This window comes from Thermobia domestica, chromosome 10 (assembly GCF_964235325.1).
Source record: "Thermobia domestica chromosome 10, izTheDome1.hap1.1, whole genome shotgun sequence".
Taxonomy (NCBI): domain Eukaryota; kingdom Metazoa; phylum Arthropoda; class Insecta; order Zygentoma; family Lepismatidae; genus Thermobia; species Thermobia domestica.
This window is the reverse complement of record NC_137463.1, coordinates 210,878,646-211,022,824: the sequence shown is the minus strand read 5'-3', so window position 1 is coordinate 211,022,824 and position 144,179 is coordinate 210,878,646. Positions and strand designations below refer to the sequence as shown.

Below are 144,179 nucleotides of genomic sequence, written 5' to 3'. Positions count from 1 at the left end.
TTGTTCACCAAAAGAAACAAATTAATCGAAAATATCCCATCAACAGCAGATGCATTAAACCTACATGTGAAGCCTACGATTCTGCAGACAATGATTTTGAAACATTGTCTTCGATGCGGAATGGAAATTCCACCATTTATTTCCTTTGGATGGAAAAGGAGTTCCTCTAGTGAATATGAACCACTCTGGACAACGATCCCAGAGGTTTCGAACTGTGCGGAACTGATCTGCTGTCACTGCAAAGCAATGTGTGTAAGAAATTGTAGGTGCTAGAAAAATAACTGTCCCTGCACTTCACTGTCTAATTGTGATGGACAATGCGCTGAATAAATGCATATACTTGGACAGTTCGCTTTCCTTTTGAAATGTTTCTACAGCCACCAGTGATAACAGTAAATGTTACCATTAGTGTAAAAGTTCTTTTTTTGAAGGAGATAAAAATAATATTTTAGATTATTAATAGCATACCCTGATGGAAATAGCAACAATAACCTTTCTTCCAGCGTGTAAAGTGATTAGTTTGTTCTATTTTGCATTTGTTTTTTTAATGTTTTATTTCTTTAATTATCCAAATATATTTAGTGATAAAATATCAGCATTATAAAAATAGTGCATTGCGTAAGATAAGAAATTCTCTGAAAAGAATTCTAGTGAATTTAAGAACATTTAAAATCTCTGAAGCGAAGATAAGCAAACAAGATTAGATTTCTTTCATATTTTAAGTTAAAATAAATCTCTCTTAACTTTCTAACAGTAAAGATATTAGAAATAATTTTCAAATTGTCTAATTACTGTCAATAATTTTAATTACAACCTATAAATAGAGAACAGTACACTGCAAATGTATTTTTGTTGTGAAATAAGTTATATTCCATAAAAATCTGCGAAAGCTTCATCAATAAAAATACTTCAAACTTATGTTTCTCAATTGTGGCGTTGGCGAACATGGAGTTGAGAAACAAATTTTACCTCATCCCCTCCTAAACTGGCAGGCAGGCCAGTAGCCAGCCCAAAAATGTAGGGGGAAGGGGTTGCGGACCCGATCCAACTATATTATAGTTCATTTGCAAGCCTATCCTGAAAATGTTAGGTAGGCAGTAAAAATTTGGGAAGGGGCGACCCTCCTAGACTCCGAGTGGTTTCGGACCCGCTGGCGGGAGTGCTAATATAATTGCAATATCGCTTATTTCACTGACTATCTAGAATTTGAGCTCCTAACTAGGCTTGTAAACCTCTTTAGAGACTTCCTCTTTCCCTTACAGTGGAGAAAGCCGATCAAGTTATAGATATCTTGTGTGTGACGGTATCCAAATATGAACTTTCGAAGGACTAGAAGATTGTACTATAGGTTCTAATAATAATAATAATAATAATAATAATAATAATAATAATAATAATAATAATAATAATAATAATAATAATAATAATAATACAGTAGAGCGTCGATTATCCGAACGTCGGTCAACCGAACAACTGTGTACTCGCTCGCACCTGTTACTCTCCCACCCTACCGTCCATCATCCCCCTCACTCCCAAACCAAGTTTCCCACAGTAGTCGCCGCACTGAGCCACATTGGCGGAACATTGCTTCTAATGGGGCCTTCATAAGGCGCTGCTGACCGGCCAAGCCGCCAGCAAAATGCGTATGTAATATGTACATATTTTTGTTTAATAAACTGTACCACATACTACCGTATATATTCCTACTAAAGTTGCCTTTGTACGTTACTTTGTAATACTTAAAGAGATGCCTGTTTTTATGAATAAATTTACTGTACAGTACTTCTTTTTGGCAAATAAACATGTACAGTTCGATTATCCGAACACCCATGTCCCCCAATTACTTCGGATAATCGATGCTCTACTGTAATAATAATAACGTACTTCAACAATAAATATAAAAGTCGGAACATTTTAAAGTTCAGACAGAGCCACATCGATACGCTAAACACTTCCTCCAAAATCAGGACTAGTGTCAACCAGAGCCGTAGCTAGAGATTTCTGCGCCCGGGGCGAAGTAGAATTCAGCGCCCCTACACTCACTTTAGCAATCATTATATATATATATATATATATATATATATATATATATATATATATATATATATATATATATACACAAGAAAAGCAGCTTTTGTTGTTACGCTGAATTTTTATTAATCTTCTTGGAAAGACCATTACAACAACCAAAAACGATCATTATGTATCCTTTTCCAAATAAGAGCTGCTTTCGAGAGTCTTATTTTGGACTTTTTGTTAAACTTGACAAAACTACCTTTGGTTGTATACAAATTCGCTAGGAGAACAGTTATGGAAAGTTACTACTATTTACATTTCATACTATTGATAAGAAATGAAATTTTAATACATTAAAAACTATGTGCTTTTAAATTGTTCCAAATGGGTGACAGTACTAATTTCCAGTAATAATTGTAAATTTTTAAATTTTATTCTGTATGTGACCACATCAATAGTATGTTAATTTCGATCTCTTAACGGTAAAAAATATTTTGTGAAATGTAATGGAAATTCAGAAGGATCCTTCTTTGTGAATTTCTAAAAATTGATCGATGGAGATGAAGAATATGTTCAATGTTTGTACTTAAAATCCAAAATATACTTTGGCTACTACATATGTCTGAAATTATAGTAATTACTTAATTTCTTAATGAATGAAAGTTCCGAATTTAAGGTACTTATTATTAATTAACATATTAAAATACACTAACACGTACATATATGAAGAATGTGTGTACTTATGTTTTGTATGTATGTATTTAGATAAAAACATCACACAACTAGACACGCATACACAAAATAATATGGTGCCGATATAAAAAGTTGATGAAAAATGACCTCAATAAATTCCTCCAAATTGGAAGCATTTGATATGTCAATGGAATTTTAAAATAAATCATTGGTAGTGATTAGTATGTGTAAAAAAGTCGAACTTCGTCGGGCTAAGTTCTGATCCTTTAAGCCCTTATTCTACAACTGCTTGAAGTTCGAAAATATTATTGTTTCCCTCGTTTACTTTTATTTTTAATATTCCCGCGCAAACAGCAGCTTCAATGTGTCTCTTCACTCTTCTCACTTTCATACCTTCATTCTCAACGTCTCACAGTGGGGCCAAACCAGGCAATTCTTAGCAGAAACTCGAAGAATGAAGTAAAAGATTGACTTGATATAATTTGCTATAATGAGACCTTAATAGTGTACACATAAGATAGTGTGCAGGAAAAGAAGTGATAGCTATTTACAATGAATTCATGGGACGTGTAAATTTGGTTATCCACCGAAGCAGGAAAGGTGCTGCTTAGTGACAGAAGATAGGAAATTGACTTTGAATGTGACTATTCCTACATTGCGTGTAGATATTCCGTGACTGGTAAACATGGTGACACGTCCGACATGTATGTATCGTTTCGTATATTTAGAATGTTGAGGTAATGTGTTATCAATAATCATATTTGGAATGATGTTAATATCAGTATCATATCCCTATGGTAATCCCCTACTTAATATCATATTTGAAAAATGCTGTGGTACTGAAAGCATATAAACTGTAGTCAAACGATAGAATGGCATTTTAGTAGAAAATATGGCATAATAATGTTATGTCTGTGATTTTTTAATATATCGTAGCGGAAACATTGTTCTTACTGTATGCAAAATGAAAACCTGCACATATTTGCACTTTTGGGAAATATAGCGCATGAAAATGTTTGAGGAAAACCGCATTTTGGATGCAATGCTGCTTTTGAATTGAGGTGGGATGAATGTGAGAGCAAGTGTTAGATTATTAGACGTGTTATCCCCATGCACGCAGTGACAAAGTTGAATATAGATCGATTATGGGAATTTTGCCGCCAAACCTACTTGGTGCTTCGCCCCCTAGGACCCATCTTGTTACCAATATCCAATCATACTTCTCTGGCAGTCGCCAACAGAACTAAACTCTAGTCAAACATGTGTGATTAATGGTGGCGATATTTTGAAACTTCAATGTTTGCCAAACAATCTATGGACCATAAGGTAGAACCATATTTAAAATGGTGTTGATCAATTCAGTATTGCGTCTTTTTGTGATACGATGCGTGCACAGAAGTGACATTGGAATCAACTGTAATGAGCCTCCGCTCGCTCCAGCTCAGAGTGTTCCAATCAAGCCCTGAAATCAGCCCACGTAATGCACGATGCAATATATGAAACAAGCTGAACAGGTTACTGATGCTTGTAAATCATAATATGTTTAATACATCTGATAATATATCGAGAACTTGTGATGAGATATTTTTTATGTATTGAAGCGTCCTTGCATCTTCATTGTCATAACGAATCCTCCACAACTTGGAAATAATTTTGAGAAGCAAGAACTTTTCTTCAATTTTATTACTCTTCAGTTGTAAAAAGAATAAGTACACTTTTTCCTTACATGCGTAAGAATGTAAGTCAATCGTAAGTTGCCAAATCAAAGCATATTGCCCACGCGTTTGTTTATGCCAATCATATAATCTGTTATATTATTTAGGCGCGAATATAAGGAATATTTCCTTTTATGATGTAACACTCTATGTTTTTGATAAAATAATGTCGAAATAACATTATTGTAGCCACTGCACACACCAAACTAATTGGTTTTCTTTCAATTTTCTGCTTCATATTGCGAATTCTTATTTTTGCCAAGAATTCAGTGCCTTGGCTCCACTGTGCGTCGTGATTAATCGGATTGGATAGGAAAAAAAATGAAATGAAATCTTTGATTTTTACGTCCCACGGTTATGCCGGTTAGGCTAAAGGAGGCGGTGATGATGAGTAACGAATGAAATGGTGGAATGAAGAAAGTGGGAGGAAACGGGAGAACCCCGAGAAAACACACGCACGCGGTGTTTGTCCACCACAAAGTTCACTTGGCGGGGCTGGGATCGAATCCGGGACCCGAAGTACCAGAGGTGAACGCTCTACCACTGAGCCCCCAGGGGTAGAAAAACGTTTTGAACTAAGCAAACTCATCACTGTCAAAACGCCGAACACGACTTTGCTCGTTTCTGAGTTTGAAAATGCTCCTGCGTACACTATAAGTCATTACTCGGCACCTTGTATACCACATGTCATTAAGAAATCATCTATAACTCTTTAAGTAATAAGTAAAAACTTGTTGTGACTTATTTAAACTTTTGGATTGCGAGCGAAGCGAGCAAGAAAATTTTTAAGAAATCTACGTATTTCATTGATAACCGACAGCAATATTGATCTAATAGGGCGCCAATACTTTCTGGGGGCGACTCGTCTTTTATTCATGTCCAACACAACTTTTTCTTTCTCCTTGCTCGTTCGGCGCCCCCTTGTTGTCAGCGCCCGGGGCGGGCGCCCCGCTGGCCCCCCCTTAGCTACGGCTCTGGTGTCAACCCTGCATATTAAATTCAAAATAATTGAAAAGAGTAACCTGATTTCAAGTGCTGGTATTTGAAACAAAGTGTTAAATACCTCGACACTTCATTAAGAATAACTTCTTTTTTAATTGCGGTTCTGCCTTGTGGTGAAGACACCGTAAAAAAATAATTATGAAGAATTGAGTCGTGAAACAGGGTTAAATTCCATAATTATCTAATCTTTTATAACATTAGATGATGACGTAAGGAAAACATATTTTTCAGTCCAACCATTTATTCATTTGGTTTAGAGTTTTCATTCTTAGAGTTTAAGATATACGAAACCTTTTTTTTTTTTTTTTTACCAATTTCATATCCTCAGAAAACAGTAAAATACGTATATATATATATATATATATATATATATATATATATATATATATATATATATATATATATATATATTACCATTACCATTAATAATAATAATAATAATAATAATAATAATAATAATAATAATAATAATAATAATAATAATAATGTTTATTCATCATCAAACAGCATACAGCCACTATTACGCCAATAGAAAAAGAATGTGCATGCAATACTGATTACATCATAGGATTATACATTGTAATATAAAGATACAAATGAAAGACAAGTATTAAAAATAGAATAAAGAAAAATATATAAATAAGAAAATTGTTAATTAGTGAGTATGAAGTTACAAAGAAACAAAAATTTAAAAAAACATGATTGTTATAAAACACTCATAAAAAAACGAAACTAGCATAGTAAAACTTTAGAAGAAATGACCTTCATAGATGCCAAAATAAAAAAAAAAACATTTATATCTGTTCAGAATTTCTAAAAATAGGATTCATACAATTGATGAAAAAAGTACTATCTATCTATCTATCTATCTATCTATCTATCTATATCTATATCTATCTATCTATCTAAGGCAATCAATTACGAACATAAAAGTACTGAGAAATTTCATACGTTATTTAAAAAATTAAGAAATAACTTACGCATCTTCTTGAAAGAAGTAATAATAATAATAATTTCTTCAAACAAGATGACAAGAACAGTATGAGTCCTCTCCGCTTGTCTAGTCACTAGTGTGTGTGTGTATGCCTTAGATGCATAATTGTACCGGATTTGGTTCCCGGGGAGAAAGTATTGAAATTTGAAGGTATTATGCAGATTCCAATTCCATCTTGAGCTCCTTCGTGGCTAAGCGGTTAGCGTACGCGTCTTTGGCGTGGGAAACCCGGGTTCAATTCCCGGCGGGAGCTCACGTGGTTCGGATTGCACGTTAATCAATAGGTCCACGTCTCATATAGCCTCGCTGCTAAACGGGGCGTTAAATTCAAAATCAACTCAACTCGAATTCCATCTTAAATTGTGGGTCTACAGCTGTTTTAGTTTTGGTGCTGAAAATGGACACCAAATTCTTACCAACCAACTTAGGTATGGTAAAACCAATAACACAACAAATCTAGCAGCTACTGCTCTATAATAGTAGTAGTAGTATCACATTAAGTTTTTCATCCCTAGGAATGAAGAGACCTCTAGCTGTTAGCTGTTCTTTCCAATAATTCTTATATGTCATTGTTTGGATGTGGTTCACTGAAGAGTTAATCTCTGGTTGTGGTTCTATTGCTTTGTGTCAAAGTTGAATTCTGACGTAAGGCCCTTCTTCTGGTCCGTTCTTCTTTGCTGTTTACAATTGACTGGTTTGAAAAGTTGTATCTTGTTAGTAAGTAGTGGTGAGCTTTACTTCTTGTGTTCACTTTCTGAAGTTGTAGCTATTCTTTTTAAATTCCGGCTTTTTAAGGTAAATTACAAACTCTCAGTCAAGCAGCTACAGCATCATCCCTATTTATCGTAGGATCATGATTCATACCTCGTTCTTTTTACGATAGCGCAACCTTCCAAATGATACCATTCACATTTCCTTATCATGTCCTTGAGGCGGAAAGTTTTGAAGGAAATCGGAACGTTTCTCTGATTTTTTTTTAAATTTGAATTCCTCTGGACCCCTCCTGTGTTAACGCCGAGATCTGAAAATCAACTGAAAAATACTAAGGGTGTACTAAAAAGATATGTACTAAATTTCAAGCTTCTATCTTGAATAGTAAGGGAGGAAAAATATTTGCAAATGATTCCAACAACGACCCTGATTATAGTAATAGATTCTCGTATCTCAGGTAAAAAAAATTCCTGAGACATCCCTATTTATCCTAGGATCACGTTTTGTACCTCATTCTTTTAGACTATGGCGTCCTTTGAAACAGTACCATTCACATCTCTCCTTCATGTGTCTGAGGCAGGAAAATCGCGAAAAAATTGAAAACGATTTGTTAGTTAAAATATCCCTTTTCTTACCGTTTTTCCTCTCTGGACCCCCAGTGTTAACACAGAGATCTGAAGAAGTCTGATAAATACTACTCGGTAGGCTGAACGTTTATGCAAAATTTCAATCTTCAAGGTGCAAAAGTAAGCCTTCCATAAAATAATAAAAATAAGCCTAACCTTTCTTTTTTCAGGATCTCAGGTAGAAGTTTCCAGAGATATACTATTTACCCTAGGATGTTGTTTCGTATCTTATTCTCTTCAGATTAGAACGTCCTTTTAAATGGTACCAAAAATCACAAAATTAAATCCCCACGTGAAGCGGGTTTGCATATCCAGGCTCCTAACTATGAAAAAATTTACGCTCACTCCAACCTCAATCATTTCACGAATTCAACCTGTTTTACGTATGTTATTAGGACATAATATCGATTGTGATTTATTCTAAAAACACTTTTATACATTGCAAGAGCTGTAACGTCCAAATATTTACTGAGAACTCATAGTCGTATCGGAATAAACAAAACCGAGTATGGAACAGTAAACTGCTTTCACAAAAGGCAAAAGAAGATGTCCAAAGGCATACAAAACGGTCGAGTGGTTTGGGTCGATATACTACTAATCACATGTTTGTGTGTTCAAACCCGCTAGCAAGTTGTTTCTTTTTCAAGTGTCTTCTTATTTTCATCCGGAGGCTGAAAATATTTCTTTGAGTAACTCATTGAAAACTTATTTTGTTTCAAATTCGATTAGAACGGAACATTATATGAATTGCGAATCTTAAATCCATAGCTTAAAAAAATTTAGTATACTCACTACTCCATTATCCTCTGATTTGTAACGAAAAACTATTTATAAACAGTGGTGACTTCAGAAAATTATCCACGAGGGAATTTCAATATGCAGGTGGAGGGCAAACATTGGTAGTCCACATTGAGCACGATCGAATATATCGTCCTGAAGGCAGAAATTTCTTAGCTCGAGAGGAGTCTCAAATTCTCCCTCAGATCACGTCCTGAAAGCATCATTGCTTAAAAGCTTTTCGTAACAAATATAATATTACACTTCTTTCTCGTTCTATATTTTGAATTGGTAAAATCATAACTTATAGAGGATTATAATAAAAGCATAAAAATTACAATACCAATCATGTATAAATTATCCTGTAAGTTACGAGCTTTGGGTCAGATGAAAACTCATATTTGTTTTCGGATTGCACTTAGAAGTAAGTCCTCTCTATATAATCCTGATTGAAAAGCCATGTATAACTCTAATTAATTAATCAATATTTATACAAATATTTTTTTTTATTTTACTATTTTTGCTATTCAATATTATATACACTTCATTTCCAAAATCAAAATCTCGAAAATGTATATTGTACGAGTGCAGATTCACAAATAAATGCTTATTTATCATATATATTGGTCTCTATTCGAAATTCTATTTAATCGAATCCGACAAGAACACAGACAGAAACATGAACAGGTGAAAAAAAAAACAGAGAAAAAAGTTCTGTAGCCGGCGGAGATTCGAACTTAGTTCGAATGGTGCTTTATAAACCGAACGCCTTAGACCACTTTTTTTTCTTTTTTTTAACTGACTCACCGAACGTGTCTCAGTAACTTACTTCAACTACTTATTACTTAATTTTTATTGCTTTACTTGTTAACTTGACTTCTTTCCAATGACCTAGAACGACAGGGACACGAACACAGAAACATCGAGGACAGTTAAAATCACAAAGGCTCTCCCGCCGGGAATCGAACCAAAGGCACACGTGCTAGCCACTAGACCAGCGGGGAGGGCTAACCACTCGGCTATGGTAACAACTAGTGATTTTAGCAAAGGCTTCGAGTAGTAGTTCTTATTACAGTATAACATTTTCTATTGCCTAAAATTTAAACCTAATTTACTTTGATATAATATATCTATTAATTTGTTTCATGAACACGTTTTCGTTACTTTGATGAATGATGTATGTTGTTGATATAGATTCTATTACACGTTCATTCGTAAATATTATAGAAAGTATCAGGGTTATTTATGATCTTTTATGGAAATTGACTGGCGCATGCGCAGTACACAGACAGTTCAATTGAAAGGCGAGGGAAGGCAACGCTAACACACTGTTAGAATGTTTCCCTCGCAAGCAGTAGTTCCCAACTGGGGGACGGCGGGACGCACTTCCTCCTCCTGTTGTGGCGTGAAGGGTTTACGAAGTCCCTTCGTTGTGTTATATTTCTTGAATGATTATGCACAATATCGTTACATCTTCTACACATTTGAAAGTGATAAATCGTAGTATAAATAAATCGTCCTCCACACACAGTGATTGTTGCTTTTCCAAGATTATAAACTGAAACACTTTTTATTTCAGCAGAATATAAAAGTTTCAATGGGAGGGGTTACAACCCCCTCAACCCCCTGGGTCTTTCATATGTCACCGCCTAAACTGTAACTTTCAAGTTAGAATCGAAAAATGGAGACATGTGACCTACTAAATATATTTTTAGTTCATTATACATTTTCATAAATAAAATATCTACAATTACAATGACAGTAAATGCTAAGTAATTCTTGTAAATCTTTGTACTTTCATTTTCCCTCTTTCTTCTCAACTGAGCTTGAAAAATGTAAAAATGGGAGGTTAAGAATTTCAAATATTACTTATATTTTAGCGTATTACGAAATTATATTTAATAGAATCCGGCAGGATCACAAACAGAAACGTCAAGAAAGAGGTAAAACCAAATTGCACTGTGGTGGGATTCGAACTACTCTTGAATGGTGCCTCAGAATCTCGAGCCGAATGCCTTAGTCCACTCGGCTAATGTGACAAGTTGAAAACGTAGTTAGCGTGTTTCATGTTCAATCTTTTGTTACAGTATGAAATTTATTTTGTATTTTCTGAAGTTTAAGCCTATTTTGGCCTGATGTAATAGTCTGTTGAAATTGTTTTATGTTTACGTTATTCTTTACTTTGATGAATGATGTTGTTAATATAGGTTTTATTACGTATTCGTTCATAAATATTACAACAATTGTCAGGATTATATATGATCTTTCATGAAAATTGACTGGTGCATGCGTAGTAGAAACAGAAAGATGCACTTTATTGACATTTGTCATACACGCCAGAACGCAAATTTCTAACAGGTTCTGAAAATGCCTCGCTCTAAAGGTTGTGGAGAACTGTCTGTTGCTCTGAGAGGAGAAATCATAGGCCGAGCAAAAAATGGGACAACTGTGCCTCAGATTGCTAGAGATCTGGGATGTGACAAGAAAACGGTCAAGAAATGGGTTCAGCAACATGAAGAAGGTGGTGAATGGTTCAGGTCTCGGTCAAGAAGTGGAAGGCCAAAAGTGACAATTGCAGCTCAAGATCAAGCTTTAGTTACAGAAGTAATCAACAGACCTCTACGCCACACGTCAATCCTCTTGGACAAAGCCAGAGAATATAATTGTTCTCACGAAACAGTAAGAAGAAAATTATTGGGGGCTGGTCTACACTGTTCAAGACCCGCTAGGAAGACTCTCCTGACTGAAACTCATAAGGCCAGACGAATGGAATGGGCACAGAATAACATAACCCAACCTCAGTCATATTGGGACTTAGTCATCTGGACCGACGAGAAGGTTTTCAAGTCTAACCAACAAGGCAGAATTATATTGTATAGACCGCGCGGAACCAGGTATGCTGAACAAAATATTATCAGAACTTCTAGTTCAGGGCGAATATCAGCACACTTTTGGGGATACATGACGGTTGCTGGTCCTGGAGATTTGGTTGCGGTGCCTGAGAGAATGAACAGCAGTGTTTACATTAATATCCTCGAAAATACGTTGTTACCGTCCTTAGAAAGAAACTTCCCCGAACAGGAAGAATATATATTTATGCATGACAACAGTGCTGTTCACACTTCCCGGCAAACACGAGAGTGGCTAAGTGAACATCCAGAGTTAATTTGTATTGAGTGGCCCCCTCTATCACCAGATTTGAACCCAATTGAACATCTGTGGGCCTACATGGTGCAAGAATGGGAAGAGAGACGTGAAGACAGAGACCAAACGTTTCTTCAAAATCATGTTATGGAACTGTGGCAATATTTTCGTGACACACCGTCGTATTGCTCGAGACTTGAATCTAGTATCCCCTCCAGACTTCAAGAAGTTATTGACTCTGCAGGTGATTACACGAAGTACTAGTGTGTCATTTTTTGTGTAAACATTTATTTAAGTTTCATTTATTTATTATATTTTTTCAAGAACAATACTTTCGTTTTTCATTCTTTTCCTTTGCTTGTTCATTTATTAGTTCGTTAAAACGTTAATGAAGAGTAGTATATCTTCAAAAAGTTTTTGTGAATTTACTTTGAACGTTTCTAAGAATACATTTACTTTTTTTTTCTTACTCTATATCATGCCCAATATTACTTTTATTTCAGTTAATTAATAACTATTTCACATCTCGGATAAAATTATTATTGTCATTTTAACGATGTTTTTTCTTTTGATTGTGTAATTTCTAGTTTCATTGAATTATCTCAATTCGAATGAATAAATCGCATTTTGTTTATTGTCCCTTCCTTAGCTAGGTTCGAATTCGAGAACAATGTGGTGTAATTTACGTTCTTTATTCTTCATATTGTGCAGTAATGACAATATTAATTATTTTTCATGAGTCCAGTTGATCAAACCTGGTGATTCTTTACGCAATGACAAGCGTAAAATACATTTTTTAGCTTTTCTTTATACTTCACAGCGATGAAACATTCTAACGTGTTAGCGTTTCCTTCCTCGCCTTCCAATTAAACTGTCTGTGTACTGCGCATGCGCCAGTCAATTTCCATGAAAGATCATAAATAACCCTGATACTTTCTATAATATTTACGAAAGAACGTGTAATAGAATCTATATCAACAACATACATCATTCATCAAAGTAACGAAAACGTGTTCATGAAACAAATTAATAGATATATTATATCAAAGTAAATTAGGTTTAAATTTTAGGCAATGGAAAATGTTATACTGTAATAAGAACTACTACTCGAAGCCTTTGCTAAAACCACTAGTTGTTACCATAGCCGAGTAGTCTAAGGCGTTCGGCTTACAAAACACCATTCGAACTAAGTTCGAATCTCCGCCGGCTACAGAACTTTTTTCTCTGTTTTTTTCACCTGTTCTCGATGTTTCTGTCTGTGTTCTTGTCGGATTCGATTAAATAGAATTTCGAATAGAGACCAATATATATGATAAATAAGCATTTATTTGTGAATCTGCACTCGTACAATATACATTTTCGAGATTTTGATTTTGGAAATGAAGTGTATATAATATTGAATAGTAAAAATAGTAAAATAAAAAAATATTTGTATAAATATTGATTAATTAATTAGAGTTATACATGGCTTTTCAATCAGGATTATATAGAGAGGACTTACTACTAAGTGCAATCCGAAAACAAAATTTGAGTTTTAATCTGACCCAAAGTTCGTAACTTACAGGATAATTTATACATGATTGGTATTGTAATTTTTATGCTTTTATTATAATCCTCAATAAGTTATGATTTTACCAATTCAAAATATAGAACGAGAAAGAAGTGTAATATTATATTTGTTACGAAAAGCTTTTAAGCAATGATGCTTTCAGGACGTGATCTGAGCGAGAATTTGAGACTCCTCTCGAGCTAAGAAATTTCTGCCTTCAGGACCATATATTCGATCGTGCTCAATGTGGACTACCAATGTTGTCCCTCCACCTGCATATTGAAATTACCCCCGAGGATAATTTTCTGAAGTCACCACTGTTTATAAATAGTTTTCGTTACAAATTAGAGGATAATGGAGTAGTGAGTATACTTCAATTTTTTTTAAACTATGGATTTAAGATTCGCAATTCATATAATGTTCCGTTCTAATCGAATTTGAAACAAAATAAGTTTTCAATGAGTTACTCAAAGAAATATTTTCAGCCTCCGGATGAAAATAGGAAGACACTTAAGAAAGAAACAACTTGCTACCGGGTTTGAACACACAAACATGTGATTAGTAGTATATCGACTCAAACCACTCGACCGTTTTGTGTGCCTTTGGACATCTTCTTTTGCCTTTTGTGAAAGCAGTTTACTGTTCCATACTCGCTTTTGTTTATTCTGATACGACTATGAGTTCTCAGTAAATATTTGGACGTTACAGCTCTTGCAATGTATAAAAGTGTTTTTAGAATAAATCACAATCGATATTATGTCCTAATAACATACGTAAAGCAGGTTGAATTCGTGAAATGATTGAGGTTGGAGTGAGCGTAAATTTTTTCATAGTTAGGAGTCTGTATATGCAAACCCGCTTCACGTGGGGATTTAATTTTGTGAAATTTGGTACCATTCGTATGTTTCCATCATGTATCTGAGGCTCGAATATCGCGAGAAAAGGAAACTTTTGGTTAACATATCACTTTTTTAAAAACCTTTTTGCCCCTGTGGACCTTCCCTGTGTTAACGCAGAGATCTGAAAAGATCTGATAAATACTACTCGATGGACTGAAATTTCAAATTTTGCTTCCTAGAAAGCTGGATTACACACCCATTCTACACCCGAAAAATACACTAAGTAATTGTTAACTACTTCCATCTATATTCTCAAAAATAATAGTAGAACTAGATAGTTTTTTTTCTTAATGCTACATCAATAATTTCTCTAGTAAACAAGTTCTACTAAGAAAACGTATAAATCTATGCCGAGTTATAGAGTTTTGAGAACGGGGCTCGGACTCCGTGGCCCTAACGCCTCTGTGTCCGACCAATTAGTATGTAGCTACGATAACAACCGCTAGGCCATAGCTCCTTAGAAGGAATATTTCTCGGTATCCATCCGATATTAAGAACCCTTCTGATATTCGGCATCTATAGGGCCTACTTCAATAGTGTCCAAAGATGAGATTAGACACCGACGCATAGATGACATCAAACTAAATAAAATTACATACTTGAACTTACATTTCATGTGCAGATTACGAGAAAATCAAGAATAGCAAATTTTTATATTGTTAGAACCGGTTGTTTATTTATTTATGCACTGTATATGTAATAAAATATACTGATAACTAGTAGTTTCTATCTATTGTCACTTCTATTCTATACTTCTAAATTCTATTCTATACTTCTAACTTCTTTTCTATACGTCTAACCTCTATTCTAGACTTCTAATTTCTATTCTATACTTCTAACTCTTCTAACTTCCATTCTATACTTCCAACTTTTATTCTTACTTCTAACTCCTATGCTTTACTTCTAACCTCTATTCTACACTTATAAATTCTATTCTATATTTCTAACTTCTTTCCTATACTTCTAACTTCTATTCTGTACTTCAACCTCTTTTCTATTTTTACAACTTCTGTACTTCTATTCTATACGTCAAACTTCCATTCTATACTATTTTATACTTCGAACAGTGACGCATACACTAGTCAGCGTTATTTAAGATTTTGGAAGTGGGAGACGGGTCAAGATTGTACCCCGACATAGAGGTTTATATATATATATATATATATATATATATATATATATATATATATATATATATATATTTGTAGAAAGTTTATTTAAAAGCGTGAGTTTCCCAAACTGAAGAAGGTAGTTGCCCTCACTGTCCCCTGCAAGCCACTCATTTCTCTAATACATTCACTGCAGATGTGTGTGGGTTTTTTCAAGATTCTTCCATTTCCTATCACTTTCTTTATTCCGTCATTACATATATTTCATTTTCACCATCTTTCTTAGCTTCGTTGCTTAATTATGGAGCGTTAAACTCTATAATAAAGGAAAGAAAAAGCTTGTTAGTTGAAGATTTGGTTTCTGTTGTAAAATTTTGTAGAAAATTATTCTTTTTTACATTATAACTAAAATATGATTTAGCTACTTGTTAAAAATCTATTCCTTTCTACTACTATTTTCTTCCACGTATCGATATTTCTTAATACACACTCTCTCAAAGTGGTGCAAATGAAATTTAACATACTACAATAAAATGCCTTAGTTAAAAACAGCCTCAACTGATATTCCGTTTAGTACTAAAGCAAGTAGTTCCAACGTTATACGGAATAAACTAGAACCCATTCATTTGGAAAACAATTATCATATGCATGCATATATTCTACTGTTTGGCACGCAAGAATGCGGCCTATTCTTCATTCTGCAGATAACTGAACTTCACGGTAGTAACTACTGAAGTGAAGAAGACATTGAACTGTGTAATTTACTGAGATCTCAATTCTAAAGAAAGAGATCTTGAAACTTGTTGGTGCTGCCACCTGTTAGCAAACTATAGAACTGAATGTAGCCTTGTTCGTTCAGTATCTGTTGACATGATCCATTTTCCATTATATCAACACATGAAAGTAAGAGAAAACAACAAGTAATCAGCGTTAGCGAATAATTTACAAGGATGGCAGATCATAAATATCATATTATTATCGGTTGTATCTAAACAACTGTAAACTGTTAGCTGCACATCTTTTAACACAAGTTTCATCTACATAAATGCCCTACCTACATGATCGAATGAGATTAAAAGATATTTTCTTAAACCCAGTTAAAGATGTCTGTTAGTGCACGCGTGTTAAACCTGAAATATGATTTAGGTTTGCGCTCTACAAACGCACGCGAAGGCCATGAAACTCAAAACATGGATATAAACACATCTTTTCTCCTTTCATCAACAAGTATTTTGTTTCAGCTTACATTAGATCTGTGTGAAAGTGAAGAAAGATGGGTGGCACACAAGAGTATAAACACGGTAGATTAAGCTGTGCAGAACAAGGTCTTCTGCACAAATACTTTTTCTTAAGTAGGATTTTGAGGAAATAAGTTTCTAATAAGCTGTGTAATTTTGTTTTCGTCTATACAGCATAATAATAATAATAATAATAATAATAATAATAATAATAATAATAATAATAATAATAATAATAATAATAATAATAATAATAATAATAATGGTGTTGATACAACTCAATTTTAACACAGGCCATTTGGTTCCAGTATGACTACCAGTTTAGCATGTTATTTCAACACCAAGAGTCCAGTGTTGTGGTTAACACAGGCCAATTATACCGGTTTGACACAGGGCCGGTGGAAAAATAACACTGCGGCAGTGTTAAAGGACTACGTGAATGGACGAAGAAAACCGGAAATAGGAACAGTGCCACAACGTTCTTTTAATATATAACCTGTGATATTAGTAACATCCAAACACCAGCGTGAACCAAGTCATTGGGGTACTAATACTGGTAAGTGTAATTTTCATCCCTGGTCAGACAAACAAGCTGCGTAATTTTGTTTGTCTCTTTACAGCAAAAATAAATAAATAAATAATGATGTTAATCAACTCAATTTTAAAACCTGCCATTGGTCCAAACGTGACTACTATTTTAGCGAGTTATTTCAACACCAAGAGACCGGTGTTGTGGTTAAGACAGGCCCAAAGTTACCCTTTTAGCACACGGTCTAGATGAAAATAACACTGCTTCAGTGTTGAAGAACTGCATGAATGAACGGAGAAACGCGGAACAGGGACAATGCCACAGTATTTTTTTATGTATATATTAGTAACCCTGTGTTATTTGTACCATTGAGGTATTAATATTGAAAACTGTATTAATCGTCAATAATCAGTCAAACATTTGATCTCCTTAGAACAATGGTTTAAAATTGTGTCATGGCCACTTTACAATCATGTATATCACAAGATACAGCTAGACTGTAATTTATAGTGTGCACATTTCCTTGAAAGACAAGATAAATATCTAAGTAACTGACGTTGAGAGTTTGTATTAGCTTTTTTATTATTATAGAGCTATGAGCAAAACTTCGCGATATTCAATTTTGACTTTGAGTTTATTTAAGTTTAACGTTCTTTTCAGCAGTGAGGCTATATGAGACAGCACCTACTGATTAACGTGGAATACGAACCACATGAGCTCCCGCCGGGAATCGAACCCGGATCTTCCGCGCCAAGCACGTACGCTAACCGTTTAGCCACGAAATACCTCTGCGATATTAAATATTTAACATTTCCACAAAGTGGCAAAATAATATACTATATTGTCTGTAATGTTGAAAATTTACATGACGAGATACGCTACCATTTGTCTTCGATGTTGTTACTTTTCCTCATACCATTAAAAAACCATGTGAGGTAGCTGATATTTCCACTACCATTTTAACAATTTAATCCAAAATTCGATGGAACTAAAGTAATGTCAAAACAAGCATGTGTCAAAATATGACACAATTAATAACACAGAGCCATCGTATTTAATTAACACGATCATTTTCTACTTGTCTATATACAAAACTTGTTATTATTATTATACTGGTTAAAGGCTACAATCTCTTTTCAACATCAAGGCTATGTAAATCAGGATATACTGCTTATCCGTTCTATGTAAGTTCTTATCCGTTCTATCCGTAAGTCCTTCTCCGTTCTATTCGTAAGTTCTTATCTGTGAGGGACTTATCCCTTCTATGTAAGTTCCTATGTTTCTGCAAGCATAGTTTGGAACTTTAACAGAGCTTTGTTATATAAACAACAACACTCACTGTCAATATATGTATAATAAAACTTGTTGTAAGTACTCGTCCTTGCCGGTTCTTAATTAGAAACTTATGCTAGACAAAAAAGTAGGCATCCGTTGTTGCTGATTCTTAATTCTGAACCATGATAAGAGGGCACGGTGGCTCAGTGGTAGAGTGCTTACCTCTGACGAGTGGGATTCCTGGATCGATCTCCGTACAAGTAAGTTTGTGGTGGACAACATCGTGTCTCTGGGTTTTCTCAGAATACTTCCGTTTCCTCCCACATCCTAATTTCACCAATTCTTCTATCATCATTCACTTCCTTTAATCATTGGTTTCCCTTAGCCTAACAAGCATGATCGTCATCATTCACTTCCTTTAATCATTGGTTTCCCTTAGCCTAACAAGCATGATGGTCATCATTCACTTCCTTTAATCATTGGTTTCCCTTAGCCTAACAAGCATGATCGTCATCATTCACTTCCTTTAATCATTGGTTTCCCTTAGCCTAACAAGCATGATCGTGGAATATTAACCCTTAACTATACTGGTGGGGTATTTAAATACCCCACAGCCTCTTTTAAGCAACATCCATTTTCTTATTGTAGACAGATGTCTTTGCTGTACAATGCAATTTTATTTTGTAGTTTGCTTGTGCATGTGATAATTTCTGACATCCTTATATTTCTATGGGTAATAATAGTACCTTCTTAATGTGTTTTTATGGGTAATAATAGTATCTGAAAACCCCACCAACAGACAAACGTGACATTTATAACAAGCACAGTTAAGGGTTAAACTGAAATATTTCATTTCATTTTCAGACTCCACAATTAACAGAAAAGATAGTTGTCCTTGTTCCATTCCCCGGTATTTATCCTATGCTGTTACTTAAGCCTGTACATCCATGACGTAATGTGGGTACCATAAAGGTAAGGTAATTAGTAACATACGTTTTCACCCAGAAAGACGCCCTTCCCGAGTGGAAAATCGAAAAAGAATGGGAATTCGCAAAGAATTAGGTCTGGTGAAGATCTATCTACCTATACAAGGTGGTGGTTCTAGGTGACTTCATAATATGTCCAAATCTGTCCGCAGACACACACACACACACAGCATATTATTATTATTAGGCTGTTCATGGCACAAAAATAAACATTATTGTTATTATTATTGATATTGATCTTTCACTACGAATGTATCACATAAGACAACCGAAGAACAAGACATTTGCTCAGTAAAGATTACCTTTTGAAACATTTACTATTTCCATTATGTATGCCCTGACTGTGTTAGCCAGAAGGTCATAACGATGGAACGTCAAACTAAGGATATCATTTAGCTTCATTTAGCATACAAGAGTACTCCACTTTCTCCACTTTTCCTTTCTGAGTCACTAATAATAATAAATATTTTGCAAAGTTCATTATAACATAGTCTTTAGAAAAGAAAACAGAAAAAAAAAAGTGGAAAAGACTTGAATGTACCTACCGATGAAGTTAAAAAAGAAAGAAGTTGAAGTATAGATTCTAATTATTAGCAGCCATTTAATAATTATTGTATGTGAAACATAACAACGAGCAAAGAATGAAGAGGTGAATTTGAGGGAATAAGCTGTCTGTGTAGAGACAAAAGCCCCGGCCGACCACGTGTATCAGAAGAGAACGTGACACGAATTCAAGAATTTTGAGCGTAGCCTCCACGGAAGTCAAATTGTAAGAGTGACAAATTATTTTTTTTTTCTGTTTCCTGCAGACGGTTATGCCATCCCACCGGTATTCATATCACATACAGTGACGTCTCGTGACATAATTTTTTGGTAGTTCACAGCCGTTAGAAAATTCTAATTTCGTAATTCTTTCAGTATTCTAAATAAGCAAAACGATAAAATCAATGAAAGTAATCAACTATACTTAAACATAATAAAAAGTACACATTCATAACAAATAATCAATTTTATTTGTGGAACGAAATCAATTCTGCTGTTCGTTGGGACAGCCAATTTGTCAAAAACTCTTTTGAAGTCTTTTTTTTTTTTTTTTTTTTTTTTTTGTCTGTATTGATACTACAGCTAACGCACTGAGATGATTCTGAATTAAGCATTTCCTTAAATGCTTTTAAATTCTTTAATATAATAAGGCAAGTTTCTGAAGTAGACATATCAATCTTCACTTAGATTTTTACGAGTTTTTTTATGTGCTGGAAGATTCTATGTCTTTCTACGGATTCACCATCAATTTCACAACGATACATTAATGGCATCTGCATTAGACTCGAAACGTCTGTTGAGCTCCCTCCTCGTTAAGCGGTTAGCGTGGGAAACCCGACTTCGATTCCCGACGGGAGCTTATGTGGTACGGATTCCACTTTAAGCTGTAATTCCACGTCTTATGTGTCCTTGCTGCTGAAAGAGACGCTAAACTCAAGTCAACTATAACAAATAATGAAGAGATATTCTAGAAGGGGCTCAGCAGACTATTTACTTTATAATGAAGTTTTATTCGTATCAAACAATGCAAACAGCTATGTAACTACAAATATTCTGTAAAATCTTCGAAAATATTCAAAAAATATTAAAAAGGTACTGGATGTAAAGATTTCCAGGATAAAATTGGTTCTAACAAACGAAGTAAGCAATTTCAGACATCATTGAATTTAATCAGTTTCTACATTTCCTAATGAAACATTAACATTAGTTTTCTATCTGAAATATATGCAAAGGAAAAATAGGTTTTGACCTAAAATCTGATGTAGTAATAATTTAATTAGTTATGTTGATTTATAAACAAATCGGGAAAGAGACGATGATTCAGTGAGCCACTCCCTGGATTTATCACTACTTTAGTCAGTTTGTGATTACCATTTTATATAGCACGGGACATAAAACTTGTGTTAATTTCCTCAAGACTCAAGGTTCTTAATATATTTCAGCTTCTGTAGAGAAGTGGTTCTCAACCTAATTCCTAACACAACCCCCATTTTATCACATCTTGGCAGCAATCCCCTTATAATTTCTGGTTTGTAATAAGCTTGTGTGGGATTTTTGATATATGTATCTGTCGCAGAGATCGTACGATATCCATCTATTTCTATAATAGTAGAATCCATTTCTTGTATATAGTGGGTACAGTAACTTCCCTAAAAGCAAATGGATTAAAAACAAATTTGATATAATCGAATCAAATTAATCAATTATTCAAATTAATCAAATTAATCAAATCAAATCAATTGAATCATATTAGAAATATCGATTCAAAATGTTGAACCAAGGACCCCATGCACCAGAGGTGAACGCTCTACCACTGAGCCACCACGGCCCCTGCTATACTATATAAAGTATGTGTCCTATCGCTGATTTGTGATGACAATCAGAAGCGGAAGTTAAAGGTATATTACAGTAACAGTTTTCTATTCATAATTTTCTATTAAGGAGAAATATAACTACTTTTATTTTAAGAAATTTTTTGGGTTACAATTTTTGTTCTTGTTCATCCCCTTCCCTCTCAATCTTGGGTGGAAAATGGAAGTACATATCTAGATTTTGGTTGTTGGTTCCAGTATATTTCAAGCTTCATTTCTCGGATCTAGGCCTGTGAGATAGGTCAATATATCGAAATTGTCGATATCGATGTTAACATATATCAACATTCGATATCGCAAATATATCGACATGGATATATCAACATCTTAAATTTCCGATATCAATATTTGAGGGGGAATGGGTGAGGAATAGTTGCCCCTTAGACTTGCAATGGATAAGGAAATAAAACTTACTTTTTACATTAATGTCTTCTAAGAAGAACTTTTTATTACCACAAACTGCAATGTAAATAAATCCACTTGCAAATTTGAAATATTATATATTGTAATTTCTTACCCAGCAGAATTTTTGTGTTCCCGATAAAATAACAAAAAAAACACCTATAAAAAGGAAGTGCTTCGAACTTTGACCTAGAATTTAACATACGATTTTATTTTTCCTTTCTTTTCTTTCTTTTCTTTTCTTTTTTCTTTCTTTTTTTTTTGGTTCCTCTCTCTTGGAGATTTCCATCCCTTCTGACCTTTGAGATCGCTCATTGCAAAAAGTGCACGTATAATCGGTATGTGCAGAGATGCACTTAGGTAGAGTCAGAGATTTTTAAAGGGAAACGAGTTTTTAATAATAATAATAATAATAATAATAATAATAATAATAATAATAATAATAATAATAATAATAATAATAATAATAATAATAACAATAATAATAATAATAATAATAATAATAATAATAATAATAATAATAATAATAATAATTATTATTATTATTATTATTATTATTATTATTATTATTATTATTATTATTATTATTATTATTATTATTATTATTATTATTTTGGAAAAAGAAGAGAAACTGCATTCCTCTAATATCTATATATTCATCATGCCTGAACTGCTTATAGTGCAGTCAAAGTAAGGTTTGAGGTAGACATTTAGAATAAAAGGATGGGACCTTTTGGAATTTGTTCGTAATATCTTCCTCATTAACCTCCAGAAAATCCAAAAAAATCCAGTTGCCGGTTTTTCCTCCATTTTGAATAAATATACTGCCATCTTGGATTTCTCACATGCACTTAGTTTATGACCCATAACTTCTAAACTGATTAATGTAAAAGGATCATTCTCTCTTTATTATACTTCTAATATTATTTTCAATGAAACAAGTTATTATCACTTTACTCCGAGTAACCAATTTTGCATAACTTTAGGATAAAGTGAAAAATTTGGATCTGTATTAGCGGACATATTCTTTTCATTGCCTCATACAACTTAACAGAGTAGACATTTAAAAAAAAAATGATCGAATAAAAGTTGTTGGAAATTTCATAAGCTTTGAAATGGTGTATATATTGTCACAATATACAATGTCAGAGGTGCGCAATGAAGCTTCAAACGTCATCGAACTGCGCACAATTTCTGTAGAAACATCTGAATGAACCATTTAACATTAAGAAAAAGAGAGATTATTTAGTAATTTGAGACTGCTTTTCATTGCAATTTCCGGTAAGTATCAACAAGTTTGGAAGTCCGGCTAGTTTAATAAATAGTTCGTAAAACAGTGGCGTCGGCAAGGGGTGCGCATAAATTCTGAAAGTAGATTTTCGCACTATCTTTCTGTATGTAAGCCTATGTGTCCATTGAAATTAGTGTTTGAGATAAACGTTTCAAAAAGAAGATGAAATATATTGAAATATCTTCCACTGATGTTATCTTGCAAAAAATCCAGTTGCTGCTTTTCCTCCTTTTTGAACAAATAGTCCTAGTCCAGTGCAATTACGACAAATATCGATCAAACTTAGTTTTTTTAAAAATATTAAACCTGTTAGAATATGTTATATGTATTGATATTATACTAAAAAGTCCCAAAACTCTAGTTGCGGGTTTCACGCCATTTTAAATAAGCAGTACGCTATCTTGAAATTTTACCCAGAACTTAGTTTTTGCCTTATGGCTCCTAAGTCAATAAACGTAAATGTATCATTCTTTCTTTATGATACTTCCAATATTATAGGTTATAAGCAGGGCCCGGATTTTGTTGACCTAAAATTTTCTAAAAAATGACCTATAAAATGACACTAAAATTCCTGAAAAAATGACCCTAAAATTCACAAAAATTGACCTTAAAACTTGCGTTTTTTAAAACGTTTATTTCGTTAAACATTGTCATTTTTTTCGAATATCTATTAGATTTTAATTACCATTTCTCATTCTCAAAAGTTTTGTTTCAGTTGCAGCCTATTGATCAGTCCATTGTACGGCATTGTACGTACTGAAAGCGTCAATTTACTCCCGAGTTGAAACTGGGAAGCACACTTAAGAGTCTTCATCCCGGCGGAATTAAAATACCGCTAATTTTACAGTAATTATGTGATATCTTCAAATAGATAAAAGATAATTGAAATATGGAAGGAAAAGACTAAAATGACCATAAGTAACCTGAAAGTTACCTTAAAATATTAAAAAATGACCTGAAACTTCAAAACGGCAAAAAGTGACCAAAAGTTGATCCTAAAACAATATACTTTTAGAACCTTGAGTTGAAGGATAACGTTTTTATTTGGAGTTGCCTTGTCCTATGCGTAACAGAAAAAAGTTGACTTGTCAACAAGATCCGGGCCCTGGTTATAAGTAATCACTTTCTCAGTGTTGGCGTTACCAAAAGTTCAGTGTACCTTAAAGTTTTATTTATTAGTGCTTGAAAATATAAATTTAGGAAAAAATAAAAATGGTGATTTAACAAGATTTAATTTTAAAACTGAAGGAAAATATACTTACCGGAATTGTTTGAGGTGCGTTTTCTATCCTATTTACAGCAAATACCATCACATCCTGTTTCATGATTTTCACTATTTCAGTATACGTACTAGCTTTTATAATTGTGCTTAGATTATTTTGCGCACTGCTAAACCGAAAAGTATTGTAGTTTTAAAAATTAAGACAATATACACTGATCACCAGGTGAATTATAGACACCTACCTGATAGCGTGTAACACCAACTTTCGCTTTGATAACGGAGGCTACCCGCCGCGGCACTCCTTGAGGTGCTTGAAGTGTTGTTGTAGATGTCTGCCACAGAGCTTGCAGGTTAGTTGAAAGAGGATCCACAGCCGAAAGCGTAGTTCCATGATGTCCCAGATGTGTTAGATCGGATTGAGGTCCGATGACCATATTAGCAGATAAGAGGAGTACTCATAAAACCAGTTTGCTGCAATCCTAGAGCGGTAGGCCGGCGCATTGTCCTGCTGAAAATGAGGTCACCACCTGGAAGTAGCACCCGAACAAATAACATGACATAGTCGTCCAGAATATCGCGATAGCATTTACCTGTGAGGGGCTGTGTTACACGTGTAAGGAGACCCATTTCTCTCCAGTTAAACACGCCCCAGATGAGAATACCCCCACTACCGGCCTACACAGTTCCCTGCTGGATCCATTTCCTCTTGCGTTTTGGCGACAAACGCTTACCGGTTCATCGGTGTGTACCAATGTGAAACTGTCGAGGAAATCTTTTCCCACATTTCCACAGTTCAGAGGCAGTGTTCCTTTGCTCATGTTAGACGTTGTTTCCTGTTTTGTGCTGTTAGAAGGGATACTAGCGTGGGTCGATAACTTCTGTACTCCATGGCGAGCAGGTGGTTGCTAATTGTGTGGTTGCTTACACGGCGTTGTTGTCTTCCATTGAACCTCTCCGCGATTTGACGCACTGTGGTCCGTCTATCTGCTGTGACAATGCGGGCCACTCGGCGTCTACCCCTTTCGTCGATACGCCCTTGACCGCGGCAGTTTGCCCGTGTGGGTGCGGTTTTATTGGAAGCCAGGTGCTCATGATATACCCTTGAGACAGATGCCTTTCAATATCGAGTGCCGCAGCCACTTCCAAAATCGAGCCACCCAGTCGACTGAACCCTACGATTTGACCACGGTCAAGTGCACTCAAGTCCTTCGTCTTGCCCATCACAAGCTGCACTGACATGGATACCGAGAGAGGAAGTACACGGCATCAGTACTCTCGCGATGTATTTCATTCATATACACTGGTGGAGCATCTGCAGAGCGGTTTCTGCAATTTTCCTGCTGTATCCAATTCAACTGCTGATCAGTGTGTATGGCAAAGTAAAAACCCTTGCGACGATAAATGAATTTAAGCGAAAGTTCTAATCATACCAGTGTACTTTGAGACTTACTTTTCTCGATGTCGTTTTGCAGTTGAAAATTCACAGTTTTCGTTAAGTTCCGACTCAAAGAAGTTGGTTTTGTGACAGCTTCATCATCACTTCCTTCACTTTCTTCATCTGCATCTTCAATTAAAGTAGTGCTATTACCACATCCGTGTCCATGTAGTAATGTACAATCTAGCTCTCTTCTTTAGCACCCACAATTGTTTCCGCAGTTCGCCTGGCAGTTGCATCTCTAAACTTTAACAAATCTTCTGGAACAGGTTGTTCAGATGTTGTTACAAAAAGAGGGCAATCACCACAAATTTTCCAGCCCCATTCAATTGGAGTGATCTCTTGATTTTTCCACTGCTGAACTTGGTAGACCACATGGAGATTATCGTGATTTGCAGTAGCTGTTGTTGGAGATAGTACTGCTAACTTGAAAGTGTCATTAATACGTTGTTTGTATACAATCTTTCTGTACATGCTGAACCTTGTACAGTCAGCGACTTTAGAAAATGGAGGTTGGATACATAAGAAATGATAGCTTTTTCCAGTAGCAGAATAGTTTCACTGTATGTCTGATAGTTGGACAACCAACATGACAGCAAATACGTGCCCGAAAACATAACATACCAGGATATTCCTCCATTTGGAGGAAAAGGTATTACTATCTGAGAGCATCACTTAGAGAAACAACCACGAGATAAATCTGCAGAAATTCCATTTACTTTAAGATCAAAGAGATAGGAATTAATGCAAAGGAAACGAAAACAATAATACGCATCATGCAGAGACCGAAAAAGTATGGAAAGCTAAACAAAATGAGAAAAGAAGGAAAGAGGGAAAGAAAAGAGCAAAAGACATAGGAGTAAATTAAATTTTAAAACTTAAGGATAAACAGTGTCCGTCTTTCCCCCTGACCCCATCGTGGGTTTTCTCCCTTCATAGGATAAATCTCTTTCAGTATCAAACGCGAACATCATTTATAGTGTTGAAAAAAAATTAACTCAGTCTAGGCCGAGACTCGAACCTCACACCCTTAGAATAACAGTCTTACGCGGTATCCACTTACCTACACACGCTCTATCTATAAACCAGCTTTTACCCGCGCTGTTATCAAACGTGTTAAATCAGCCATTGTCGGTGAATCACCCCAGTTCCATTTGAAGTTTAAATTTTATTTACCTCACTTAGCCATCTATGGGTAGCAGTCCCCTTGGTTTCATAAAAAACATTTGTTCTGTAGATTAAAATCAAGAATGAATTAATCTGTACTCTTGGGAGCTTACTGGTGCACCAACATATCTATCTATCTATCTATCTATATCTATATGTCTATCCCGGCGGGAGATCATGTGGTTCGGATTCCACGTTAATCAGTAGGTCCACGTCTCATATAGCCTCACTGCTGAAAGGGACGCTAAACTAAAATCACCTCACCTATATGTCTATCTATCTATCTATCTATCTATCTATCTATCTATCTATCTATCTATCTATATATATATATATATATATATATATATATATATATATATATATATATATATATATGTGTGTGTGTGTGTGTGTGTGTGTGTCGAATTGATTTTGGATTAAAAGAGCGACTTCGTAAATTTACGGAACGCGTGTTAACACGACAGTAAGGACATCTCGTAACGTTGTTAGGTAACACACGCAGTGTAAATAAAGTTTCAAAACCAGAAGTCGGAAGATATGCCGTGGGTAAGTCGGTAAGACGTCTGCTTGCTGAGTGCAGAAATTCGGGTTCAAATCTTGGCTGTTACGTTTTTTTTTTTTTTTTTTTTTTTGTTCCGTTGAAAATACATTTCTATATTTTTGCGTTTGAAATTGCTTTCTTTCATTTTTTGTAGATTATCTTAAATTAGTGAAGGCCAAGTAAAGTCAGATTACATATATGTCTGCTTTATCTGTGTATACAGTCCAGAGATGGAGTGAGTCAATTGGGTCAAGATTTGTGAGTAGGTCAGTGGATCGTGGGTCAACAGGACGTGACTAACTGTGACACACCACCCCCGTGACCTCTCTGACTCACACTGACCCTACGTTTTAAATTTTAAGGTCTCCCTCTTTATTCGGCCTCCCTCCTTATTATTAAATTCAATGTATAGATAATTATTGAGTTGAGTTGATTTTGAGTTTAGCGCCCTTTTCAGCAGCGAGGCTATATGAGACGGGACCTACTGATTAACATAGAAACCGAAAAACGTGAGCTCCCGTTGGGAATCAAACCAGGGTCTTCCACACCACAGGTATATAATAGTGTCTTATATAGCAGTTAATATTCTTGCTATAAAGTATCAAATAACTAAACATTTGATTAAATAAATGAGAAACCTAAAATATTGCAGATTACTGCAATTGCGATTTAATTCAATTTAAGCATTATACATCCATATGATTGTTAAAGTTGCTTTATAAAGATGCAGATTATGAATTATAGTAATTTTTTCAATGAAATGAAATTAAATTAAGTTTGACGTCCCATGCTTATGTCGGCTAGGTAAAGGAGACGGTGATGATGAGAAGTGAACGAAAATTGTGCAACGATGTAGGTAGGAGGAAACAGGAGAATCCTGAAGAAACGAACGCACACGGTGTTTCTTCACCACAAATCTGACTTTGTGCAAGCTGGGATCGAACCAAGGACCCCATGCACCAGAGGTGAACGCTCTACCACTAAGCCACTTTGGCCCTATGAAAAATACAACCATATTTATTCTCTCTCTCTCCCTCTCCATTTTTATATAGTTATCAGAAGCATGAATAATTTTCATTTTGGGGGGTGCGGTGGCTCAGTGGTAGAGCGTTCACTTCCGGTGCTTCGGGTCCCTAATTCGATCCCAGCTCGCGCCGTTTGGACTTTGTGGTGGACAAACGCCGTGCTGGTGGGTTTTCTCGGGGTTCTCCCGTTTCCTCCTACTTTCTTCATTCCACCATTTCACTCCTTTCTCATTATCACCGTCTCCTTTAGCCTAACCGGCATAACCATGGGACGTTAAACATAAAGATTTCATTTTATTTCAATTTTTGCTTTGAACGTATGGTTTCAAGTTGGTATTAAACTCAGAACTCTGATCTTAATGAGTTGAGTTGATTTGGAGTTTAACGTCTCTTTCAACAGCAAGACCATATATGACGTGGACATATTGATTGACGTAAAACCCGAACCATGTAAACTCCCGCCGTGTGGTGGTGATTGTGATTTTGAGTTTAACTGCCCGGTCAGCAGCGTGGCTATAGGAGACGTGGACCTACTGATTAACATGGAATACGAAACACATGAGCTCCCACCAGGAATCGAACCCGGGTCTCCCAGGATAAAGTCGTGCGTACGTTAACTCCCACCGGGAATTGAAATCTGTTCTCATTGTAAGAATATTAACGTTCCTTATTTTACCGGTTTTTGTATAACTTCATGGACCAATTTTCACAGAAGTAAATCCCCACGGTAAGCAGGTTTGCATATCCAGACTCCTAAGTATGAAAACATTTACGCTCACTTCAACCTCAAACAATTCATGAATTGAAGAATAAAGGATAATATTCCAGATAAAGTATATGGTTTGAAAAATACCATATAGGAGAGGGACATATCAGTCCTTTCTGCTCATGGAGTTATTAAAACAGGATCATCGGGCAGTGGTCTTTACCATTGAAAGATATTGCTTCTAAAATATTTCCAATTAACTTCCAATTTTCTTGTTCTTGTTGTGGGGCTCAATGGTAAACCGCTTACGCTGGTTCGTGTGGTCTTTATTGTTTCGATCCCCGGGCAAGTAAGTTTGCGTAGGACAAGATCGTATCCGTAGGTTTTCTCAGGGTACTCCCGCTTTTTGCCACTTTTCATTCAACCAATTCTTCTATCATCATTGACTTGCTTTAAACATTGGAGAGGTCTTGGTCACTTGAGCATTGCGGTGATGTAAGAAATCAGATTCGGTCCCAAGCATTTGGGTTGTGATGTAAACCTTTGCTGTGGTTCAATCTCAGTATTTTATTACGCGAGGTAAAACCATCCATACAGCTATAAATGTTGTTTTATCTTACGCAACCAGGTATTGATATTGAGCCAATGCGGAACCTCATTTTTGGCGCTTTGAGGCCAGGAACTGACTTCGGACATTACGCTGTTTTCAAACGACTAGGATCTTTCCAATGTTACCATCCGCGTCCAACAACCCCATGTTTAAAAGGGGAATAGAAAGAGCCCGTGTCTAAAACTTCCGGACCCAGTTTCTTGACGTTCAAGTTTAGGGATCGACTTCTGACATCACAATTGTGCTCAACGGATCAAAACCTTTTAAATGCCGCCAACGCCGTCCAACAACTTCATCTTTAATAGGTGAATAGAAGGGACCCGAATCCATAAAGTCAGGACCCCATTCCTTGAGTTGCGTGGCCTGGGCCAGACTTCTGACATTACTACTGCACTCAGGGGACCAGGGCCTTTCCAACGCTACCACTCGCGTCCAGCAACTCCATGTCTAACATGGTCGTCCTGACATAGGAGAATCGACTCCATGCTTTTTTCATAATTATTCTCCAAATGGATTTGTATACAAGGTAGTTTGGCAAGTTTAGCAGCAGGTCTAAAATAAGCCTCTTGAGAGTGGCTCTTATTTGTTAAAGAATACATAACGATCGCTTTTGGCTGTTGCAATGGTCTGTCTAAGCGGCTTGATAAAAAAGAAAAAACAGCGTAGCATAACAACAAAAAGGTGTTTCTCTTATATGTTAAAAATAAAAGCACAGAAAGAAAAAGTCAAAGTTTGGTAAGGTGAGTGTCGGGGGACGCCGAATTCTACTTCGCCCCGGGCAACGAAATTTCTAGCTACGGCTCTGAACTCCAACACTTATCGGTCATTCAGAGTCTCATCCCTTACCTACAACAGCGTAGTTTGATTAACCTGTTATACCAAAACGTTTGGAAAGAACCTTTGAGTGTGACTTATTGATAGCTATGCAATATGTTGACAGAGTGCTAGTCTTCAGTTTAGCAACGAAGGTGCCCTTAGGCGAAATTTCACGTTGCTCTCTATTTTTGTCTGTGCCTTGTAAACCGTAACATTATGTTTAAAGGCAAGCAGAAACAACGTCAGTTGTTTAGTACTTCTTTGCAGAGCCACTGATAAGGCGTTTGTGTCTTTTACGCAAATAATTTTTGCCTGATTGCTGTTTGAAGCCTTTTTGTATTATACACTATAAAACAACATATCCAGATTCAGAGAAATACACAGAAAGTTTAAAGAAGGGGGGTTAAAAATATCGTTATTATTCAGATGCTTTATTATTATTATTATTATCATCATTATTATTATTATTATTATTATTATTATTATTATTATTATTATTATTATTATTATTATTATTATTATTTTCTTGAGTACAGAAATACAAAGAACAAGAACTCTGTCACCATTAACATGGAAGCGAAAATGACTTCGAATTGGAAATAATAGATCAATGCATTTAATTTCGAGGAGAGGCTATAGGGCAGACACGGATCCAGGGAGCGATCGGGGCAATCGCCCCCTCCCACGGAAGAGGAAGCTTTCTTATTTTATATATAAATAAAACCCATCCCAAAATTTGGAGCTCTTAAAACTAGCTAAGTAGCAGTATTACAATCCACGCCCCCCCCCCCAGAAGTCCGTTCTGGATCCGCCCCTGCTACAGGGGTACTTTAGAGTTCACTGCTTTTCCTTGCAATCCACGCTCATTGCTGGATAAGTATTATATTTTATTATATTATTTGTCAAATTGAGCGAAATAGTTTTACCACAGCGGCAAATTCAACAATTAGGTTTAGGAAAAACAACTCATTGGTTCAAACACACACAGAAAGAGAGAGTCCATTTGTTCGGGATGTTTTTTGAGGTTCGCGGCGTCTCCCAAGAAGAAATCTTGCTAAAACATATGTTGTTTTTAACAAGGAACGTAAATTGGTATCAGGTATATCAGTACTTCAAATGGAAAGCAAAAAGAAAAGAGAGATAAAGATGAGTAATTTCCTATACTGTATTTTTGGCATTGAAGAATACCGTTACTGTTTTATTGATCTACTGTACGCACTTCTGCGTTTTACTAACCAACCCACAATCATGCTATATATACCATATATCGGCTAGGTCCAATCTGCTGCCAATGCGCCTTTTCTTCAAGGAACATTTTTTTTTATTATTACACGCTCAGAAACAAGGATAATCACCCGAAACCTGAGAAGATCTGGAGAATGACCCAGTAACAATAAACTGACAAAGGGAAGGAAATACAAAAGTGGAAAACTATTGTAATTCAAAGTCGAGGCATTTTTTCTTGCAATAACCGACCCTTCAAGTCGGGGGAAGTTTCTTGAAATAATAGTAATATATTTTTAACTTGCTCCTTATTTTAGCTTATGTAGTAATTTAAGACACAAAGATGTATCGCAATTTGCAATACATTTTTCAATTTGCAGTGCAAACATGTAAATGCAATGTTGCATTTCCATGTTTGCGCTGCATTGCATTCCCATTTGCACTGCAAACTGCGATGCGATACTCCATTTAAAAAATGCAAGGAGATTCCTGACCAGTTGTTCTTTCAGAAAAAATGTTCAGGGTGAGGGGAGCACTGCTGGTACTATTCTATTTATTATTGTATTATAGACGTAATATTTTGGTCTCCTCCGGGGGGCACTCTCAGAGCTCCGGGAGGGGGGCAGTGCCCCAAAAACATATCTGGAAGAAATACTGTTCCTGACACCAAGATAAGACAAAAGGTAATAACAAACCTGGGCGCACAAATGCTTAATTTCGGAGTTATAGGCTGCCAAAAACATGAAGAAATGAACTTTAACGGTCCATAGCTCCAAAACTAGGCGACCTACCGTAGTACGGTCAAGACCTTATTTAGGAACTAGTACGTGCGCTGTCCAAATATCCATATTTTAGAATTCTAACATACTTCTGCAACAATTTTTATACAGGTATTTGGTGAGTACTTCAAATTATATGCACATAGCCAAAGTTCCTCTCTAAAAATTGTCGCATGTGTACTCTAGATTCTGAAACATTGTATTTTTGGATAGCGCACATATTAGTTTCTAAGTGAAGTCTTAACCCGACTACGATAGGTAGGGATGCGCACGAGACAAGATTTGAGGCTTTCTCGTCTCGAAAATGTGCTGTAAAAGTGATGTCTCGACTCGAAAAATGTATTCTTTTTTATTGCAAGAGCTGTGTCACGACTCGAAATTTGTCAGGAAAATTCTGTCTCGACTCGTCTCGTGCGCATCCCTAACGATAGGTCCCATAGTTTTACAGCTATGAACCCTTAAAGCCCCGGATCCAGGATATGATCAAGGGAGCGACTAAATCACTGTTTGCCGCTTTATCCAGTGTAAAGCAGGATTGAAGCCTATTTTATCCAGTGTATACCTGAGTGTCAAGAGGGCTGTAGCTCCCCTTGGATCCGCACCTGTATAATATATATATATATATATATATATATATATATATATATATATATATATATATATATATATATATAACTGTTTCTGAGTGATTAGTTTCTTCAAAACTATTGTTAAAAATATGTGAAGAGTTTTGAGACATTCGAGTCGAATCAAGATTTTTACGAGCAGTCTCGATTCGACTCGAATTTTACAAATTGTGTCTCGACTCGTGCACATCCGGTTCGGTTCTCGGTTCGGTTCGATATTGAATAAGCTGTGAGCCAAGCCGCACAAGTCGTTGACAACCGTAGACCCAGGCAGAACAGTTTTAAACATGTTTTCCTGGCACGCTATAACTTTTAACAAATTTTGGCCCAAGCACGAATACTTGATCCTCCGGAACTCAAACCCAGAACCTCGTGAACGATGTCCTTGTGTCCTAGATTTCACGACTACCGAAATCGGCAGTTAACTAGTTTTTAGTATTCAGATGGAAACCGCCTATCTTTCAAGCTTAATTACAGAATTTAATAATAATAATAATAATAATAATAATAATAATAATAATAATAATAATAATAATAATAATAATAATAATAATAATAATAAGCTGTAGTGGAAGTAGCAACATTGATAATAATTATATTGTTTACTACACACAAGATTTGGCTCGATTTGGCTCGACTCGACTCGAAACTCGGTCCAAATTCGAGTCCAGTTTCGAGTGGAGTCAGAAGAAATTTTTCGAGTCGAGTTCCCGAGTCGAGCTAAAAGATGTCTGTTTCGAGTCGAATCAAGATTTTAAAAAAACACTCGAACTCGCTCGTGCCCATTCCTAACCACTGCCCCTGAGTGCAGTAGTAATGTCAGAAATCAGGCTCAGACCACGAAGCTCAAGGAATGGGGTCCTGACGTTATGGGCTCAGGTCCCTTCTATTCACCTGTTAAAGATGAAGTTATTGGACGGCGTTGGCGACATTTCAAAGGTTTTCATCCGTTGAGCACAATGGTGATATCAGAAATCGATCCCTACTCTTGAACCTCAAGAAACTGGGTCCGGAAGTTTTAGACACGAGTCCTTTCTATTTCCCTTTTAAACATGGGGTTGTTGGACGCGGATGGTAACATTGAAAAGATCCTAGTAGTTTGAGGACAGCGTAATGTCCGAAATCGGTTTCTGGCCTCAAAGCGCCAAAAATGTGGTTCCGAATTGGCTCAAAATCAATACCTGCTTGCGCAAGATAGAACAACATTTATAGCTGTATGGATGGCTTTATCTCGCGTAATAAAATACTGAGACTGAACCACAGCAAAGGTTTACATCACAACCCAAATGCTTGGGATCGAATCTGATTTCTTACATCACCGCAATCCTCAAGGGACCAAGGCATCTCCAATGATTAAAGCAAGTCAATGATGATAGAAGAATTGGTTGAATGAAATGTGGGAGGAAGCGAGAGTACCTGGGAAGACCCACGAATACGACCTTGTCCACCACAAACTTACTAGGCCGGGAATCGAAACAATAAGGACCCCATGCACCAGAGATAGAGCTCTACCACTGCGCTATCGCGCCCAACGATTAAAGCGTCAATGCTAATAGAGAAGCTGGTGGAATGGAAAGTGTGAAGAAGCGGGAGTACCCTGAGAAAAACCACGAAGACGATCTTGTCAACAACAAACTTACTTGGCTGGAGATCGAAACAATAAGGACCCCACGCACCAGAGGAAGCGCTCTACCACTGAGCCACCGCTCCCAATGATTAAAACAAGTTAATGATAATACAGGAATTGGTGGAATGAAGAGTAGGAAGAATCGGGAGTACCCTGAGAAAACCCACGGATACGATCTCATCCACCTCAATGTTAATTGGTCCACCAGAGGAAGCGCTATACCACTGAGCCACCGCGCGCAATTATTAAAGCCAGTCAATAATAATAGAGGAATTTGTGGAATGAAAAGTGGGAAGAAGTAGGAGTACCCTGAGAAAAACCACGGATATGATATTGTCCACTACAAATTTCCTTGGGTGGTGATCAAAACAATAGGACCCCACGCAAAAGAGGAAGCGCTCTACCACTGAGCTGCCGTGTCGAATGATTAAAGCAAGTCAATGATAATAGAAGAATTGATGGAGTGAAAAGTGGCAAGAAGCGGGAGTACCCTGAGAGAAGCTACGGATACGATCTTGTCCACCGCAAACTTATCTGGCCGGGGATCGAAACAATAAGGACCCCACGCGCCAAAGTAAGCGGTCTTACATTAGCCACCGCGCTCAACAAGAACAAGAAAATTGGAAGTTACTAGGAAACATTTTAAGAAGCAATATCTTTCAATGGTAAAGACCACTGCCCGATGATCGTCTTTTAATAACTCCATGAGGAGAAAGCATTGATAAGTCTCTCTCCTATATTGTCTTTTTCAAACCACATACTTTATCCGGATACTATCCTTTATTCGTCATCCGGATGTAATCAGTTATCCGAATGTTCTATTATCCAGATATTATCCGTTATCTTAATTTTATAAATTATCCGGATAAATCCATTATCCGGATATTATCCGACATCCGGATAACATCCGTTATCCGGATCTTATCCGTCATCCGTTATCCATCATGCGGATAGTATCCGTTACCTCTATATTATCCGTCATTCGCTATCCGGATATTATCAGTCATCCATTATCCTGATATTATCCGTTATCCGTCATCCGTTTTGTTGTCCGTCAACCGGATATTGCAAATCCGGATAAGTTTCTATCCGATATCAGTATAAAAATTATCCAGATGTTACAATCCTTAATCACCATCGCAGGAGCTAAATATCTTCAAAGTCTGCTACACAAGAGCGGGGGCGGATCCAGTGGGCGATCATGGCGATAGCCTCCCAGAAAGGGAATATTTGTGTTTTTATATAGAAATAAAACCCATTCCAGAGTTTGGAGCTCTTAAAAGTAGCTCTAAATAGGAGTATTACCAACCACCGAGCCCCCAGAAGTCCATCGTAGATCCACCTCTGGACAAGAGAATGGGAAACACTTATTATTCACATTCAGTTTGCGCATCTCAACAAATAAACAATATTTTCTTTCACTTCTGCATTCTACTACTGCATTCTAGTGAACTGTAATGCCTTTTATGTTTAAAAATAATTATTCATTTTTCAATAATTGTCAATGTTTATAAGTTCAGTAATTCACCATGAATAGAGTCAACTAGAAGTGTTTTTGTAACGAAGAAATAACAACATGAACTGTGAAATATCTTCTTACAAACTGTCGAGAGTTGAGAGTCGACAAACTTTGCTCTTTCGTTTACCGATTACCTCGAAACTGCGGTAGCCAGAATTAGCCCAGGATAGGGGACTTATATTAAGAAAATGAAAATCTTAGGAAAATGCAGAAGTCTTTTAGTCTGAGAGAAAAAAGGAATGAAATCTTTAATTTCTAGTTCTGTTAGTCTTGTAGCTCTTAGTCCGTACCAAAGTACTGATAGAAATATGGCCAATGAATTATGACTATTTTGTAGAATATTCCACTTTAATATTACAGGAAATTCATCTTCCGGCTTGCTTGGTTGTGAAAAGTTATAGAGTGTATTGGTATTGGTATACTATGTAAAGTATGTGTACTGTCGCTGATTTGTGATAACAATCAGAAACAGAAGTAAAAGGTAAATTGCAGTAATAGTTTTCTGTTAATTTTTATCTTAACATTTGTTTTTCTTAAAATTTCTATTCGGGTTCACACTCTTCCCCCTCAACAGTGAACAGGGAAATGGAGAACTTATTTAGAATTTGATTGTTGATTCCAGTATATTTCAAGCATCACTTCTCGGACCTGGACCTGTGATATGTCGATAAATCGCTATCGTCGATATATATATATATATATATATATATATATATATATATATATATATATATATATATAATCATATATCAACATTCGATATCGCGAATATATGGACATGAATATATCATTCGAAATTTTCGATATCGATATTCGGGGGGCGGCGAGGTATAAGGGGCCCCTAAGACTGGCGATGGATGAAGAAATTAAACTTACTTATTACAATATTGTTTTCTAATCATAATATCTTTATTACCACAAATTGCAATGTAAATACATCCACTTGCAAATTTTCAATATTATATGGTATAATTTCTTAGGCGCCAGAACTTTTCTGTTCCCTGAAAAAAGAAACAAAAAATCACGTGCAAAAGCAAGTGCTTCGAACTTTGAACTAGAATTTACCAAAAAAAAACTTTTTTTATTTCTCTCTCTTGGAGATTGATTGATTGATTTTGAGTTTTACGTCCCGTTCAGCAGCGAGGCTATATGAGACGTGGACCTACTGATTAAGGTGGAATCCGAACCACATGAACTCCCTCCGGGAATCGAACCCGGGTCTCGTTACAAATCGAAGGATAATAATGGGAAAACATACTTTATATTTTGTTTTCAGCTATGGATTTTAGATTTGCAATTGATATATTGTTCCGTCTTAGCCGAATTTGAAACAAAAGAAGTTTCCAATGAGTTATTCAAAGAAATGTTTTCCGCCTCCAAATGAAAATAGGAAGACACTTAGAGAAACTTATTATCGGGTTTTAAAACACAAACATACGATACTCGTATGATTGATAGAGTATCGACCTAAACCACTCGACCATTTTGCATGCTTTTGCAGGCTTTCTTTTAACCTTTGTGAAAGCAGTTTACTGTTCCATACTCGCTTTTGTTTATTGCGATACGACTATGAGTTCTCAGTGAATATTTAGACGTCACAGCTCTTGCAATGTATAAAAGTGTTTGTAGAATAAATCACATTCAATTTTACGTCCTAATAACATATGTAAATCAGGTTGAATTCATGAAATGATTGAGGTTGGAGTGAACGTAAATGTTTTCACACTTACAAGGAAGGGTCACGCAGTGGCTCCGCTGAGATCGGAACGAGACCATTGTGTTTGCATTTTATATGTTATAACTAGATGGATCCCAAAGTTATACGTGCCACCGGGCGGAATATCGTGAGTTACAACATATTTTGTAATGTAAGAACTACAAAAAATTACCATGCAGAATAGTTTGAACCGTCATTTGTTCGGAAATGGTTGAGTAAGTGAAAAACTCTGCCAACACTTATCCCACCATTTTCAACGAGAAACTTTTTGTGGTAAGAAAAAATGCCCCAGGGTCCCCCGCGGGGTCCCAGATGGGGTCCAACTCAAAATTTTCAAATGGCAAGGGGGGTTAAGTGGCATATCATTTGAAATTTGTTGTAAAATGAAAGAAAATGCAGCAAGTCTCGACTCTCTACAACAACCGTGTGCAAAAGGGCGACGGGTCAAAGTGTAAACAAAATCTTAATTGGAAAGTCCATGACTACCCCTATAAATCGGAAACGGTAAAACAAATGTGGAAACAGGAAAGAAAGCGTGGCATTATTTTCAAAGCACAACGTGAAAATGTCTTGTTCCAGGGTCCCCACATGGTCCCAGGTGGAGTCCAACTAAAAAGTTTGAAATGGCAAGAGAGGTAGGATATCGTTTGAAAGCTCTTGTTAAGTGAAAGAAGATGGAGCACGTCTCGACTTTCTCCGACAATCCTGTCCAAAATTGCGGCGGGTAAAAATATAAGCAAAAGCTTAATTGAAAATCTATGGCCACCTTGAATCCAAGAGACAGCTTAAAACCTATATCGAAAGGATAGGCATACCAAACTGCTGAAGCTAGGAAAACCAAATTTGGCATGAATGTTGATCAGTGGATGACGAAAAGATGCGAAATGTTCAAAAAACGAAACGTCTTGAGTTCAAAATGCCATAGTATGTATCGAACCCAAGTCCAGCTCAAACCACTGGTGTTGGAGGTAATCCAATATGGCTGCCAGCGTGAAAAATGAGTTTGTATATAACTATGTTATTTCTTGGAATACCGTAATTAAACCAACAAAGTTTGGCGCAACTCGAAATACTGAAATGACTTACACATGGTTTGGTACTACTCGCCAATCTTGCAAATGATTTTTTTTTTTTTTTGTATATTTGGTATTGCTTGGAGTATTGTGATCAAACCAACGAATGACATACAAATGTAACCGCCACGAATGCGCAGTTACGAATTACAATAGAGCCACCCACCTACTGGTGCAGCAAGTCCTTTATGCATGAACTACGTATGACAAAATTAGAGGAAGTCAGAGTTGTGTGTTCATCGCATATTCGTTATATTAAAGTAAATGATGGCGAGGGAACCAAACAAAACATATATGTGTTGTTACCGAATGTAATTATAGTTGAGGTGAATCGAAATTCAATTGTTCTTTAATCTTCCTATTGTTTCTAAATATATAATAGAGAAAAATAGAGATTTAAATTTGTACTGTTATGAACGACATAAGTTTTAACCGGCCATTTTGGATTCGAGGTGGCCATAGTTTATCAAATAAGCTTTTGATTACTTTTTGACCCGCCGCAATTTTGGACAGAGTTGTCGTAGAGAGTAGAGACTTGCTCCATCTACTTTCATTTAAGAAGATCTTGCAAACGATGAGCTACTTAACCCCTCTTGCCATTTGAAACTTTTTAGTTGGACCCCACCTGGGACCATGTGGGGACCCTGGGACAAGACGTTTTACCTTAAATTGTTGTACTTTGAAAATAATGCCACACTTCCTTTCCTATTTTCACATTTTTCACCGTTTCCGATTTATAGGGGTGACCATTGACTTTTCAATTAAGTTTCTGTTTATATTTTGACCCTCCGCCATTTTGCACAGGGTTGTCGTAGAGAGTCGAGACTTGCTGCATTTTCTTTCATTTTGCAACAGCTTTCAAACGATGTGCTACTTAATCCCTCTTGTCATTTGAACATTTTGAGTTGGACCCCATGTGAGACCCTGCGAGGATCCTGGGCAAACTTTTTTATCCGAAAAAGTGTGTTCTTGAAAATGACGGGATACATATTATCCGAGTTTTCCATTTACCCAACCGTTTCCGAACAAATGATTCGGTCAAAATATTATGCCAGCTTTGTAGTTCTTACATTGCAAAATATATTGTAACTCACGATATTTCGCTCGGTGGCACGTATAACTTTGGGATCTATCTAGTTATAATATATCAAATGAAAACACATTTGTCTCGTTCGGATCTCAGCGGAGCCACTGCGTGACCCTTCCTTGTTAGGAGTCTGGATATATAAACCCGCTTAACGTAGGGATTTATTTCTGTGAAATTTGGGACATGGCGAATAAATACGAGTGAGCTTGGAAATGTGAAAGTTCATCTGAATTTGTTTTACAATCACTTCAAAATACAACTTTATATATACTTTTAAAAAGCCATCCCTATTTTGAAAAAAAAATTACTGTACTTAGGCTCGAACCGCCGCCCTCCGGTTCTAGAACTTTAACAGCGCTATTAAGCACGCTTGACCACAGAGGCAACTGACGAAAATGCGTTGTGATATAGCTAATAGAATAGCTCCAAGCGCAGGTTTACACTTGGAATTTTAAAAAGCCAGTTTCTGTCTTTTTCAGTAATTCCAACTGAAGATATTGACTGATTTCCCATATTGGAACTTTGCGTGAAGTGTGAATAGTATGTTCATCTCAAAAATGCACTATTTTCTGTTCTTTCAATTTTACGTATTTGCGAGTGTTCCTAAGACCTGTTGTGTGCAGCGATTTTCACACAGTTAAGCGTTTTACTAACCCCCGGAGGCATAATATGTTAAACGTAGGCAGCATTCTGTTGTTATCATAGTAGTCACTTGTAAAGGCACACCTAGTATTAGTTTTTCATTTTTGTTCTTGTGTTGACCTTGAAGGACCAACAAATGCCTTTCGTGAAGCTACAAGTTTTCTTTAAGTTTATACTTTATAGCAAGAATATTAACTGTTATATAAAACACAATTATATACTGTGGCGTGGGAGACCCTGGTTTGATTCCAACGGGAGCTCATGTGTTTCGGATTACATGTTAATCAGTAGGTCCCGTCTCATATAGCCTCGCTGCTGAAAAGGGCGCTAAACTCAAAATCAACTCAACTCAATAATTATCTATACATTGAATTTAATAATAAGGAGGGAGGCCGAATAAAGAGGGAGACCTTAAAATTTAAAACGTAGGGTCAGTGTGAGTCAGAGAGGTCACGGGGGGTGGTGTGTCACAGTTAGTCACGTCCTGTTGACCCACGATCCACTGACCTACTCACAAATCTTGACCCAATTGACTCACTCCATCTCTGGACTGTATACACAGATAAAGCAGACATATATGTAATCTGACCTTACTTGGCCTTCACTAATTTAAGATAATCTACAAAAAATGAAAGAAAGCAATTTCAAACGCAAAAATATAGAAATGTATTTTCAACGGAACAAAAAAAAAAAACAAAAAAACGTAACAGCCAAGATTTGAACCCGAATTTCTGCACTCAGCAAGCAGACGTCTTACCGACTTACCCACGGCATATCTTCCGACTTCTGGTTTTGAAACTTTATTTACACTGCGTGTGTTACCTAACAACGTTACGAGATGTCCTTACTGTCGTGTTAACACGCGTTCCGTAAATTTACGAAGTCGCTCTTTTAATCCAAAATCAATTCGACACACACACACACACACACACATATATATATATATATATATATATATATATATATATATATATATATATAGATAGATAGATAGATAGATAGATAGATAGATAGATAGATAGGTGAGGTGATTTTAGTTTAGCGTCCCTTTCAGCAGTGAGGCTATATGAGACGTGGACCTACTGATTAACGTGGAATCCGAACCACATGATCTCCCGCCGGGATAGACATATAGATATAGATAGATAGATAGATAGATATGTTGGTGCACCAGTAAGCTCCCAAGAGTACAGATTAATTCATTCTTGATTTTAATCTACAGAACAAATGTTTTTTATGAAACCAAGGGGACTGCTACCCATAGATGGCTAAGTGAGGTAAATAAAATTTAAACTTCAAATGGAACTGGGGTGATTCACCGACAATGGCTGATTTAACACGTTTGATAACAGCGCGGGTAATAGCTGGTTTATAGATAGTGCCTGTGTAGGTAAGTGGATACCGCGTGAGACTGTCATTCTAAGGGTGTGGGGTTCGAGTCTCAGCCTAGACTGAGTTAATTTTTTTTCAACACTATAAATGATGTTCGCGTTTGATACTGAAAGAGATTTATCCTATGAAGGGAGAAAACCCACGATGGGGTCAGGGGGAAAGACGGACACTGTTTATCCTTATGTGTTAAAATTTAATTTATTCCCTTGTCTTTTGCTCTTTCCTTTCCCTCTTTCCTTCTTTTCTCATTTTGTTTAGCTTTTCATACTTTTTCGGTCTCTGCATGATGCGTATTATTGTTTTCGTTTCCTTTGCATTAATTCCTATCTCTTTGATCTTAAAGTAAATGGAATTTCTGCAGATTTATCTCGTGGTTGTTTCTCTAAGTGATGCTCTCAGATAGTAATACTTTTTCCTCCAAATGGAGGAATATCCTGGTATGTTATGTTTTCGGGCACGTATTTTCTGTCATGTTGGTTGTCCAACTATCAGACATCGAGTGAAACTATTCTCCTACTGGAAAAAGCTATCATTTCTTATGTATCCAACCTCCAGTTTCTACTGTCGCTGACTGTACAATCCAGATTTTTGTTCTCTGCACATCTATATAACGCTAAGAACATTTTTTCTCCAGCAGCTGCTACATCATCAGCAGATGATGTTGGGTTGTTGAAAACATACATTTCTCGACGCAGTTCTTCATTTCTTCCCAGTATTTTGTACGCAATTTTCTTCCCTTTACTCTGTGGAGCAGAAGTTGTATCACAACAAGTGAAGGCATGGAGAACTAAATGCAGTTCACCATATCACCCAATCCTCTGTGAAGTTTGGTACTGCTGCATATCTTATGTGGTGATTTCGAGCCAGGAATAAACATGTAAGTCTCAGCTGTTGCTAGTGCTATCATCAGAACCAAAATATCTGAATGTTCTCCCACTATTACTGACGAGCCAGATTTTGAAAAATTTGTTGCGATTAACAAAACTAATGTGTGTTCATCTCCAGGTGATTGATGTACGGTACAACCAGATTACTCGAGATATTTCGTCAGAAGTGGTATCAATTCGGATTTGTTCTTTGTGTTAGAAAGAAATTCCTGTTGACATAAATGAACAAGTGATGTTATCCTCAACGATTACGCTTATTCATGGTTTCTTTGTTCTTGTCCACTATTTTATATCCTTTGCGCTGGGTCGACCTCCTAACCATCATATACAATAATTTATTTATCATAGTGTTTTGTGATCAACCTCACATATTGCTTATATAATTGGCCGCAAAATATATGGAAAACCAACAACTAGAGTTTTGGGACTCATTTAGTATAATATCAATAGATATAACCTAACAGGTTTAATCTTTTTTTAAAAAAAAATCTTAAGTTTGATCGATTTTTGTCGTAATTGCACTGGACTAGGGCTGTTTATTCAAAAAGGCGGAAAACCTGCAACTGGATTTTTTTTGCAGGATAACAACATCAGTAAAACATATTTCAATAGATTTTTATCTTTTTGAAATGATTGTCTCAAACAGTAACTTCAATGGACAGAAAGTTAGTGTGAAAGTCTACTTTCATAGTTCTTGCGGACCCCCTTCCAACGCCACTGTTTACGAACAATTTATTAAACTAGCCGGACTTCCAAACTTGTTGATATTTACCGGAAATTGCAATGAAAAGTCATCTCAAATCACTAAATAGTGACAGTCTGCATAAAGGTACCTCATAATGACTTGAGTATGGAAAAAGTCCGAAATGTAAGGAATCCGCTTTGGGAAATTTTTTATGTCCTTTGTCAATCCCAAATAGGTACACTCACTCATTCATCACATTGATTAGGTACTTGCAAATGAGACAGAGACGTAAAACTCTCCATAAAGGTACCTTACAATAACTTGAGTATGGAAAAAATCCGAAATGTGAGAAATGTGCTATGCGGATGGGCGAAAAACTGTCCTTAGCCAAGCAAAAATCGGTTCATTCACTCACTCATAACGTTGATTCGGTACTTCCCGATCAGATAGAGACGTGAAATTTTGCATGAAAGTAACTTATGATGACTTGAGTATCGAAAAAGTCCGAAATGCGAGGAATGTACTATGGGAATTTTATTGTGGGCGAAAAACTGTCCTTACCCAGAGATCGGTTCATTCACTCACTCGTCATTGATTAGGCACTTCTTAATGATATAAAGACGTGGAATTCTGCATAATGGTACCTACCTTACGTAATGACTTGAGTATGGAAAACGTTTGATATTTGATATTTTGGACGTAGTATGGGATTTTTTGGACGAAAAACTGTCCGTAGCCAATAGATACTTCTTAATGAGATAAAGATGTGAAACTCTCCATAAAGGTACATTATAGTGGTTTTTGTATTAAATTTGAGGAATTTGCTATGGGAAATTTTTCATTGGCAGAAACTGTCCGTACAATCAGAAATAAGGAACGGTTCCGTTACGCAACGCATCATGTGTATAGTGATAATTTGGTCACTCGTCCGAGTGGTCGAGTAAGTGCCCTCCCCGCTTGCTTAGTGGCTATCACGTGCGCCTTTGGTGTACGGGCTCCCGGGAGAGAATTTGGAATTTTAACTGTTCTCGATGTTTCCCTGTTCGTGTCCCTGTCGTTCTAGGTTAATAGAAAAAAAAACAAGCTAAACTCATTGAGAAAAATCCGTTATCCGGAAAACGATATACTGTACAAATATACGGGATCCTTGTGTTTACTACAGTTATCAGTACTTAGCATACTTTATCCATATGCTACATACGTACTACCCTCTTTCCCGCTTAGCTGTTACACCATCTCGTTGCAGGATGTCTGACATCTAACAGTTTTCCATACCTTACATACGTATACGTATGTTGCGTACGGCAGCTATAAGTTACATACGTCCATATGTATGTGAGTTCCTGACCGCCAATATACATTTCTTTCGTTCGTACGGAAAGTACCTTTTACCTTTATTCGGAACAATTATACGAAAAGTACGAATAAAATATACTTTTTCATTTATATGTTTAATGTACGTTAAGTCCAAAAACTACAGGATTTATACATGTAACCTACGTTTTAACGTACACCACATACTTTTAATCAGTGTGCGAGTAAAACAAGTGAAACCTAGTAAAAAGTAGTTAAGCAAGTTAATGTATCAGTTCACTTAAAAAAAGTGGGCTAAGGCGCGTACATACTTTGTAAAGTTCGTGGTTGGAAACCCAGATAAGGAAATCTAATTTTTTTCTGTGAATATATTTGTTTTATCGCAGTCATTGGTATTAAACAGATATTGAAACTAAATTATAACTAAGAAAATGTAGAGGTGGGGATATTTAGAATTAATGAAGTTTTTCAATAAATGAGAACTCCAATTGCTCGACTTTTATATGAGATATATTGGTGGTAAGTGTAATTAAGTTCACAAGCTATTTAAAAGTGTATATCATTGGAAGGAAAACCCAAGGCAGTATGAAACTGCGCAACATGCGCGTCATGTGATGAACTCCATAATATTGCAATGCGAAAGGGAAGAGAACAACTAACTATATTGAGACACCGGTCATGTCTAGTGATGTAGCATCGAGGATTCAGAATCAAGGGTTTTGGGGCCGTTTTGATACTCTTGGTATTAAGGTAATGAAAAATGAGATGTTAGCGTTCGTGATTTTTTAACTCGGGTAAATGAATTAGAGTCTAGTTTGGACATAACTCTCTGACAGATATTTAATAGGAGAAATCCTCCCTGGCTAGAGGCTAGTATGTGCGTCTTTGTTGTACAGAGTCCTAGGTTCGATTCCCGGTGAGAGAACCTTTGGAAACTAATGTTGCACGTAACACATTACGACTCCTTTGAAAATGTACAATTGTAAATTTAAATCCAGCAATATGCCACAATTGAGAATTCCAATATAAGATATTGATATGGTGAACTACAAAAAGAAGTGAAATTTGAACAAAAACACCAGAGGTGCAAAAATTGCAGCCAAGTTCGTCTGCTTCAAAAAGTGTTGAGATGAGGACTAATGAGCAAAGTTCCTTGGCCACTGCAATCTGAAATGAACACTGGAACTTGGCGCGAGGTGTCAAGGAAACTCATGATAAGAAACCATAGAAATAGTGGTGGGTGTGGTGAGTTTGGGGAGAACACCAACCTTAGGAATATCAACGTCGCTAATACGCTAAGGCATATATATATATATATATATATATATATATATATATATATATACTGCACTAAGATTGGTGGTTCGAAATCCAGACAAGGAAAATGTATAATCCTCCACTAGATGTCAAGGAAAATTATGTTGACGAGCATTAGGGATGGTGCTTGCAGGCGTGGTGGATTTGGGCGCCACTACCAGCCTTATTGCTGAAATATCCCGACCATGCAACTAGGAACAGACGTCCTGGTACGATGCAAATATGTTAGACACCTCGCATCAACTTCCAGTGTTCGTTTTAGATGCAGTGGGCAAGGAACTTGCCTCATCCGTCCTCATCTCAACACTTTTTGAGGCAAACGAACTTGACTGCACTTTTTGCACCTCTGGTGTTCTTGTTCAAATTCATAGGTTTCTTCAGAAATTGTGCGCAGTTAGATGACGTTTGAAGCTTCATTGCGCATCCCTGACATTGTATATAATGACAATGTATACATCGTTTAAAAGCTTATACAATTTTCAACAAATTTTATTCGAGCACTTTTTTAATATTTCTACTCTGTTAAGTTGTATGAGGCAATGAAAAGAATATGTCCCCAATTTTTCACTTTATCCTAAAGCTATGCAAAACTGGTTACTCAGAGTAAAGTAATGATAACTTGTTACATTGAAAATAATATTAGAAGTATAATAAAGAAAGAATGATCTTTTTACGTTAATTAGTTTAGAAGTTATGTGTCATAAACTAAGTTCATGTGAGAAATCTAAGATGGCAGACTATTTATTCAAAATGGCGGAAAACCCGCAACTGGATTTTTTGGATTTTCTGGAGGTTAATGAGGAAAAGATCACGAACAAATTCCAAAAGGTCCCATCTTTTTATTCTAAATATCAATGTTTGGCCCGTTTTTGATGTAATTTGACAGGGCTATTTAGTAAGATCATTTTGTAACTTTTTGTGCCATCCATTGCTCTCACGATAATAAAATCGTCATTCCTAACAATTTATTATATATTCTCCTATTTTCAATTTGGCACACTGATATATTTGTAATGAAATTCAGGTTTGGACCAATGCCTTTCCAATTCTCAACCATTCCAACGACCTTGTTTTTTGGTTTGCCTAATATTGCAGAAAAAGGAGAATTGCAGGTTGTAATGCACTTTTGAAGTCGTGTATACATCTTTATCTTTGGACACATTTAAATCAAATAGAAATTAAAGTGTAAAAGTTTGTTATAGTTTTGGACTATATCTCACTAACAGTGCCACTTAATATATTTTGATAGTGTCATGACGAAGAGCTTCATAAAGGTATACTTTCTCATCAGTTACTTTAATACGGTTTCCTTCAGCATCAATTTTTAGGTTTACTAAATAATTTATTTTCCCAATTTTCTGAAATTACTGTTCATGAGTTTTAATACTGATGTATATCATTTTATTCTAACCAATGAGTGTATGCCGCATATTTTGACAAATATTTCACCGTCGAATTAATCCTAGAAGCAACAGAAACTGTTATCTGTCGTATTTGCGACCGATTCATTTACATTGAGATGATGGAAAATGATATGATTCCCTCTCGTAAAATATATTTGCCTCTGGCGTTATTAGCATCCGAACAACCTTGTTATTGAAAATGTACGTGCCAGTCATACTGTTCGTTAAATATATTTTCCCTCTACTGTAAGTTCAAATAAAACGTATCTCAATTTTGAATTTGTGACATAAATCATATCAAATAACCTAACGAGACGACAGGGGTATGTCCATGAAAAGTATATTCTTATGTAATTAGTTATTGAAAATCCAATTGTAATATCTTCTTTCTTCAGATGCTCTGCTTTCTGTCCTTAATTCAAATCCAATTACGCACTAAGCAAAGCAATATATTTTGTTTTCGAAAACTTAAACGTGTAATAGTTTTGCCAAATATCTACGTTTTAAACTTCCTAAGACTCCATGAATAAAATGATAAAAACATTTTAATAATAAAAGACAGCTTTTGAGTCCCTTACATCTAATTGGCTATTCCCAAGCAGTCCCACCAATTACAATGCAGTGCACTGTAAACAATCCAAAAGGTAAACAAACTTTTCAAGTTACCTTTCCCTCTGTTGTAAGCTACCAAAACGTGTCGGTAAGCGCTATGTCAATGGAACCATGTTTTTCATAGACGGGACATTTAAAAGTTGTTGCAAGTAATTTTCTCAAGGTAGCACACTGCAGAAAACTAATGTCATGCTTGTAGTGTATGCTCTTTTACCCAATAATAGAAAAGAAACCTACAGTAAATTATTTAAGCATTTGGTTAGTGCTTATACAGAGAAAAAACAAAAAAAAATCTAAAAACACTTCATACAGGACACGTAAGTTTGGCCCTCCACTGTACAACGCGAGTTGCGGTTGCCGATCTTTTTTTTTTTTTAATGTGTCATGTAGACCTTCCTCTTCCGTCAGCAGTAACCCGTTCACCTGTGAGTGTGATGGTGTGAAAGTGGTACGGTAAAATGAGCGATCTGACAGACTTCCAAAGAGGCATGATCGTTGGTGTCCGTCTGGTTGGAGCTTCAGTGGCAACGGTGGCGAACATTGTGGGGGTATCGAAAGGCACTGTGTCCAATGTCACGAGGGCATACACAATTCATGGGCAAACGACGTCTGCAAAGCACAACAGTGGTCGAAAGACAATCCTGTCAGATAGGGACTGGAGGGCATTAAAACGGATTGTAGCAGCTAAAAGGAAGGTCACTGCAAAGAAAATTACGTCTGAACTCAATTCCGCCCTACAGAATCCGGTTTCATCCAAAACAGTGCGACGGGAACTTCATAAAATAAAAATTCAGGCAGGGCCGCTATCGTCAATCCCCTAGTCACTCCAATGCGAAGAGGGGTATCCAGATGTGCAAGGATCACAAGGCGTGGACTCATGAGCAGTGTAAACACGTAATGTGGTCCGATGAATCGATCTTCACCTTGTTTCCAACAACCGGTCGTGTTTACGTATGGAGAACACCGTCGCAGGCCTATGATACAGACTGTCTGCTCCCAACTGTAAAGCATGGGGATGGTTTTGTTACAGTGTGGACAGTGATATCGTGGTTTTCCGCAGGTCCTATCGTAGCCCTGCATAAAATGATGAATGCTAAGGTACATGAGGCCATTTTGGGGGACCAGGTTCTACCCATGGCCCAAATATTGTTCCCTGATGGTGGTGGCATCTACCAAGATGATTTGGCACAATGTCACGATGCAAAAACGGTGAAATCATGGTTTGAGGAGCATGACCAGGTGCTATCACACCTCCCCTGAGTCCCACAATCTCCAGATCTGAACATCATTGAGCCATCGTGGTCTGATTTAGAAAGGCGTGTTCGGTCTCATTACCCTCCACCAGCATCTCTTAAGGAACTGGATCATGTTTTGGAGGAACAATGATACAAAATTCCACACACCACGATTGTAGGAGTTGTATACTTCCATTCCACGGCTGTTTTGGACACAAAAGGAGGCCCCACACCATACTAGGTATGATTTTCACACTTTTGCAAATGTTTTAGATTTTTTTGTCCAAACCCTGTATATCTATACTTTTGTGGAAACCGAAATCCATGATAATGGACCTCTAAGCAGGAGCTGTTTCAAGATTGGGGGCAGTATTTCCGGCAGTGGATGTCAATGGTTGTAATTACCACTTTAATCAATGTATTTGGATGAAAGTGCAGGATATCGGTTTGGTAAAGGAGTACAAAAAGAACGTCGAAGTCAGACTTCATATAAGAATATGTTTTGCTGCATTGGCATATTTGCACCTGCACATGTTGATGACGATTGGCCTTTTGTTCAAAAAGGCTCCCCTATGAATGATAAACTTCAGGAGTTCTATGACTACTTTGTTGATACATGGTTGGAGAATCCTCTTATTAGCCTTCAAATGTGGAACTGTTATCGAGAAAGGTATAGAACAAATAATATAGTGGGGATCTGGAATCATAAGCTTAATGCTTGCTAGGAAAACCACATACGAGCTTCATATATCTAATAACTGCTCTGAAGAACGAATCTCAGAGAAACAATCTTTTGCATGATAGGAAAGTTCTGAATTTCTAGGTAAAAACAAGGAAAACGACTTATGTAATGTTAGACCACAGGATATCTTCCATTCTCGATGAATACGAGCGTACAGTGAATGTGAAGAAGTATTTACTGCCACTTGCATATGTGCAAAAGCTCCAGTAATATTTTGTCCGTGTGTGTCTGATAATTTTGACAGAACTAGTCAGCATATATTAATGAGTATGACTGGAAAAACTGGGTGTTTGTATAACTTTGACGAAGACTGCTTATTTTAGTTTCCTGTAAGTGTAAAAGGAGCACAATACAGTTTACAGTATGTGTAAGATATATTTTTAGATAAAAACTGCTTACTATAAGTTGATAATTTCGACAAGGAAAGGAGGTGGCATCTGCGTATGTAGAAGTGATTTTGACAGATGACTGCTCAGTATAAGTTTCTAAGTATGATAAAGACAGTTGGTGGTGTGTGTATGTATTAGAGAGATTATTTATCCTGACAAATCCTGCTTTTCTCAACTTTTAAACACGCCAACGCCATGACCAATACATTACCAGTCCCAAGCCTCCATAAAATGTGAGGAGTAATTAAGGAAAATACATTTTGTTTTTAAATAGTTTGTTATTAATCCTTGCATGTAATGCTTATTAAAGAACGCTTTATGCTTACGAATTTAAGGGTAAGTTAAGGGTGCTTGTTAACAAATTGTTTATATCCAGGTGTTGTTTATTTGTAATGGTATGTAAAGTAAGGGAGGGGACTGAGGCTTATCGATAGGCATCTCATTAAGGTTTAAATTTTTATTTGTTAATTGTTAAGGGTATATGTCCCTTGTAATAGTGAAATGGCTGGAAGGAATGAGACCACTAGAAACGTAGTTTCTCATAGTATATTTTGTTAGATTCTAAATCACACTAGTGTGAAACAAGTTAAAGAAGAGGAAAATTTATCTTCTTCCATTATCTTAGTATGAACAAATCGGTGACTCATAGGACAGTTAACAGATCGAATCGTTATCTCATAAGACAATTAACAGTACCTGTCGCACATAAGACTGTTGGACGACACCTTGCCCGTCAAATGCTATTGATATTGTTAATTTCTGTAGTCGATGGTTCTGTACTCACTAGATTGTTAGTATAGCAGTGCTCCATTTCGATAGCTCAGTACAGGTATGAGTGTTGTATTAGTAAAATGTTTACTTTTGCGTATATAAGTTAGGCGCATTGTTATAATCAAAGCGTAGTTGTAGATACTAACTTGTTTTTTTACAATATTTATATTTTAAGATCTTTAAATTCGTATTTTGCACATTCTTCTTCTTCTTCTTCAGATTATATAATTTCGTGAAAAATTTTAATCTTTCGGACATTATTCCTCTTCATTATTTCTTTTTGAAGTTGACTTGTAGAGAACATGTATATATTTCTACGTAGATAACTACTGATCTGTTGTGCGAATAGTGATGCGTAATGTTTAGGTTAAGTTAAGAAGATCTGAAAAATTCATGCTTTTAATATGCAGTACTAGCAAACAAAAAGCATTATTATGAAAGGTAACTAAATAATCAACATTATTCTTTTAGGTATGTCAGTTTATTTTATATAAATATACAATTAATGATAACAAATATAACGTTTATAATTTAACTTTCAGGAACCATAAAGAAATCAAATTCTATCTAATCCAGACCGATGAAATAAAGTTTGATTTATAAAGTTGTTTTTGCTTTTGCTTACCGAATCAGAATGTATAATAATTCTCCTATTTGTAAAGGAGATAGTTTAATATTTTAATACTTTTCCTTAGCCCTATATAATATTTTGCGTATTTTCAAAATGCATTTACAACAATTACATAGACTTAAGAACTAGAAAAGTAAGTGTGTATTGTAACTACAAAATTGTAAATGTTTTCCACTGAGCTACTTATTTCGAATACTTCATAGACCATTTCCGAGGTTGTAGTTACAATATCTGGTAACCATTATTTTATTTACTCCATTACGTGATATCGTGATTTCCTACATTCTCAAATGTTCATGTTTCTGGTACTTTTGTAATAAAAAGAAAATTGACAATCTACTAGAAGATCCACCTGTCGTTCAAAATTTAAATTCAGTATTTACAGAAAAATATCTCATGTTAACCATACACAGTTTGTGTCAATGATAAAGTACCATGTAATAAACTGCTCGTACCAATAATAGTGTAAATTATATACATATATTTTCTATTAAATATCTAAACTGATATAGTACCAACAACATGGCTCAGTATTTATTATTTTGCATTCTTCTAAAATTTCCTATATTTAAGATTCTTCTATATATCCTCGTCTTGTATAGATTCTTATATACTTCAATAAAATTCGATACGATGTAGTTTGTAACGGAGCGTTAAGTTTTCTCTCTTGAAATTTCTTATTCCTTATATGTAATCTTTCCTCTGTGCTAAAGTATGCATATTGAAGCAGAAAAAAATGATGTGTTTGAAAAGATCTGCGATAGAAACTAAAAGCATACTTGCAAGAGGTAAAATATTACACAAATGCAGATAAAAACGGTGGTTGATAGAGTAATTAAGAGTGGAGTGTGTACTGAATATATTATCTCGTCATGAAGTCAGTATTGCCAGTCATAAGAGCCATTATATTGTTTCAGTGCATTCATTAATAAGATCTTTTTTAAAAAGGTGTTTGGAACATGGTTCAGAGCAATACTGCTGACAGCTAAGAAAATTCAGATCAAACTCTTCGCTCAAATAGTACCAGACCATTAGCTTTAAATATTTATTGCACCTTGAAGTAAAAGCATTCCGTTCTTGTATGAAAGCATTGAGAGCCAAAGATAATTCTTGGTACTCTTAGAAGATCACAGCGCTTTTGCTTCTTTCCTGCTTGCTCTTGACTGTATGTCTTATTATGCAGACCACTTCGAAATAATTAAAACGAGAAGAGATTAATATTACCTATGAGTATCATTTTTTGAGCCAATACTAATACTAGTAGTGTCACATATATATACACAGGAATATTACTACCGTTGGTTGCTGCTAGAATATCGTGACTTCATGATCGAGTGATATATTTCCGAACACTCATTTTGATTTATCTGTATGTGAAAACGATTGTCTTCAATATGCGTAGAATAGATAGAAAACCTAAGTAACTAGTTTAGCATCAGTTATTTATAAACGAAAATGACTGTCAACGTTTAGTAGTGTGTTTACATTAGGTATTGGTAGTAGTATTTTGTTGCTTAATGTAATTGCAAAGTAAATGTAGTATTTTATTATTGAAAATGGTCTTTAACAGCTAAATTAACAATATTCATCAAAAAGACATATATTTCATGGCGGAAATTTTGATCAGTGTGCAGGTACAGAATAGATAAGCACTTATATAATGATTACTAGTTTTGAGTTTCTGTGCTCTTAAAAGTATAGAGTTAAATAATAGTATAATAATGTTACGTAGAATGTCATAGATGTGATTTGGAAATATTTGGAACAGAAGTGTAGCTTGATCTGAATTCCTTTTTGAGAACCAAACTTACATAACTTATTGCATAAGCTGTAATCTAAACCACAATTCGGATTTTCATTCGAGGCAAACAAACTCACCGAAGAGATAACCTGGAAACTACACTTACAGAAAATGAATGCGTTAGGGACTCACCTGGAAAGTGACAAAAGAAGCGTAAAGTAGGGTAGTGATAGAGTAGAAAATTGTAGTGTGTAGTATAATAGGATACTAGGTTAATACTTAGGTAAGATTAGTTTATATATACTTTATGCAGTAGGCACAGATTAATTTATTTTATACTCTCCTTTCCTAATTAAGCAATAGATTTCGGTGTAAGATATCCAGATTTACACCGACCTATTCTGCATCAACACTTTACGAGATGGTGGTCAAGAATCTTAAAATATATAGGGAATTTTACAAGATCTTGCAGATTGATATCATATTTAAGGAATTCTGTGGAAGCTGCATTGTATTGTTCAAAGTTACTATTATGTACATTTTTTGCAAACTAAAAATAAAAAAATATTTATGTACAAGAAATGGTATGTGTGTCTCTTCTATATATTTGATTATCAGCTAATGATTTGGTGATAATGTTATGATACAATTGATCTTAACAGCGTCTCAAATAGAATTAATGTATTATTATTTCTTAATATTTTTGAAAAGTTTCACATAATTAACATTGAATACACTTTCCAAAAATTTCACTGATTGCTTATTCTCTGTCATTATAGGAACTCTCCATAAGGATTTAAGGATCAAATAATCTTATACCTAAAATTGTTAAAAATAGTATACAAAAAGTATTTAGGGAAAGGCCACGTTTAAACAAATGAAACGTGGAGACATCATATTGACATCCACGATCATTCCACAACTAAGGACCAGTTTTGCACACTTCTGGTAAGCTCCTGAGGCCTAGCAGTGAATATGCATTCCACTATTGACATATAACAGTACATAGTAATGTCGAATGTGAATCTTTAACGGCTTTATTTTTCAGAAAATTACATCATATACATACATCATAATACATCAAAATAATGCATCAAAAGTATTTCAGAAGATTGAAAATTGACAATAAGTAAGTACACATTAAACATTAAATTTTATGTCACTACAAAATCTTTTCTCCATTTGTGATGTCATTTGTTGGAAAAAATCAAAGTGTTCAAATATTTTAAAGTATCTTGTTTAGCCACTTGTATTAACACAAGTTTCACTTTGGAGGTTTGTTCAATACTGAAAACTATAATTCAATTGAAATATAATTGAATAAGCACTTTCTTATATAAATAAAGTATACATTGAACAATGAATTTAACAACGCCTCAACGTTGGAAACAAGATTTTCAGAGTGCTATAAAATTATTAAGTATGCATTCATTATGACACAATCTAAAAAAATAAATACACCAAACATAACAACAAAATTCAACATTATTTGATGAGTAAACACAAGCCTTGTACTCAGTACCAGGTTACGTTTTATAGTTAAAACTTATCTGTAATATATGTTATATGTAATCTTCAACAATAATAAATAATTTGATCTTGTTTTCATATTACGAGACTGGACTATTACATAGCATTTGATCTAGAGTTCCTTACTCTGACACCCTTTTACAGATATATATCAAGTTTTCATATTTCAAAAGCACTTAGCGTGATTTCTCTCTGTATTGTAGAAAAAAACTTGCTTTTATGTAATAGCCACTTTAATTGTTTGTATATTATGTTTTAGAAGCTTAATACTGTACTGTAAAGTAAATAATTATGCATATGTTAGGTTAGAATTCTTTGCTATTTTTTGGTCACAGTGTTATAAGTTTAAAAACAATACATAACTTTACCCAATTATTCTGTTACAAATAGGTACAATACTGATCACACCATTCTTCACTGAATATATTACACCATCATCTACTAGTATTTTTAAATACTTAGCTTCCAGATGAAGTAGATGTTTTGTTTGTCAGATCCTTAGTAACGTCTACTTTATAATAATTAAGATTTTAGAAACTACCTTTTTATTTCTTGCACAGGCTATATAATGTTTACTATTCATTGTAATATTTTTAATATTTGTAATCATTTTTTTTTCATTTGAGGCACTTGGTTAAGATCACCGGCATAATGGTTAAATATTTTCGAAACAAAACATTAAATCTAAACAAACTTTAGCAAATTATTATCTACATTTTGCCAAAATATATCACTATTTTGATTCAATTTTACTTACCAGCAAAAAAAAACTTCCCCTAAACTTAACTAGGATGCATTTTATACCTCTAAGAAAAAGTCCCAGCTCTACATACAATTGATTTGAATTTGGTATGTAACCATTTGGATAACTTCAGTGTACATTTCCATCTTTCTGGTGTTTGTTCGTATAAAATAGCAATGACTAGAACAATGAGTAATTAGCTAAGTGGAATATAATTACGTTTTGTAATTTCTCTTTTCATGTGGACGTATTCGTTGGAAGAATTTACTATGGTCGTAGTTTTCGTCAGACATAAGGTAAGCCGTTTCTAAAGTTGGAGAGTTATGATCCTGAGTGTTATCAGGTTCAAATGATGTTCTATCTGTATCTCCATATCTGAGAAAACTTTTAGTATGGGAATAATCATAAGCGTTGTCTCTGAGTGACTTAAATATATCATCTATGTTTGGTTCATCTCTCTGATTGTAAAATTCTTCAGAATTCTCATGACGAACTTGCTCATTATTGTGGTTCCTATAGTATCCATTTCCATTGTCTATATATACTTGGTGTCCACTAAAGAATGATTCTCTGGAATCGTGATCTCTACCTCCTGGTTCATCATTTAGATTATGTCTGACTCTATCTGAAACAGAAGGCCTATCAGACCAACTGTGAGTTTGCTGTGAACCAGAGTATTCATAATTGTGTTCTTGATCATTATCTCCAACTTGAATTCCATAATTTGAAACAGAAGGATTCATTTTGGTTCTTTTGTCAACGTTATCAACGTCTCTTTCGTAAGTACTTTTATCATTGTCATTATTGGTATTACTATTATCCGATTCCATGTTCATGAATTCACATACTACATCTTGAAGACGATCATGGTCATCATCTGAACTTGCTCTTCTATTTGGAAATTCGTGATATGCGCCACCGGTTGCAGTGTATCGACGTAATTCACTCGACTGGCTTCTCTTATTCGTTTTCTTACATCTGAAGTACTTCACTTGAACATTCTTCTTTTTGTTTTCTTCCGATTGCTTCTTTTTGTATTCTTCCTCTTGCTTTTTCGGTCTAGGATTTTCGTAAATAATCACATGCCTATGTTTCTTTCCTCTTTGAATAATATGAGTATGAGTACCATTTAGTTTACCCTGGACTATTTTAACCTTCGGATTGAGGTTGCTTGAAGACGTGCTAGAATCGCCAGTCAATTTTGTACTGTTATTTTTGTTGTTGGTACAGTTTGGTTTGCTTTTAAGGTCATTAAAGAACGGGAGATTGTAAAATGAAGGCATCTGCTGAGACATATAACCCATTTGATCTAAATCTGAAGGTGGAGGATAGTTGTTTCTATAGTACGCGAAGTAATCCTTATAGAAGGGACACCCATAGTTCTCCCCGTTCAAGCCATGGCCATAATTTCGTCCATAGTATCCACGACCATATCCGTGGGGACTGTAAGCGGTGCCATAGTAATCTCTATAAAATCCTCTCCCATAGTAGCCTCTGTATCTTCTACTATAGTAAGGACTGCTATATCTTCTGGTGTAATAACTACTGTACCTTCTAGAGGGACTGTAGTATCCATATCTTTCTGTAGAATCTTGATAATAACCTGACGACTGACTACCAGAATAAGGCTTCGATGAATAAGTTAAACCTGAGTAGGAGTAGCGTGGTGATTCTTTTACTTGTGCCTTACTTCTTGATCTTGTTCTCTTTATTTCATATTTTAGTTGTCCTGAAAAGAAAGGGAAAATCAAATATTAACTGACGTTCAAACTCCTGATTTGATATTAATATTATTATAGGGTCAATTAAACAATAGATATATATACACAGAGAGTAAAGGAGAGGAGTTAGAGGAAGAGACAATACATCTTTTGTTGTATTTTTTTGTATAAATGAATATTGCTATTCCAGAGTAAATAAAAGTGAATACTGATATTATCATTGTATGTCGAAATGATTACTTCTATTTCCTGTGTATATCGGAGTGAATATTGCTATTCCAGTGTATGACGAAATAAGAACTGCTGTTTCCAGTGTATACTGCACGCCGAAAATGTTCTTCTGTACAATATATGATCATCGTACCTGCCAGTTTAGCTCTAAGTAAACAAACCACCCGACCGATTTCGATGAAATTTTCATAATAGATTAGGATCAGACCTGAGATAATTTTGTCATATCACTTTGACAGTGCAACCTAGGAATGGAAGGAGGGGGAGGTACATTTATAAATTATAGTATATAAATTATAGACTAATATTAGTGTCGAATCCATAGTTTTCGGTGTCGAAGAGATGAACAGTGATATGAGATACGAAATTGTGCATTTAAATTTTCATTTTAACCCAGCGAAGCAGGTAATCGATGCTAGTTACCTGTAAAAAAAAGTCTTTGCCAAGCTAAAAAAAAGCCTAATATAAGATCAGTTTCAATAAAATTTTATAAAGCACTAATTGGTTACCTTATCACAGACTTCATTTTCTTTTATAGATAATAGTAATGATTATTTTCTGATTTCTAGCACTTAGTTTTTATTGAGGTTATTACCATGGATAGTACAAATTATTGTGGATTTAATTTAAGAGTCAAAAATTGATGTTTCGTTTTCCAAGAATAAATGACTGAAGTTCAACAGATTAACCTTTAGGACTCTCGGAAATTCTAATCCGAAATTTAGTTTAAGATAACTTAATTTTAGATGAATTCTGTCGTTTAGGGGTGGAACGGTGTTAGTAATTTGTGCCATTTCAGGACCTACTGGTTAATGTGTGAATTTACTGCGTGCGTAATCCCGAGTTCTGTTCTCAGGAAGTGTATCTGTCTCTTATACAAACCTGCCAAGCTGTTGGCATCCTATTTTAAACAGTAGAACCATCCTTATATACCTTTGGTGCTGGAAAAGTAAGTTATAAGAATACTATCATTAAATAATTAAACTTGTCGTGGGTCACTTTTCTCTAGAAGTGATAAAATTATATCTTTATTTTATATTTATGAGTCATGTACGTTTTTGGAATTAAGGTTACTTCACTGCATGAGTCCCAGCCCGTCAAAAAAATGTTTGCCTGGGTCAACCTATTTTCGTGATAATGAAACACACATCCGACTACCCCTTAATAGACTACCCCTTAATACCCCTTTAGAAATAGGCTTCGGTGATTTACAGTATCATAATTTCATTGTAATCAGTATTACTAATAGACCTAGGAACAGGTAGACCTAGGGTCATCCTTAACAAGTTAAACATCTTGAGAGTTATGTTCAATAAATGAAACACGTATAGGTTTGTTATCCACCTACTTACAAGGAAGGGTCACGCAGTGGCTCCGCTGAGATCCGAACGAGACAATCGTGTTTGCATTTGAAATGTTATAACTAGATGAATCCCAAAGTTATACGTGCCACCGGGAGGAATATCGTGAGTTACAACATATTTTGTAATGTAAGAACTACAAAATATTTCATGGCAGAATAGTTTGAACCGAGTCATTTGTTCGGAAACGGTTGGGTAAGTGGAAAACTCGACCAACACGTATCCCATCATTTTCAACGACAAACTTTTTGGGGTAAAAAACTTTGTCCCAGGGTCCCCCGCAGGGTCCCAGATGGGGTTCAACTCAAAATTTTCAAATGGCAAGGGGGGTTAAGTGGCACATCATTTGAAAGCTGTTGTAAAATGAAAGAAAATACAGCAAGTCTCGACTCTCTACAACAACCCTGTGCAAAATGACGGAGGGTCAAAATGTAAACAAAAACTTAATTGAAAAATCCATGGTCACCCCTATAAATCGGAAATGGTGAGACTTAAAAATAGGAAGGGAGTCTGGCATTATGTTCAAAGTACAACAATTTAAGGGAAAAGGTCTTGTCCCAGGGTACCCACAGGGTCCTAGGTGGGGTCCAACTAAAATGTTTCAAATGGCAAGAGAGGTTAAGAAGCTCATCGTTTGCAAGATCTTGTTAAATGAAAGTAGATGGAGCAAGTCTTGACTTTCTACGACAACCCTGTCCAAAATTGTGGCGGGTCAAAATGTAAATAAAAGCTTAATTGAAAAATATGGCCACCTTGAATCCAAGGTGCTTAAAACCTGTCATTCATAACAGTACAAATCTAAATCTCTATTTTGATCTATTATGTATTTAGAAATACTAGGAAGACTAAACAACAATTGAATTTCGATTCACTTCAACTATTATTTCATTCGGTAACAACACATAGGCCTATATGGTTTCTTCTTAATGCACGTTCGTCACGGTTCTCTCGGCATTATTTACTTGAATATAACGAATATGCGATGAACACACAACTATGACTTCCTACTCATAGTAAAAAAAAAAAAAAAAGTTGAATACCTTCGGGTATTTTTCTAATTTTGTCATACGTAGTTCATACAGAAAGAACTTGCTGCACCAGTAAGTTGGGGGCTCTATTGTAACGTATTCGTGATGGTTACATTTGTATGTCATTCGTTGGTTTGATCTCAATACTTCAAACAATACCAAATAAAAAAAAAATCATTTGCAAAATTGGCAAGTAGTACCAAACATACGTAAGTCATTTCAGTACATCGAACTGCGTCAAACTTTGTTGGCTTGGTCACAGTATTCCAAGAAATAACATGTTTATATACAAACTCATTTTTCACGCTGGTAGCCATATTGGATTACAGATTATACTCTTTGATATTTTGTGGACTATTAACCATAAACGTTCACTTCTCCAACACCAGTGGTGTGAGCTGGATATGCGTTCGATACATAGTGCGGCATTTTGAACTCAAGATGTCGCGTTTTTGAACATTTTGCATATTTTAGTCACTTACTAATCAACATTAATGCCAAATTTGTTTTCCTAGCTTCAGCAGTTTGGTATGCTTATCCTTTCGATATAGATTTTAAACGGCCATCTTGGATTGTTTTCCAATTTGTTTACATTTTGACCCACCGCAATTTTGGACATGGTTGTCGTAGAAAGTCGAGACGTGCTCCATCTTCTTTCACTTAACAAGAGCTTTCAAACGATGTCCTACCTCTCTTGCCATTTGAAATTTTTTAGTTGGACCCCACCTGGGACCATGTGGGGACCCTGGGACAAGACGTTTTCACTTAAATCGTTATACTTTGAAAATAATACCACACATCCTTTTCTGTTTTCACATTTGTCTCACCGTTTCCGATTTATAGGGGTGGCCATGGACTTTTCAATTAAGTTTTTGTTTACACTTTGACCCGTCGCCATTTTGCACAGGGTTGTTGTAGAGAGTCGAGACCTGCTGCATTTTCTTTCATTTTACAACAGCTTTCAAATGATGTGCCACTTAACCCCCCTTGCCATTTGAAAATTTTGAGTTGGACCCCGTCTGGGACCCTGCGGGGGACCCTGGGACAAAGTTTTTTACCCCAAAAAGTTTGTCGTTGAAAATGATGGGATACGTGTTGGTCGAGTTTTCCACTTACCCAACCGTTTCCGAACAAATGACTCGGTTCAAACTATTCTGCCATGAAATATTTTGTAGTTCTTACATTACAAAATATGTTGTAACTCACGATATTCCTCCCGGTGGCACGTATAACTTTGGGATTCATCTAGTTATAACATTTCAAATGCAAACACAATTGTCTCGTTCGGATCTCAGCGGAGCCACTGCGTGACCCTTCCTTGTTAGAAGCATTATAGTTGCTAATTGTATACCATTGCTACCAATTTACGTAAAAGGTTATTTCAGTATGCACAGTAAAAAATGTACTTAGGAGAATAAAATATAAACAAATAAATGCCGATGTAATGATGCTGCTTCTTGTTTCTACATTGTTCGTTGTGTCATGTTTATTGCTAATACAATATAAGACATTTAAGTGAAATATTGAGGGAAGAACAGCAGAAACATTTCAAATTTGAAAATTGAAGAAAATTTAGAAAACCCTAAACTACTGTTTACTTACTTACACTTGACATTCTCAAAAAAAAAAAAAAAAAAATCGAATGCAAATTCCGTTCATCTAATGAAGAGGACTCGGCTGAAACGGGAATAACCCTTCCTAGTGGAGCAAATAACAGCATTCATATTCCCCTTTCATATACAGGGTTTTCATAAAGTATGGACGGATTTAATACGCTTATAATTTACATAAAAATGCTCATATTGAAATCAGATAAAGTGCAAACGGTAGCGGAAGGATTAAATTTTTACCTGTAATCTGCACCAGCTCAGTTCATTCACCGCCACACCTCCAACTGGGCGCCACTAGGAATCGACTTCTGTGGGCTGTTGATGATGCTTTCCCTTACCCTGCTCACTGTTGCAGGCGATGTTGGCGGCCTCCCACTTCGAGGACGGTCCACGACGCTTCTTGTCTCCTAGAACTTAGCATGCCACTTTCGGATTGTACTCTCAGTCGGTGCCGGCTTTTTGAACTCTTTGGTGAACTTTCGACACACCAGAATTGGTGATTTTTAGCTCTGCGTACCACAGAACACATTGCGCTTTCTCTTTCACCGACGCCATCTTTGATACGGTAACAGTGTTGCCAACTAAAAATGTAATCCTTCCGCTACCGTTTGCACTTTATTTGATTTCATTATGAGAATTTTTATGAAAATTATAAGCAAATTAAATCCGTCCAGACTTTATGAAAACCCTGCATACTTACTTGGTGTTATTATTATTATTATTATTATTATTATTATTATTATTATTATTATTATTATTATTATTACTTTAGTTTCCAACGAACTTAAACTTTTCGTTACTGAATTCTCTGTGTGTGTGTCTGTCCGTTTGTCTGTCTGTCTGTCCGTCTGTCTGTTATTTGTGATTTTTTTTTTCAATTTTGAACCCTGCATTCGATAGAGCAAAACAAAAAAACTATCAGAGAAAGTGATTAAATGTTTCGCGTCACTCTTACCGTTTCCGACATATTGGCCAAAAAGTGGCCGAATTCCAGATATTTAAGCAGCTATATCTCGGGAACCGTAAGTCATAAAGAGATGATATTGGTGTTGATTAATATCTGAAAGAATGATAAATAGTTTGGTACCAAATAGTAAGTCAGTGGCCACCGGTTACTATTTGGTACCAAAATATTTACCATTCTCTTAGGTATTGATCAACATCCGTATCATCTTTCTATGACTTACCGTTCCCGTGATATTGGCCAAAAAATGGCCAATTTCTACATATTTAACGAGCCATAGCTCGGGAACCATAAGTTGTAGAGATGATATTGATGTTGATCAATACCTAAGAGGATGGTAAATATTTTGGTACCAAACATTAACTGGTGGCCATTGTCTAACTGGCCATTGGTTTTGCCAGTGGCCATCAATCATTATCGTTACCAAAATGTTTACCATACTCTTAGGGATGGATTAACGCCAATATTATCTCTCTATGAGTTCCCGTTCCCGTTATATTGCCCCAAAATGGCCAATTTCTAGATATTTAAGGAGCCGTAGTTCGGGAACCATAAGGTGTAGAGAGATGATATTGATGTTGATCAATATCTTAGAGGATGGTAAATATTTTGGTTCCAAATATTAACTGGTGGCCATTGGTTTGGCCACTGGCTAGTTGGATACTGGTCATCAGTTAATATTGGTACGAAAATATTTAACATTCTACTAGAGATTGATTGGCACCAATATCATCTCTCTATGACTTACCGTTCCCGTGATATAATCTCTCTATGATTGGCCAAAAGATAGTTCCGATTTCAGGAGATTTAAGGACCCAAATCTTGATAACCGTAAGTCACACAGAGATTATATTGGAGTTGATCAATATCTAAGAGAATGGTGAACATTTGGTAGCAAATAGCAACCGGTGGCCACTGATTAACTATCTATTGGCCAACTGGTCACCGTTCCCCAGATATTGGCCAAACTTTTCGAATTTCTAGATATTTAAGCAACAATATCTCGAGAACTGCAAGTCATAGAGATATGATATTTTGTTAATTTTTGCGAGAAAGAGAAGGTGCGGATAAAAAAAAAATTACTTCTACATCTAGGAACAAAGACAGTTATCCTTCCAGCTCCATCTCTCCATTCTTTTTAAGTTCGTTCTGACAATGCACTTGGAGCATTCTCAACTGGTTAGTTTCTGAGTTGAGTTGATTTTGAGTTTAACGTCCCTTTTCAGCTTCGAGGCTATACGAGACGTAGACCTACTGATTAACGTGGAATCCGAACCACATGAGCTCCCGCCGGGAATCGAACCCGGGTCTCCCGTGCCATGGTTAGTTTCTGGTTTTACTAACAACTCATCAGATGAATTTCGAAGTAGCAAGTTAATAATAACTGTAACGAATGAATTTTCTCTTTGTCGTTAATTAACAACTTACTTGACGTAATTACTTGATGATGTTATATTGTATTGAGATTTTGATCTTAAATGTCTTTATTTTCTCTGCAAGTTTGGTGCAGATTATTGCCAGAAATTCAGCTCAATGTCCTGAAGAATTACATAGTAAAGCAGTTTCGAATTATGTATTCCATGTGTCATTTTAAGTATTTCTTTTCTTTCTTAGAAGGTGTTTTACGTCACGTTTTATGGCTCAGATAATGTATTATGGAAACCTACAACTTAAACGTAGGATTGGTGATACTTTAGTTTTCCCCGTGAATATAATCCAGGCCTTCTATTGACAACGTAAGAAAACTGCCTCTTGAGCTCAAATGCGATTTTGAGTCTAATCATTTAGGAGGAAGAAAATACTATTTTGTGGGATCTTACGTAAAGAAAAAATTAAATGAAATGAAATCTTTAAGTTTTACGTCCCACGGTTATGCCGGTTAGGCTAAAGGAGACGATGATGATGAGAGATGAGTGAAATGGTGGAATGAAGAATGTGGGAGAAAACGGGAGAACCCCGAGAAAACCCACGCACACGGTGTTTGTCCACCACAAAGTTCACGTGGTGCAGAAGAATGGAGAGAATTGGCTAGGTCGAGCAGAAAATGAATAAGAGAATCTTAGAAATATGGGGGGAAAAAGAACAACTTTAGATATTAATAAGAAGAGGAAGAAAAATTAGTTGGGACATTGGCTAAAAAGGAACTGTATCATGAGGAACATGCTAGAGGGTATGGTGGCACGAAAGAGAGGGAGGAGGCGAAAGAGACTACAACTAATAGACGATATCAAAACAGAAAAAAAATGTACGTGAACACGAAGAGGTTAGTGGAAGACGCATGGAAGTTTCTCATTTGAGACAAGTGATTTGCCAGTAATGGTAGAATACCTATGATGATGATGAGGCTAGAAAGGATAGTAAGTATCCGTACGAGAGAATTTCTAATGTGTTATTTTTTATTTAACACAAATATGTAAGCACAGATACCATATTCATTTCATACTGGAAACAATAATAATAATAAATGAATAAATATTTTTAATCATTATGCTTGGGTCCCCGGTGGCTCAATGATAAGGGTGCTCAGGTCTGATCCGTAAGGTGCCTTGTTCGATTCCAGCTCATGTCAAGTGACCTTTGTGGTGGACAAACATCATGTGCATGTGTTTCCCCTGGGTTCACTCAATTTTCCTCCCACTTTCTTCATTTCACCATTTCATTCATTTCTCGTAACAACCGGCTCCTTTAGCCTATCTAGCATAATTTGGATGTGAAACTGTCGCATTTAATTTCGTTTAAACATGAAGCATGTACGTTTAAACAAATTTACTGCAAATAATCGGCAAACTTTCTGATCAATATTAAATTTAATATAGTAGAACGTTTTCTATGAACATTTATTCATAAAGCTTATCCAAGAGGAACTCGACAATTTGCCAATGATGGACCTATATGGGAATGTACTTAGATAATTCGCTACACTCTCGGAATTAAACTATACGTAATAGTGATTTCTCCTTGTTCTGTTCAAGACTAAAAGTTTATGTTAAGACAGAAAGTTGCACTGCCCTGATGTGAAGAAAAATAGAAAGTTCATTTAACTATGAACTACCATTTATTTAGAGATTTGAAGCTCTAATAACTTGCTGAAAGAGAAACGTGATTAATTACTTAGTGTATTTGAAGACTATAGAGATAATGATGTACCCCATTCGGATAAACATCAGCCTTGAAACTTATGTTAAAACGGGTCGTATTTAAAATGTTTGCTGACCCGAGCCATTAAAACAATGCCGCTCTCTCAATATCAATAAATTCTTGTGTAGATAATAACAAACAGTGTAGTAATCAATATTGCAAGCCTGTAAGACTGTAAGTATTATAAGCTTGCAAGACTGTAAGTAATTTTGAAAGCTAAACAGCAACTTTCTAGGCAATCAGTTTCTTGTCACTTGGATATTTACAAATCTTAAAAAATCTAGTATTATATTCATGGGCATGCATATAATACGTACTTTTCTAAACTTTCCAGAACTCCAGCTATTTTATACCCTCTTTTTCCTATTTATATATGAAATTTGATATTATCAAACAGGATTGAGAATATTTTTACCTCGTAGCTATTGTAGATATTGAAAATGAAACCTATCACAGGCATTACATATATAGCACAATACTTTTCAAGGTAGATTATATTTAGGGGCCGCTCTACATGGCGCCAAATTTTCAGAAAAGGGGTACTTTTCAGAAGGAAATTTTCGTATTTCGCCCAAAATTTCCTTCATCTTGTACATCATGTACATATGGGCATGGTGCTAATTGAAAGCTTGTTTCAGTCTAAATAAAATGACGTATAAATCAGAATACTCTGAAGAACAGTACTGAAGCAGTAGTTATTTGACTGAAATTAAGTAATTTCCTAAAATAAAAAAAATGTACCGGTTTAAAAGGGTTAAATTATTATTTTGAGCGTTAAAGAAGTGAAGGATTAACATATTTGTTAGCAATATTCAAAATGCAGTGAATATTTAAAAAAAAAATGCTTTCAAAAAATGAATAAAACACGATTTTGTTTTAGCTAAGGCAATTATACAAGTGTTTTCCTTTATTGTATTAGTCTCAATCACATACGTACGTATTCTATAGTATAGTAGTGTATGCAATTTGTGGATTAACTATAAACACACTTATTATCTTTTTCTGCTTCGGATAAACGTTTATTTTCTGGATTAAGATCATACAATAACATACGCACTGACATATCAAGTAACTATCCCTAGCAACCACAAACAAAACACTAATGTTACTTGTTGGCAACCGCAAAAAGAATCCTTAAAAATTTACCTTATATTTTACCTGTTCGGAAAATGTGTAACGTTGCAATTCTTAAGTAGAAATCATTTCTTCTTACTAAAATATTGAAATTTTCCTGATACAATAATAATAATAAAAAATTATTATTATTATTATTATTATTATTATTATTATTATTATTATTATTATTATTATTATTATTATTATTATTATTTCTTTGAGAGCAATGCAAGAAGGGAAACGAGTATAGTTATCAAGAAAAACAATCGATTACAAGATTTATACATTTCATTACCCTTACGAGTGTCAAAAAGTGACTTTTGGAAGTCCGTCCAACTATTCGTTTACTCCTCTGCTTATCTCGATATATGGACACTTGCCTAGAGGTTATACCGTTCAACGCATCGAGACCAAATTTTAAACTTATTGTTTGAACATTTTCGACTATTTTTTTTTAATTTTCTTCCTATTACTAAAAATAAGGATAGTTCACTGGAGTCTAAAAATAAAACCTTAAAATTTGTTTTTAAACTATTAATGATTTTGTTTATATTTAATAAATTAATGACTCATGAACAAGACTTCTTAGTGTTAGATAAGTCATTTCTCTGGAAATGAAAAAGATCCACAAATGGTAGTTTAACCTTAGGGGTGAGTTATTCAAAGATTTTGTCAGAAACGACTCAGGTAAATTTGTTCATATTTCATTAAATTAATATTTCAGTAAAAATCCTAGAATTTGGCAAGTTACTTCTGTTAAAAATGACAACAAGAGTAGTTTATTCTTGGTATCAATTTCTTTATTTTAAAGTTTAATTTATTTCTTTAATTTATTTATTTTTGTGTCGTTTTCTCAAACTAACAAATCAAATGATTTTACCCATATTTCATAAATTAATATTCTATAAACAGTTTTACAATACAGCGTTAACTAATTTCTCTTGAGGGAGTCCTCTCAAGGGGAAGCCTGCTCTTGGGAGTGGGTTTTCTTTCGGAGACTTTTTTACACGTCAATAATTTTGCTTATATTTCTCATAGATGGTTCAGGAATGTGTGCAACATATGATCTAAACGAATGTGAGGGTGAAAGTTTAGTGCAATGATAAATACCTTCTCTGTTATTATTATTATTATTATTATTATTATTATTATTATTATTATTATTATTATTATTATTATTATTATTATTATTATTATTATTATTATTATTATAGGGATATTCTTGCTAAATTGGATTTACTTGTTCTTGAAGTTCGACGTAATTTAAAGCAAATTAAATTTATTCATGATATAATACATGCTAGACTGAACTTAATTGAATATTTGTATATTAAAGTTCCCCTGTATAAGTCTAGGGTTTACCGTTCAATATTGTGTAATAGTAAATTAGTTCGATTCGAATTTTACAGTGCTTAGAAGACTGGATTGTTATATTTAATTAATATTCAAAATGCAACCTTTGTTTGTATATTGTCTATTGAATCTTCGTTTTCTTCCTTTTACTTATATGGTTTGTATTTGTCCATGTGTTTTTTTACTAATATTTTTTTAAATTTGTTTATTTTTATGATCAACATATGTAAATTATTAATAATACATCCTGCTTAATTGAATATTTACTGAATTGAGGATATGTTTGTAATTTTATTTTATAGTTTAGTTTGTATTCAACTGGTGTTAAATTTTTTTTATTTACTTTTTTCTGTATTTAGTTGTGATGACTTCATGTTTTTTCATTTCTCTTTATTTTGCTTGTATTTTTCTTGTAACATTTTATTGTACATAATTGTATATATGACCATTATGGCTTTGGCTGTGGTCTCAATTATTTATAATAATAATAATAATAATAATAATAATAATAATAATAATAATAATAATAATAATAATAATAATAATAATAATAATTATTATTATTATTATTATTATTATTATTATTATTATTATTATTATTATTATTATTATTATTATTATTATTATTATTATCTGATCTCACAGTGACAGTAATAATAAAATTATTAGTGGAAAGAGGATTTCCAAAGAAACCTATGAGCGAAATTGCCTGAACCGTTCGTGGATGGGGTAACAAGATAAAACATAGACATTTCTATTGTGTCCATATAAATTTAAAGGAGGCGGAAGAAGTGTCCTTTTACATTTTCTCGTACAAATATCTCTGTCGTGTATTGAGAAACTAGACTTCGTTTCTTACTTCCACTATTGAAAAGTAATTCAGCCCAGTCCCTATTATCATAGCCGCAATCTAGTAACAACTGCACTTTACTTTTGCTTGTGAGGAAAACTTTCACATGAATGAAGGACAAGGAAAATCCCAAAATTACTAATAAAAACTCCAACGTGCTAATACTATTATTGGTTTGGAACAATTGAGACCAGTGATTTTACTCAAAGTTTCCTTCACTTCCATTGGAAGGATCAATTCCTTTAGTCATAACCGTGCCAAGAAGACAAAGGCCTGCCTTTTTCAATCGTGACCAGCAGCCATCAGCAACGTGTGATGGACTTTCAGAAAAGAAAGTATAATTGGCCATATTTTCAACTTCGGTATGAATCATTAAGCAATGAATGAAGCATGCTAACTTCCGAGTATATTTTCTTAACAGCTTTAAATGTATAATTTTAGATAATTATCCATGATTAACCTGTTTACAATTCTGATACAACAGAAGGAAAATTCACAGATCGTCTGTTTTCTGATACAATACTTTAATTTTCTAAATGATAATCCTCATCCAGATTTGTCTTAAAATATACTTACCGTAATATAAGAATTACTAAGCCGGCAGAAAAGGGGTAAGTAGGCAGCAGGCTTTTGTCCCTTGCCGTTCAAAAAGGTGATACCAAGCTGGGAATTCAATGTTTCTAGTTTTATGTACCATGATTAACCCCTTCAGGCTGAAGGAAGTGAATGATTAACGGAAGTGAAAGATTGTAAAAAAAAAAAAAAAAAAGAAAAGAAAAAAAGAAAAATGGTGGGATATGAATGTGGAATGAAGCGGGACATTTAAAGATTTACCATTATAGAAAGAAAGAAGCAACAGTGTCACAGGCACACAAGATGAAGGAGTTTGGTTTGTACGTCGTGATACCTGTGTCGTCGTACCTGTTCCAGCATCCTTTATAACTCGTACACAGTGGCGTGCCGATAGGGGATCCAACGGGTCCAAAATCCATTCAAAACATCCTAATTCAACGTATATTAGTGCACTTTCTCAATAAAATTATACTTGATTAATAGAGAAATGATTGATATAGCATGAAAATTTGATCTTACACTTCATCTGTACTATTTTTCTTATAAAGGGCCGCGGCGGCTCAGTGGTAGAGCGTTCACATCTGGTGCTTGGGTACCTGGTTCGCTCTCCACTCACATCAAGTAAACTTTGTGGTGGATAAGCACCTTGTGCGTGGGTTTTCTAGGGATTCTCCTGTTTTTTCCCACTTTCTTCATCCCACCATTTCATTCATTTCTCATCATCACTGTCTCCTTTAGCCTAACCGGCATAACCGTGGGACGTAAAACTGACAGATTTCATTTCATTTCTTCCTTTCTCTTATAAAAACAATCTATTTCTATATTTTTTCTGAAAATATAGATGGAAATATTGTACAATTTCTTACCGTCTCTTCGAGTGTAGAATGATACATATAGTGATGAGCAAATGCAAGACCAAGACCAAGAACGGGGTGGTCTTGGTCTTGTACATCGAGTCTTGATCTTGGTCTTGGTCTTGCACATTGAGTCTTGGTCTTGGTCTTGGTCTTGCACACCCAGTCTTGGTCTTGGTCTTGGTCTTGCAAGTCTTGCATTTAAGAAATCTCAAACTTTTCATAGGTAAATTTTACTATGGATATAAGGGATAATAAACTCTACAATGCACCAGTAGTAACGGAAATACAATGTATGTTTCTAAATGTAATATAATTTAACGTCGTGTAAGTATGATGATAGTGTACAACATAGATGTTTTTTTTTTAATGGGTGCCCACGCTTAACTACTTATAAGATGTGCCTAAATCACAACGTTTCGTAATCTGTTTACATTTTTTAACAGATTCAACACTCCACTGGTTCCCAAACTGAGGAGGCTACCCCCGAGACGCATGAAAGAAAATCAGACGGCACAGGTTATTGAAATGCCATGAATTGCAAAATTATTTTTACACTCTAAAGGCATCAGAGTTGTCTTTTCAACGACGATTAGCTAATCCTCGTATTAATCAAACTTTCAATTAAACATTGAAACTTTGTTTTACTGATTCCAATATGTACTCTATGGGGCAGAAACATTCACATTACGCAAAAACGATGAAAAAATTGCAGACTTTCGAAACATGGGCATGGAGAAAAAAGGAGAGAATTGGATGTTGAACGGGAAACGAATGAGAACGTGTTAGAAATATTAGCAGTAGGAGCAAAAAAGAAGAATTTTAGATATTGTTAAGAGGAAGAAGAGGAGCTGGTTGGGATATTGGCTGAGAGGAACTGTATTATGAGGGACGTGTTAGAGAGTGTGGAAGGAAAAAGAGGGAGGGAGCGAAGCAGACTAGTTGAAGGAAGGTATTAAAATAGAAAATTGCTACGTCAAGACGAAGAGACTAGCTGAGGACCACCGAACGTCGAACCTTGCCTGTTGAAGCAAATAACCTGCCAATAATGACAGAATAGCTTTATGCTGATGATGATATGTTTAGCAATATTAACCAAAAAGACAGAGAGAGAAAATTAAATTAATAATTATTATAATCAAACCTCTTAATATTTTAGAATAATTTGAGTGAAAATTGAAAACGACTCAACTGTCTATGTCTTTTGTGTAAACTCAATTTATGTAGACCTGTGTTAGAAATACAAAATAACGGCATCAAACTCCAAGTTATTTGAAGTCTCACTTGTGAATATGAATTACTAGCTTCAAGTACCCATTTTGTTGGGTTAAAGTAAAATAATAACAGGTATAATAATACTAATACTAATACTAATAATAATAATAATAATAATAATAATAATAATAATAATAATAATAATAATAATAATAATAATAATAATAATAATAATAATATATTTCGTTAGTCAGTCACTTTTTTCTATTAGTAAAGCGCTCTCTAATATCTGTCATTTTCGATTATTTTTATGTTTCTCTCCCCTCCTTCTCCCCAAGTTGTGGGGCTGAATTTGGATTTAAACGGCATCACAAGTGTCACTTTTCGTCTCAGAGTCCCCGAAAACTATAGATTCGGCACTAATATTTGGTCATTCTTGATCATTATTATGTATCTTCCTCTCCCCCAAGTTACGAGGCTGAATTTGGTCGTAAACGGTATAGGAAGTCTCAGTAATCAACTCAGCGACCTCGAAAACTATGGATTCGATACTAATATTTGTCATTTTCGGTCATTTTTATATATCTCCCCTCCCCTCCGCCAAGCTACGGGGCTGATTTTGATTTTAATAGCACCGGAAGTATCACTGTATATCTCAGCGACCCCCAAAACTATGGATTCCATTTTAATATCGGACATTTTCGATCATTTTTAAATATCTTTCCTCTTCCTTCCTCTCCCTAAACTGCGCCGTTAAAGTGATATGACAGAAACCATCTCAGGTCCGATCCTCATCTATGTTGAAAATAAGATTGAGTTCGGTCGGGTGGTTCAAGAGTTATTAAATTTTATTTATTTTTGTACATTTTCCATGCCCTCCCCTAAGTTCTACCGTCAAAGTTATTTGATAAAACCACCCCAAGTCCGAACCTCATCTATGTTGAAAATTTGATTGAGATCGATCGGCTGGTTCAAGAGTGATGAAGTCACGAAGACAGTCACTTATATTTTTTTACATCTCCCTCCTCCCCTCCCCTACGTTGCACTGTCAAAGTAAAATGATAAAAATCGCTCCAAGCCTGAACTTAATCTATGTTGAAAATTTCATCAAGATCGGTGGAGTGTTTCAAAAGTTATATATATATATATATATATATATATATATATATATATATATATATATATATATATATATATATATATATATATATATATATATATATATATATATATATATTATATATATATATTCATCCCCTTTCCGTCCTTCTCCCCTAGGTTCTACCATCAAAGTGAAACAAACTTCAAAAAACTTTCCAGGAAAGAACTTCATACATGTTAAAAATTTGATTGAGATGGGTTCAAAAGTTATTGTCACAAACTTTGTCACTTTTATTTTTATTTATATTGATTTTTATACATCTCCCCTTCCTCTACGTTGCTCCGTCAAAGTGAACTGACATATAACATTCTAGGCTTGAACCTCATCTATGTTAAAAATTTGATCGAGATTGCTCGTTTGGTTCAAGTTATTAAGTTTATTTATTATCTTATAGCTCCCCCTTCTCCCCTCCCCTAAGTTTTACCGTCAAAGTGAAATGATGAAAACAGTTCCAGGCCCAAACCATATCTATGTTGAAAATTTGATCGAGATCGGTCAGGTGGTTCAAGAGATTACGAGTCACAAAAATAGTCACTTTCAATTTTATAATATAGATTTATTGTTGTAGTATAACGTTATATCGCTCAATCCCCGATGTGTCGCATACCTAAGGAGGCTAAAAGTTATATTGGTAAACAATTATTCAACGTACAAGCATCCGCCCATGAAATCAAACTTGCGGTCACATATACTAAGTTTTTGTCAATGTCATGAAAATGTTATTTCGATATTAATTTTATGAGCACACATTAAAAATTTCTAACGGATGTTTGAGTCTCGGAGCTAACACGAGACAACAATGCTATACCCATGTAGTCGACACCTAAGGTGTACGGTATTATCAATGTTCAATACTACATTTCTCTTTAGTTTTAGGAAGAAAAACACCACTAATATGTTTTGAAACAAAACGAAATATTTAGTTTAACGTCCCACGATTATGCATCCAGGCTAAGGGAGACGGTAATGATGAAAAATGAATGAAATGGTGGAATGAAGAAAGTAGGGGGGAACAGGAAAACCCCGAGAAAACCCACGCACACAGTGTTTGCCCACCAAAAAGTTCCCATGGCGCAAGCTAGGATCCAACCAGGGACCCGTATAACCACACACGTGACTGCTCTACCACCGAGCCGGTACTTGTGCAAGACTCTTGCACAAGAGTCTTGGTCTTGGTCTTGGTCTTGCATCGGGATTCCTGGTCTTGGTCTTGGTCTTGCATGCAAGACTCTTGCAAAAACTGTAAGACCAAGACTCTTGCGCTCATCACTAGATACATCGACGTAGTGGTTTGTAGCATTGGACCCTCATCCCCTAAAGCTTGAACCCGTCCCAACAAAAATTTCTGGGTGTGATTAGGGTTACAATTACAACTTATCCAAAAGCAAAATGTAGGGATACTTTGTGCAGCAAATGAAGATAGAAATGTAAGTTACAATAATTTTCCTGTACTAACTATTAAGACAAGTCTTTCTATTGAAGTGTAAATCATTTATATACTTGATAAAAAGAAAGTGTGTTGTTTGTATAATAACATAGAAACTAGATTCAAATAATAATAATAATAATAATAATAATAATAATAATAATAATAATAATAATAATAATAATAATAATAATAATAATAATATATTTGTTATACAGGTTAGTGGTAGTCCAAGAGATCAAACCAGTATACACCACTGCTACAAGCCACATTTAGAATCTTACAATTTTGTTCCGGCCCACACAGCCGACGAAGAAAAGCTGAAATTCATTAATATCCCTTGTCAGGTAATTGTCTGTATAATGCAAAAGTTATATGGTTACATCATTTGATAGCTTGGAACCTTGAGTTTCTTCATAAAAGTAGAAATGTTCTTCTCCAGCTTTGGCATTATGTATTTAAATACATTAAGTTTTAACTGGTGAAGATGTATTCGAAAGTCAGAACATTTGTATGTAATCAAAAGTCAGAACTACAAGGTCTTCCCTTTCTTTGCTAAACTTTATAGTACTTCGAAGTTCTTGACCCTTCTTGACCTCTTAATCACTGCACGTTCGTATTAGTTTCATTTCTCACACCTTTTTTTTACGTTTTCTTCGGTTTCTCAATCATCATTTCATTCATTTCAATTTCAATAAAACTTTCCTTTCTAGTCAAATCTTGCTTGTTGACATTCCTGCACTAATACAATAATTAATTATAACTTATAACCGAAATAGCTTCTTCATAGTATCCACATAATTACAAAGCTGGAAACGTTAAGAGGAGAAACAACAGAACTCCAGGAGTAACGTTGCTTCTGCAGTGAATAAAAATTTGACAGTATTGTGAAGTAACTGTGAAGTAAAGTATAGTTGTGTGTACTTTTGACTTAGTTTGTTAAATTTAATAAATTAAGACAAAAGTACACATAAGTATACGTTACTTCACAGTTACTTTACAGTACATTTTCTGACATATCAGTAAGATTTATGTGATTTCAACATGAAATGATGTAACTATAGTCATCGAACAGTTCAGCACACATATCTCATTTTCTGTAAAAAGTGGAGTTATCTCGTTTCATAAACTACCGATGCATTTACGAAAGCCATATTTCTCGTAGCGTCTCGTGTCGTGGGCAACATTAGTTAAATATGCAGGGTAATTTATTTTTAAGATACATTCCTCAACAATAGAGTCACAATATAAATATCCAACTCAGAACATTTACCCTTGGATGCCTCTAAGGTCATAGTAAATTTGGTGAGGATACCTCAAGAAGTTTAGAAAGACTATTTTGACCCGCTGCTCCCTTAAAAAAAAAAAAAAAAAAAAAAAGTTAACCATTAAGAAATTAGTCCCATCAGTCAAAAACAATATTTTTAAAATTTAATGTTGGAAACATACAACTTCAAAAGAAAAGTAGGAATTGGTCCGTAGCATGATCGAATTGTTTAGGTACGACTTCAGGATTTCGTGATGAGTCATTTTGTACATCACGCGCTATTATCAAGAGAGCTCCCATGTGGCTATGCCTTCAGCGTAGAGGTATCAATTCAATTGGTGGAGTTTATGTAATTTGAATTTCACATTGAGTGTAGGTCCATATCTCATAAACGCTTGGTACTGAAAGGAACATTAAATTCCAATCCAACTAAGAACTATGATCAAGGGACATAAGCTCCATTTTCTCCCATCCAGTGTAAATTTGGAGCTCACGAAAGGGATATATAATCTAGATCATTTTCAGCGGTGAAACAACATTTTGAGTAGTGATGAAGAGAGCAGCAATTTGTTTGAACTTTGGAGGCAGAATTCTCTCCCAATATTAAAGATATTACAGTAATACTAAAGTACAGCTTAAAAGAATGGTTAGCATATCTTTCCAATTTCAAGGATTTCTGAGATGTACAGTTTTTGTTTAAGGTAGAATCGGAACTCCCTTAATGCATTCGAACTTCAAGCCTTCCACGGGACAGGGACTACATGAAGTAAATGCGTGTGTTCTGGATAGAAGTAGATATAGTTCTGGAAAGAAGAGGAAAAGCTAGACGTAGAGGATGGGATGAAACTAACAAAATACAATCATTTAGCAGACCAAACAGATAGGCCTTATACAGGATGGATAGAAAATATTTATCTATTTAATACAGTGAACTCTGCCTAATTTACTCCCTTTTCATTCCATAAAAAATGTTCAACTGATATAAACGATCAATTTATGGAATAATAATTGCACTACCTATCTTTTCGGTACCTTCAATATCCAGTCAAGTTGAAACATACTCAACAAATTTGATTATATATTACTAGGATCAGATTTTTAGTTTTTATGCCAATTACTTTTCAATTATATAGTTTGTCTTTAAAAAATGGAAATATGAATCTACTTAAAACTGATAAATGTTCATATTCAAGGTGTCTTAAATTTAATGAATTCATTTATTTTGATCATTAATAGCTAGAACACTTTATATGATATAACAGATATTTCTATACATATAACTCACCTACGGATGGGAACTTATATTTCAAAAATAATGTTAAACGCATGACTTCACATGAAAGATTTCTACTGTAATTACATTTTTTTTTCAGAGAAGTCAGTATCCTTAGTTCACTCCTATGTATAGTATCCTTTAGGGAGTTCCATAGACAAAAACAGAAGCTGTGAGATCACACGATTTGGGAATCTCAAGTATTGTTATGCTTCCGTTGCAGTATGGCAGATTTGTCCACAACCTTGGATCCAGCTCTTATTATTTTCTGCGGTTAAGGTTTCTTGTTAAACTCACTGCTACTTTTCACTTTGAATTTTAGTTAATCAACTAAATGTAATAAAGAATTTAAAAATTTAGAAAGTAAGTAGGTAATCTAGAAAATGCTATCAAATATACTATCAACTACTTTTAAGTCTTTTCTTATAGACGAGAAATTTAGTACTCAGTTAGTGATGTAACCGTAGGACACTGAAATTTTTATACTATACAGAAGATAAAGAAAACAGTTAATAATTTATGTAGTAGCATTTTACAGATAATATCTTATGTACTTTCTAGAATTGTTAAGTTCTTCAAAGTCCTCAAGTTATCCACTATAATTAAACAAGTGAGTTTCGTTAAAATATGAAACTACCGTAAACTTCCAATCTATGCGAATTCAACACTCAAGCTTGTAGTAGTAGTCTGTAAGTGATGGTTGCAATTTAGTAATAAGGATCAAAAATAGAATCTGTTCCTAGAACGCTGAATGAATGTCAAAATACAATTACTCGCTATACCTTGCTATTTTTTTTTATTGTGATAAAGATTTAAACCAATAATCGTTAATTTCGAATGGAGTAATAATTGCACTACCTATCTTTTCGGTACCTTCAATATCCAGACAAGTTGAAGCATACTCAACAAATTTAATAGAGGTTAATAGAGGTTTAATAGAGGTTTAATAGAGGTTAAAGGAAAAGATGGAACCTATTCTTGGTTCGCTAAATCGATTACAAAAAAATCGCTTCTCGATATCGCTTAAAATTTTTGCTTTATGAAAATGAGTATTGAAAACAGGCCCGAAACCAGCCACAGAGGTTTGGGGAGTATGAAGACGTTAGGGGGGCCAAGTTATTAAAAGTTCTCTTACAAATATCTAAATTGTGCTGTCGTATTGAGATCTGGAGGGGCCACAAAATGTTTAGGGGGCCAGGCCCCCCTATCCTTCCTCTGAATGCGGGTCTGATTGAAACCAGAAGTACTAGCAAATTCAGCTACTTCCGGTTTCCGTATAGTGTTCCGAGTTGCGATTATATATATTTTTGGAGACGCTGTGTCGATTGCAAAAATAAATAAATAAATAAATAATAAAAATTGTTGCTCTGTTCCCGTTCAATGGTAATAAAAGCTGAAGCCGACATTGTTAATTTGTATTGCTTCCGGGGAGAATACGTAGAGGGTTATTGAAAAAGATGGAACCGAGATTACTAAAATATGGCGGGTTGTGATTATATTCTCTTCAGATCCTGAATCGATTACAGAAAATGTTTATTGTTATATATTACGATTTTTGTATATGGCTATGAATATTGAAACTGCAATAGTAGATTTGAACCATTTCCGGTTTGAATAGAGGGTTAATGGAGAAGACGAGACCTACTCCTAGGACACTGAATCGATTTCAAAAATTGCAGCTTTTTTATTTATTTATTTATTTTTTATTCTGGTATCAGTCAACAGACGAACGTACGAATGGATTGGCAAAGCCGTTCTATAAGACTTCGGACACATATGCATATTATACTATACCTCAGTTTGGAAGTAAAAAAAAAAAAAAATGATAGTCATTTTAGCGAATGGCTATAAAAGCCTATCACGTAGCGAATGGCTATAAAAGCCTATCACCTTCACTTTGGCTCTTCCCTAACATTCTCGAATAAGATAGTGGGTTCATACTGGCTCGGTGGTATAGTGTTCAACTCTGGTCTGAGGGCTCTGGTTCAGTCCAAGGTCAGTGAGTTTGTGGTTGATTATATCATGTCTATGAGTTATTTTTCAGAATTCCCACGTTTTCGTTTGCACCAATATATTATAATCATTCAGTTTTTTTTTATTAATTTATCTCCTTTATTGTAAAGAGCATAATTGTGTGACGTAAAACTTTATAGTGTAATTTGTTGGCTGGTTGTGGTCTTTTATCGACTTATTTGTACCAATTCAGGTGTTCAAGTGGGTAATTTTTACTTGCTCATGAATGTACTCAGGCAAGCTTCATATTTCATTGGTAACATCTTACTAAAAATTTGGAGGTAGTTATAGAAACTGTGGTTTCTTGAATTTGAGACTGCTATAACACTAACGCTGGTCGTATGTTCAGCGTTATTTTGCACATATAATCTCCTATCATGCGTTCTCATATCTATGAAAAAAATATCTTTTATAGCTTTTCTAAAAAAGAATTGAACAAAAGAAATGAATCTACTACTTTCAAAATCCCTCTGGGTTTAGCTACCATGAAGACAAACTGATTTGGAAGTTAACTTATATCCGCTGTGATCATTTAGCGATAGATATATAAGTTATGCCAGGGTACAGAGAAAGCAGGAAACAGGTCTCGAAGCTTTGATGGAAATCGGATTAATATGAAGAAGAATTTGTATGTGCTAAACCAGGTTATTCTGATAACATTACTTGTTTGTAGAAGACAAATTGTGCAAGAGTATTACAAGACACACACAGAGAGGGAGAAAGTTCTAATTTCTTTTGCAACAACTTTTATACTTAGCTTTCACTTTCGGCTTTTGGCAGTATACATTTTTAGAGTCATTTCTTGACAAAACTCATATCTATATACTAGTACTAAGAATGAAAGAGTACTAATAAATATTTATGGTGGGTTCACAATAGAGATGCAAAAAAGCCGGTTTTTTTGAATCGATGGTTTATTTCACATAAAAAGCCGGCTTTTTTGGGAAAAAAACGAGAATTTTGGAAATTTTGGCTTTTTTCATTTTCATGATTTTTCTATCTAAATAGCTTTATACTTAGATAAGAATTCCATGACCTAAATGCCATATTTCGCTCTAAAATTCACCATCGAGATGGATGGAGCACATGTTTTACGAATTAAAGCTAACATGAAGAATGTAGTATTTGAGGGCAATTTTAGAGGCTATTTAACTTTATTTTAACTTTTGAGTTATCGATATTTTTTGTTCTCGATATCATTTCAGTTTGTCGTCTGTTTCATTTCTAAGAGCTTAGTACTCTAGCTTCTAACGCAGAAGTTAAACTTACGTTTTTCTATATATCCGTCAAAGCGTACGTTTTACAATATATCCGTCTAACCGTACTTCCACATTTCTGTTATACTGTAGCTGTGCAACGATTTAGCAATAATTTTCCGGATACAACCTTGAATACTAATTTATACAAATAATCAGTAGCGGATTTAGAAACGTACTTTGGGATGGGTTTCTCTGATTGTTTCATTTTCTAAAATCTCCTAATTTTATTTGGGAGGAGCTTGAAGTTTATGAGTACAGGCATAACTAATACTGTATTTCGTTTCGTTTCTATATTTAGCGATAATCTTCCGGATACAACCTTGAAGATCATTTTATACTGAGAATCAGTGGCGGATTTAGAAAAGTGTTTTGGGAGGGTTTTTTTCTTACTAATGTTTAGTTTTTCTAAACATTCGTAATTTTTATTTGACGGCAGCTTAAAGTTTATGAGTAAAGGCATAACTAATAGATATTTCGTTTGTTTTAGACATTCCGTAATTTTGGGGAACAGGCTTCAGTCCGAAAGACCGCCCCCCCTAACCCTCGCAAAACCGTCACTGCTGGTAATTAGTAATAATAACGATTTAGAAACAATAAGAAATGAAGTCAGCCAACTCACAGTACACGCACTATTTCTACTTCATAAATGGAATGAAGAAAAGTTTTGTCAGAATGGTCGAATGCTGAGTTGAATTCCGGACTTCTCGATAGAAGCGCAAAAGCTCCAGTCAATCATGTTTGTTGTGCAGTTGTATTTATCTTAACTTAAATATATTCCGTAGTCCTTTTTGTGTGTGTGTGTTGGTGGGGTGGGGAGAGTCCCATAATGATATGAAGGGTGTGAGCCAAGAACATGGTAACTAACAGATTTTCAATTGCTGAGTTACGCAGCATCAGATAGGCAGCAACGTATACCGCTTCGTTTAATCCCTCATGTATAGACTTATGTGAAAAATCAGCTTTCCGACTTTCAAAATGGATTGTGCAGCAGAAAATTTCTAATTTCTTAAAATAGTAAAATTATGGGTTACCATGTTCTTATCTCACACCCTTCATGTTCAATCCCTCTTGTTAAAAATACAGAAAACTTGAGGACTGAATAAACCGTGATGGTGCTTATATAAAACTGTAGAATTTCAAGAATATACAAAACCAAAAGCTCTAGGTGTACAGCCTTTAAGTGTATCATATAAATCTAAGTATTTTTCTTATGTTTTATTTTAATTTTATTTTGTTCCAAAAAGAGAGTATGGAATATTTTGAAGTAAAAATACTACATAGAATTTTGCTACTTATTTGAGTATTTTTTAAAAAGAAGTATTTACTAGGGTTGGCTGGCTTACACCAGCTGTTTTTCTTCTTTTTTTAAAAAAATAAACAACTGGTTTAAACCGAAAAAAAATAAAAGGTATGAAAAATGCGAATCGTGTGAACTTCATGGTGACGTTTCCATACATCAAACCATCTGCATTAGTTTTATTTTTTTTTCACCTTTTAATCAAGGTGTCCCATGTTCAATTCTCGGTTGAACCACAACCCTTCTTTCATGCGTAAACAAAGTAGCGGTTCGGATGTCACTTTAAGCGAAAGTCTTCTCCTTGATAACCTCGGTATTACGTAAGGATGTTAAGCCTGAACATACAAAACGAAACTAAATTGTATATTTCTGCATGCCTGAATGCCTGTTGTTTTATAAAGAAGCCAAAATTGCTTAAATATACTGATATAAATTGACAAAATTTATCGATTGCCTACGTAGCTTCCAACATTAGCTTGGATTGTACTTTCAATGATATGTACGCACTAAATTTGTAATTTAATACCTCAGTTTTAGTGTACTGATTATGATACATTGACCTTTAAATTTTACATGCAAAGCAATAACAGGATTTCTTCCGTTATTGTTTTACATTTAGAGTAATGACGGGATTTTCCCGATGGCTAGGGCGGGAGTTTCTCAATTTAAGAAATTTACTGACCGGACTTCTTTAAGCTTATGTGACCTCTTCCAGCATAACCCCGTTGTTGCATAATAACACCAAGGCGAAACAAACTTATTTCTGTCAATATGTAATATAAATACATAAAGCAAAATATCTAAACCCAAAAAAAACTGGTCTAAACCAAAAAAGCCTAGTTTAAGCTCCCCCTAAAAAACGGGTTTTTGGCATTTTCAAAAACAACCATGGCTCTTGCCAACCCTGCTTATTTTTGTATGTAGGAGGTTAAAAAAAATCTTATTATATACATTGGTTAATCATTTGGAATTCATAATGTAAATATGTTGAGAAGTAAAACTGTTTGAAATATCTTTTCGAAATTCATGGTTTATTTTCGAGGTTTTATATTATTATCGGCATCAACAACTAATTAAATGACCTTTTGTGTTGTAGAGAAGCGAAACAAAATCTGGTTTATCAATTTAAAGAAGAATTTTCAAAAAAGCCCAAAATTTCCCAAGCAAAAAAGCGAAGCAGAAAAAAGCGAGTTTTTTTCAAAAAAGCCGTTTTTTTCGAGCCCTTGCATCTCTAGTTCACAATACTAGTATACTTATATTATTTGTAAGCAAATATTGTTAAGCATACAATATTTAACTCGGTTTCCGCTCGATTGTATGTTAAACTCTAAACAAATATAAAATGAAAAATACAGTGTGACCTGGAATTACGACACTGATTCAATTCAAAACATTATTCTCATCATGAAAATCTTGTATTCCAAATCGATTTTTTCTGTATAAAATAATGGAGATTCTTAATTTCCTTCCACATCACAAAAATAATAATATCAAATAGTCTACCTACAAAGTATTGAGCACTTGCGCACGAGATGGCGTTAATGTTCCACAGCTCACAAGGGACATCACGCAAGTGTCCTGCTCCGATTTCAATGATTTTTTTTTCTGATAGAGGGCATCTATGTATTATTTGTGATGACAGAGATGGTGCATGTTTTTAATTTTTCTTATATAATTTTTAAGATTTGTGTTGTGGTTATTAGAGAATACTGCAGAAGTTCCTTACTACCCTTTCTAAACGGAGTGTTTGTAGATACATATAAGGCCTAGGGGGGAAGTCGTATAGCAGGTATAACCTTGACGGCAGCCATCTTGAAATCCACCATTTTGAATTAAGGTCAAGTTTTTTAAATGGGAATAGGGTAATATAATACATAATTTTGGGCTAGAATTTAATAAGAAAAATAATGATGAAATTATTTGGGGAAACGTTACAGGCATATTAATTGTTTATACTTGCTATGTGCCTGCTCCTTACCTCCGCTTCTAACCCGCGTATTAATGATAATAAGTGGATAAAAGCTTCGGTAATACATATTATGCCTACAGGCAAGTGCTACTGTCAGGGTAACTTGATGACAGCCATCTTGAAATCCGTCATTTTGAATTAAAGTGAAATTTTGAAAAATTAAAATCATAACATGTGACACCTCATTTTAATAGCAAATTTTCCCAAAAAGCCTATGGTATGCTTATTTTTGTTCTATAGTTAACCAGTATGAATTTAGAACTCTTCTAATGTGCACCAAACGTCAATAATCGATCTTTCAAATTGGCAACACTCCTAATTTTCACCGCATGTTTTAAGATTCTAACTGGCAGTTTGCAATTGTTGCCATGGCTCCGATTTGTCAGTTCATGAATAGTGTTAGGATAAGCATTCAGCAATCTTTCTGAATTTTGAAAACTTGCAATGTAATTATTTATTCCAAATTAAAATACATGAGGAGCATTTGGATCTATGCGATGTAAAGAAATACAAACGATATTATAACAAATTGTTGTTATATGAAACCAAAATTATCAAGAAATGTTGCCTACATGTTGCACAAACGACAAACAATAAAATATGTTTGATAAATACAACTTGCCATAGAATATAGATAGATAAATAAATAAATACCAAAGAAATAAATACCACAAAACAAAAGACCATTAATTTACACAACAATCATATTTCGTTTTCCTTTTTGAAATAAATTTTCGTTTGATTTCTACTATCCATTACAAGCTACGATTTCGGTTTACCTGAATGTAAATTCAGAAAGATTGCTGGATGCTTATCCCAACACTATTCATGAACTGACAAATCGCAACTCTTAAAAATCTAATAAATTTAGAAAACATGAGCCATGACAACAATTGCAAACTGCCAGTTGGAATCTTAAAACATGCGGTGAAAATTAGGAGTGTTGCCAATTTGTAAGATCGAATAATGGACGTTTGGTGCACATTAGAAGAGTTCTAAATTCATACTGATTAACTATAGAACAAAAATAAGCATACCATTGGCTTTTTGGGAAAATTTGCTATTAAAATAAGGTGTCACATGTTATGATTTTAATTTTTCAATTCACTTTAATTCACTTTAATTCAAAATGACGGATTTCAAGATGGCTGTCGTCAAGTTACCCTGACAGTAGCACTTGCCTGTAGGCATAATATGTATTACCGAAGCTTTTTCCACTTATTATCATTAATACGCGGGTTAGAAGCGGAGGTAAGGAGCAGGCACATAGCAAGTAAACAATTAATATACCTGTAACGTTTCCCCAAATAATTTCACCATTATTTTCCTGATTAAATTCTAGCCCGAAATTATGTGTCATATTACCCTATTCTCATTTAAAAAACTTGACCTTAATTCAAAATGGTGGATTTCAAGATGGCTGTCGTCAAATTCATACCTACCATACGACGTTACCCTAGGTCTTATATGTATCTACATGGTTGTTTTTTCATTAACACTCCGTTTACAAAGGGTAGTAAGGAACTTCTGCAGTAATCTCTAATAAATGCATCACAAGTCTTAAAAATTATTTTTAGAAAATAGAAAATACATCATGGCAAAAATTTCTGCCATCACAAATAAAGCATACATGCCCTCTATCAGAAAAAAAAATCATTGAATCGGCGCCGGACATTTGGGTGATGTTCCTTGTAAGGATTTTTGAGTCGCAGCGGGTTAGGTCTAATGTTATTTGATAACTGACAGTTGAAGCTAGTAGGTTTCGAAAAAGTATTGCAATTCTTGTGATCAGACGAAAGGTGTTGTGCCATGAAGATGAATGAACTTAACGCAAAACTACGTTATATTTTACAATTTTATTTTGATAAAGTCACAAGTGCTGTGCAGGCCCTGAAGGAATTTGTATTGTGTGTTTATAAGATACGTTACCAAAGCAGCAGCCGAACTATGATTCAGTCACTTTCGTTTTGAAAATTTTGATATAAAAGATCTTCCTCGCAGTGAGCTTTCAATGACAGCAAAAGAGAATGATATTCTAACAAAAGTCGAGCAATACACTTATGTAAACAGTTATGACATCTGAAATGACTTAAACATCAATCGCCAAAAGTGTTAAATCATTTGGAGAAAGCTGACTACGAAAAGAAGGTCGATATTTAGGTGGCACATGCATTAACTCAAAAACATTTACTCGATCGAATTTCTATCAGCAAATCTCTACTGAAAAGTAATGAACTCGAGACATTTGTGAAACTGTTGATCTCGAATGATGAAAAATGGATAACCTATAACAATCTATAAACTTGTCCTCTTGATCCGCCACTAGTGTGAAATGCCGGTCTATCTTATTAATAATTCAACATGTAGGTCGTTTACTAAGATCTTGAATCGGTAACAGTAATGTCGGATCCATGTAAACCTCATCACACGTTCTTATACCTTGAAATTCAGACTTAGTGAACCATAGGTTGTAATATGTCAGAAGGAGTTTCCATTACCAAAATGGGCTCTTTATTAACAGAATGTAACTTGGAATGAAATTACCGGGAAAGTAATAGATCCAAATCACACAACCTCGTCACTTGAAGATAACCATTATTTGGACATTAAAACGCGTCGGCAGCAGTACTCTGACTTAGGGAGTATTAACTATAGTTTTAACAGAAGAAAGTTATATGATGTGCAACGTATGTACAAACCAACGCATGTTTGACAACTCATAAACAAAATAATCATAATTGTTTATTTCATATCTCATTTCATACCCTTGAATACGTCTCATGGTTCTTCAATGAATTTCATGTATTTCATGACATTAATACATACACACAAAATAATATTTAAAAAAAATCTGAAACATTCTTTAAGCATAACATGTATTAGTAGTCCTTGATTAGTCAAGCATGAATATCATTCAAGAAGAAAGATAAAACAACGTGTTTACATTGGTTCTGTTACCATCCATTATGTATGTGTCACGTACATGCCACAATCATTATGTTAGATTCGTTATCTAGTAACGATGGTTGTATATTTATAACACACAGTGTATTTACAACCTTCTTAACATTATAATTTAGGATTTAGATGAAGGATCACCAAGTTGGACAGTCGAATGTTCGCAGAACATAATTATAATATCAATCTCCAACTAAAACAACAAATGTTTTTCCTTGATTAGAGATAATGAGATAAAACGTTGCCGTATCTATTTGACTTTAGAACTAATTAATCAGAATTAATACATTGACGCAATCAGTACTTTAGATTCTACTTCTTACAAAATGAAACTTAGACCCGCCATACCTATAGAATAGATCCTAGGAAATCTCTTGTGATTTTTCCTAGAGTCAAAATCTTAACGTGTACGACATCAGGTCGCATGTCATTTCCTATATTCTGAACGATCCTATGTGATTTCTCATGTTTGGAGTATGCTCTATGTCGGAAAGCAAATTCGTAAGATTTCGAGTTAAGCGACATCAGGTGAAAGAAAGTGAAAACAACTTTGTTCCCTCCCCACCAACAAAGATGTTATTTGCGCACTTATTACTGCATACAAGAAGCATAGATTTTTATTCAATACAAAGTCAACGCTCTATCACATCAGACATGCAAATCAGAAGGTACTGAAAAGCGTTGTTGGCCGAGTATGCGTTGTGAGACGTTGCACCTCTTCGGAGGATATGAAACAGAAAAAAAATCTTCACGTGTACGGAACAAAAAGTAGCATTTCCTGCGAGATGTGTCGTAACATTTTTCGTAAGATATTACCTACAATTTATCGCATAATGTATAGCAGGCCTTACTGTGTATGTATAGAAGAGAAAGGAAGTTGTATAATTGTATGCAAATTCATGTGCTTAATTTCGCCTTTAAAACATATAATGAACAATAATAGCTTAATAAATTACAGGATAAAAACATAATAATATAATAAAATAATCAAATATCAGTTATATAAATGACATTGAATCTGAAACTTTGTCATGAAAATCAAATAAATTAAACCATTTATATTACACAGAGCAAAGGAACACCTCCGGAAGTATCATATCTTTGATCGGTAAAGCTAACAATTTATCATCGTAAAGTTTAACGAACTAGAACGAATCCAATATGGTCCGTTACAATAAGCGAAAAAGATCCGGTCGAAACGAGGCGAGGCTCCACAGTCTGTGGCAAAGTCCGCCCTGATACCCAGAAAAGTTGTGTTCTGCATTTTGAGAGATTGGAAAGGCATCGTACATCACATGTTGCTGGTGCTGGGTAGAACTATAGACTCGAACAGGTACTGTCTACAATTAGTGCAAGTGGCATCTAGCAAGTCAAAAGTAGCGACTGGAATTGGAAGATATCGTGTATCATGCTGACAAGGTAGACCGCATACATCTTTAACAGTTTGTCAAACATTGAGAGAACTTGGCTGGCAGGTTGTAGTGCATTCACCGTATATCTCGGACATGGTACTATCAGACTGTCATTTGTTTCGGCCTCTCAGAAAATTCTCTGAAAGATACTAAGTTAGTTTTAAAAGAGGTATGTGGAAACCAGTGTCAGAGTATTTGACCAGAAAACCATAGAAGTCCTATAGTGACGGAAAAGTAGCAAAAGGTAATCGAATAAAAGGTAAGGTGCGCATGTGGTTTATAATATTATTCTTAAATTATAATTAATGCATTCTTAATTTTAACCTCCAAAGACTCAATACCTTTTACAATCTGACAATAGCAAGAAAAAAAAATACAATTAGACCTATAACTTTTGGGAACATAATTCGGGTTCATCAAATACCAATATGTGATTACCGATATTAGTAGAGTTTTATTGTCAAATGATGGTTGGGATTCCCCGTCACACAAGAACACAGGACAGGATAGAGGCAATGATGTATTGCTAGAATTTGTGGTAGGCATATGCTCGAACATTTCAAAAAATATAGCTTATACTCACCCTTATATCTTAATTGTATCCCTGATTTGAAGTGAGTATACAGTGAACTACCAAAATATTAGGTGGGTATACGCTATGTTCCCGTATATTCTCCATTACTTCCCTTGGTAAATCAAAACAGATAATCCTAAGCAATATGGAGGATGACATGAAATGCAAAATGCTGTTAGTGCGGAGAGTTCTGATCGCATTAATAAGACGTATAGCCACAGTGAACAGAACAACATCTTGTATACTTAATTGTCATGCTATTCATGTTCAGTGTTCAGAGAAGCCTGAAATATATTATTGTATTCTTTCTTATGGATTGTTTCAAGGGTCTTCAGACTCCTGGATGTGTTTTCCTATGTGCAATTCGCCTTTCTATAGTGTCACAGATTATGTTCGATGAGCTTAAGATACGAAGAATATGCTGGTCAATCCATACGGTTTAAGTCTTTAGTGTCCATCACTTCTGTATCTTGGGCAGTTCTGTGTGAGCGTGCACTGCACTCATGTTGAAAAGGTAAGGACCCACTGCAGCACGACTAAGATGAGCATATCCTTTCAGAATTTCAGAAAAAAAAATCGTTCTTCTGTAGCGTATAATGCTTAACAGATACACAGTTCTGTTCCTCCATTTTTTATTACATGTAATACCAAAACTCTTGGAATCCATACCTGTCACATTCACGAATATATGTATATATATATATATATATATATATATATATATATATATATATATATATATATATATATATGTATATGTATTATCATGCCCCCATTTCCCTTCAACTTGCGATGTCCAGAATCACTTGCAGCACAGAATCATCGTTAATCTGAGAGCAACAAATTGGATCATCTCCCTAAGTTTCAGTCAGGATGTCCCATATTCTACTGCAATTTACCACGATGGTGGATAAAGGATAATGTAGCACACTTCACTGATCTCTGGGCATACAATCCATACTATTCAGTCATCGTGAGATGATTCTGGGAAACACATGGACAGCGGAAGTTCCGAGAAAAGGGTCTCAATTTGAACTGAGTGGCAAATTGATCGTATGTATCTATCGGAAGTTGAGAAATGACAATTTGATACATGTATCACATATACAAATTTTGATTCAATTATATTGAGCCAAATTGAATGTGCAACTGTACCATGCAGGCTCAATCCATTGCCGTGAGATTGCAATGAGGCAAGCAAAGTATCTTGTTAGTCATGCAGTCACGAGCATAATCTGATGCCGCCAAACTCTAACAGATTCTGGGAAGAATTCATTCTCGCAATTTCCAACATTAAGATCCTGGCATCGCATATCGTAGAAATGTTTAAAATGCGTAATTTTCGTGTAGGTCGTGCCACTGTGATTTGTATTATACTGAAATATGTGGCACATAGTCCTGGGCCTACTACACCGACGCGAGCAGCTAGAACAATCTCCCAAAAATGTTTATGATCGTGGTACAGAACAAACTGCATCTTCAAAAATGGAGGGAAACGACAAAATCAATGGTGCGTACTATCAGACTCATTTCGTGACTGAAATGAACCACCATGAAATCCCACCATTGTACCAAAGAAAGACAAGAATTGAGCCAGGTGGAACTGAACCAAAACAAGACTTCCAGGCATCGCACACGAAACATCGCTAAAATTCTATCACAGTAATGCAACAGGAATCGAGAAATTCGGCAATTCCCTTCTCTGACATCCTTGGCAGGAGTCTAAGTACCAGCATAACCGACTATGCATTCGGATTCCTCAAGCGCTTCTTGTTTCATCGTCGAGTGCGCACCGTCGCCGGCCTGTGGAAACCATGTAAAGACGAGTGGGATAAAATACCCATAGTCCAGCTGTATCACAGTCTCCTACATTGGACATTTTGATGCCAGGCAATAGTTAGTAGAGCTTGTCTGCAGATTAAACACAACTAGTTGTGGAAACACGACTGTCAGATTATAAGACCCACGTCAAATGTATCTCAATATAACTAAACCAACTTCTATACAACCTACTTCGACGTGCCTCAAGTCAATCTAGAGATCTGGAACTATCATGATTACTTAGATGAACCCTTCTCGTCATCTTGCAACAGACTACTCACTTTACACTTAGTTTTGCATTGACAACGGCATCTACCATATTCGTATCTAGTGGGCACCATTTTCTCACTTAGTGTCTCAATCCTTTCCTGTTAACTTTACTCATAGAGCAGATTTGTCTCTACTGATGTAACGACCCATTGGTACCTTCTATTAAACCGGTATAACAAAACACAGGTGGTCTAAGTCAGAGTCAAAACACCCATTTCATAATTGGTCAAGTCATCCACAAGTTAAAACGTTTAATATGTACCTGTGATAATTGCAGAATAAGAATAGAATAAAGGTTGACATTCAAAAATCCAAACATCGATAATCTGGTTCCTTCAAATTTCAGATATGGATTTCCAAGTGCAGTTTCAAATTTACTATCACTGTTTTCTGGGAACACTGTTTAAAATGTTGATAGTGCTGTAGTCGATAACCAGTTCTTGAGACTTTTTAAAATTTGCTAAGAGGCATTTCTCCCCATTCCTTCTTATTTTATCATTTACTTAGTATTTCATTTGTTGTTTAATTTTATTTCTTTAAAGGATTATACATGTGGTTATTTTATGTTAAACATCAACTTGTCTAAAAGTTGTTGAGCCTTTGGAGGTCAAAATTGAGAAGACATTTATCATTATTGGAAAATTACATTATGAAACTACATGTCTTTCATTCTGTTTGATGACCTTCTGCCAGTTTTACGACAACACCATAAATAATTCCGTTGCTCACTTCTGGGATTTCTAGTTTCAAAAAGTGTGACACGTAGTTTTCACATGCTTCTTTCCAAACTACCTTAACATTATCCAGGGAACTCTGCGGTGACCGACACAAATGATAGTCTGACAGCACAAGGTCCGAGCTATTCGGTAGATGAATTAAAATCTCCTAGCTAAGTTCTTCCAATTCTTGATGAATCATTAAATCTGTATGTAGTGTGGCATTGGCAACGTGATATACAACATATTTCCTATTGAAGAAATCCGGTTTTTTTTTTAATTGCTAGCCTCACTTGTGCTAATTTTTTATACTGTCTATCGTTCTTCCCGGCGGCAGTGTTTCGTGGTACACAATGCTCTTCTAACCGTACGAAACATATAACATGACCTTCCTGGACGTGAGTGTGAGCTTTGCCGCAGACTGTGGAGCTTCGACTAAGATCTTCTTTGCATATGGTTGTCATAGGTTATCTACTTTCCTTCACTCGTGATCTATCATTTCAGAAATGGTTCGAGCTCGTTACGTTTCAGTAGAAATTCGCAATTAGAAAATCAATAATGCTTTTAAGTCAGATTATGAAACAGCCAAACGTCGAGATTACTTTTAGAGCCAGCTTTCTCTAACTGGTTTAAAATTATTTGATGCAATGATTTGATTTTAGGTCTCTTTTAGCATTAAGGCTATATGAAACGTCGACCTACAGTTTCACATGTGTCCGAACCACAAGAACTCCCACCGGGAATCGAATACATGTCTCCCGCATAGATGTTACGCTATACACATATCTACGAGGGAGCTCATAACACTGTTTGGTGATATAGGTTTAGATAATTGGCGATGCTATGAATACTTACATAACTTTTGTTAAAATATCATCCAATTTTACTGTGATTGGTCGATCATTGCGAGGAGCATCTTGGACACTGAAATTTCCAGAACAAAAGCAAATTTCTTTTGGCTGTTCATTTGATAACGTATTTTGTCCACAAACAGCATAAATTTCTTCACGGGCTTGCGTAGAATTTGCTCGCTTATCAAAATAAAATTGTAAAATCGCAGTTTTGCAGAAAGTTAATTCATTTTCTAGATTATAAGAATTTCTAACACTTCAACTCATCACACACACACATCTAGATTATAAGAATTTTTAACACTTCAGATTATCTACTAACTTCAACTTTCAGCTGTCAAATGACACTGGGTCTGACCCGCTATGATTCATATGCCCTAATCTGTGAGAGACTAACGCAATCTTGCGCGCAAAAGTTTTAATACTTTACAGAAGACCAGATATACAACACCATTCAAAATCCGGCATTTTCCAAAATCCGGCACCGCTCAGTTCTAGTTGTTGTCGTGTTTTGGAATGTCAACCCTATGGTGAGAAGAAAAATGCACGTGGCGTACTAGTACTTAAAAAGTAGGTTACAGGCGTAATTCCTGTAGTTTTTGGACCTAACGTACAGCAGGCGCATAACTGAAAACGCATATTTTATAATACTTTCCGTATAAGTATTCCATCTATACGTACTTTTCGCATGAAACAATATAGGCGGTCAGGATCTCACATACAGATATTAGACGTATATAACATACAGCTGAGGAATGTAACATTAGTATATGCATGTGATACACGGAAAACTGTTAGATGTCAGATATCCTGCAACGGCATGATGTAACATCTAAGGGCAGTACTATGCAGCATATGGATAACGTATGCTCCATACTGATTTCTGTAGTAAGCAAGAGGATTCCGTATATTTGTACTATATACCGCTGTCCGGAGAACGGATTTTTCTGTGTATGCATATAATACATACAGTACATCTAGCTTTATGTATCGACACATATAATAGTCACTTTTATGTTTTCTTCATTTTATTTTTATTTCAGATTGTATTCTCTGTAATTGGAAACTTGTATTACTATTTGTATTTGTATTTGTAAGTAGAAATTTGTATTTGTATTGTAATATTTAACTATTTTTCTTACTCAGTATCACATTCTTTTATATATGAGACGGGTTAACCCGTTTCTTGTATAATTTCTCGTGTTTTTTGTGTGTTAGTGTACGTACGTATTTTGAAAGCAGTATATGCACGTTGTTAAATGTTTGAAGAAGGCTACAAAATCTTAAATTTTCCACATAAAAGAGCCATCAATAAGACAAATAAAGTAAATTTTTATTACCCATCTTCCACAAACTCTGATTCTTATTTAAATATTGTATTATAATAATTCAATATAACTACATGTTAGTTAGTTAATTTTTTTTTGAAGTTTTAGGTATGTTAGACTTCTTATTTTTTCTTATCTGCGTATCAGTAACTAATAGGCTACTTTAGTCAATTAAATTTAAAAGCAGAATGTAGCACACACACTTACCTCCTGAAACTTCTAACACAACTCCGGCAATGGTGAATACCAATAACCAGTGCATGACCTGAAATAGTAAATTTGAAATTAATCGTTATTCTTCTCTAAAAGACTTCATTTTTCCTCAATTGAAAGTTATTTCTTTATTATTAGGTATTATCATATGTATGCAACTACATATTTACGTGGGTGATTAGAAAATAATGCCTCCAAGCTCACTGTTTGACCAACAGTAGGGTCTACTGCAAACATTCTGAACTGTTTATCACTAATGCACTGATTTTTAAACTATAGAATGTCACTTGTTTCACCTTCCTATATCTTCTCGTCCCAGAATAATGGAGCAATCCATGGCATGCAGTGGTGGCGTCCAAGTTGAAACATCGGGCTGATATTGAATTTCAGACTGCGGAAGGTTTGCGTCCATTAACATTCATCATCGGCGATGAGTCGTGGATACACCATTACGACCCGGAAACGAAACGTTAGTCGTTGAAGTAACGCCAAATGTCCTCTCCTCCGCCAAAAAAAAAAAATCAAAGTTGTACCACTTGCTGGCAAAGTGTTGTTGACATTCTGCCTCATCCTGCCTATAGTCCGGATCTTGCATCCTGCGACTTTCGGGTGTTCTCTAAACTTAGGGACCACCTTCAGGGCCAACGGTAGGAGGTGGAAGCAGCAGTTCGGCAATAGTGTTGTCAGCAGCCACCACCAGGGACGTACGGAAGGGGGGGACACGGGGGTCCGGACCCCCCCCCCCGAAATTTCGACTTTTTAAAAATTTAGCCTAATTTTAGGGGCAATTTTAGCAATTTTAATATAAAATAGTTTCATATTTAGTTTGAACCCACCCCCCCGAAATAAATTCCTGGGTACGCTACTGGCCACCACAATTCTTTGACGATGGCGTGAAAAACCTTGTTCCGCGTTGGCGTAAAGGTGTTCCCCGTAATGAGAATTATGTTTTAAAAAATGATCCCATCATTTGTAGCTGACATTACAAGCTTTCTACTGATACTTGTATCGGTGCTATCTGTCAAACACAAATAAAGGTATCGCCTTGGAGGCATTACTTTCTGAATCACCCTCGTATTATTTATTCACTTATATATTTAGTATTTGCTTAAGTCTGTTTCAAATCTATTGTTTTGAAATTTAAAAAAAAAAACGTTTCATGGATTCAGTTCCAATAGTTTTGCCAATGATAACTTTCCAAATCTTGTGGGCAACACCAGTTGATCAAACTTTCAGATCTCAAACATGTTTTGGTGTTATATGATTCATAGTAAAAAAATAAATTATAAATTGATATAGTGATTTTACGAACAAAATGAAGAGCATTCATCAACGTTTGAAGGTACGCCCATCATTATACAATATACTCTAATAAAAAATATACTTTAAATGTAGTTATATTACAGCTCTTGTAACGCGGAAGGATGCTGATAAATTCTAGATGAAACTAAGAAAAAAAATAGGGAAGAAATATTGTACATAAATGTAGAAAACGAGATGATAAAACTTTCCGAAAATCGAGATGAGACAACAAAAATTGAGAACCAAAATGAGACTTAAAAAACGAATCGACAGAATCCTTATTATTCGTCTCGCCTCGTCTCATGTATAAACACTATTTTCCACTTTCCAGCACTAAATACCCACATTGACAGCTTGTGTATAGATGGTTCTGACCTTGCGTTCCATGTGTACTTGAAAATGTCAAAATACAACTTTTACATGAAAATTTAAATAGATATGAAATTTGAAATGCAAAATTTAAATTAGATGAATTTATCAAATATTTATGTAAGACTGTTAGACCATATCATTACCAATCTGATGCAAATTATAGTCTGATGGGCTGTTTTTTTTTAGCACTCTTCAGCACCATTATACTCTGTCTGCACAGGATTATATATATATATATATATATATATATATATATATATATATATATATATATATATATATATATATATATATATATATATATATATATATATATATAACTTCACTAAAATAAGAAAGGCTTCAAAATCATTAATTTTTAACAAGTAAAGGTCCGAAAACAAGACATACCAAGCGATAAATCTCATAAAGCTATACAAAATGCTATGAATGAATTTTTGATGCACCTAAAACGTGATGCTCTTCCATAATTGTGCTACTTGTCAAGCAAAAACTACCCATATTAAGTTTTTTCATTAAGACACGAGCGAAACGACAGTACATAAGAGTATAATTAGTTCTGCTAATGATATTTATCCAAAATCACAATTAAATCTTAAACTTTAAGCTTTTAATATTGTCTAAAGTTGAAACTCATATCAATTCATAGATTACATTGACCTAAACAAACTCAGATTGGTGGGTATAAGTTATCATACGTATTTTCCGAGGAAATCGGATAAAACCATCTTTTTTTCGGCTAAAACATAGGTTGTTCATTTCCAATACTACTTTAAGTATTGTTTCTGCTAAAAGCAAATTGTGCACTGTGTACTCTTAGAAGAATACCAGAATTTTTCCGGTGATATATCTGGCAATCGGGAACTCCACTTCTGTTTAACTAAAAATTTACAGTAAATTATCTGTAAGAAAACAGACACACTCCAATTGAATAAATGACGCGGAAAATATTTTTCTAATATACTATTCAGAACGACATATGAAGAAGCTGCAATGGCACAAACTGTCTCAATTTGTACTATGAACAGTGTTAGGACATTCACGGGACCACGAGATATTAGACTAAAAGTATTTAATAATTCATCAAATTGTTTTACTTTTAGTTTATAATGAATCATAAACAATAATTTTAGAAGTTATGTTTTTTTTCTTATAATTTAATACCGATTCAGTAATAATTCATCAAATTGTTTTACTTTTAGTTTATAATGAATCATAAACAATAATTTTAGAAGTTATGTTTTTTTCTTATAATTTAATACCGATTCAGCTACTAGAAATGTGTTAACAATCTCAAACATCCCAAAATAGCATTTATCAAATAGTGAGTGATTATTCTGAACTACTGATATTTTGCTTGAATTATATAGTCTAGTAAAAGAGATTTAAACTTGACGATGATGTTTTTGCAAAACTACCTGAATTTTAATAGTGTGCATATGTTTAAACAAAATTACGCAGTAGAGCTACCTCGTGGCTAAGCGGTTAGCGTCCGCTCCTTTGGCGTGGGAAACCCGGGTTCGATTCCCGGCGGGAACTCATGTGGTTCGGATTCCACGTTAATCAGTAGGTCCACGTCTCATATAGCCTCGCTGCTGAAAGAGACGCTAAACTAAAATCAACTCAACTCAAAATTACGCGGTTAAGTAGTAGATATTCTGTAGAATAGCACATTGCATCTATTGTTTCCATATTCTAGCAGTGACACACAGTTCTAAGAGTGGCGCAGACACCCGCATGCTACCTCATTTATTGGCATTTATTTTGAGCTCAAAAGGTACACAGTATAAAAAAATCACTTCATTCATGTTCGCTTTTAGTCTAATGAAAAAAATATTCTGAACAACAACTTTTTCCAGTAATTATTTTACTTCAAAATTAAACCAAAGTTAAATAACATTCTTGCAGACAAATACTTGCTAAGTTCCAGTTCTGAAATATATTGTTAATGTATTTTCTGACATCCTTGCACCAAGAATCAACCTTAGAATAAGTATTTCCAAAAGTAGAGAGAGGCCTAATAAAATCGTTTTCTTGTTTTCGTTAAGTTTATTTTCACCCCATTTCATCAACATTATTAGGTGAGCTCATATTTTCAATCCACAGAACCTACCCTCTTGACTTTAACGCTGTGCTAAACTTAGTGCTATTCAATTTATCGTATTTGCAGTTAATCAACGCAAAGAATTTCACCACCACCAAGAGTAAACTACCCTTTGTGTATGTTTTAAACGAAAAATTATTTATACCATATTCTAAGCTTCCTAATAGAATATGTATTTATGAATTATGAACAAAATTGACTAGCTTATTTTTGAGAAAATTGTTACGGAAAACTCGCCCCAAGAGTAAACCATCCCTTATGAATTCTTAAATAAAAAATGATTTATACCATACTGTAGATTTCTTAATGGTACCTCTATTTGTATAATATAACAGAATTTCCTAGGTATTTTTTTAAAGAAATCATTCGGGAAAATCTCACACTAGAGTAAACTAAGTTTTGTGCATGTTTAATGGCAAATGATTTGTAGCTTATTGCAGATTTCTTAAAGGGCCATTCATTTATGAAATGTGAACAAAATTGACTCATTTTTGAGAAAATTTTGGCAGGAAAATGTCACTCCAAGAGTAGATTACCCCACGTTATTTTTTAGATGAAAAATGATTTATATTATACTGTAGCTTTTTTAAGGGAGCATTTATTCTTATTTATAAAATTTGAACAGAATTGTCGTCCCGGAAAAACTTACTCTAAGAGTATATTTCTCTTCGTGAACGTTTTAATGAAACCTGATTCAAGTCATATTCTAGATATTTTACTGAAATATTTATTTATGTAATAGGAACAAAATTCTTTGAGTCGTTTCTGAGGAGATAGTCTGGAAAACCTTAATCCTAGAGTAAACTACCCTTTGGTCTTTTATTTAATGGGAGAAGATTTATTTCTCACTGGTTCATTTGTTTACGTAATATTAACAAAATTGCCTCAGTCGTATTTGAGAAAATTGTCGAGCAAAAACTCGCCCCCAAAAGCTAATTATTCCTTGTGATTTTTTTTTTTTTGAAAACTTATTTATATCATGTTGTAGGTATCTCAATGGAACATTCATTTATGAAATATGAACAAAATTGTTTGAGTCGTTTATAAGGAAATCGTCCGCGAAAAACTCGCCCAAACAATAAATTATCTCTTGTGTATTTTTTCAAGACAAATTAGTTATGGCATCTTGTTAATTTAGAAATGTTTTATGTGTGAAGTATTAATAAAATTGTCTTACTCGTTTTTGAGAAATTCGTCCGAAAAAACTCACACCCTAGAGTAAACACACTTTTTTTCCCCAGGGAAACACTGTGGAGTTAATAATGAAATATTGATGTACGATATATATATATATATATATATATATATATATATATATATATATATATACATTAGAGCCGTTTACGAGAAAATCACTTTTTCTTTTAAATAATTACTGCTTTTAACTTAAGAAATAGAAAGAAAATTAAGTAACTTCAGTTGAAAATTTGGTTCGGATATGGTGAGCAGGTAAACAGTATGGTGTTTAGGCAAGTGAACACATTCATATTAGGATAAACACGTAGACAGACATCCGAAAATCACTTTTTCTTCTTGTAGGGGTCATGAAACGATTAATTCTGTTGAAATCTCGATTTTTCTATGATCACCGTAATTTCATTTCTTTTGTCTTCACTCAAAAATAAAAACAAAAAGAGTGAAAACTAATCAAGTTGTAACATTATATTTATGTTACATTCCATCCCACAGTTCGTGTAACTTTTAGATGTATCAGCACGGTCAAAATACATTAAATAGGACAAGTCACCTTGTAGCATCATTAGCTTTTATTCCTTTTCACTTAACTTCATTAATGATAATAATAATTTTCCTTGTTAGTTGTCATAGCAACTTTTTATATAAACAATTATCCGCTGTTATGGTAACGAAGAGTACCTATTATACACATTGAGATTAAATATTATTTCTTTCTATTTAGAATCAAAGACATTATATATTCTTTTTTCTTCTTCTACACGACAGATTGTGTACTTTTATGCACCGTTGCCCAAAACCAAGATATAAAAATAAGAAATTCACAAAATAAATATACAATATCATTGTAAAGTCAGATGTACTATAAAGCTAAAAGTGGAAAATCAGAAAAGAAATAAAGAAAACAAGAGAAGCAAATAAAGAAAATTCTAAATCAACAAAAGTCATTTTTTATAGTTACAAATAAGCTACAAGAAAAAATATGTAAGTAAAAGTTGGTTAAAAAAATCTGCAACCCGTATGTAAATAATGTAAAACTTTTTACATACATGATTAGAATATAAAAAAAAAATAAAATAAAACGAACAGCAACCACACTGAACATTCTTGAAAATTATAAAAGACGCTTTCATAAAACTGTATCGAAGGAAACATTTCCAACAGCAACCTAAGTTTTCCAGTTTTTTTCACGAGAAATTGTTTATACTATATCATAGGTTTGTTTAAGAAATGTTTATTATGAAATAAGAACGAAATTGCATGAGTGGATTTTCAAAAAATTGTCCGCAGATAACTTGTCCCTTTTTAATTTCTTAATAAAAATTATTAATATACTGGATATTTCTTAATGGAACATTTATTAGATATGAACAGAATAAAATATGAACAGAATTGCTTATGTGATTTTTAAGAAAATCGTCCGGGAAAAATCTTATCCCAAGCGTAAACTACCGTTATTGAATTTGTTAATAGAAAATGATATTTATATTATATTGAAGGCTTTTCAATTGATCGTTTATTTTTGAAATGTTAACAAAATTTATAGATTGATTTCTGAGAAAATGTTCCAAAAAATACTAACTCGAAGAGTAAAACTACCCGTTGTGATTGTTTTAAGTGAAAGTTCCTTATTGTAAGTTTATTATTGGAAAATTGTTTATAAAATATGAGCAGTACCTAGTATTAATCCAATGTTCTCGGGATTGCTGCCAGAGTGAGTGTTGCTGTGCTGAGCCTTCGTTACCATACAGCGGCAACATCTTCAGAGCTCTGAAGATGTTGCCGCTGTATGGTACCGAAAGCTCAGCACAGCAACACTCACTCTAGCAGCAATCCCGAGAACATTAGAGACGCCAGCAAAACTTCAAGATCATATAGTACCTGGTATTGTCTGAGTGGGATTTGAGAAAATCGTCCGGGAGAATCTCATCACCAATTTCCTAACGATTTTTAAAGGAATTGTTTAACGAAAAATTACAAGGGGGGCTGGGAAATTCATTAAATCACCAAGAAGAAATAACAATTGAAACATATCATTGTATAGCGGAGGATCTAAGGAAATTCGAGAACAATGAGCTTCGCAGTGTCATCAAGTTTTTTGTGCTGCAAGACAAATCCTCTATGGGAATTCATAAAACTTTGCAGGATACTTTTGGGGAACACGCTTCTAAATATACAACAGTATCGAAGTGGGTGAGGCGTTTTAAGACTGGTTATCGTGAGATTTAAAATGAACCTTGCTGAGGCAGGCCTTCAAGTGCAGAAAACATCGACAGAGTGCATGACATGATCATGAAGGATAAGTGCATATCGATCAAAAACATTGCTGCGTGTGTGGGGATATCGCGTGAGAGTGTGGGTGTCATAATAGCAGAATATTTGAACATGTGGAAGGTCAGTGCCAAATGTATCCCAAAATGTTTGAATGCTGACCAGAAAAGAACACGGGTGCAGATATCACAGGAAATTTTGCAAAAGTTTCAAAATTCTGGTAAGTTCTTGCGCAGTCTGGTGACAGAAGATATAACATGGTGAACTACTATGATCCAGATACTAAACAGAAATACATTGAGTGGCGCCACAGTGGATCTCCCCGACCGAAGAAGTTCCGAAGCAAAAGATCAGCTGGGAAGGTGCTTGTATCGGTGTTTTGGGATAATGACGGTGTTATCTTCATCAAATATCTTAAAAAGTGTGAAACCGTTAAGGGTGGAGTTTATTTCTACTATTTGATTGAGCTGAAGGAGGCTCTGAAGATAAAACGTCGGAGAAAAGGGAGCAATGGTGTTCAGTTTCTCCAGGACAATGCACCCTCCAACAAGGCTCATCAAACAATGCAATTGCTGGTGGATCTGAGCTTTACCTGTGTACCTCACCCACCTTACTCACCTGATCTGGCTCCCTCCGACTATCGCCTCTTGCCACATTTCAAAAAACATCTCAAAGGCAAACATTTTCCATCCGATTAGGCACTCATTGGGAAGGTGGAGGGCTGGTTTGCAGAGCAGGACAAGACCTTCTATTTTCAAGGGTTAGAAATGTTGCAACATCGTTGTGAAAAGTGTATTGAGCTTCGGGTGGAATACGTTGAATAATGTATTATAAGGGTTCTTCCAGGTAAATTTCTTCTTGGTGCTTTCATGAACTTTCCAGGCTCCCCTCGTATTTATATAATGTTGTAGGTTTCTTAATGGAAAATTTATTTATGAACAAAATTGACTGAGTCCTTTTTGAGAAAATCATTTGACAAAAGACTCATCCCGAGAGTAAACTACTCCTTTTCATTCTTTAATGAAAACTGATTTATATCGTATTGTTGGTTTGTCAACGACAGTTCGTTTATGAAATATGAGCAAACTTTCCTGAGTCGTTTTTGAGAAATCACACGGGAATATCATTTTCAAGAGTAAACCACCCCTTGTGGATATTTTTAGGACAAATTAATTATGAAACATTGTCATGTTAGTAATGTTATTTTTTTTTTTTTTTTTGATGAAGTATGAACAAAATTATGAAATGAGTCGGTTTTGAGAAAATAGTCCGAGAACCCTAAAAGTAAACTACTCCTGGGGTTTTCCAGAAAAATGACATACCACACAATGGGATTGGTCGTGTATTTTTCCCCGCCATTTTGAGCCGCCATTTTGGATATTGGGACTGAACACTTTTCTTTGAAACAGCAGGTATATCTTCTCAAAGAATTAACACAGGAACTTTGTTCTTGTGTCAAATTGATGGTAATAGATAGTAGAAGTGAGGAAAGTTGGTAAAGTCTTGCAATGACGTCGTTACATTGAAATATGGTGGCTATTCTCCCGAAAATTAAGTTACATTCGGTTTGTTACTTATAGTAATTGGCACATACTATGACACCGTTAAAGATACCAAAATCTCATCCGTAATAAAAGTTGCAGAGTAGAATCTGTTCTTTCCATTGATATTAAAATGGTTTCGTTGTCTTAGAAATTAAGAAAGCTAGACCATGTTATGTGGCGTAAGTGTCACTCTAACGAAAGGTAGCGATAAATATAGTAAAAATCGTAATGATTTTATTTTTTCCAGCATTCTTCTATACAATGTTTCAAATGGAATGAATAAGTTAAGAATTTCACACATAACTCTCTCTCTGTCTGTATATATATATATATATATATATATATATATATATATAGTGTACAGTATCGAATCAACCAAATCTACTGAACACCAATGAAATTAGCAAAACAGAAAGAGATACCAGGAATAAATGAATGATCAGTTGGTGTGTATATAGTAATGTATGACTATAACGTCAGTCAATAATAAACGTTCATTATTTAATATGTTATCATTCTTACTGGAAATCATCATTTTGATCTTCATCCTCGAACTCATACGGTATGTCGTATTCATGTGGGCTCTTCGAGCACGCAGAACCCCGACATTCTCCACATCCAGATAAACAGTCCAGATATGGCTTCGGGAAGAAGAACGGCCTGATTGACAGTCTGTCTTACAGTTACAATGGGCCGTTTCCAATACATCCTTAGGTGCAGGAGGTAAATCTGTTAGTATTGGGAGTAGTTGTACATCGTTAATAGACCATCCTCATTCTGTTGGTAGCAGCCGATCATTCCCCCTCCAAACTTGCGTTTGGTAGTAAGTTCTCATACTATGGAACTTGGCTGCTGCTGACGTTGGTGGAAGGAACTGCGGCTTAATTGAAAAGTACATATTTCTTACAATTTTTTCGCTGAAACGTTTAAATCGGAGATCATAAAAAGTATCTTATCCTGAACCGTTGTATATTTCGACTGTTGCTTTCTCACCTGCTGCAACAACCTTTGGTAGTTACAGATGTATCATTAAAAAGGTCTGCACATTTGCATAAAGTTGTCGCTTTCACTAGCATTTTCAGACCTTTCCCTTTGACTGGAAACTGAAAGTAATCACAACCTTGAAAGGCATGTACAAATAGAAGATTTTGAATGATGTTGACTCCCAAGCTACTTTGGATTGCTTGAAGATGTCACTGATGTGGACTGCGCATTCCCTTTCTTATTCTGGGATGGAAAAATATTTTTACAGGCAGCATGTATGTGGTGACAAAGATGCAGCATGTATTTGGGGTACTGATTCTTCATCGGTATCATCAGCAACAACATCATCCTTCTCGCAAGCAACTTCCACGGCAATCTCTGCAATTGATAAATCTGTATCTCCTTTTACATGTACAAACTTATATTCCTTCTTGGTGAGAACTGAGTATGTGGGTGAACCGTTGTTTGTTCACTTTGCTAAGTTGTTTTCTTTTTTTATGATGAGATTACTGTTAAAGGATATTAGGACATCAGGCCTGTCATTCTTACCATATCTTCTGCTGTGGGTTTCATCTTTTACAGATGGACCATCAGAATTTCCGTCAAAATCAAATATTGCACTGATGTTGAATGTGCACCGCATAACTCCTACAGATGCCCAAAAACGTAATTGACTTGAGTTCATGATACATGATGTAACAGAGCCTTCCATCCACAATGTAAACATTGCTGACAGGTTTGGCTTGCTGTGTTTCTTTAGCAGCAATCTACGAGGCACCCGCAAAACTGATTTATTCCCTGTCGTAGGAGGGACAAATGAGAGTGCTGCTGGATAGCTGCACAGTTTGTGTTTTAACAGCTCTTTTGTTGGCATTTTTTTACTAGTTGCAACTACTGCGAGTCGTTGAAAAAAGAGACAGTGATCGATTTGCACGACTTCTTTATTAAGCTTTATAAGTTTTTTCATTGCCATTGTCACGGACTGTTCACTTCGTTTAAAGGTTTAAGATTGAACTTTTTACCAACCATAGAACGAAATATGCTTCTTCCTACTTCTTCGGCTCGATCAACATTTACATACTCAGTTGCACGCAGAACTGATGTTATGCTGCGCAACTTGGAATCCGCTTGGAATGGGTTTCTGTCAGTTAGATATTCCAACAACTTGTCTGTGTCTTCAGTATTCCTTCGACTTCGGGCCTGAGAAGTTTCAGTGTATTGTTCGATTGTGTTGTACTTCACTCCAGTGAACTCTTGGATGGCACAGTTAGCTTCAGCACATTGTGTCATTGACTAAACTCATAAATTTACTTGAGAGTTCGTCATTCCTCTTCCTCTTGTCATGCCTCCGTTAAATTTTATGGTTCTCATCAGGATTTGTTTGATGGAATGATCTGGTAGTTCTGCCCAGTATTTTTTAGAATATCGGTCAACTTAAAATCCTTTCTGAAACATGCAGTGTACATAGGAGTTGTGCTATGGAAGTTTTCCATATCTTGCAAATGAATGTGGATGGTCTTTGCATAAAAGTTATGTCTTTAAGGAATGGAAGCATCTCTTTCAGGAATCTAATGTACAGAACCCAGTCACCTGGTCTTTCAGCAGTTAGGACTTCTTTCAGATACTAACAATTTGCATGTACTGTATCCATAGTCTAGACGTTCTGCTTGATGAAGTCTTTGTTTCCTTCCATGTTTCCATCATTTCCCTTACCTGCAAAAAATCGGCATTGACCTCAATTATAGGCACATCTACCTTATCCTGTTTGGCCTACTGTCATATCTTCTATTGCAGCGATAGCCTCTCTTGCTTTTGTATTTCAGCACCCGACAAACACTTCTACTTATTTTCGTCCATAAGATCCATGTGAGGAAGTAACGTCACAAACCATAGTTGCAAGCATCACCACAAGGGTGCGCAAATAGACCCCACAATACAAAAGCACTTTTCATGCAAAATCGTTGACTGTCATAGATTTAGGTAAACTTCTGAAATGTGGACGAGGACTATTTGGTCTACCGTAAAATGCAACTCAGTCTTATTCGCTAGTGTTATATTCTAGCGAATGTTTGATTTGGTTTTTAATAAAGCTAACAACAATCTCACTTGGGATGTGGTCCAGTGATATACATTACTAATATTATTATTACTTTCCATTTATAACAATAATTCAGATAATTCTCCTTATTAATTCAGGAAGAATTTATTTCATTTATTTAAAGAAAAAATACGTAGCCTGAGATTGCGTACTTCAATGATATATAACATAACACTCTCGCCACATAACATGGTCTAGCTCGGTTACATTTTAAGACAGTAAAACTATTTTGATATCATTGGAAAGAATAGATTCTACCCTACAACTTTTATTACGGATGAGATTTTGGTATCTTTAACGGTTTCATAGTTATGTGCCAATTACTATAAGTAACAAACCGAATGTAACTTAATTTTGAGGAGAACAGCCACCATATTTCAATATAACGAAGTCATTGCAAAACTTTACCAACTTTCCTCACTTCTACGATCCATTACCATCAATTTGACACAAGAACAAAGTTCCTATGTTAATTCTGTGAGAAGATATACCTGCTGTTTCAAAGTAAAGTGTTCAGTTCCAATATCCAATATGGCGGCTCAAAATGGCGAAAAAGAACACGTCAGATTTTGCTACACTTTTGATATATTGTTTAGATTGCTTTTCTCTACCATAAAATCGAGCAGAGTTACAATTTGTTGCAATTTGTTCCGGGTAAGGTACTTTTCTTCATTATTTTGACTGGCCTATATTACATCAACAACTTATTAATTGTATGAATGTTGTTTGAAGTAATACAGTATTTGTTCATTTACTGGCAGTATGCGGATAGTAAAACTATAGTTTATCAAAAATGTTCAGATTATGCATATTTAAAAAATTGCTACCAGTTTCATACTACTTCAATTTACTTACTTAGTAAGTTATGTACCTATAACGTTTTATAGTTGATGTAGGAATTTGTTAATCACTAACAGTGTATTTGCAATTGTTTTATTTATCACGATTATTTAAGATAATGTAGTAATTTGTCCATTCACTAAAAAACTCGTATTACTGATAAAAGAACTAATATGTTCAGATCATGCATTGTTTTATTTACTAACAAGGAAAGTGCTTGGGCTCGAACGGGTGAATACGCACAAAAAGTAAAGCAAGTGTAATGTTTGCATCCCGGAAGCAAACAGTGATGTCCGTTTTTCTGCAAGATGCTATAAACTTCCACAAGAGCAGAGAAAAGTAGAGCATGTGTCATAATTACAGGGCGTCTATACTGTCTGACTTGAGGTCATTTTCTGCAATAAAAGGTTGAGTAAATGGAAAAATAAGCGAACACGTATCCCATTGTTTTTAGATGTATACTTTTTGAATGAAAAAATTGTGTCCCAGAGTCACCCGAAGGGTCCCAAACAGAGCCTAACCAAAATTTTCAAACGGTAAGGGGGTCAAGTAGTATATCATTGGAAAGGTATTGCGAAAAGAAACAAGGTAAAGCAAGTCCCGAGTCTCTACAATCACCCTGTAGAGAATAGTAGACAGTCAAAATATCAACACAGTTGCCATGAAAGAGTCTATGGCCACCATTTTGCATAGGATGCGCATAGAGACTTGGGATTTGTTGCAGATTGTTTCTTTTCACAATACCTTTCAAACGATATACTACTTCACCGACTTACCATTTGAAAATTGTGAGGTGTACCCTGCTTGGGACCCTCGGGGTCCCCTGGGTTTCATTCAACATGTATGCCTCAAATAATAATGGAATACGTGTGTGCCGATGTTTCCATCCACGCAAACGTTTCCACAAAACTGACCCGGGGTCAGAATTTATAGACGCTCTGTCAGCATGCACGTGCTTTTGTGGACGTTTACACCAGCTTGCAGAAAAAACAGACATTACTGTTTGCTTCAGGGGTGCTAACATTAAACATGCTTTCATATTTGTGCTTATTTGACCGTCAAGGAAAGTACGTGAGCTTGACAAATAATAATAATAATAATAATAATAATAATAATAATAATAATAATAATAATAATAATAATAATAATAATAATAATAATAATAATAATAATAAGCATAGAAATAAGAGTATGACTAGTGTTAGTACCCCTAAAATGATAGGTGATGTCAGTTTGTCTGCAAGATGGTGCAAAATTGCACCAATAGATGGCGCTACGCAGGGGCACCACATGATTACCGCTACACTACTTTCAACAGTGAAGCTGCAAACTCTAGTTCTTCCCGTGAGGAAAGGTTGAATGTGTAGTGACACGTCAAATGGTGAGGAGAGTGGTGACCAATCCAATGAATGTAGTGCGACTGGTTGGGGTGAAAATGCGATGCAAGGTATCTCGTATTAGGCAGGAATTGGTCTAAAAGATGAGACATTTGCATGTTTTCTGGAAGAATTAGTTATGAGAAAATATGGAAGTCAGTTAGAAACCGAAAGTCTCCGAACGTTAGAGCGCAGTGGTGAAGATTCTGTAGAGAATGAAGAGGAAGAAGTGAGAACGTATAATGACACTGTAAGTCCTGCAAGAGAGAATGAAAGTAGCCAAAGTGAACAGGAATCATATCTGTAAAGGTGTAGTGTCGACAGTGTGATCAAACAGTTTACTGATGCCCACTAGAGAACACACTCGTGGATTATCATGTGCGCAGATTCAATTCATAAAAATAACTCCTGCAGCTATACCTGAAACTGAAGACAAAAAGCAATATTAAATGTGTGTTATAATATGTAGCAAAGAAACGGCAAAACACGGTTGCGTTCAAAGGAAATCGTACACTACAGTTAAAGACAATCAAGCAGGGCGCCATAGCAGAGTTTGATGAAGCGCGAGCTATGGGAGCTAATGCCCTGTAATTACGGCATGTGCTCTACTTTGCCCTGCTTTTGCGGACGTTTACAGCATCTTGCAGAAAAACGGACATCACTGTTTGCTTCCAGACTGATAACATTACACATGCTTTCCTTTTCATTCGTATTCACCCGTTTGAGCCCAAGTACTTTCATAGTAAGAGTTTTCCAAATAATGCAGTGACTTGTTTATTTATTTACTATTGCAACTATTATGCTGAAATTTCTGTGTGTATTAACTTTGCTTCAGATAATGTAGTGATTTACTTATTGACTGTCGGTATTTCCGAAAATGAACCAATCTATTTATTTATTAATTAACGTTGTTAAACATAATGTAAGAATTTACTTATTTACTTACAGAAATTTTAATCATGAATCTATCTATTTCTTTATTGTTACAATATAATTTAACATTTTATTTATGTGTTACATATTTCAGAATATGCCACAATTTACAGTATGCGCATAATAACAACGGCACAGAAAATATAGGACTGGTTCTTTTTTTTTTTTTTTTTTTTAAGCTAGGTAAAGGTCATCTATGACAATCAGAAAATTGACTCCATGTCGATGAGAAACGAGAAACCTTTGACGTAGTTGAATCCTAAAAGGTAAGAGTAACGAAAGTGCAAATAGATGCGTACTTCCTATCTGTGAAACTTGATGAAACAGTAGTATTTAATTTAGAATCGATTAAAAATGAATAATAGTATAAAAATGAGAATTTGTTTTGTCTCTTTCTATTTTTCTATATTTAATTTTTAAATATTTTTAAAATTCATTTTACTTTTTTTCTAAACTTCCGGTTTTAAATATTTCTTTTTCTTGAATAACTAAATCACAAGCATCGGGTACATAAGATTCGTCTCTCTCTCTCTGACAACATTATTTAATAGAGATGCACGTTGCTTACCTCCTGTTCGTGCATTGTAAATGCAGCAAAGTAAGAATTGGTTATGCTAAGGAATTATGGATTATTTCATTTTGCAAACATTTTCCATAATCTCTTCCTACAGGTTCTATAAAGCTCTAATAAGAAGGTAAACACCATGCTACAGTATTTTGAATCATAATAATCAAGTGAGATAAAATTTTGCTCTAAGAGCTATTTTGAAGAAGTTTCAGATGAAATGTGGATGCAGTGTTCAATGGAATATCTGAGCTCAATAAATCACAAGGAGAATGATTTAGGTGTGAAAAAGGCGATTATGTTTGAATGTACAAAAAGAACAGAATATAGTGAAAGAAATGCAAGGATGTTGGGGCGAAATCCTTAGCTAACCGAAGGCAATTGTATTATATACAGTAAAAATATGAAGCACGTATTATGGACTAACCATTGATCTAGTTTGTCTTTGAATAAAATTTCAATGTCCACTTCTTGAAATCAGTTTACTTTTTATAGCTAGTTGCTGTACAACATATATTGAAATGATATAGATGACGTGATAATATCTATTGAGAATAGATCTTCACACTTATCCTAAACCAATTAATTTTTAAAATATATACATATTTTACTAGTCTTTAAGTTTCGTTCTGACTTTTATTGAGGTCCATCTCAAATAACCTTGGTGCCAAGATAGGAGGAACGTTAAAACTTTAATCAACCACTTAAAACAATATAATGATAGTAGTACTGTATAGATAATGGTCCCTTAAATGTCATTTTAAATGTGAAGGTCTTTGAAGTAAAATATTTTTTTATTACTCTATTACAAGGTCTAATGATACTGTCACTATCCCCACCATTGTTGTTAAATGTCAGCAATACGCAACTCGGTAATACAGTATACTTCAAACCATGATTAGTTGTTATTACTGTTATTGTTATTTCAGAATCGTTATCATTATAATTTAACACGAACGAAATGACAACCTGTTTGTCAATGATTCTTCACAATCTATCTTATCGATTATGTGGGAAATTGTGCATTACGGAAACAATGAAAGCGTAAAAAGACAACAAGGCATTACTAAACGGGGAAAGGAATTATCTTGAATGAGATCTGACTTTCGTTGTAATGCTTAGGATTGTACTGAATAGATTTGAGTTATAGATGTGTGTATGAGATTTTCTGTAATATTTTATTGTTTAATACGACCTTGACTAGAATTATATTTTAGTCGTAATATTATTGCTAAAAGGTCAAGAACATCCCTTCTCTTTCTTCCTCTTCCCATCTTTCTTTCTCTTTTTTCTATTTACTTTAGTACACGGTGCTAGAATTTCCAGATGATTTAAGTAGCTTTGTTTTCCCGTCAATACGTATAGTGCTCAGCTGGCTAGAATGCAGGACCGGACCTAGGCAATTTGCAGTTCCGTGTAATGGCATCATTTCCCCGCCCCTTCCCTTTTTTGCAGAAAGAACATATATTAAAAGCCACGAATTTAAGTATGCTACCCAATCATGAAGAACGAAGGGGTAGGAAAGATAACTCGCACTCAGAAAGGGCTAAACACTGCACATACAATCTCGTCGTGTCTGTTTTTTCTTTAAATAATAATCTACAGTGAAAGATAAATCATACACACCTGCAGAGAATCCTTTTTAAATAATTCAATATCGATCTTCAATCTCAATACAAGTTATCAGTTTACAATTGCAGTGCAACTAGCTCTTTTACTTTTGTTTCTTGATTTTCCTTCTACGTGTGTTATTTTTTTTGTTTTTTTAAAAAAAAAGAAGTTCTTCCAACTTCAATGATAAGGAACTTGCTTGTGACAAAGACAAGACTAGTTTTCATATCAAAACTGATAACTATCTGAATGGAACAGGTGTTCGCTACTGTTCAAGACTTGAGTTCTTGTATTTGACAACAATCAAACAGTTGATGCTGGGATTCCTTTGACTATTTGGTTTACAACTGTGATGTGATCTTAAACTAATGCGACCTGAACATGATTTATGAATGTAGTAGGGTCTATGCAAATAGAAGGCCAGCTTAATAAAATTAATTACCATCATCATGAAGTCTGTTTCCAACAATATATATATATATATATATATATATATATATATATATATTAAATAATATAGTTATCACCAGGGCCCGGATCTTGTTGACAAGTCAACTTTTTACTGTTACCCATAGGACAAGGCAAGTTCAAATAAAACGTTATCCGTCAACTCAAGCTTCTGAAAGTATATTTTTTTTAGGGTGAACTTTTGATCACTTTTTGCCGTTTTGAAGTTTCAGGTCATTTTTTAATATTTTAAGGTAACTTTCAGGTCACTTATGGTCTTTTTAGTCTTTTTCCTCCACATAAGGAAATCGCAAAATGAACACTGTTTACAAATTTGAAAAATACAAAATTAGATTATCTCTTTTCCTGCCTTCTGACTATCGGGATGGAAAACTGCATTCCTAAAAAGCTAAAGAACACTAAGCTGTAGCTGGTTGATGAGAGGTAGGGGTTGGTAGGTGGCTAAACAGATGATTTTGGGTTGTTGACCACAAAGGATGTGATCACGTGTATAACTAAAAATGGATTAGAAGACCTATAAAAATTTTAAACAGGGTTTTTATCTATTATTCTCGTGTATACAGTCTACACTTGCGAAATTCTGTTCTGTAAGTGTGCTTCCTAGTTTTAACTCGGGAGTGAATTGACACTTTCATAGCCGAGTGCACCAACGAAGTTTAAACGAGCGTTCACTTATACGCGCTCAACATTAAACTTTCAGGTTTAAACGTGGTTGCAGAACTGTCGTTGTACCATTGAAAGTCGAAATTCAGTACATCTCGTTTAAGTAAACTTCGGTCAATTTGTAAAATCGACTCTGAGTAGTTGTCGCCTTTGGTCTCTAATCTTCGTTTAACAAAGTAACAAATGAAGAAAGCATACCACGTGCCGGTCTTTTCGACTTTCGAGATTGTGTGCATAGAGTTGTGTGCATAGTCTTATTTCAGTTATGGTAATTGTGATGGTAAAGTAATAAAACCACGAGCAAAACATTTTTCCGAACACGAGAAATGTATTGTAATTTCGTTAGTGGAAAAATACAAAGACATTATTGAATATAAACAGACTGACTTCGATCAAACGAAGTTTAAACCAACAAATTCGGCCGTTCAAGCTAAAACCAAGTTTATCCACCATTTGACCGAGCCTTAACTTTGAACGTTGCTGGTGCATCAGACATTTTCACCAAGCTTGGTTATAATCCTCGTTCAACAGTTGAACTTCGTTGGTGCACACGACCATCAGTATGTAGAATACCGTACAATGGACTGCAACTAACTGAAACAAAACTTTTTTGAAAATGAGTGACAAATGGCAATTAAAATCCAATAGATATTTAAAAAAACGTCGATGGTTAACGAAATAAACGTTTTAAGAAAACGCAAGTTTTAAGGTCAATTTTTGTGAATTTTAGGATCATTTTACAGGAATTTTAGTGTTATTTTATAGGCCACATTTTAGAAAAATTTAGGTCAACAAGATCCGGGCCCTGGTTATCACAGATTTTGCCATCCATAGAAACTTGCCGCATCGTGCAAATACACGTGTTGCACATATGGTGAAGTCGACTTTGGTAGCATATTCGTATGGATTAGGTTATATTATTTATGTGTTGTAGATTCATGTTTCATCTAAAGCATAAGTATTTTTAACTTCTTTCCTTGTTGCATTGGAAAAATAATATTAATTATAGTTAAAATATCAATAAAGAAGGTCCTGGTTGAAATACCAACAAAATTATGCAGGTGTTTCTAATAAACGTGGTCCCGTGTTCGATTCCCCAGTAAAGGCATATTTTAAAACTGTTTCAGCATTATGAAATAAGAAGCTGCTTGATGAACTCCAGTTCAGGTTCGATTCCCTGTAGGAAACCATTGAATTTTGAATAATAAATTCCGATGGTTCAGATTCCATTTTAAATTTTACTTCCATGTCTCATATAGCCTCGATATTGAAAAGGAATTATGAAGTAACCGACGAAAAAAAGAAATTATGAACGTTGGCATACTAACATTTTAAAAATATATAAAGTTATAACTAATTACATATGGGGATGAATAAGATATATATTCTTTTTCTGATGGACGTCCCGAATGTTTCTCGTATTCTGGTTATTCATTTTCGCTTTTAAATGAGGGGGAAATACTCATACCACTTGTCTTCAGAGTTATAGCATTATCGCCATACACCAATTGCAACATTTCTTAAGTTTCTCTGGTACATTTTTGCAACTTGAAACAGAACTTAATGTTCTCACGTTAATTGATGCACGACAAACACAGTAAACAGAACCTCACTCTAGCGACTCGAGACGCTCACTGATATCTAAGTCAAAACCAGTGTTGCCAACAACCTCTCAAATTAACAGGCTAGATGGCTTTCAGAAATAAGCCTTTTTACGAACAAAAAAATAGCTAGATTTTGAACTGCTAACCTATAGGCCAAATTGTAGATTTCAAAAATCTTTTGTGCGTAGGATTATAAATAAGTTATAGTAAAACTTAAAAAGTTGAATTTTATTCACTCAAGACCAACAACTAACATACATGACTTTAAATCAGGATAAATAAATCAACAACACACCTGATTTGTGAAAATCAACAGCTATAATTACACTAGCCTGTAAAATTAAGGTCACTAAAATGTGTTTAACACATAATTGTTGATCTTTATGTATTTTGGTACGCTAATTCCAAAAATAACATTCATATTTCTGTATCACGCGAAGTTTCTGTATAAAAGAGAGACATAACTGCAAGATAAAACAGCCTTTATATTCTTACTTTTTGAACAAACTTTATGAAAGGTTTGCAATTTACCTTTCAGTTTTCAAATAAAACTCGATCTAATATGTTTACAGGTCATCATGTTGCCCTTTTGCGTGAACACTCCGTCTGATTATAGAAGAATTTTTTGCAGCATCTAACAGTAACCTGCTAGCATATTGACGTTCCATCTTCTCTGGTACCTTCGCTCCATATCCTTGGTAATTTGATAGAATTACTCCCTTTGCTCATCACTTACTGCACCTAGATTTTCCGGGAAGTAATCTCTAAATGTGAGGGCCGCGATGGCTCAGTATTAGAGCGTTTACCTCTAGTGCTTGGGGTCCCGGGTTCGATCGCAGCCCCCGCCAAGTGAACTACATGGTGGACTAACACCGTGTGCGTGGGTTTTCTCGGGGTTCTCCCGTTTCCTCTCACTTTCTTCATTCCACTATTTCATCCATCACTCATCATCATCGTCTCCTTTAGCCTAATCGGCATAATCGTGGGACGTAAAACTCAAAGATTTCATTTCATTTCAATCTCTAAATGTGATTTAAAAAGTGCAGTTTTAAATTCATTGAGTATCTCAAATCTGAATTTTACTAACATGTTTTCTACAATAAACTTGAAGTTAAGATCCTTAAAGTTACCAAGAACTTTGTGAAGGACTTGTTTAAACGCATTTCAAGCCTGTTGTTCAGGTACGGTCGTTGTATCATCAAACTTCTTGCCCTTCATTAGTTTTCTAATGTCTGGTCCAATAAATGCACTCTCTTTCAATATTTAGCTTCTGAAGGTCATGGAAACTTTTCAATCAAATATCGAAAACATTCTACCTCTTTTAACAGATCTTTCAGGAACTGTTTCATGACACCAAGTTTAATATGAAGTGGCGGGTGTAGGATTCTACGAGGATGAGCTAAGCTTTCCCGTATTATATTTATACCTGTCTATTGAGATGTTCGAGGTGGCAAAACTTTCTGTGTCCAGCGATCAGCTTTATCCCTGCTATTCCATTCGCAGAGGAACCATGGATATTTGGTGTAACCTGCCTGTTATCCTAGAATCATGGAAATAACTTTTAAATCACTGCATATTGTCCAGTCACGTTCATTGTACTTAAGTTTTGTGAGTATTACAGATAGATTTTCGTAACTTTTTTTTTAGCACCACAGAGTGAGCAACTGGAACTATGGAGTATCTACTGCCATTATGAAGCAACACTGCTTGAATGCTTCTTTTCGAGAAATCGATGAACAGTTTCCAGTCCTTAACCTCATGTGCTATATTCAAGTTTTCCATCAATACGGCGACATTGCAACAATGTAATAGGATTTCTGCACAAAAGAAGGAGTGAAATAAATCTTTTTTCTAAATCAAGGAAAAGGAATACCTGGTGTCAAGATATCTTTATCCTCCAGTCGAGAATTCAGTAGCTCTGCGCATTCCTTTGTAAGACCCAAATCACTAACTAAATGTTAAAATTCTGCGTGCAAAAATAGCTCTGGTTAATTGTTTCATGTAATAGCTTCAAATTCGTCTGTATCCTGATCATCGTCTTCCTCCGAACTTAAGTTGGTATCCTCTAATGTTTCTGGAACAGGTATTTCTGACCAATCCAAAGCAAAGTGTCTTGCTGGAGGTAGATTAGATAAACAATGTGTTTCTTTTTCATTGAACTATTGTATGTTGCACGAAAAAAAAAAAAATAAGTTATCAGTATGATTTTGGGGTTCACTTCAGCTCATAGGCACACCAAAACGAAAAGTTTTTTTTTGTACCCTTCACTTCTACACATGGATAACACACTTTGTAGGGAGCCCAAATTTATCTTGGTCATATAGTTTTACACCAAAATAAGCGAAATACACTTTTTTTGGACAAAGTTTGTTATATTCTGCTGATATTTCTTTACTACATATTCTTTACAAGTGTAGCAAAACAAATTCGATGAATTCCGACAACCTTTGGAACCACTTAGACCACTTCACGAGCACTATGGAAAGTTATAGCGCACATCAAACAGCATTTACATTCAAAGCTAAGTCTAGAATAGGTATACTTACAAACAAATTACCTGACAACCCATAATAAGAAATGGCGTTCTCTGATATTAGAATTTTACATATTTTAATTTAATAAGAGTGGCACCTGAACTTTGCTTAACAAAAGTAAATTTAATTAGTGGGAAGTATATTATATTCGTTTCCTATACGTTTACCTTGTAAAGTAGGAACTATAATATCACTAGTCTTCTTGCCATTAGCGAGAATGTATTTAATATACTCTCTATATAGTGTTCAAAGAAAGAGCCAAAGCACATAGCAAGATGTGGATTTGTGAAAAAAAAAAAACCTTAGGTGATAAAGCCTTTTCGGTTATTCCATTGAAATCAGTGCCTCCAAATCTATAAATAGAAGATCGCTTACTAGTTTCTAAACACCTTTTCCATCGCAGGCTAGTGTTATCAGTCGAATTGAAATAAGTCATCATTGATGACGTCGTAGCTAGGCGAAGCGCTGAAATTGAATGCACCATCGTCAATTGTGGATTCATTTTGTAGGTTGCATTGTCCCTGTTGTCAGTAGTACTTCTTTCGGCAGGCCATAGTCCTTAAAACACTTTTTATTTTTCCGTAGACCCGAAAAACGTCAACTTCTCTGAAGGTTTTATAACTGTAGAATCCATGGAACGATATGTTGAAAAACTTTCATGGAATCACGGTGTTTTTTTTTTTTTTTCTGCCAGTATGTTGGGACAAATGGAACCTCTTAGCCTTCTTGCAGAACCTACATCGGGTTTTTCTTGGATCTGAAGGAATTTGCAGGATCCAATCATTGAATTTATTTTCCACAATCCATTGTTAACGAAATCTCTGTTGATATTGAGGTAGCATTCTTTTATTTACACACAAAAAACCTCAATATCTAAAATGTATAACTATTTTTTTATTATTAAGACGCATTATGTACAAAATTTACAAAAAATAAAATTTACATACGGTATAGTAGGATAGTGTAAATATTTTGAAGTAAAATTTATAATTGAACTAAATTTTAAAATTAGATATCCTATTTGTTTCTTTTAATAAACTAGAACAACCTCCGTTGCTTGAAGAACCGAACAGTTATTAAATTTGTGTTATAAAACTCTCATTGTTGCAATGAAATGCAAAATCAAAGAAATTAATAACTAGGAAGCAGAGTTGTTATGGGACGACATTAAAATTCTTTGACAAGCATTGCTAAGTAGCTGTAAGTCTGTTCGGTGGGGAGAGAGAAGAATAAAAAACAAGGTTTGTTGCGTAATAACACATCCTCTGCTTGAGAAATCAACTAATACGACTGTATATGACAGATACGATTTTTTAAATTTACACTTTATTTTCAAAGAAAAAAAATTAGAATGAATTTAATGGCTAATAAAAAGACCAAAAATGGCAAAATAGTTTCATAAAATAAGCTATATTTAAGGCTATAAGCATTTTATAGAAATGTATGGCCACTAAATACCGATCCAAATATGCTAGATTTAGCCAAAAATAGGTCAAATTGGCATCACTAGTCAGAACGTGTTCCACCTTGACGCTGCCTGTCTCAACGGATCAGACTATCGGACAAGTTACATCAAATACCTGTAGCGTCAGGAGTTGCTGCTAAAAAAAAAATCATTAATCGTATTCTTTTTATCATTCCTTGTATATATGGAATAACATTTCTAATGCTTCCTGTCCTTCTAATGTAGTCACCAAATTACTTGTTTAACACAAAAAATGTTAATATTCCTTTAATTAATATAGTGGTTAATCATTAAATGCAAATTGATTCAAAGTTGACAATATATAAATAAGCATTCATAAAGATGACAAGTATAAAATGTTTGTCAGAGTACTACATTAAAAATGTAAGTAGATCTATATCAAACTTTCGTTAGGTGCCTTTTGTGTACATCAATATGAAACCAGTATAAATTAACAGCAAACTATGGTACTTACCATAGATAAAGAGAACTTAATACACAATGTTGAAAAACTGGAGAAAACTTTTTCTAGATACTAATCTTCTTGGTCACTGTTATCACACTTCAATAATACACTAAAGTTTTGAATATGTTCTTATATGTCATCACTAATTACGAGATGCAATTCTGTATTTAAAAAAACTGTGAGCACCACACTGTCATTCCAATTTGAGTGTGTTTCACTATATTGTTCTATAAAAGCACATTACGTTATTCGATCCATTTAGCACAAAATCCCAGATATTCGCTTACACTATTAATTAGAATGAACTTTTGAATTAAAATCATTAATTACTTAATGTAAACCATATATCATTCTGGTGAAGTGTGTGTCCTTTAATTGACAGCGCCCAAGACGTCACTACTCGGCTCAAGATATTTCTTGCATCTAAATATCCACAACAGTTTTATATGCTTTATATATAAATACCATTCCCATATTACATGTGCGCAGGACATTTTTTTTTTTTACTCTTTCTCTACAGGTACTTTTTTCCATTTAGTCCTGTACATGTGAAAGTGAATTATGTTCTTTGGTCCGTTGGGTATTTCGTGAAGAACGTACTTTCCTTCGAAGCCTTCTAATTGTGGATCTTGTAATTGTCTCTTGAGTGAACGCAAGAACTTGAAGGCGTGACACAACATGAACAATTTCTCCAGAATTTTGCGTAAACATACGTGCACTTTTCCCGTGTAATAATATCGCAATGACAATATTATAGCTCTTTTTTTTTAAGTGGGTGTTTTTGTATATTGTTTACAAGCAAAGCGACGAAACATGTTTTAAACAGAAACAATTGTTAGTGAAATGCAAACCAAAATTTCCAGAAAACATGAAAACATTTTTTGTATTGTAAGCTTTGAACTGCATTTATTTAATTGTCAAATGCTGTGGTTACGAACTTTGTAGTTTTTTCACCAATTTCTCTTTTTTTGTGATTTCATCGCTAAAAGATTTCGTTTAAAGACGCCAAATCACACGAAAGACACGACAAAACCATAACCTTGCACGATTCAAGTTTAATTATATGATATCTTTCTCAATCGGATTTAATATCAGGACAAGAATAATTAAATCAATATGCACATTTAAAAGAAAGAGTCCAATTTTCAGAAAAGTCATGTGGTAGTGTATATCAGTGTATATCTAGGTATTTTATACCTATCCATAAGGAATAGATCGCCAGCCACTCTACTTCCCCATCCTCAACTGAAGTATGGACTCAATGCCTTTAGGGAGGGCATTGACCCCGTGTAGCGTAGTCGCTAACACATTCGGTCTTTGGTACGAGCGATCCCGGGTTCGATTATCAGTGGGGACACTCGGTCAAAAAGGTGTAAAAATTTTTCAGGCCAGTCATCCAGTGAGATTTTCCTGGAGTTCCCTCATTCACACAAGGCAAATGCTGGAATGGAACTTAATATACAGATCCCAGACCGCTTCCTTCCTTCCCTTTCCTCGGATAGTGTGATGCCGAGGGACGTCATTTCTCATACCTGATGGACTAATATGGCCTTAGATGCCGAAAGATCACAAATCTAGATACTAATCCTAAATTAGGGGGGGGCACGATGGCGCTTACCTCTGGAGTGTTGGGTCCCTTGTTCGATCCCGGGTCAAGTAAGTTTGTGGTGGGCAACATCATGTACGTGGGTTTTCTCGGAGAACTTCCGTTTCCTCCCACAATATCATCCCACAATTCCTTCATCATCATTCACTTGTATTAGTCATCGTCTCCCTTAGCCTACAGGGCATAATCGTGGGACGTTAAACTGAAATATTTCATTTATTTTTTTCAATATCCTTAGGTGCAGAGCTAAGTCTCAGTTACCTATGTTACTAAGTAATGTTGTTAATAATTATTTTGTGACGTAGTAGTGTAAAAGTTTATGAAAAATGAAGAATGTCGAGGAAACACTGCTTATGAATCTTGGTTCCCCCCTTGCCACTCTTGAACAAATACTGTAGATGCTTCATTATTTTTAACTTTTACTTAATTTTTACATCATACAGGTGTAATACAAGACAGCATATATTGAACCTTTTTCGTCTATCAATAGTTAACAATATTTTAAGTAACGGGATACTTTAAGGCCGAAAATTTGTCCCACAATTTTCTGTGGTTTCTGTGGCTGTTGTCCTCAATTTTCATAAAGTCCCGCTAAGTTTCACGAATACATTATTCTTGTTAAATTATTGTTAGCATTCTATGTAATATAATATTTGATTAATATATATCTTATACAGCAGCCATATCTAATAATTGTTTAAAAAACTTTGAAGGTATATGTTTCATTTTAATTTCCATAACTATGGGGTTATGCCGGATAGGCTAAACAAGATAGTGATGATGAGAAATGAATGAAATGGTGGAATAAATAAAGTGGGAGGAAACGGGAGAACCCGGAGAAAACCCACGCACACGGTGTTTGTCCACCACAAAGCTCACTAGGCGCGAGTTGGAATTAAACCAAGGTCCCCATGCACTAGAGGTGAACGCTGTACCACTAAGCCACCGTTGCCGTCTTATGTTATGGTGAATTGTTTCAGATAATAAACGAAAGAACTTGTAAAAATTCTAAAATCAATCAGACATTACACATAAATAGATCGTTCACTCCGACACAATTTTTACACCGAGATATTCTTATTGTGGGAGATAGCCCTCATCCATGTAAGATATATATGAAAGTCATATATATATGAAAGTCACTAAATTTATAACTTGAACTACCCGACCGATCTCCATCAAATTTTCAACATAGATGAGGTTCGGGCATGGGATGAATTTTATCATTTCACCTTGACGGTGCAACTTAAGTGAGGGATATATATAAATGATGGAAAATGACCAATATTAGTGTCGAATCCATAGTTTTCGGAGTCACTGAGATGAACAGTGACACCTTCGGTACCATTTAAATCCAAATTCAGCCCACAACTGTAATATTTAATTTTTATTTATATTGCAAGGATCCCCACATCACGACAGACGCACGTGCCAACTCAACACGTGCTATTGATTATAAACAACCTAGCAGATAAGAAGCCGACACGAAGGACACCGAGGAACGCCGAAAGCAGATGGACCTCACGGAAGGACCCGAAGAGGACAAATAAAAGGAGAACTACCAAGGGACCCAGCATCAGTCGTCCAACTGATCAAATCACCTACACCGGCCTGAGGTCGCACTGGACTAGGGGTCCTTTCTACAACCAAGCCTTGTGAAGCTGCCTTAAGCTGAGGGGTCTATCTATCCTTCCAGACTCACCAGAACCGGCAGGTGCCTTGGAGACTACCTTGAGAGAAGGGGCACAGTGCAAAACACCTATTCTCCTCTTACTTGGACATTAACAAGAGAAAACACTATTTATTCTTTGTAATCAAAGACATTTTGTATTTTTACAGATTTTTATAGTAAATTGGTGAAGGAGATAATTCTCGGTCTATTATTGACTCTACCAAAATCATTACAATATAGATTTCTTATTATTTTCCGATTTTTTGTTATGTTTTCTTTGTTTCTATTAATTTGAGAGCGCTTCAATAATAGTAAAAAGTAACTTATTAACGGAACATATTACTAATTTTGCTTATTTTAACCCAGCGAAATGGATACTTGACGCTAATTTTGAAATAAAGCCACATGTATAGAAATAATAAACCGGAAAAGCTTTTATTTTTATTGCACGTAATGTTAAGTTACTCGAGGATGAAACGGATAGATTGGTGAACAATAAATAGGGCATACGTAAAGCATCACTTACGGATTTGCATATAGATTGGATGGGCGAATTTTGCGTATGAAAATACAGAAGTCTCGAAATTGGAATTCAAGTTCTATATTACAGCTTTTCTGTTGTTTAGAAATTATTCATTTTAGAATATATGCATCTATATGATTGTTTAAATAATCCATGTATATTCCTTGTTTTAAGAACTTCTATACTTTAGGATTTGTGAATCTGAGGTTCAACACGGCTTTAGTCTACTGTACCTTAGGACTTCTTACTTATGTAAAATGAAACAAATATTTTATTCACGGTTCACACTCGAAATATTGAGCTAATAACTGAACTAATTGAGTTATTCCAGAAATACAAGTATTTTACCTAATAAATACAGTAAGACAAGTTGTATTTAAAGATAATGGTAATAATCTGATTCTCGTACGCATACAATGAAGGGTAGAGTTTAAACATTCATTTATCATATAATACGTATCTTGCCCACTTTTTTTTCAATTAATGCTTCAATTTTTCAATTCTTAGGGATATACTAAATGTGTATTTGGAATATATATATATATATATATATATATATATATATATATATATATATATATATATATATATGTGTGTGTGTGTGTGTGAGTGGTGTGTGTGTGTGTGTGTATTTTGTTACATTGTTCACTTTCTTAACGTGACCTTGAAGTTAAAAGTGCGTAAGAAGTTCTACCGTATTACGAAAAATACTTTTCTTTTTGAAAACATGATAAGAGAATTTGCTAACATCAGGCTATTAAATGTTACAATACATAAAATTGTTTTGACTCGCTTGTTCGAGCAGGAAACTTATTGTACTCCCACACAAAAAATTATTAGCACATGCAATTTATATATACATATACATATACATATATATATATATATATATATATATATATATATATATATATATATATATATATATATATATATATATATATATATTGAATTCTTACAAACCAGGAAAGTGTTACAAAGAGTTTGGAAAGGTGATCTATTTCTGGTTTGTTACGTTAGATTAGTTTTCACTGGAAAGGAAACAGCGTTTCGTGGTTAAAAAGAAATATTGTCAATCTCAGAACTTTTACTAGGAACTAAATTAAAAAGAGAAAACTTTAATTTTTAAGGTGTCAAAATTTAGTTACGTACTATTCATAAATATATTTCAGCTCTAACAAATTAGATTTTGTTCTATTCATTGTGTGATTTTTTTTTCGAAGTACAAATAGTACTTTTACGAAATTAAAAGTCTAGTAAGTTTCCCTGACACGAAAAAAAATAGTTGTTCACTATTTTTTTTAAGTAAACTTGCATTATAAGTTCATACTTATATTGAGCTATTAACTTGTATAAAAGCTAATTAAATGTTTCACTGTTTCCTTTCTTATGGGTCAAATTAACATTTTATTAAAGATGACTCGCATGAATTTTTGTAGTAAATAGCAATTAAGGAAAAAGTATTATTGTTAAAAAAATGGCTAAGTCCGAACCGCAATTTTTGATGGTCCGTAGTAGTGTTGCTCACGAGAAAAAATGTCTCGTCTCATTTCGAAAACGAGACGAGAAGAACAACTTTAAATTCGAGATGAAACGATTCGCAACTCTTTTTCTAGACGAAAAATTTCATGAGTTTCGTGAGCAATAGACTACATAGTTCGCCCAAGTCTTCAATCTCAGACACTGTTTAAATCTTACAGGATTCACAATACAAAAACTATAAATTGATAAAGTCATTGTACGAACACACTGAAGTTCATTTATCAACATTTAAAGAAAAATAAGTCTCCAATAACAAATAAGATTTAAATGTTGTTACATCATGGTTTTCATAGATCTCTCCTGATCCGATGGCATTTTGATAACCTCTTGATCATGGATTCGCAACCTGTGGAACTCGTACAACTGGTGGTACACGAGTCGCTAAATAGTGGTACTTACTATTTATAGTAGGTAGCACTGATTAATAACATGCTTTGCCGGTACGCCGGTGAGAAAGCTTGAGAAACCCTGCTCTAGATGAAATGAATACAAACTATGAGGGCATAAATTTTACAAATTTTGAGAGAGTAAAATGAAACGAGTGAAGAATTTCGGGAATCGAGACGAGATGAGAAAGAATTCCTCTAAAAATTAAGACTAGACAAGCAAAATATATTTCTCGTCTCGCGAGTAATATTACCCATAACTTGGAAATGAGAGACCTCGGTATCATTATATTGAGCGTTTAGTGTATAAGAGAATCAAGTTCACTTTTTGAACATTTTTAATATTTAAGGTCCTGAGAGCTTAAAAGATTCATGTCTAGATGTAAATAACTCTTACACTGTAAAAGTCTATGTTAACTTCTCCATATATTTAAACATAACGTACAAACTTTGTTTCTATTTCTCACGATTTGGACTGGATTTCTTTGTGCTCCGAGTGGTCCCCAATGTCATATCATACTAAACTGATCACAGTCTACCTGTATGCAAAGTTTGGTTAAGACCAGATAGGTTTAATAGATTGTATACAATTTATACAATACTCGATCCAGATTTAAGGAGCGTGCACGGAGCACCTGCAGCCACCTTCGTCGTAAATATACACTATGTAAAATGAGAAGCTAGCAAAGAAAATAGGAACACTTTCATAAGGATTTTGCACCATACAGCGATCCATCATATTCCAAGTATCCATGATTAACGAAATTCCTCATCTAAAGCAGCAAGCTAATTATACACTGAAAATTATACCTATTCAAAACGTTCCAGTCGGTAAAGCGTTGGCTTTGTATTCGGAAAGTCATGGGCTCGATTCTCTAGACCAGATGCTACAGATGTCTAAAGACATTAAAAAATTCAAATGTACTGGTAGTTATTGGTGCACCTGCCATCAGAAAATTCTGGATCTGACCCTGAGTACACGGTATTGATATTTTTAATTCACATGGAAGACGATTAAACAAATTGAAATAAGAGAAATAACAAATTAAACACAAGTAAGAAAATGCAATAAAAACTCCTTTTATAAGTAAACGATATGAACTGACTTAAAAACAAAAGCACTGGAAAGAAGAAAATAATAGTAATAAAGCGCTTAAGAGGAGAGAATAATTCATTGCTATTATTTACAAAAGTAATGCGAAGTCTGTATCAAGCTAACAAGTTAATGCCTTAACATTACTGTCAAAACTTATTTTATATTAAGTATTAATTTGTTTGCCTTTATATGGGCTTCAAAAATTTTGTATTTTCTGTTTTTACCACATTATAACTATTTTCTGCTTTTAGTACTTCTGTTGATGTCGGTTAATATTGTTTTGTTTTTTAAAAGATAGTTTTTTTATTTTTTTATTTTTAGTGTGGTTTAAAGTCGATTATTTTTCTTTTAATACTTGTTTAATTTTTTTCACTTTCTCATTATACCAATAGCTTGCTGTGGTAATTAAATTAAATACTTCCTATAAAATTAATCGGTCTACGAAACATGCGTGAACAAATACTGTTTTCTAAATCGGCCCACGCATTACGGAATTGTACGTGAATATACATACGGTATTAACTAACAACTGTTGAGGTGTTTCACACTCTAGCTCCAAACATTCATAATTACATATTGGTAAAATTTATATGGTATCTGAAAGAAAATATTCTTTTTGTAACTTAAACAAAGAATTAAAATGGAAGAAATAAAAAATGAAAAAGAAAGAAAGAAAAGAATAATCAAATTCGGTACATCTACGTTGAAGTTATGTGTGAAAATCTACACAACGAAGTCAGTTTATTAGGTTACTACAGAGATGCAAATAAGCAACAAAATTTTACTCGCTCAAGAAAAGAGGTACTAGCCCACATCCCACACCAGAAATCATGTACTTATCTTCAGCATAATATTAAATACTCACCCGCATAGATGAACCACTCACCCCGGGCGAGTGGTTATTTGCATCCGTGCCGTTACTAGCACTCGGCTAGCCTTCATATTTCAGCCTTTGCTTTCGTTCTTCGTGCGACAAGAATACACTTATGGTACTATTTTTTTTAGAAAACTTTAAATTTTGTCCCTCATAGAATACACATTTAAATTAATGTGAAATGATAGAAACACATATTAGCCGAAGTGCTATGTTCAAAATACTCATTTCAAGTGGCTCACCCGTTTTCCCCTTATGGTTAGACTGACAACCTCAAAATCATTTTTATTTACTGAGAAAAAAGATTAAAATTTTAGACCCTTCTTTTGCTGAATACGAAATTTTCAGAAACGCTTTGGTATATGTACACTTATTTTGAATAAGGTGTTTATATGCCAAGTTTCATATCTCTGGCATGTCTCTAATCTTAAGGGATTTCGTGATATGGCAGTCTTATTACAACAATTAAAACTTCTATATTTTTCTCTTCCCACCTTTTTTGTCCCTTCTAGGAAAAAATAGACAACAATATACTGAAACACTTCTTAAAAGTTTAAACAGTAAATATAATGTTTCTAAATTTAACGGATTTTGAGATATGACTATCACATTTTAACAATTGCAACCCCAACCCTTCTTTCCTTCTCTCCTTTTTTACTCACTTCTAGGGCGAATATCAAGAAACATGTGTCTAATTATTTTAAATAAGAAGGAAAGTCCATATACAAAATGTCCCTATCCTTCAGGGACTCAGTAATACGGACATTTTACTGTAGTTATTGCCACCTCATTCCCCGTCTAGTTGATTGTTTTTAAAAATCATTCCTTATTGGTATCTCACATCACAAATCCTATGCACTGTGAAAATTTCAAGTTTCTAGCTTAAGTGTTTTGCTCTGGGTAAGTCACTCACTTAGTCACTCACTCAGCACTTTTTCTAACACTATTAGAAGTTTTATGGTCTAGCTCTAAGACTATCATCTGATCTTAACGAATGCATCATCATGGGACGTTAAAGTGAAAGATTTCATTTCCACTTTTAACGAAATGTACAGCTTCTGTGAAAGCATTCTCTTTCAAACGAAAAAGTAAATCAACAAAATTAGTGCACAAATATATTAAAGTTTTGCATGATCAAACATACAATTATTACAGCTATAGTATTAACACTGTCACTAAATTGAGGAGTTTCATGATTTAGCTACAAAGAATGTTATTTTGTCCTCATGATATTCATAAGAAATTACCAGAAAAGTATACTCTTTCAAAACAAGAACAAAATAATCAAAATTGGACATTTATGTTGAAGATATGCGTGCACATGCAAAAATCGAAATCTGTTAATTATTCACGCTGCACACATTAAGGTGTTTCATGACTAGACATCGTATTTTTATGCAAATGCATATTTTGTTTGCTTATATGCATCTCTATTAAACTTAGTAAAAGTTTTTAACAGTAATACAGCTCGAATTTGAAGTTTTATAGTGCATATAAATGTATATTTCATAGGTTAGAGCCTATATTAGTGCTTAAGAGCATATTCAGCATATTCTGTAAGTTTTTATTTCAGATGTATGCTTCTAACATGGAATAAATCCAGTTTCAGTTTGTATTTTCAAAGCATTTACCTATCTATGCAACAGAAGGTCTTTTTGCATGGGAGAATGGAAGAATGCCTTAAGGCCGTGTCTAAAGTTTTGAGCTGAGATCTTCAGTCCCTATATAATAGCATGGTGATTTTTTCCAAAATATTATGAAAACTATTCGTCTTATGCAGTTCAAACTTTTTCCAGATGTTAACCTATCCCAATACTACATGTTCACTTTTTTATTTTTAATCTAGCTCTTATAGTTCATTAATATTACTTTTTACAAGGAAATGTGACAACACTGGAAACAACATTCAGGTATTGCAGAATCCGCAGGGTTTGATTTCCTACTCGTGGAGGTGAAGAAATAAACACGCTCTTCTGATCCATTCACTTCATTGTTCCTCACTGATCTTCTGAAGGTTGGTAGAGGAGGGAAACAAGTTACGAAAGGAGAAAAGATCGTTCATCTAATAATGGAGAATGGATATCTTCAAAGTTATGTTAGTTGACAATCTGATTAAATGATTCGGAAAAAGAAAGGGTTGCTTGAGGCAAGACTGGCCGCTGTCAGAAAAGAGACACGTTATCTATCTACACATCTTTTTACTTGTGTTTTATAACAAGAGTTGTCAAACAGGGTGAACTTTCCCTATTTTCATTTTTGATCCTAAACCTTGACTTTTGTGAGGTGAAAAAAGAAGACACGACAGAAGGAACACAAAATTATTCTAAAAGCATTATCATCTATATTTTGCATTCCAAAATAAGAAATGTTACTTAAAAAAACTTATAACTTTAAGAGAAATATCTGGGAAAATGAAAGAACAAATTATGGCATTTTATTCGTGTGCCTAACAGTAATATACAAAATAAATAAATAAATATTACAATACTTTTGAGGGTCTAGATCATTTAGACCAGATATTGGTATTCCAAAGGTAAACAAATTAATTTTTTTTACTAATGACTGAAAACGTGAAATACAGATATATATATATATATATATATATATATATATATATATATATATATATATATATATATATATATATATATATATTAATATATGTGTGTGTGTGTGTGTGTGTGTGTTATAGTATTTTGACTCAGTTTCCTTATCAATGTTACGTTACTTCTTAGGAATCTACAATTGCGTCACTTATGAACAAAGAGACGTTTATTCTTATTACCGGTTGGTCGCAAACTGGAATTATTATTTTCCACTGAGGAATCTTATCAAACTCTCAATCAAATTTGGCCGACACATGAAAAGTAATGGCCTTGTCGCAAAGTGGAATGATCACAAATTGCATGGAATCAATAAAAATATATCCACAGAAAGCTATATTGGTCCATATATCCACCCAGATTTGTTGATGATTTGCGGATTAAACATCGCAACCAAAATCTTACGGCTCACAATCTCGCCTGGCGAAAATCTCACATAAACAAAATCTTGCCGGACGAAATCTAGCCTGGCCAGATCCTCGCGGGATAAAACTTAGCCATCTAAAATCTCGTGGGACCAAACCTTGCAGTAGCGATTTCTTCTGTATACAATGTTTAAAATATATATTTAAAATATTCACTGTACACTTTGAAAATAATAATTATTATTATAAATAAATTACAGGACAGAACATAAGTGATTTTATTAATTTTTAAAAGGGAAAAAGAAAGATAGATAAGTAGTTAGCTCCCGGCTTATGCGTCGAAAATAAACATTCACATTTCACGCTCACCATATAATTTAATTAAATAGAAAGACAAGAATGAGGTGGCCATTTCTTTCTTTCTTTCTTTCTTTTTTCTTTTTTGGAAAATTTACGGATAAAACCTGTCAACTCAGAAACGAAGAACTTATTTATGTAAGCAGATAACTTGTAACTCATGTAACTTAGGTACAGCACTAAAAAGTTTGTTCTATCACCATGATATTGTTCTATATGAACAATGCAATGAACATACGTATTTAGTAAAATTATGAAGGGTACCTTGCATTTATGGACTAAAAATTATGAAAAATATGTTTTGATCAAAGGCGTATTTATGGGTTATTTGGCTAATACCTACAGAAATAATTTAATTATTACGTTTTTGCATCACACGTACGACACAAATGATGATACGAAAGCAATGAAGAACATTTATCTACGTTTAAAATATCGAAGTCATTACACAATTTACTCCAATAACTAATGTGGTTTAAATGCTCTTGTGACACTATTCGTGGAACAATCGTGACGCGGAACGGTTGTGAAAACTTCTCATTGAAATTAAGAAAAATATAAGACATAATTTTCTTTAACATAAATTAACAAAGCGGAGCAATACGATTTCGAGACAAGAGCGAAAGAAGTCTTCAAGGATCGAGACGAGACGAGACCTATTAAACTTAGGAGGCGAGATGAGAAAACCTTACTTCTCGTCTCGTCTCGTCTCATGAGGAACATTATCTGAACGAAGCAGGTATCATTCCTTCTTGTAGGGACTAGCTGGCAGATGGTGCATTTTTTTGCATGAATAATCGATTTTATGGCATATTAATCTCCAAGCATATAATCAATCTGTACGCTATTATTGGGTAGAACGCTGTAGAATGCATTAGGTTATTATTTAGAAATGAAATGAAATCTTTCAGTTTTACGTCCCATGGTTATACCGGATACGCTAAAGGAGACTGTGATAATGAGAATGAACGAAATGCTGTAATGAAAGAAGTTGGAGAAACGTGAGAACCCCCAAAAAAACCCACGCACATGGCGTTTATCCATCACAAAACTCACTTGGCGCGAGCTGATATCGAACCTGGGACCTGATACACCAGAGGTGAGCACTTTACCACTGAGCCACCGTGGTTTCCGTTATTCTTCAGGGCATAATAACTGATGCAAAAAGAATTCTTGAAATTCCCAAATTCTTAATCTACACGAAGATAGATTTAATGGATATTTCTTCTATCTGGGTTTATTATACTTCCAAACTATGTTACGCATAAGTATCGGAAGTTTAATAGAACGACTCTGCCTGTTGACAGGTATCAGTCCAAAAGCGGTAAGAGATATTGAGAAGGATTTTCTGGAATAGATTTAGCTTCATAAGAATAGGTTCCATCTCCTCCGTCAATCTTCTATATAAATCGGAAGTGATAGAGATCGACTACTTACGGGTCATAAATCAAAAACTATAATAGCTAGCGACAAGCGGGTTTAGGGACTTGATTCAACGTCTGTCGAAAATGTGCCATTTCTACCACTATCTTTCAATTAAAACCGGAATTGGTAGAAATTTACTACTACTTCCAGTTTCAATATTGATTTTCATAAAGCAAAGACAATAAGATATACCGAAAAGCAGTTTTTTGGAATCCATTCAGGACCCCAAGAATAGGTTCCGTGTCCGTCTCCTCCAACAACCTTATATTTAAACCGTAAGTGGTAAAAATCCACCACACCCAGTTTCAACATTAATGGTCATAAATCAAAGACGGAAACAACTAAGGAGGAGATGATTTCGGAAATCGATTCAACGTCAAGAAAATTTACCACCTCTACCCATATCTCACTATTAAAACCGGAAGTGGTAAATATTTACTACTATTTCCGGTTTCAATATTGATTTTCATAGAGCAAAAACTGTCACAAAGCTCGAGAAGTTTTCGGGAATTCAAACGTCTCAAGAATAAGCTTTCTTTCTTCCGTTAATCCTGTATTGAAGTCAGAAGTGGTAGGAATAAACCGTTTTCGGTTTTAACATTGATCGACATAAAAATAAATTGGTAGTAGATAACGAGTTTTCGAAAATCGATTGAGAACCTCAAGAAAAATACCATCTTCATCTATCTCTCTCTACTGAAACCGGAAATGGTAAAACAATATCACTCTTCCGGTTTCAATATTGATCCCCATAGCTCCATAGAGCTCCCTCGGGCCTATGTGGATAGCAATATGAGACCCGGGTTCGATTTCCGGTGGGAACTCGTGTGGTTCGTATTCCCTTGCTGTAGGTCCACGTCTCATATAGCTTCGCTGCTGAACGGTACGCTAAGCTGAAATCAAACTAAAATCTAATCCATAGCTTCATGGAGCAAAATCGATAAGTGATATCAAGAAGCATTTTTATTATTATTATTAATGTTCACCCATGATTTTCTTCTGTCCCACCGGGTATATATTACCAGGATGATATACTCTTCACATATGCTCTGCCTTATTTCCACATTTCTTTGCCTTTGTTATTAATATTTCGGTATAAAATGTCCTTTCGGCTCCATCTGACATTTCGTTTTTTAACATAAATATTAATTAATACATTTAAATTTACTTGTCAGTTTTGTGTGTTTGTCTAACACAGCAGCGGTCTATTTCTCTAAACTACTCATCTTACAATGTTTTTAGAGAATCCATCAAATATCATGAAGTAACAATACTAGAATAATAGTAAAATTCATTTCTAAGTATTATTGCTGACAAATTTAATTTGCTGCTATTTTACAGTATATACAAGTGTAAAATATTTGATTTTGAGAAGTTTCACACTTGTATTACAAGACTAGTAGTAAATCCTTATAAACGAAATCTTTTTTTAAAAAAAATTAGGAAACGTATAGAAAAATGAAGGTTGTGTTATTTCGGAAGCAAGTGTACTCTAAAATACAAATGTGAAGAAGAATTAGAGGTCTTGTTCTCATGTCACTGTGTTTATTAAAATGTAATTTGTGTGGGTTTTAAAAAGTTAGAAGTATGTAAACAGTAACAATCATAAAATTAACTTCTGAAGAGAAGTCCTTGAAAGGTGAAATACACTTTCGATATTATATTTCCACTATAAAACTTTGTCACAGCTTTGCTGCATATTTGAAAATGCTCTTTTATTGTATTGTTAGTGCATATTAAGTGCATATTTTAACATATTTAACAGCATAGTTGCATGCATATTTCATTAATTTTAAGTGCATAACAATCCTATGTCTATTCATGACCTAACTGCGAAGACCCTCAAACTGAAGAAAATTATATGAGACCACCGGGAAAGTATACTCTTTTAATACTCTTTCAAATAAGATAAGAATCATCAAAATCGGTGTATTTGTGTCGAAGTTATGCGTGAACATGCACACATTGAAATCTGTTAACTGCTGTTTTCACACTGCACCTGTAAAGATGTTTCATGGCCTAGCTACGAAGACCCTCACAACATCTTGATGAAATTTATATGAACTACTAGGAAAGTATACTCTTTTACTTCTCTTTCAAATAAAATAAGATTATTATTATTATTATCATCATTGTGGTATAGTAGTACTAGTAGTGCATAACTGTTAACTATGATTTCAAGTATATATAAACAGGTCTAATTTGCGATGGCATTGCATATTCTAGTGTATATTACTCACTTAAGCACAATTTCCTGCACAAGATATTTAAGATCTCTCAAATTATTTTCTCTCTGCTTAAGAACCAAATGACTATAACATTTATATGTTTTGATGACTTTGATTTACTATATAAAAGGCATATGAGACAGTCGTAAGGCTACGCTTGTCACTGTTGCAAGAAAACCCAACTAATCTGGTACTTTCTACTTAGCAGTGTATTTTTAATATATACCGTAAACAAGTAAATAAGCAAACAGTTCCAGCAGATTAAACATGATCAGTTGTTACTGACAACTTATGACATAATTTTCAGAGCCATTAATATTATTTTTCTCGATTTTCTGGAAAACTACGCATGATAATTTACTCTCAAATATTTAATTTTGTCCCTTCGATATGATCTATTGATTGATATATGTTTTTTTCTTTAGGAAATTATTATGAATAAACAAAATTTAAAGTTTAAAGTTAATCATAATGTCATGTGTCTAGTGCCATAATGAAAACCTTGAAGAGGGGATACTTCCTTATCATTTTTATTATAATAGGCGACATGGTTCTCGTACAGCACCAATTTTTACATTTATAAAAATTTATCTTTTTCTTCTTTTCGAAAACTACGCATCAGAATTTACACTTGAGCTCAATGAGAACAATTTAATTGGTATATGTTAAACCTATGAAGAACTTTTTTTCTTCTTTCAACGCTCATAATATTCTTATTTACACTAAACAATTTTCCAAGCTATTTTAAATAGTGGGTCATATTGATGGGGCACATTTAAAATACATTTGTGGATCATGTTGAACACACCATTTATTACCAATTATATGGAATACATTGTCAAAGGGCAGGTGTTTTGTACTGTGTTCAATGTTTGAAGATCACGTCCTTTAGATCTCCACCATCTTGACTAGAATATTCTTTGATTCTTATAATGACATTCAGTGTACTTTGGTGTAATGTTTTCTGCAAGAATGGCTGCTGTCTTCCTTCGGATGCTATCCTTCAGTTCATTGATGGTAGTGCGCTTTGTGGTGTATACACCTTATACTTTAGATAACCCCCATAGTAAATAGTCTAGTAGAATTAGATCGGAGGATCTGGGTGGCCAATGGATATCACTAAATCTGGAGATGAAGCCACCAGAGAAGTATCATTGAAGAGTTTCATTGACACTATTGCAGTATAAGTGGTGGCACTATCCGATTTTTGTTAGTGTTTTCGGTCTTATGAATGCAGTGAACAGCTTTTCAGTCGTTTCTTAAAATGTTATTTATTAAAACACCGTTGTGCTGTGATAATGGAGCTTGGACTACTGGAGTACGTCTCCGTAATGTACGAAATTTCAACGAAAGTCCACATCGTGATAATTCCCTGCAACGATGAAAGAAACATGTATCAGTAACGCCCATCCTAACACTCCCTGTTAAGCTATATGAAAAACACACATGAGTGTTATTGCTCGCAGTATTCAAAATATAAATATGTTTTGTCAATATGGCCCAACCTTTACTCTGTTCAGACCACAAATTACTCTAATATTATAAAGTGCCTCAATAACTTATATTCATAAATTCAAATTTCCTTAAAACAAGAGAAAGGAAAGTTTTTAATAAGTGCTTTTTCATAAGTGCTAAACCTAAACAAAGCAGGCAATAGTACTTGAAACAAAGGCTAGTAAGAAAAATTGCATCTATAAAATTGCATGGCTGTTACAGAAAGAACAATAGTTAAATTCAAGGCCTCGTTGCATAAATTCTGTGGTAGACAACCCATATGATTTCCTTTTACTCTGTCTGATATATTTTTCTTTTTTTCTGGTTTTCATTCTAGCAACTAGTTTTATTAATTCATTCTCTTTTAATATGCTTAATTTAACTTTAAGTGACAACTCAAACGTTTTGTATTGGTTTTAATGAACTATAGAATTTGTTGATGTCAGTGTTAGTAAAAATCATCTGTGAGTTGTTGTAACATCAACGGTGTATCCAGAAAAAAAAATCGAGAGAAATTGTTTATTAAAACAAGAACCATAACTTAAAATGTTATTTAACCGAGACTAAATCTAAGAATTTCGCGGGTATGACTCTCCAATACCTCTGCCTTGTTACAACAACTGCATAACTCTTGACATAACAGCCTTAATGATACGGTAGGCGTACGCGCAATCACAGCGGAAGATCCAGATTCGATTCAAAATGATCTGGTGGTTCGTATCCCACGTTAAGCTGTAGCCACATCTCATATAAATGGTGCTGAACTGGATGTTAAACTTCAAAACGAACAAACAACAAATAGTCTATGAAGAAGTGTGACCAGTGGTTTTATCTACGAAGCCGATATCGACGCCAGTGGCTATGGCCACTCTATACAACTTTCTCGTTGTGTTGTCATCACCTTAGCTTCATCGATAATATTACTAGCTTCTGAAGAACATTCTCCTGTAGTTTTCTGCTCATATGAGGATAAAATTAAGATTAATTTAGATAATGCAGAACAGAAATAATCTTCCTGACACTCAGAAATAGACACAGACAGTCTACTTGTTCCCTCAACGTTTTAGTGATCCCTTCATAACGGACAGGAATATATCTTAGTAAGACACTTCCTCACAAAATATCTGTCCTAAGCTAATGATTTATTGAACTATTACTTAGAACAATTGCAAACTGAACTTCAAATTCTTCTTTCCTCTGTTCACAATAAATTGTTTTCTAACGAGACTTCTAGGAAATCTTCAATGGATAAAATGAAATCGTAGCTATCCAGTCATATGGCCAAGGGGACATATGAGGAGCTTCTTCTCTTTCCTACAAATTCACTTCCCTTTCCCCATCGAGTTTGAAACTCTAAAGATAAAGAAACAAAAGGCGTTAGTTTAAACGATGAAATTTTAAGGAGGAATATTTCCCCTCTCACTCTGTTTTCGAAATTCCCTCTCCTCTCTTCCCGTAATTTGAACACTAAGTATAGTTTTTCTATATGAGCATATATCTACTTTATGACTAATGTATTTACCGTATAATGCATAACATTATCATGAGCTGGGAGTAATATACATTTGTGTAATCTCTCTGGAACGGACACCTCTCATTCACGGACAAATAATTATGCCCCATCAATATCTGTTACTCAGAAATTTCACTACAGTTCGGAAACCTCTCAATTATGGACAAATAATCATGTCCCATCAATATCTGTTACTCAGAAATTTCACTATAATTCACACACCTCTCATTTACGGAAAAATAAACATGTCCCATCAGTAACTGTTACTCAAAAATTTCACTACAATTCGGACACCTCTCATTTACGGACCAATAATTGTGTTTCATTGGTGTTTCTTATTCAAGGGTTTTACTGTATAGTTGAAATACAACAGTGACATTGCATGCTGAGAGTTCTTATAAATGAGACATTGTTAAATGATATTTTGCTCACTAAAACGATAGATATTCTGTTTCCTAGAAGTACTTAGTTCTTTCCTAACATGAGGTACATATTTGCTTATAAACAAGCTTTCCTGAAGATCCCATAACGCATTAAATTCATCTCACTTATAGAAATTGTCGGTCTATATTTTTACCCAATGATTTTACTTTGTTGCTCCTAAAGGAGCTTTTCTAAAGTCAAAATGTAGTCAAATCTGTGTGCGTGCGTGTATTTTGTCTTAAGAAGTCCTCTCCATCCTATGACAACCAGTAGTTCCCTCCGAAATAAGTTTTCTTACTATCATTGATAAATAGCTTTTCTCGAGATTAAAACATATAGCTAAATGGTCGTGCAGTATCATTTTTAAAGAAAACCATTCTAGTCGTTTTCAAGCTTAAATTTAAGCTTAGTGATCCTAAGAGATATCTTACAAATCACAAAGAAATATCATTGTGTTCCGAAACTGATTGCTTTTAACGATTCTTGAATGTAGAGAAACTAAGCATTGAAACTTCCCAGCTAAACAACAATGTCCCAATCTAATTTATTCTGTAAACGGACATCATCTAGATAACTATAGCAGAAATCTATTTGATTAGCATCTGTACCAGGGCGTACACAAGGAAGATTCGGATTTTAACTACCCGTTGAGCAAGTTATTATGGAAAAACAAGCATTTACTGTATTGAGATACATACACAAAAATCAAATGTGTCCTTAAACTATATGAGATTGAGCATTTTAATCCTTATGAAATTCTGCATAACCTACTGACATTTTCACATGTATTCTAGCAGAAACTAAAGCAAACAAGTGCTTTTACTGGAAAGAATGATTTAAATGAATCCTCGCAAACTCAATGTGGTTAATTTAAAATTAATATTATTTAAACATTCCATTCTATTGCATATTAACTATGAAAATGAGACATCAATATCAATAAATCAGTTTTAAGTCATGAGTTATTTATAATAAAAATATTCTTACAAGTATGCTAATTGATTATATTAATCTTGGAATATTACGATAATTTTGCTTAAGAAACTTTTACGATGTAATCTAATCTTTAACATAAAGTGATAATTAAAACATGAAAGAAGTTTAAAGAGCATGAACTAAATAAGGAAAGTGTAAAAAGTCCTTAGACGAAGTGAACTGAATCGAACTAAACATATCTTAATGATAATTTATTTTGTGATTTTTTCTTTTTAAAGAAAGAAATATATAGATTTACATCCTGTGCTGATGCCTTAAAACCTTGCGATCCAGGTTCATTTTCGTATGTGCATGTTGTAATACCAGGTTTTCATTTATTGTTAAAAGACTTTCTAGACCGTTATATAGGACGGAGTTATTGTAGAAACTTCAATGAATATAATTTTTTGTAGCGCTCGCGCACAAACACACACCACACACACACACACACACACACACACACATATATATATATATATATATATATATATATATATATATATATATATATATATATATATATTGTAACATTTCACTTTGCTCATCTTCCGGTACATGTGACCGTCAGCCTGGCCACAAGACTACTTTTTGGACGAACAGTGTATTTCTTTTTTAACTTTTATTCATGCAACGAAATCATTATTTTACTCATAGAAAAGAAAAGCTATTTTTCTTGCTGGTGAGAAACTCAACTCTTTCTGCAGGTGTTCCTCAGTTGTTTATATCATTTCTCACGGTAGAACAAAGGACTTGTTGTTTTCTAATACAACGCTTATCGTCTAGACAAAGTGCTTTGTAGTAGCAAGCTCATTTTTTTTTTCTTTCCCTAAAAATAGTTACGAACTCATGGTTTTCGTTACTATGACTGCTTCCCATGTACTTTCTTCATAATGACATTTATTAAAGTTGGGAATACTTTTGGACCTGAAGTTGATATTGTGTGTGAACGAATTCTCATCGTCTGTTGTGTTCTCATGCACTCATATTGTGTCATCCTTCCTACCGTGAGAACAGTGTTCATGGCTTGTAGGAGTCGAAGGTGAAATGACTCATTCACACAATTACCAACGTTCGCTCCTTTCCACTGAACTGTTTTATGTATAATAGTATTGTAAAAAAAATCTAACAGTCATAGGAGGAATCTACCAGTTCAGACTGCAACACTTTTTTTGACTATCACTTCCAAGTTTTATTCCCACGGGACCGAAACATGTGTTTCCAGTGCTCTCCATTATACCGGCGTCATATTTGTGTTGTGTAAGAATGCAGAAAACCTTGACATTTCTTTATTATTTTGTATAACACACTACCAACCCTAAGTATAGCGAACGGTATGTTCCCAAGCGTTGATAGAAGCGAGGAGTGAGCCTAAGCCGTCAGAGTAAGAAGGAACGAAAAGTTTTGCCGCTATATTGACATAAGTGGAGTACGATGAATAATTAAATATATAATATGAGTCTTATTTTGGTGTTAAATGAAAAAGTGAACAACCGTCTTTTGGAGTACAGCATTTCTTCGGAGTCAAGAAATATCATCATGGATTAGTGTTTCCTGTATCTCCCCATTCCCCTTGTCTTAAATTACACAGTGAAAGTGTCATAGTGCTAATAATAAGTATATAGTGCAAGTGATATTGAAGAGAAGGGCTATGTTTCTAGTGTTTTTATATAACGTGTGCATATCTACGTCTACTATGCAATATTAAGTGTCTTATTTTTCATTATTTCGTTTATTCAATTGCGTGAGTGCAATTTCTTTTGTTTGAGCGTTTAAGCTCTGTATAGTGAAAATTTTGTATGTTGTTAATATTTCTCATTCTCCTCCGTATCCACATATATGCCTATTTAATAAATAAGAATTCATCTAAGGAAATACTATCGTCTTCATTCATGTGTGTATGAATCCCCGCAAGCAGTCGGCTTGCCAGTCGCGTATATGTATACACATGCATACGCAAAAGTAAGTATAATCCAACCTGAGTCTCAAAAGCACCAACGTTGCTCATGTCAAATCACATGTTGTCTTTCACTATTATCAATCTGCGCCTGAACAGAACATGAGCCTGGACCAGAATTGTTATCAGCTGTTTTCTTAGGAAATTCTCCGGAAGCCAGTACCCGAGGGAAACGGTAGGTAGCAAATTTAATGGCACCCGAACGAGCAACACGAGCCAAGACCGTCAGTGATTTGTGCATGGAGACACTAGTTATATATGAATAAGTACTACCAATATTGGAATAAGAATTTTATTAATCATATTTTCTTTTTTACAGGTTGTCCCAATACAAACGATAATAGTAAAATTTAGTATTTTTGTACTCATATAGTGTTCTGTAGTATATGTATTTTATTTGAATTTTATTTACATTTATTATTTGTGATTAGTGATTATATTTTCATTATGGCCCACCAACAAGTTGACTTACTTAAGATACTTGAACAAATACAAGCAGAAAATAGAGAACATTTTCAGAAAACAGAAGAAAACTTAGATAGGCAGGAAGAAAAATTAGACAGGAATAGGTACAGAATGAGAACAGGGAAAATTTTGCAGAAGTAAGAGAAAAATTAGATAGCCAGGAAGAGAATCTTGCCAAATTACGGGCACAAATAGAAGCAGTTGAAATCAAATGCGATGAAGGAACCACAAAAAATAGCTGATAGAATACAAACGTTAGAGAATAAAGTAGATCAAAATATTGAAAGAGTTCAGAGGGGAATCGAACACAACACAGTAGCTATTCAGCAGAATAGAGATAACATAGAACTCATAGTTCGCGACGTACTTTCAATGGGAATGAAAGTAACTAAAAACACAAATCATTTAATGGGTATATCCGAAAGGTTAGAATTGACACAAGGATAGATAGAAGCTAATCACACCATCTGTAACGCTAATAAAGAACGTTGTCTCGTAGCTCATAGAGAAACCGAAAGTCATTTAGAAGAAATACACGACGAAGTTGTAGATTTAAAAGAACAGGTTCGAAAGAATGAAGGGTCACTTCAGATGTGCTATGAAGAGATTAGGCAATTAGATTATCATGTTAAAGTCAAAAACGAACAGGCTTTCGAGAACAACGCGGAAATTAAAGTAGCACAGTGAGAAATAGGAGAAATTAGGCACGATTTGGCGTTAGTATACCAAAAAGTAGAAAGAATCGAAAACAAAACACGGGAATCGGAACCCAATACTGATAGTGACATTCACGTCAGAACTGGATACCAATCTAACAGTGACTCAGGTTATACTGAGCATAGTGAAATTAGCAGTAGCGACGAAACTCATGTTAAGGCCATTACCAACAGAAATTTTAGACGTAATAATCGAGAAACTAGACATAGGGAAGTAGGAACAACTAAATTAAAAGACTACTTTACACCGAAAATTATTGCGTATTTACCCAAGTTTAAAGGTGATCCTGCTACTGAGTCAGTACATACATATTTGCGCAAGTTGGCATTAGCTGCGGAAGTTGCTAAATTGTCAGAAAAGGCCTTAGTACAAGCCATACCTCATGTATTGGAGGGTGTAGCCTTAAGCTGGTATTATACACGCAATGAGGAATTTAAGACTTTAGAAGAGGTTAAAAAGTGCTAGTCGAATCTTTCGCTGGAGACGCAACGATACAGCACAGGCTGTCGGCTTGTAAAGCAACCCGATTCAATCCCAAGACCCACGACTCAGTACATGCTTTTGCTTTAGATCAGTTTAATAAACTTAGAGAATTGACACCGCAATTACCAGAGAACTTTATATTAACAGACATCATGCATATGTTGCCTCAGAGATTTCGTACGAAACTTTATTTACATTCTTGTACTAATATTAGAGAATTTTTGGCGTCTATTCAGAAATTAGAAACATTGTATTTCCAACAAACTAGAGAGGGAAAGCATTCGCAGGGTAACAATTCTAACAATAGACAGAATCAAGCTTCTCAGAATTATCAGAGATCTTTTAGTCATGGTAATAGTAATCAAAATAGATATTACAACCAGAAAGTTAATAACACCAAGGCCCAAAGAGGTGGTAATTGGAACAGAAGACATGCAAATGATCGTGACAATAACGATCGACAACTACGTTCTCGTAATCAGAACACTAACCACGAGCAAGATTGGAATCGTAACCCTCACAAACATGATAAACGTCGGAGACAATATAATGGTAATTCTAAGAATAAAAGGAATGATCACCGAAAAAATAAAAACAATAGACAATTTTGTGATCGTGATAATGACAAAAATCACCGGAACGACGAACGAAATTATGAAAGGTCAAATTATCGTCACGAACGAGACTCCGACTTTCAGGAAAACTAAATTTAATGTCCAGTTTTCGCTTTTAAGTTACTTAGGTATAATTAGTGTATTTGTAGAATTTTTAAACTTTATATTAATATTTATCTTACCCACAGGTCTATTTTGAAGAAAAGCCAGATTCAGCAGACTTATTATTAAAGTTTTGACTTGTGATATGATTAAGTATATTTGCAGAATATGGTATAAATGTGTTTGACATGATACATTGGTATGCTATATCAAGATCTGTTAAACAGCGTAGACTGTTAAGTCTCAAGATATTTTACATTAAGATTTTATGTAGTTCTTTCCTTGTCATAGGAAACACAAGAAGACATGTATTCAAGACATGCTGTCGTATCTTTTGGTTGCGGTAATTACCGTAGCTAAACATTTCTTTTGGAATCTATCCAAACTATTTGGGCTTCTCATTAACATTTCTTTTTGCTTCTTTAGCATCTTGATGCGACCGATCCTTCGGAAAGTAATTTTAGGGTATATTAATAAGGGATGATTAAATTTATTTTCCAAGCTACATTCTAGGTAGACATGGCGTGGTGAACCATGAAATACTTGGACACCCCAGTAATTCACCCATCATTCGGTAATTATTGGAAATTTTCTCCTTCTTTATGCACGCATTGGAATTTTGTTGTAACTTGTGTATTCTTATCCTTTATTTTAGACATACGTTTCTATATATATATTGAATGTTAAAATTTAATGATGTTTCATTGTATTACTATTATAATATATTTTATGCTTGTTGAATATTTCAACACTTGTGAATTTGTGATACGTATTAATGCTACTTCAACAGATTTCCACGAAGAATCTAAAGTATTTCTGTATAACTGATATTTTGATTTTGTGAAATATTTGTGTATTGATATTTTGCCTCATGCATTTCAAGACTATGTTAGTATGTATCGTGATATATTTTAAATATTTCTATTATTTCAATAATTGTAACTTTTGTCTATTTAGTGAAACAAGAACGCATACAATTTTAAGAACTAATTATTCATACCATACCAACCAATTCCCATTAATCTTTGTCGATGCCAAAAATTTAAAATTTATCAAGGTGAAATAATATTCACGTTAATATTCTTGTTGATAACCATTTTTTCTTTTTTTTTGGATTTACAGCTGAAAAGTTAAAAAGTTCATCCGAGAAATATTATTAAAATCATTATGTTATTTTAGTATTTCTAATTTACGACGTCTTATTTTTGTTGATAATGAACATTTCAGGAATGGTTACATCTTGTGTCTTTATCTTGATATCCTAAGGAATTACTTGTCATTATGCTTCTATACATCATTATTGCAATGAATTGCTAATAGAATTTTATTTTAGGCATACGTTAAGTCACAGTTCGAGATGGCGAATATGTGAGTGTTGTGATAAATATACATGTGTCAATAAATGAACATGTTGATATATACTATTGCAGACTTTGTGGACATTATGGAAGTGCCGATGAGCATCCATTAAGCCAAATTTTTTACAATGGAATTTTGCATCATGAGAGATGATTGCATTTATAAATATGCCTATATATTGTTGTCATGCATTGTTGATTTTGTGTTAACAAAATTTTCTTATCGATAGTATTAAACGTTACAAATAGGTGTATTGTAAATTTCCGTAACTGTTCTTCAAGTGGATTTGTGTCCAACCAAAGGAAATTTTGTAAAGTTTAACAAAAAGTGAAAAATACGCCTTAAGAAGACAGCTCTCATTTGTTAAAAAAAAAGTACATATTGATCGCTTTTGGCTGTGGCAATGATCCCAATAAGCAGCTTAATAACAATTTAGTGTAGTATAATAATAGCTGCTGCTTTTTATAAGTAAAAGAAAAAGAAAAAGAAAGGAAAAGACTGATGTGGTAAGTGTACCCTAACAGTACAAGATGCGCTAGGCATGTGCCATGTAGGTGTCACAGATACTTTTTAGGTAGCCGACATTTGGCTCATATGATATTCATG

General features: G+C 34.6%; 1 protein-coding gene across 1 annotated transcript; it reads right to left on the bottom strand.

The window, feature by feature from the left end:
• Positions 1-56,137: 56,137 nt before the first annotated feature.
• On the bottom strand, positions 56,138-105,464 carry LOC145661761 (uncharacterized). Its single transcript, XM_081727097.1, has 3 exons — positions 105,228-105,464; positions 94,398-94,455; positions 56,138-58,309 (listed from the first exon to the last, which is right to left on the bottom strand). The coding sequence occupies exons 1-3, from the start codon at positions 105,462-105,464 to the stop codon at positions 56,796-56,798; spliced, it is 1,809 nt and encodes a 602-aa protein (XP_081583223.1). The 3' UTR covers positions 56,138-56,795.
• Between the last annotated feature and the right edge of the window lie 38,715 nt (positions 105,465-144,179).

Excerpts from the sequence above, each read along its gene's own strand:
- LOC145661761 (XM_081727097.1), bottom strand. The coding sequence starts at position 105,464 with ATGACACAATGTGCTGAAGCTAACTGTGCCATCCAAGAGTTCACTGGA. Across the intron at positions 94,456-105,227 it reads ATGTTGATCGAGCCGAAGAA|GTCATGCACTGGTTATTGGT; the intron begins GTAGGAAGAAGC and ends TTACTATTTCAG. Across the intron at positions 58,310-94,397 it reads TGTGTTAGAAGTTTCAGGAG|GACAACTAAAATATGAAATA; the intron begins GTAAGTGTGTGT and ends CTTTCTTTTCAG.